The 144,179-nt window shown below is 41.3% G+C and overlaps 1 protein-coding gene and 1 pseudogene across 1 annotated transcript; both read right to left on the bottom strand.

Moving 5' to 3' along the window:
• Positions 1-42,525: 42,525 nt before the first annotated feature.
• Positions 42,526-133,170, bottom strand: LOC136872025 (facilitated trehalose transporter Tret1-like). Its single transcript, XM_068227520.1, has 3 exons — positions 133,120-133,170; positions 64,580-64,662; positions 42,526-44,547 (listed from the first exon to the last, which is right to left on the bottom strand). The coding sequence occupies exons 2-3, from the start codon at positions 64,623-64,625 to the stop codon at positions 43,115-43,117; spliced, it is 1,479 nt and encodes a 492-aa protein (XP_068083621.1). The 5' UTR covers positions 64,626-64,662; positions 133,120-133,170; the 3' UTR covers positions 42,526-43,114.
• Positions 104,185-126,647, bottom strand: LOC137500501 (uncharacterized; annotated as a pseudogene).
• Positions 133,171-144,179: the final 11,009 nt, after the last annotated feature.

The following is a 144,179-nucleotide window of genomic DNA, read 5'->3' as shown; positions in this document are numbered from 1 at the left end:
CGGGAAGCGCCTCTTTCCTCGGCGGCGGTCAACAATAAGGTAATGGCCGATTAATAAATTTTTTCTTTTCTTGCTCAGCAGTTTAACTTTCGGGGCGGGTTCTAAGCGTTCAACCATGTAACCTTTTCCTAAAATGTAAAAACAACTGGTATCTATTCTATTTTAAAACGACATATCGGGATAGAGAGTGCTTAACCCTCTCGAGCTCCCACTCACATCGTCTTGAGGTGAACTTATTCTCTCAACCAATTCTTCCGTAATGTAATGTAAATTGCTATTAAGTCACCTCTGTAGTATGGGATTAGCCCTTGTAATAACGGCCTAGTGCCAAAGTAGGTTTTAAAATCAAAGTGTATTAGGAGTGCAAGTTCGCCTCCTCTCAAATTGTTTTAGAGGTCATTCAATTAACCTGCTTTTCATTTAATAGACCTCAGTAGATTGGGTATTTTACCCCTGTGTTTATGTCCGTTGAGGACAACTTGAAGGTGGAGTTTGGTGTGGCCTAGGAGAGGCTTAAATTAAAGAGTGTGTGGCTCTTTTGGAAACGGAGTGTTGTATGCCTCGAGGAGGCTTTACTGTGTAATTTGGAGCAAGTGCTCCAGGGTTTGATTGGGGTCTTCTGCCCCTTTGTTAAAATTTGTATATCGGAAAGTTGGGCTAGTTGCTCAAAAATTGTGAACTCAGGGCTCGAAGCCCAAACTCTGTAATCCCTGTAATTGTACATTTCAAATTGTGTTTCGGCTACTAAGTACCTGTTCTTTGTTATTACTTAATATTGAAAAGGAAATATAACCTTGTTAACTTTTACATTAACTTTGATTCCGTAGTTTGAGACCCATTCACGCCCGCACCTTCTTACACCTCTACCTACCACCAAAACTCGGTAACAATAATAATAGTAATAATTTCATTTTGTATGAATGAAGTTGTGGTGGCTACTAAAATCAATCGTCGGAAATACTAATAATTACCTATCAAACTCAATAAAAGATGATACTAGAATATTCAGAATTTTTGTAAATAAATAAATGTGTTACTATTTTAATTAATTAAATGATAATTATACTTATATAATGCACAATTAAATTCATTGAAAGATTAATAACATGCCTCCTCATTATACCAGGTTTACATATTATGTTGGAATTATCGACACCATAATAATAATAATAATAATAATAATAATAATAATAATAATAATAATAATAATAATAATAATAATAATAATAATTATTATTATTATATTATATTATATTATATTATATTATATTATATTATATTATATTATATTATATTATATTATATTATATTATATATTATTATTATAATTATTATTATTATTATAATTATTATATTATAACGTGATATCAGTTAAAAATTTACCTTTCATTAATGAATATTCGATGGATTATATTCTTCATTTTTCTTGATCTTGATTAATAAACATTTTTATACACAGTTCTTTAAAAATCAGTCTGTGTCATGATTTACATAGTGAGTAGATTATCCTAGTGAAGTATCCCTATGAATCCCTATTCAACGACGGGTACTGATAATAATTATTATAATAATAAGTAATAATAAGTAATAATAAGTAATTATTATTATTATTATTACTATTATTATTATTATTATTATTATTATTATTATTATTATTATTATTATTATTATTATTATTATAAGTTTTACCAAACACACTTTTAGTGGCTATCCACAAACTGATCCTCTGAGATGCTAATAACCTTCTACCAAATAAAATTTGATAATAAAACAATTTAAAAGTTACCAAAAATATATAAATATTAATATTTAATTAATAAAATTACAATTAATTTAATTTATTTAATGCACAACTGTCTATCTTAAATGATTGCTACCATGGCTAATTAGTTCTTCCAACCAACCTGTAAAGCATACTGGAGACGTATTAAAATAATAATAATAATAATAATAATAATAATAATAATAATAATAATAATAATAATAATAATAATAATAATAATAATTTATTATCATCATAATGAAATATAACCACTAATGTCCACCATCATTTATTACCACTGTGTATATGTAGTCTATAACTCAGAACACTCACATTTTTGTAATTCATACCATTGATAGTTACTTTTACTCTCATTAACCGAACTTATTAAACTTCTTTGTTAAAAATATATTTTTCATAACATTTTACAATTCAATAGGATAAACTTGCTCACTGTGTAAAGAAAGAAACATCAACTGCCTGAAACATGTTTCTCGAATAATAATAATAATAATAATGATAATAATAATAATAATAATAATAATAATAATAATAATAATAATAATAATAATAATATTTATTACCAAATAGTTACTGAACTTCTCAAATATAATTCATATCAAAAGAATAAACTTGCTCCTGTATAAAATACATAAATATTAATTTAAATCTTACAGTTCAGTAACATCCTAAGTTCCCGGGTGTTGTTGTTGTTGCTTTAGAATCTAAAACTTGTCTTTATATTATGCACGAGTCTCTACCCTACCTTATTCTACATTATACCGAAGAGAATATACTCTCCCACTTAAGAAAATAGCTCCAAAATATTCTACTATATACACCAAGCGAAGACACAGCCAAGGGTAATAGCCCACCATGAAAACTAACATTAATTATATACAAATATATACATCAAAGATTGATATCAAACATAAATTTAACCAGAAAAACATTACATTATCTCCATTGGTTTGCTTCAGCGTCCAAATAAAATTAATTCGCTGAAAGTAACCACTAACCACAACCATAATCAATGATTCTTGTGGCTTACTCACAAACAAACACAATGACAGCATGAAATACACATCGGGTCGTTAATAAGGATCGTAAAAAATACTGTTAATAATAATAATACGTGGTGTTCCGCAAAAAGAAGTAGCTTCCTGAAGGTGAGTCATATCCAGCATTCCTAATAAATTAATTGGGTGTTTACCTACGCCAACATAACATTTCAGTGGCAATCAAACTTACACAATAAATACTACGTCAATAATCGATGTTGTATTACAATTAACCCGTAGAAGCGTCATTAGGTCCCTTCAAGTACGTAATAATTCTGACTGGCTCATCCTCATATCATCTTTTCAATAATAAATCAATTCGGCTCCATACTGCCGGCATTCATTACATCTCAGCTGTCACACTGATTACTTTTACTTCCAGTCAACCTGCTTCAATATATATATATGTCTCTCATTTTCATCTGGGAATACGTCGTATATCACATTGCTCTGATACATATGGACTTTACAAAATCTCAAAATGTTATCGTAATTCAACATCATATCTATTTCTTCAACAACAGATTAATCTGATGAAAAGAAGCTATATATTAATATTAATCACCCAATTGTTTATTACGGTACTTGTAAAAAATAATAAGAAGAAAAGAAATAACGATTACCATCATCCTTCCTGAAATATCATGATAGTGACTCCATAAATACGATTACAGCATCAGTTACATTATTATCCTCACACCACGGTATACTGGTCTGGACACATAAAAATAATATTATTATTATTGAATAATAATAATAATAATAATAACTACAGACGATCCTATGGATATCTCAAAATAAAGACGCTTACGACTCCACACTAAGTTGAAATTGTGCTTCATACACTCATAGAGACCATTACTAAAAGTCCGCAATATTAGCATTTTAACATTCATAATATTAATAATAATAATATCTAAGCATACGGCGACAAAAATAACCTGAATATTTTGAGTGTGTCCTCGGGTCTCTTAAATCTACGACTCGCACATCCTTACATCTAAATTTTTAAAGAAGGACAGCGCAGTCGGTTGAGGACTGAAAGGAACGGTTTACCTCAAGGAAGTGTGCTGGCACCAATCCTCTTTAATATATACACGAATGACCAGCCGGTAGGTCCAAATAGCAGAAGTTTCTTTATGCTGATGATCTTGCTCTGGCAACACAATGTACAGACTTTGAGACAGTGGAAAGGAATCTAACCATCACCCGCGAAAGTTTGTCATCCTATTACAAGGCAAACCAATTAAGGCCTAACCCTATGAAAACACTAGTTTGTTCCTTTCATCTGAAAAATAGGGAAGCTCATCGTAAGCTGCATATAATGTGGTCAGGTGTTGAGTTACAATATTGTGAAACTCCAAAATACCTAGGAGTGACGCTTGATAGAGCTCTTACATTCAAGAAACACTGCATGAACACTAAACTTAAAGTTTCCACCAGGAATCATCTTCTACGTAAATTATTTGGATCAGAATGGGGCAGTCAACCAAAAACTATTCGTGCTTCCGCCATGGCACTATGTCATTCTGCAGCGGAATATGCCTGCCCTGTTTGGTACAATTCATCTCATGCCAGACAGGTAGACATATCACTTAATGAGACCTGTAGACTTGTCACAGGTTGTCTAAAGTCTACTCCAACTGAAAAACTCTATCGTCTTGCAGGGATAGCACCACCCGGTGTGCGAAGAGAAGTAGCTGCAAATAAGGAAAGGACAAAGGTTAAGCACGAAAGTACTCATCTACTGCATGGACATGAGCTTCCAGTACAGAGACTGAAATCTAGGAAGAGCTTCCTACGAACATCTCAGGAACTTATAGTACCAGCTGAGAAGGCAAGGATACAGCTATGGAAGACGAAGATCCCTCAAGGCTCTGAGTAGATGGCGGTTGAGGAACGTTTGCCACCCGGTTGCAATGAGAGCTGGACAATCTGGAAATCTCTCAATAGGTTGAGATCAGGAGTGGGAAGGTCCAAAGTTAATTTGGCAAGATGGGGCTTCATCAATGGCGACAACACCAAATGTGACTGCGGAGAAGATCAAACCATCCAGCATATGCTTCAGTGTCCGCTGTGTCCATCTTCGTGCACGCAAGATGACCTGCATCGAGCTACGAAGAGAGGACTCGAAGTAGCGTTGAATTGGTCCAAGATTATTTAAATGTTACTTGAAATTGTTGTAACTGTTTTCTTTTTTGATGTATTTGACACGAGAATAATAATAATAATAGTACTCACATTTTTAGCAACCAATCTTCACCCGTCTGAGGAAGCGGTCACGGTCGTTTAGTTATCCATGTTATAATAATTTATTTTCTTCATGTTTCTTGAGGTATCCAGATTGCTTACTTGCTACACACAACGGACACTCGTACACTTGCACACGATTTCTTTCTAATGGACACACTCCCAAAAAATTATTAAAACACTAATCACTTAATATATACATAACCTACGCAGTGCTCAAATGCAAGAGATTGTTAATACGATCTACCGTTGTGGACATCCATTTTTAGTTTTCTTCTCACGCAGCAAGACACTTGGTGTTCTCGGCTCTCCCCCTCAGTTTTAACAAAGGAAACAGTTAACTGCGTGGTTTCGCTTTCAGCCTTGACACAGCTCCCCGCGGTGAAAGTTACATTCCTCCCTGCAGAATCGTATCACCAGCTCACTACCCACAATAGAAAACAAGATAAGTGTTCCTAATATCTGCAGCGGTCTCTTTGCCTGTTAGAACGTCAACTTCCCTGTACTTGTTAACTTACTAAACTCGTATTACATATGACGCAAGTATTACGTAACTCCAAGTTTTACATTCGTGACATGTAAATTCTATCTTACAGAGTACGTTTATCCATTATTTAGTTCCATTATATTATTACAAAACATTTTCATATACAATTGACGCTATTCAAGACTTAACTTCGCCTGAATATACTGGTAAATACACTTTGTTCACGGCGACAATTCACAGTCCGGAGCAGTGCCTGACATACGTCTTATCGCGATGGCTCTCCAGAAGATGACTGAAGCTTGAAGATTGGAGCTTTGGGGTGGTTGGATCCCTTATCGGCGGAGTAATACAACTTTTGACGCACATAATTCCCCGTTTGGAGGGCGTTGGAGCGTCTCCCAAATAAAACTACTTAGAAGATGAAATGCCTTCCACACAGAGTTTCAAAAATACATGTCGATACACTGATGTAGCGTGCTCACAAAATTGTTCGTAACTTTTTATGAAAAACCGGTAGCGTTAGTTGAACTATTTCTCGTTATACACTGACCAACAGACTTCACTACAGTGGGGACTTCACATTCGTGTTGTTATGCCAGAGTTCAGTGCGCAATTAATTTTACACATTACCGATGAGCTATTGACTTAGTCCAAAAATTCTTTAGTGAATATTAATATCTTGCTGTTAGAAAATCCAGATTAATTATTATGTCTAGATTGCGGACAACTTACATACATTTTGTCCCGCTACTTTTGAAAATATTTGAATACTGCAATCTGATTGGAACACAGATGTACGCTAGTCATTTTTATGGACGAGTCTATTCGAAACCAAGGGGATTCGGGTAGTAACATTTGATATTTTCTTTCTCTCTCATCCCAGCGGAAATTTCCGTTGTTACTGCGCAATTCCAATGCTGATGTAACAGCAGGTGTAACAGAGATAACGATTTATTCCAGAAAGGAAAGGATTCACAAGCTTCTACTGATGCTTTGTTCATATGCATTGGTCTTTGAATATCCCAATATTATAATTGTTATAGCGTATCTGAATATTTTTATCCCATATCAAATATAATTAATTAAATACACCAATCAGGCTCATATGATGGGTGCAATAGATGTCCAGTTTATCATATCCCCAGTCTGGAAAGTATTCGAAAATGGTACACGTATGCTTGCAAGAAAATCTGAACATATGGTAATATGGACATGCACACGATGTGTCCTCAAAGTCAACAGTGTATGGAACGGTCGGATCACTGAAGCTCTTCGTTCGTTCGTTGAACGTTTCCATTCCCAACCCTGAAGGGGTGGGGCGGGCCACCTGAAGGGTTACGCCCTCCCCCTGGCCAAGAGATTGGACGGGGAAAAAAGATGCGTTAGAGGAAGGAGATGGGTAAAAGGTGATATAAATAGAAAAGGGGAGATGCGGAGAGGTGGCCTCTTGGCTAAGTGGGTTGTGAATGTATATAAGCTTTATTTACAAAGAGAGACATGATTTACAGTATAAGTGAGACAATGCATTAATGCACAGAACTGTGATATGAAGAGGAGAGAGTTTAGACCGGATGCGAAGGAAATAGGTGAAGGGCTATGGTGTGATAAAAGGAGGAGGAGCTAACCAAAGAAGTGAGGAGGAGGCGAAGAAGGTCAAAGGAACTAGGGAGGGTTGGGGGTGGATCTGGGAGAAATGAAGAACGAGGTGGTGAGGGAGGTGAGGGAGGCCGGGGACGGCTACGATGTGTCGGGGGACTTAGTGGAGTGCGGGCAGGTGAGCGAGAAGGTTCTATGCGATGGTGTCGGCCATTGAGATGAATTCCAGTTGCGATGAGCCGTTCGGTGTCTTCAAGCGTGGGGAGATAAATCCTGATAAGATAGGTGGGACCATCCGCGTTGTATATCCGGAAGGCGCGGCGCACCGGGAGCCTTGCCCGGCGGAGGTCTTGAAGGATGATAGCTGTTGGTATACTGGGGTCCACACCGCAGACTACGCAGCTATAGGTGGAAGTGCTGGTAGATGGTGGTGCGTCCGAGTTTCCAACAGGAACTGAAGATGAACGTCCCTCAGAAGATGGTGGAAGCAAAGCGTTGAAGGGTGGGTGAGATCAAAGGAGGGAGGGAAAGGAAGAGACGACGTCATGAGAGGAGAAGGATAAGAAGGATGGTGAGGGACTGGGAGGAGGAGGTGTGAGCTTAAGTGGTGATGGTGGTAGTAGTAGTAGTAGTAGTAGTAGTAGTAGTAGTAGTGATCGTAGTAATGGAGGTGCAGGACACAGGTTGCGGGGTTGAGGGGTATGGAGGGGGTGAGGTCGTGGCTGGGGAGCAGTGGTGGTAGGCAGAGGTGGGTCGTTGTCCATAAGCTGGCCGAGAATATGCTCCGACGTTGGTTTGGCGATGTAAGTGTGATGACGGATGCGGGCGCCAGTCTTGAGAAGGGTAGAGACGTCAGCAGGTGGGTGGCAGTAGAGCAGGACCTCTTCAGCCTGTTGGACCCCGATGTGGAGCCGAACAGCACAATAGACGCCGGCCCGACGAAGGGCGGTGAGGATGGTGTCTTCTGACAGATCGAGAGGAACGAAACGTGCGACGCATGTGAAGAGCATGGTGGGAAGGCCGACCTCCTACGTGGTGTCAGCCAATTTGCTTTGTTCGCTCAGCTAGGTGGTGAATTAAAGGTGAGCAGTCACCCGGCCGAAAAAAAATATTGCGTCGCGTCAGGAACAGAAGTGTAGCGACGGAGATGGAGAAAAAAGCCCCACTAGAACTCTGTATGGAGAAAACTGCTTCGCTGGAATTCACGCATTGCTTAGGAATTTCACACTGCATTAGTCTCTTAACTACATGCCTAATAAAATATTGTGGCCTGTATCTCATGTAGTTTGGAATCTCACACTTGTAAGCTTTTACCATCGGTTTCACTATGCAGTACTTCCACAACGAGTCCGCAAGTCAATAAGTATCTACAATTTTGCTCTAATTGCCTTTAAGTTGGCTCTATGACGTTGTGTGCTCATCAGGCTAGATGGCACCGTTGTCTATCTCTGCGGTAGGTTTCAGCGTTATCAGATCAGTACAGCTTGACACCGATAATACAGCCTAAGAAAGTGGATAGCATTCGAAATGTCTAGCCACCCCAAATATTGTCTTGAAGTTGGTGCCCCTGATCATCGTCATTATCCGATTTTGTCTTCTCCCATTAATGTTACGAGGCGCTGGCTATCAAGTTGTTTTTCCATAAACACGTCAAGTACTACTACTACCATGCAAAATCCATCTGAGTCAGGTTATAAATTACAGTACAAAAGGAAATTCTCCTTCATTTTATGAATTTAAAGCAATGAAAATCACGTTTTCATCTATAGTTTATTTTTAACTTTCGTTTACAGGATTTTCATGATCACTAGTGGGTCCTTCCGGACTGACAATATCAGGTTCAGCTCCTAAAAGTCTGTATATCTCCAGTAAAGGTTGTCCTTTAGTTTCTGGCAAAAATATGAAGACCCACACTACTCCTAAAGCAGTAACACCAGAGAATATTAGAAAGGCCAAGTACTCACCTTCCAAAGAAGAAATTCCATTGAAGAATAAAATCGCTACCATTCCTAAAGCTGATGTGGACATTGATGCGATTGGCATTGCTATAAATTTGACATCTGTAGAAAAAACTTCCGCTGCGACTGCCCATGGTACAGGTCCTAGTCCCAAACAATATGCCATGATATACATTAGCATAGCTGCTATTGGTATCCAGTTAACATTGCTTTCCTCGGGGGCTGCGAGTAAGTAGACACCCATAGCAGCTAAAGATACAGAACAGCCTATTCCAGAAATAAGAAGTAGAATTCTCCTGCCGACATAATCTACCAGTAATGAGGATATGCCACTAAATATCAATTGTACAGTCGCGACGATTATTGCCGAAATATTCATGTCAATAGAGCTTTTACTTATTTGAAATATCCTTACCATGAAGGCTAACATTGGAAGAATTCCAGAGAAGTGCTGGTTAAACAGTAATGCCACTACGAAGATCAATGCCTTTCTGTTTGCCTTTACGGTAAACAGATCTCGTAAATGACCTCTTGATTGGATATTCATTTCGACAGAATACTTTATCATTTCTAATTCTTCCGCTACATTCTCGGAATGTTTCTCGCGACGGAATCGTAATAGCGATTTTTCAGCAGATTCTCGTCGATTTCTCATCATGTAATAATATGGAGATTCTGGAACCCAAATGATAGTTCCTATGAGAAGCAAAGGGAAAATAGCTGTAATAGCAGTAATAGTGTGGTAGCTTACGTATGGTCCGACAGCATATTCAAACAGAACTCCTAAGTTCATCATCAGTTGATAGAGTGTAGCAAGAGCTCCACGGATAGAATCATCAGCTATCTCTCCCACGTACATAGGAGCAGCAGTGAAAGCTGTACCAAGACCGATCCCACCAAAAAATCGTCCTAGGTACAAAATTATCTTGCTCCGAGCAAAGATCAGTATGATCCAGCAAGTGAGGGACGGAGCTGTCGTTAAGGCGAGAACATTTCTTCGACCAATGATATCACACAATATCCCCATCGGAAATGGGGCAACGATCATCCCCAAAGATGTCCAGTTCACAAGCCATCCAGTTTCTGAGTCGGTTAAGTTTAAGCTCGGATTGTTTTGGAGTTTGATCTGCACCACTGATGTCCAACCGAGCATTGTACCACCGATAAGATAGGTAATCGATACTGAAAAGATAATGATCAAGACTTCAGAGGGAACAAAACATAATACAATAGTTTATCTCCAATAAATTCACGTAATTGAACATTTAGCAGGCCCTACCGCATTATGTTCCAAATAGCCTTCGGCTACTAGATCGTGACGAAGTGCTGATGGTGATTATTGTTTTAAGAGTACAACTATGCAATCATTCTCTATATAACACTAATCAGAGAGACAAATGGAAGGGATCCGACACTTCGAAAAATGAAGGTATCGGCGAAAGAAAGACAAGGGCCACGAAGAGCGCGAAACTGGAAAACTCCCTAGGTCTCGATACCTAATACCGTCGGTGACGGAAAAGGACAAGAGTTGACCAAGGGAGGTCGGATAAGATAGGTGAAAGTGAGGAGTCTGGCACAAGTAAGTGGGAGCAATGTCAGGACTCAGCTAAGGGTCCCGTAGTCGCCAACCGACGTTCCATAGTTTAGAGCCCTTGGAACCCCTTTTAGTCGCCTCTTACGACAGGCAGAAGATACCGTGGGTGTTATTCTATCGCCCCCACCCACAAGGGGAGGTCGTGACGAATACTAACATAAACGTATCGTAAGAAATGGTACAGTGAGGCAAACAAACACTGGTTCTGTCGCCTAATGCACGGGCGGGGATGCTGGGAACAGAGCATTTTCTTCTTCGTTCACTGATGAACAAGTTATTGGGTAACTAGCAAGTTTTCGCGAGATAACAGGTGTCGAATTGCTGGTCAATGAGAGCAACACATTATGTCTAGGAAACCAATCGCACATGCAATGCCCTGCAAAATGGGCACCCCCCCCCCCCAGTCATAATGCATTCGTTAAATTTCCTTTACACGGGTTTAAAGGCTATTGTTTATTATCTGATTATGTAGTTTTGAAAGCAACGTTTTCAATTCATTTTCACTGCTTAAAAATATTTAAGTTGAGAAATTCTTGTAAAATTTTTAGGTAAAAGTGTCTTTCCGTTCGAACGTTGGAATTTCCTAAAAACATATTTTACTTTCTTCTTTCTTAATCTGTTTACCCGCCAGGGGTTTTCCCCCTCGGACTCTCCACTTCCACCGCCTCAAGGGCAGAGTCCTGGAGCGTGAGACTTTGGGTCGGTGGGTTTAAACTGGGGAGGATGATCAGTACCTCGCCCAGGAGGTCTCACCTGCTATGCTGAATAGGGGCTTTGTGGGAAGATGGAAAGATTGTAAGGAAGAGCGAAGGAAGAGGCCGTAGCCTTAAGGGTCCTGGTACAGCTTATGACCTTCGAAAAATTAAAAAAAAATATGCTCTTGTTCTTTTGGGAACATTTTGGTGAAAAAATATGTCATTATGTGCCATAGTTCTTGAGTTATGGTTTAAAAGGCAAAGCCCTGCACCCAGTGTACGTCCTGAAAGTGCGGAGTGCCACACTGCCACGCCCCCGCGTGCTCTTTCCATTTCATTTAATTTAATTTAAGTTCAAAATGATATTTGTAACCGAAATTTTTCATACCGCTGTATGTGCAATACTTTGGAGATTGAGTTTCTCATACCGGCAGCCATCTTTCTTCAGTTGTTTATAAATATTCTAATGTTTTGTAACAACACGTGGTTTTCTGATGTTTTTTTTTGGTTCTGTTGCATTTTGTGAATGTAGGCGTGTTTTGTGATAATGGGTAAGAGGAAAAGCTTTTTATGAAAAAAGAAAACTTCATTTCGAGGTAATAAGCATTCTAAAAGTGTTAAAACCACTTCAATAACTGAAAATGAAAGTGCTTCACAAAGTAAAGTATCAGGTAACCCAGGCCAGTAAAAATTCTAGGCCTAATTCTGGTACTAAAAAAATGAAATGGCGTATGGCTTTAAGTGCCGGGAGTGTCCGAGGACAAGTTCGGCTCGCAGATGCAGGCCTTTTGATTTGACTCCCGTTGGCGACCTGCGCGTCGTGATGAGGATGAAGTGATGATGAAGACGACACATACACCCAGCTCCAGTGTCAGCGGAATTAACCAATTATGGCTAAAATTCCCGACCCTGCCGGGAATGGAACCCAGGGCCCCTGTGACCAAAGGCCAGCACGCTAACCATTTGGCCATGGAGCCGAACACTCTGGTACTGAATCAAGAAATGTGATTTTTGATATAAAATTAATGTTTAGAGAATGAATAAGATATGTTCGTTGTGTGTGTGGTGGACAAATAAATTTGGAACTAACTAACGCATCTGGGTTAGAATTGCAAAATTGTAATAGAGTGTGTAAAGTGTAGAACTATTGGTCCTTTTCGTAACTCTCCCATGTCTCGTAAAAGACAAAATGTGTATATCATGTATAGAAGAGCAGTATATGCTATGAGATGTATAGGGCAGGGTTTAGCAGGTTTAAAAATGTTCCGTGGTATCATGAAAATGAGTGTGCCTGTTAAAAAACGAACATACAATATAATCAATGACAGAATTAATGATGCCACTAAAATAGTGCAGAAATTGTCATTTTCTAATGCAGTGGAAGAAGAAATCGAACTTAGTACTAGTAAAGATATAACTGTATCTTGTGATGGCACATGACTGACTAGGTGCTGTCTGCACAGTTATAGGAAATAAGTGGTAAAGTTATCGATAAAAAAATGGCTTTCGACCTACTGCAAAAGTTGTGAGGGATGGAAAGCCAAGGAAAATACTTTTGCTTACCAAGAATGGTTAGAATAGCATAAAGATAAATGTTCAGTTAATCAATGCAGGTACTGCAGGTGGTAATAATTTCGTGTGGCTATTTCTAGCCGTGTGCAGCCCTTGTAAGGCAGACCCTCCGATGAGGGTAGGAGGCATCTGCCATGTGTAGGTAACTGCGTGTTTTTGTGGTTGAGGATAGTGTTATGTGTGGTGTGTGAGTTGCAGGGATGTTGGGGACAGCACAAACACCCAGCCCCCGAGCTATTGGAAATAACCACTGAAGGTTAAAATTCCCGAACCGGCCGTGAATTGAACCCAGGACCCCCAGAACCGAAGGTCAGTACGCTGACCATTCATCCAACGAGTCGGACACTGCAGGTGGTATGGAAGTGGTAGGGATGAAGAAGATTTTTGCACGGTCAGAAGGTAAGAATGGAGTTCGCTATATGAATTACAGTACATTGGCGATGGAGACACAAAATCTTTCAAAGCTGTATCTGAACTCCTACCTTATGGATCCATGATCTTATAAGAAAGCTTGAATATATTGGGTACGTGCAGAAGAGGATGGGAAAGCAACTGAGATATATAAAAATACAGTATAAGGGAAAGAAACTTTCTGATGGAAAACCTTTTTCTGGCAGAAATAGGTTAACAGATGCTGTCAATGATAAGTACTATCGTAATGCCATTAGGGAGAATTCACCATCTGTTAATGATATGAGAACAGCAATATGGGCCATATGGTATCACAAATCCTCATCTGATGCCAACTCAGTGCACTATTTCTGTCCTAAAGGAATCGGTTCTTGGTATATCAACGGGTACGAAGCAAACACACATAAGAATACCTTACCACTTGCAGTAATGGAAGCAATCAAGCCTGTATTTAAAAGGTTAGTTGCAACTGAACTGCTGTCAATATGTTTGGGATCAAACAATCAAGATGCAAATGAGTCTTTGAACACAAAAATATGGAAAATTTGCCCTAAAACTGGCTTTTCTTGGGAAGAAAATAGTGAAAACTGCTACAAATGATGCAACTATCACATTCAATGATTGCACGAAGAGTAGGCTGCTTGTTATGAAAGCGTTAGGGGTAGAACATGGAACATTTTGTGAACTTGCTCTACGTGATGAAGATGAAACAAGAGTAGCGACGGCAGAGAAAAGGAAACGTCAAACGACAAAAGAGGGAATGAAAAGCAAGAAGAGGCTGAGCTTGGAAGAAACTGCACAGAACTCAGAAGTAAAAGGCACAACGTATGCTGCACGGGCGTTTTAACTTCAGTAGCAAGGTTAATGGTACCGGTATGTAAGATTTATACACAAATGTTTATTGGTCATTTTCCCAGAGTTGTGTTTTTGACATCCGTTTAAATGATAACTCAAAAACTAATTGACATACACTAATGAATTTTTTATTTCCGCATACTATATATACAAAAATGATGTAAATTCATGTCTCTCTAAGATAGTTTATTTAAAAATATAAAATGTAGCAAAAATATTGTAATATTTTGACATTTTCTCTTCAATGCAAAAGTAAAAATATGATTAGTTAATATATTTTGCTGAAAGTACTTGCATTTCTAGTGGGATATGTTTGCAATAAAATAAAATTAACAGAACCTAAAAATGTTGAAAATCAGAGGTGTTATCACCAAAATGCTACAGTCTTGTATGGTGAACAACCACCATTTCGAATTTTGAAAAAAGACGCAAAAATTATTTTAACATGATGGTAATGCTGTTTTGTATAAAAAATAATGCCAGTGTTCCGTGTGCACGAAATTTCATTGCTGTAACTGTTATGGCTTTGAAGAAAAAATTGATAATTGTTAAAAGTTTACCATGGTAGCCTGTACCAGGTACCATCCCGGCATTTGCCTGGAGAAGAAGTGGCAAACCATGGAAAACCGATCCGAAGATGGCTGAGATGGGAATCGGAGCCCCCACCCCCACCCCTCTACTGAGTTGATCTCCCGAGGCTGAGTAGACCCCATTCCAGCCCTGGAAACACTTTTCAAATTTCGTAGCCGAGCCGGGAATCGAACCCGGCCTCCGGAGGTGGCAGCTAATCACGCTAACCATTATAACACTGAGGCAGACACTCATATAACTTACTGACAATAAAATTCATCTAAAACTATACAAAATATTGGAGGACAGATTTCAAATTTTTATTGTTCATTGTTTAAAACGTGTCTATGCTAATAAACAAATCTACAGACTCTAAACCTCTATATAACCTGTTTTACACCGTGCTTGAAGGGTCAACACAAGACAAGTCAGCGTTCTGTTTACTCTTCGAACTCATGCATTAGGATTGGTTTCTTTACATCGATCTACCATCGCTGCCGATGGCTGTACATGCCAAATAAATGTAGAATTTAGAAAAAGAACGGCCATCCGAACTCCACTGGCTACGGAATCCACAGCCTTTGGATTTCGATAGCGATGCTTTACCGATTGAGCTAGGGTTTTGTTGCTATTCCTGCTTAGTAGGTTAAAATCTTAGCTACAGGTCTGGCACTATCGTCAGTATGACTGCAGAGTGAGCTGATCACACACTGTGGACTGTTCTAATTGAACATTCAGCTTTTACGACCTCAGTTAAGCATTCACCTATTATGTCGTATCGAGTACATCCTCTTTAGTGGTAAGGTACGAGGGCTGTACATAAAGCAGTGGGAACATAGTCCAGACACTCGCAGGATATCAGGCATGTGTGGCATTGAAGTGAAGAGTGTCGATTTTACCGCTCTAAAACATGTTTTCAGAAGGTTATCAGCGTTCGTTGATTAAACAATGGTATGATGGTAAAGGATATGAAAAGTGAGGGTTTAAGTTTTCACCGAGAGGGAAAAGTCCTCTAAATTTTAATTACTATGTTGTTGGAGTTACAAATCCTCTCGGGAATCACTGTAAGTATCAAGGTGTTCACATACGAAAAGACCTTCACTGACGTAATCACATTAAGGTGGTTGTAAATAAAGGTTACAGAACTCTTCATTTGGTTATGGAAGCATTTAGGGGTTGTAGCTGGGATATAAAGGAGAGAGCGTATAAGTCTCTGGTAAGAACCCAGTTTGAGTGTGGTTCCAGACTATGCGACCCACACCAGGATTACTTGATATGAGAACTGGGTGAATTGCGACAAGAGTGTAGTGTTACGAAAATGTTATAAACTTTGGGGTGGGAGTAAGGAGAGGAGCTGCTCGACTATGTGGTATGTTTCGAGCTGTCAGTTGGGGTGGTGGTGGTGATGGCGTAGAACGACATTAGTGGACGAACACATCTCAGTGAATATATTAGAGGAAGGAAATGTCATAATATGAAGATATAGTTGGAATTCAAGAGGACAAATAGGGGCAAGTGTTCATTTATAGGGAGAGGAATTAGGGATTTAAATAATTTATGAAGGGAAATATTCCATAAATTTCAGAAATTCTTTGAAATCATTTAAGAAAAAAATAACTAAACAATTGATTGAGAATATGCCACCTGGGTAACATCCCTAATGCAGATGATTGATTGATTGATTGATTGATTGATTGATTGATTGATTGATTGATTGATTGATTGATTGATTGATTGATTGATTGATTGATTGATTGATTGATTGATTGATTGATTGATTGATTGATTGATTGATTGATTGATTGATTGATTGATTGATTGATTTACAGGAAGAAAATAGAGAATGGTTTTATTTATTAAAGAAAGTGTTCGATACGTTTCCAAGTTTCTGAAATCGTTTAAGAAAATACTAGATTAACAACTGATAGGGAATCTGACACCTGAGCGATAATACTAAATGCAGGTGAGTTATGATTGGTTGACATAGAAATAGACAGAGAGGAACCAGTGCGGGTATTACTGCTGTAAAAGGAGGAGAAATACTTAAGTTGGGAAGAAATGTATAGTACTGTAGTATGCCTTCAGTGAGCAGCCGGTATATCTATGAGATACGTGATACGTTCGTCGTTTATCAGGTTTCAGCCATGAAATAGTTTGCGGTGATATATAAACATTTCTTCATCTTATCTCAATTATTTTTGGTGTCACGGGAGCCCTTCTGCCTTTTTTTGGTTTGATTTGATCTAAGCGCAGAGGCACGTCTTGGCACTACTTGAGTGGTTGTGTTATCAGCGAGCCCTTGCTGCCAAGGTTATGTCTTCTGGTATGGGCTAGAGCAATTTGTTACTTTTATTGACCTGTCTCAGTCTCATCCTTGGCTTAGACAATATGAAATTGACCGAGGTATGAGCGATGCTAGTAATGCCATTTCTTATGCAGCCAGTCCCTGCTATGAATGGTGTGATAATATCGCTCATAGGGTCAGTTGGTGCATGCATTTCAGTGGGCTTTGCAGACTGATATGCAATAGCAACTTTTGGCTCGGTGAGGAAAGAAACGGGAAACTACCTCACTCCTCATTTCCCTAGTGTCTGACTCCTTGGCTGAATGGTCAGCGTACTGGCCTTCGGTTCAGAGGATCCCGGGTTCGATTCTCGGCCGGGTCGGGGATTTTAACCGTAATTGGTTAATTCCATTGGCCCGGGGGTTGGGTGTTTGTGCTGTCCCCAACATTCCTGAAACTCACACACCACATATAACACGATCCTCCACTACAGTAACACGCAGTTACCTACTCGGCTAGAAATAGCCACACAAAATTATTGTTATTATTTCCCTAGTATGCCTCTTCAGTGACGCCTAGGCTGTCTATGATAGATTTTGGTGGAGCTGTGGAGGATCAAACCAGCCTTTGGGCTGAATACCCAACGTAAAACGCATGTTAACAGCTATATTTAATTTAAACAAAACTGTTTCTATCCTAGGTACCTTCGAAATAGTAAGTTTTACATCAAAATCAATCGAGAGTGATTTTTAAGATATTATATTTTCTATCACACGAAGCAACTCTAGCGATATAGTAATCGTAGTGGGTAACTAATCGGATATGGAAACTGTGAATTTTTCCCAGGATTTCTTTCCGGAGTTCTCAGGAGGGTAGTGAAACCCGATTTTCATAGGAGAAACCCATGCAGCCTATGCATGTGAACCCCTGTGGGTGGGGGTGGTAGAATAACACCCACGGTATCCCCTACATGTCGTAAGAGGCGACTACAAGGGTCCGCAGGGGCTCTCATGTTGGGAGTGTGAGCAGGTGACCACAGGGCCCTTAGCTGAGTTCTGACATCTTTTCCGCTTACTTGTGTCAGGCTCCTCACGTTCATCTATCCTATCCGACCTCACTTGGTCAAATCGTGTTCTTTTCCGACCCCGACGCTATTAGAACATTCGAGAACTAGGGAGTCTTTTATTTACACGCCCCTCGTAGCCCTTGTGTTTGGCCGATATCTTCATTTTTCGAAGTGTCGGATCCCTTCCATGTTTTCTCTCTGATTAGTGTTATATAGAGGATGATTGCCTAGTTAGTTGTACTTCCTCTTAAAGCAATATTCATCACCACCGCCACCATCACCACCACCACTATGCAAGTGAGCTTCCAGTATAAACATCTCTCTTTGCTCTCCCTAGTTGGCGCTAAGGGAGTTCCCCACTAGATTGGTACTCCTCACAGCGGCGCTCGTCATATACTGTATATTGGGAATTTAGTTTAAATCTTATTCGTTCTTAAATGCCCACCTGAAAATCCAGCAAACACTTGTAGCCATAATTTACAGCTTATCATGATCAACAGTAACGACGAATGTTACGTCTTTCAACAGTTCTTCCATTTCAGAGAAGAAGATTCTCGTTGCTCGCGGGCTTTGTTTGTAAGAATAAGTCTGGAATAATTATGACTTTTTTTTGTTAAAGTAACAGCATCAAAGGAAGCGTTCTTTCTGTAATGATCTGTTAACAATAGACATAACTATGGCAATGCCTCACTATTAATAAGACAGAGAAACGTGTCTAACTTGGTACTAATACCGCCATCTTTGAAGGAAGTTGAACTGAGTTCAATAGGAAACAATTTCCATATCTTTTTATTGTAGTTAGTCCAGTATGCCCATGAAATTTAAGTTGTCACTTCCCAGTCTTATTGTGGAGTCTATAATGAGTATCCATGAATGAGCCGTCCCCCGTTACCTTAATTTGCATGCCCCGTTCATCCCTGTGTTCATTTGGTGCGCCGATATATATTTGATTTCTTTTTAATTAATTTTTTTTATATTTTACGAACTGATCATCCCTGAGATTAAGGCTAGTCTGGGACTCAGGAGGTGAGCGGGTGCAGTACAAACACACAGCCCCCAAACCATTGGAATTAATCAATGAAGGTTAAAATCCCAGACCCGGCCGGGAATCGAACCGAAGGCCAGTACGTTAACCATTCAGCCAACGAGTTGGACACGTAAGTGATGCTGAAATATGAAAGAGGTGGTCCTGAGTGGAGTGGTGTGGGAGTTTGTGATTGTGGGATAAGTTGGAGGGAGTTCAGATAGGAATAGGTGCTACGAGCTAAGATGGTTTCTAATATTTTACTTAGTACTGTTATCAAGCTTATTGGACGATATGAGGTTATTTGGGAAGGTCGTTTGTTAGGCTTTAAAAATAGGAGAATATTTGCATATCCCCAGTGGGTTGGATTATGATATAATTTTGCTTAGTAATTAAAGGAAAATGGAGCGGAGCTTCTTTGATGTGTCTATATGTAATTTGATCTAGTCTAGGAGCTGTGCTCCTTTTTTATTTTAAAAACTCGTGTGTCTTGTACTGCAATACGGGTGTTTACAGGATGCTATTGTTCTACAGGTGGGAAGGGTTCGAAGGTAGTGTGTAGTGGTGTCTCTGTGATGTCTGTATACTCTGTTATTATTTCAGGTTCTGGATGGTAGAAGTTAGGATCTGTAGATGGAGAAAAATCTTGTCTGTAATGATTTGCGAAGAGACCTGCTATTGTTTTTTGGATCACATGGTGCGGTGTTGTTGTGAATTATTGGATAGTGAGGAAGTGATTTTTTAGTTTGTGTTATTTGTTTCAGTTTAATCCAGTATTTACGTGTATCGTCAGTGTTTGATAATTCAGTGCAAGTGTTATTCCTGGCTTTTCGTTTTATGGTTTTAATAAAGGAGCATGATATTGTATATATTGTTGTGCATGAATCGAAAAGTACAAGTCAATCAAATACTGAAAAGAGACCGCAGGCTACTACGGAAGATTTTGTGCAACAGATGAGTTTGCGGCAGGTTCGTCAGAAATCCAATAGAGAAGTATACAGCAAGATGGAACCGATAACAACAACAATTAGAAACAGAACATTTCTTCTTTATGGGCACATCTTTCGCATAAATGACACGGTTAGTTTCAGACGAATGGTCAAAAGCTATCAGGGTTCTATGCTGCAGACAGAACCCAGAAGACCGAGCTCGATAGCTGCAGTCGCTTAAGTGCGGCCAGTATCCAGTATTCGGGAGATAGTAGGTTCGAACCCCACTGTCGGCAGCCCTGAAAATGGTTTTCCGTGGTTTCCCATTTTCACACCAGACAAATGCTGGGGCTGTACCTTAATTAAGGCCACGGTCGCTTCCTTCCCACTCCTAGCCCTTCTCGGTCCCATCGTCGCCATAAGACCTATCTGTGTCGGTGCGACGTAAAGCCACTAGCAAAAAAGAACCCAGAAGACGGAGAGGCCCTTTACCAGAAGAGCGAAAGAAAGCGCTGATCGATGGGCTCAAGAGATACTGGTAGGGCGTCAAAGCCGGCAGACGAACAAGACACAGACACTGAAAATGAGATTGGTTGTTAACACACAGTGCATAGAGGCTCAATTCGAAAAAACAAAACAAAAAGAAGGTGCGAGTGTGTTGTAGAGTGGTTCTGTGTTCACGAAGTGTGTTGGGGTCTCGTGTTCGAAGGTAGGCTTTTTAGAGGTCGTGTGAATATTGTAGCAGTTAAAGGGCTCTGCGTGGAAGTGGTAGTTTTGAAGGGTGGGAAGTATGGTGGGGTATGTGGAGATGAGACAAACTGTCACAGACATGATTCACAACATTCTTGGTATGCCGGTATTGTAATGTTGTGAATCATGTCTGTGACAGTTTTTCATGTGATTGTATTGTCGTACTGGTGGGGGTCGCTGGTTAGGTTGGAAGGGGTTTGCTTGTGCAAAAATGACCTCGATAATGTTGTGAGATGGACAGTAGGCAATGGTATGATGATAAACGGGGTTAAAAATCAGGTTGTGAGTTTCACAAATAGGAAAAGTCCTCTCAATTTTAATTACTGCGTTGATGGGGTGAAAGTTCCCTTTGGAGATCATTGTAAGTACGAGTACCTAGTTGTTAATATAAGAAAATATCTTCATTGTGGTAATCACATAAATATGACTCTAAATAAAGGGTACAGATCTCTGCACATGGTTATGAGGGTATTTAGCGGTTGTAGTAAGAATGTAAAGGAGAGGGCATATAAATCTCTGGTAAGACCCCAACTAGAGTATGATTCCAGTGTATGGGACCCTCACCAGGATTACTTGATTCAAGAACTGGACAAATCTAAAGAAAAGCAGCTCGATTTGTTCTAGGTGATTTCCGACAAAAGAGTAGCGTTACAAAAACGTTACAAAGTTTGGGCTGGGAAGACTTGGGACAAAGGAGGCGAACTGCTCGACTAAGTGGTATGTTCCGAGCTCTCGGTGGAGAGATGGCGTGACCGGGCGAGTTGGCTGTGTGGTTAGGAGCGCGCAGCTGTGAGCTCGCATAGGGTGATAGTGGGTTCGAATCCCACTGTCGGTAGCCCTGAAGATGGTTTTACGTGGTTTCCCATGTTAACACCAGGCAAATGCTGGGGCTGTACCTTAATTAAGGCCACGGCCGCTTCCTTCCCATTCCTGGGCCTTTCCTGTCCCATCGTTGCCATAAGACCCATCTGTGTCGGTGCGACGTAGGCCTAAAGCGAATAGCAAAAAAAAGAGAGAGAGAGAGAGAGAGATGGCGTGGAGTGACGTCAGTTGACAAATAAGTTTGAGTGGTGTGTTTAAAAGTAGAAAAGATCACAATATGAAGATAAAGTTGGAATTCAAGAGGACAAATTGGGGCAAATATTCATTTATAGAAAGGGGAGTTAGGGATTGGAATAACTTAGCAAAGGATATGTTCAATAAATTTCCAAATTCTTTGCACTCATTTAAGAAAAGGCTAGGAAAACAACAGATAGGGCATTAGCCACCTGGGCGACTGCCCAAAATGCAGATCAGTAGTGATTGATTGATTGATTGATTGATTGATTGATTGATTGATTGATTGATTGATTGATTGATTGATTGATTGATTGATTGATTGATTGATTGATTGATTGATTGATTGATTGATTGATTGATTGATTGATTGATTGATTGATTGATTGATTGATTGTAGGTTTGGTAATGTTAGTATAGATGGTATATGGTCACTTCCGAAAGATGGTAGCAAGGCCGTACGCAGGAATTTTTTCGGAGGTTGTTAGGGTTTGTGGGAGAAGCGGTGTCCGAAAACAAAATCTATAACAACAATTTTTTTTTCAAATAGATTTTACAGAAAAAAATTGAAATAGTTTTAGAGCGGTACCTTTTACAACACAACGGGTGAAGTAGAAATATATATTCATAGCGATCTGGTGGCCAGAACACACTTTAACACGTGCGTGCAGTGCGACACAAAGATTTCTGCCATTTGTTTAAAAATAGAAGTAACATTGTGTTCACTGTAAGCATTTAGAAGTTATTCATTTTTTTAATTCTCCAAGCGGCTCTATAACATGAGAATATATCTATATGTTTATTGAAATTTATTTTTATGGTGCAAAATATATTAAGAACATAAAAACAAACGATCTGTATATCTCCCCAAAATTAAAATTTCCGTTTATGTTTTCAGTAAATTTGCTAACTATATTCAGAGAGAAACATTTGAAGATGGCACAGATTTTATAGGTTAAATTCAATTATTTATTTTGTAAATGCTTGTGTCCGCCTGTATGGTGTAGTGGTTCGTGTGATTAGCTGCCACCCCCGGAGGCCCGGGTTCAATTCACGTCTCTGCCATGAAATTTGAAAAGTGGTACGAGGGCTAGAACGGGGTTCACTCAGCCTCGGGAGGTCAACTGAGTAGAGGTGGGTTCGATTCCCACCTCAGCCATCCTGGAAATGGTTTTCCGTGGTTTCCCACTTCTCCTCCACGCAAATGCCGGAATGGTACCTAACTTAAGGTCACGGTCGCTTCCTACCCTCATCCTTGTCTATCCCCCCATACTTCCCATCCCCCAGAAAGGCCCCTGTTCAGCATAGCGGGTGATGCCGCCTTGGCGAGGTACTGGTCCTTCCCCAGTTGTATCCCCGACTCGATGTCTGACGCTCCAGGACACTGTCCTTAAGGCGGTAGATGTGGAATCCCGAGGGAACACCCAACCCTGGAGGTTAAACCCATTAAGAAAGAAATGATTGTTCTTTAATAATATTTCTAATTTGTTGTAGGCTATTCCAAAACACATAGGCCTATATGCTGCTTAAATTTGTTAAGTTCACTTTTAATTCGCATGGGTTTTGAACCCCCTAACCTCTCCACTGGGCACGGCCTTGGATGATAGCATAAATACGTCACTATTATTTGCTAAGTTTGGTGAAAGAACGTTAAGTTCAGGGGTGTTATTAAATATAGGTCGCGTGGGGGAAAGGAATGGGATGTCCACACCCCCGATGTCATGTAAGATTTGTTCATACGTTCTTTGCTGAGCGCTGTCATGTGACGTAAAGTTAAAATCTACCATAATTAAATAAGTTGAAATGTTTTGATTTGTGTATTCAATAAATTATTTAGATGGGGGTGGTCTGGGGAGGTTGAAATTGTGGCTATTGCAATGTTTTGATTACTATTAGTAATTTCGATTATTAAATTTTCTGGTTGATATTCTTGTAATTGGTGATAGTGTATTTTTGATGGGATAGATTTGTGTACACTAATTGCTACCACTCCACGGCCCCTGTTAGGGCGGTTGGAGCGGTAGTGTGTGATTTTTTATTTATGTTGCTTTTTTTAAGTTAGGGTTAAAGATTATGGCATCCGGGCTGTGTTGTTCGATCTGTAATTCAATCAGCGGTCGGTTGGTTCATAGTGAATATATGTTACCGTAGTAAGCTTTCACTTTCTACCGTACTGGAGTGGAGATGGATTTAATGGAAAGAATGCACAATGCATTTTTGTCCCTCCTTATGTGGCATCTAGATGAGTCTGGAATACCGACCGAGCCACTAATTGAATTTGATCGAGGACGTGGGAACATTATAATGGTAGAACATTCTGTAGGACCAGGGTGATGAATCTAAGAATGTTTTCATGGAGGGGGAGGGAGAATGGATAAGATGGTTGGGGTAGAGGGGTCAGTGGGTGTGATGGGTAGAATGTTTTCAGGTTGGATTGTGATAGGTTCTGGTTTACCCTTATATTTAGCTGAGAAATTTGAGTGATTTGCATGACATGTACTGAGCTCACACCTCACGCCGTTTGCGTTGTGGCGGGGAGGATCTTGACGGCTCCGCACGGTGACGTCTGGCGTAGATGAGGGCACCATCTCGTATCAGTTGGTCCAGGGTCGAGGTGTCACCATTGAACTATATGTAATACTGGAATGCTGACTATAGTGGTAGCTCTCCCAGAAAACTGCTTCCTGTTCCTTGGCTAGTCACGCCCCCTCCTGTACGGCAAAGTTGACAAGATACAGAGCGTGGAAGTTAGGTGATGTGTTGTGTTTGATAGGCTCTTTTGGTAATATCTGACCGTACGTCAAATTTGTGATACAATCAAGATGCGTATTTCTTGTGTAGCGCACGGTTACACTAACAGACAGCAGAAGGAAACAGATAGGAACTCACAAAAGCTTCGTTTCCACAAGTAAGCAGACTAAGCACTATCTCACTGCAAAGCTATAAATATGGTATTTTAAAGCGATAATTACTATTTTCTTCCGGTTGGGCTCTGGTCATTAAGTATTCTATGTTTACGGAGATGTCTTACATGATATTTTGGCATATTAAATGTCGTACGTTACGTTTTATAGGTTATAGCCTCAATGATATTGTTACCAGTATCGAATTTATAACTTCAATTGCAGATTTCCGTGGAAACGTCCGGAAATATTAAATAAAGTGGGTTATAGTTGTGAGAAGGATACATTGGACCCTAACAAATTGGGGGCTGTTCGATACATTTTCAACTTCTTTGAAATCATTTCAGAAAAGTCCGACTCGTTGGCTGAACGGTCAGCGTACTGGCCTTCGGTTCAGAGGGTCCCGGGTTCGATTCCCCGCCGGGTCGGGGATTTTATCCTTAATTGGTTAATTCCATTGGCAGGGGGGCTGGGTGTATGTGTTGTCTTCATCATCATTTCATCCTCATCACGGCGCGCAGGTCGCCTACGAGTGTCAAATAGACCTGCACCTGGCGAGACGAACCATTCCTGGGATATCCCGGCACTGAAAGCCATACGACATTTCATTTCATTTCAGAAAAGATTAAAGAAACAACTGATAGGGAGCCCTAAATGCAGTCAATGGTGATTGATTATTTTGTAAAGTGTATATATTTTGTTTATTAAGTGTATATTCCAATGTGAAGTTGAGTATTGTGTATAAATGTATACACGCATACGTATGCTGCCTTTTTCCTGATAATAAATGTGGTTCAAAAACTGATTTCAATGTATTTTCAATTGACTGTCATTCGCAGATATTTCCTGTCGAAAATCACTACCGGTAGGCTATAATTTTGTACGCATATGTTTCGTTTGTATGGTATCTATTTTATGGCCTTTCTAGTGTAGGTATTGGTCTCTAAAGCCAAGAATAACGGCTGAGAGGATTCGCGTGCTGACCCTACGACACCTCCTAATCTGCAGGCCTTAGGACAGAGCAGTGGTCACTTGGTTCGCCCTGGCCCTTCGAGGCTGTTGCGCCAGGGGTTTGGTACTTTTTTAGTGTAGATATACGCTTTTACTGTCTTGTAATCTCTTAAAGAAAAATGTTTGAGAATAATCAGGCCTAGAATATATTTTCATTTTATCCAATATTCACAGCCATTTTCAGTTTCAAATTGCTATTAACCCTCTGAAATATATATTTCACCGTAAATCAGGTGAAATTAGCGGGAGAAATTCCGCCTAAATGTTTAAAATTCGCTAAGATACCTGTGTCTCGTCGCATGTACGTATACGTCAGTCATGCCTCCATGCCGTACAGCTAGTCGCCCAGGAAGCCGCATTTCGCTCCCATACTATCAGCGTTCCAGTATTACCTACAGTTCAGTGGGTGTCACATGGCAGAATCCGCGCTCTGGTGTCAGAGAGTCGAGTCTTGCTGGGGAATCCTTGGCGGGATCTGGTGGAGCTGAGCCACTGTGAGCTGAGTCGTACCTGATCGCTCCTACCAGTTAGTTCAGATTAAGCCACCAGATGGTAGCACTCGCTAATCGCACGGTCCTATACTGACCTTGGCACGGTCCCCAGTCTGTCTATGTCAGGGAAGAAGAGCTTCCTGTGTGGACGTCTTCATACCTCCCCTTTATGAAACAACGTTTGACTGTATCACTTCTTTGTATTTTATATTGTTAGTGAAATCCTTCTCGCTTTTATAACCAAAACGTATTGGTTTGGTCCGTCAATTATTTTAACTCCGACATCATTTTGCCCACACTACATAACGCTACCAATTTCTACAACAGTTTTTGATAAATATAATTATACCTCCTTTATCTAATATTTCTTACTGAGACTTGTTTATGGTAATAAAAAGTGCAAATTCCAATGAAAACTGTAATCTCTTTAGCATAAAAGATAGTTTAGGGCTTGTAGGTGCTGAAAAGACTCTCTGTATTAAGCATGTATTCCCTTGTGATGATACAGAGATAACTGTGGCTTATGTTAAGCTGATATCTAGTTATATCTAGTTTTACATATAACAGCTATGCAGATGCCATTACAAAGATTTTCCTTAGTGTTTACATTGTAGAATTACTAAAGAGGGCTCTGCCTTGTAAGTATACAGATTTCTTTACGTGTCAACTCTCCTATTTAGCTAATGCTTCATTGTTTTGTACACACATTTTGAAAGATTAATATTCTTTGCAATCTCACAATCAGATATGAAATTATATTAAAGTCTTTAAAGGAAATGGTTGTAAAGTATATATGAATATGAACCTGAGAACGCCGGGTACGGTTATATTTAATATATGTCGACCGCGACAGGATTCTATTAAATTGTGGGTTGCATGATAACACAACATACCGTACGAAAATTTTGAAAATATCCATCCAGTTGTTGAGTAACGGTACAGACAGATGGAAACGGTACACTATATTGAAGAAGAAACGAGCGGTAGTGCGGGCGGCATTTACTCGTGTATATAAGAGAGACGAAATTCCAGAGCAAATGGCGAAACTCAAGATGATGTGGAGATTATGGCTGATCTGGAATTGCTTCGTGAGAAGTTCGAGGAGCTGGCGCGCTTGGATGCAGAAATTTTGGAATTGCTGCTACAAAATCCAGCTACCAAAGCACAGGAATTGGATACGGAAGTGCAGGCCGCGGATGAATACTCAGGCAAGTACAAGAGAATAAGCCTTTACTTGCAAAACTCTAAATGCTATTAATGATTCTATCTCTGACCCAAAAGTAACCAAGAGAAAATTTAAATTGCCTGCTCTTGAGATAAATAAATTTGGTGGCGAGGGTAAGGACTGGCTAGCCTTTTGGGGACAATTTAAGAAAATAAATGATGATCCTGACATAGATGATTCCGATAAATTTCAATATTTGTTACAAGCCACGGAGCCAAACACTAGAGGTAGGGAAATGGTTGAAAGTTTTCCCCCTATAGGCTGTAACTCTAGTAAGGCTATTGCGTGCTTGAAATCTAGGTTTGATCGCTGATGTTTTAGTAGAGTACTATGTCAGGGAACTACTTAAATTGATTTTATCTATGAATTCTAAACACAATCAGGTCAGTCATTCCACTCTCTATGACAAAATTGAGACTCAGTTATAGGCTGTAGAAACCCTAGGAGTAACCAAAGAGAAATATGCTGCAATTCTCTTTCCACTAGTTGAATCGTGTCTCACTGAAGAAGTCTTACTAACTTGGCAAATAATCTATAACACCAACTCAGCTCAATCTGATGGGAAAACCAGACTTGATAGGCTAATACATTTTCTGAAATTCGAAGTCGGAAATGAGAGCGAATCACTATGTCAGTCCAAGGGTTTAGGATAGGAAGTAGTTCCAAAGGCAGTACCAAAGCATTAGAAGCAGATTAAGCAGCCATAATAGCACTATTCCTACAGCAGCTGGTCTTGTTAATTTTAAGCCTAACAAAACATCATGTGTATTTTGTGAAGGGAATCACTTAAGCGATGCTTCTTTTAAAGCACAGAAAATGGAGTTTGACTAAAAGAGGAACATTTTAAATAGAATGAACTGTTGTTTTGATTGTCTTAAGAATGGCCATGTCGGTAGAAAGTGTAAAACTATTCTGAAATGCATAATTTGTGAAGGAAAGCATTTCCCAGTTATGTGTCCCAGAACTTATAAACAACTAACTCCAAAAGAAAATGTTACAGTTGAGAATTCCCTATCGAACGTGAACTGTAGGCAGGTTTTTGCTACAAACACTCATGGTGACCATGATAGGAGAAACGGTAAAACAAGTAAATTTTCTCATGGATCCTGGATCACAACTTTCCTACGTTAGGAAATACACTGCTCGGTGTATGGGATATGAACCCATCGGAGTTGAGACTGATTCATGGTTTGTTTGGGGGTAAGGTAACTAATCCAGAAAAACATCTCGCTTACAAGGTGAGGTTAAGAAGTCTAGATGGGATATCTGCTTGTAATTTTGAAGCACTAGATAAAGAAAACATTTGATCACAAATCCCTGTAATTCAGCCTGGCCCATGGTTAACTCAGACCATTGAGAAAGATATCAAGCTCTTCGATGAATATAAGCCAGTAAAGTTTTGGTTGGAGCGGATATATCGTATATGGAAAACTTCTCACTGTAAGAAGAAACATTCTACGGTGTGGACTTGTCGCGCTTGAGACTTTTCTGGGATGGGTTGTAACAGGGAAGATAAAGGGACACAAATCATCCAACTATATGACAGAAATGTCTATGTTCATTCACACTGATTCGGTGAGAACACTTTGGGAGCCGGATACTCTTGGTATTCAAGATCCAGGGGAAATAAAAATAGAGAAGAAAGAGAAAAGTCGACTCAAGACAATTTTCTCGATGCTGTTAAGGTAAATGAAGAGGACCGCTATGAAGTGAGATTACCATGGATTGAAGGACATCCACCATTTCCCAGGAATTTCTATTTGGGGAAAAGAAGAGTGGAACATACCATCAAGAAACTAGAAGAAAATGGTAGTAAAACAATGTATGATGTAATTCTAAATGAATGGGTACAAGAAGGAATCATCGAAGAAGTGCCTATCTCACAGTAGAATGCAGGACAGTATTTGCCACATCGACCAGTTTTTAAGGAAAACAGTACAACACGAGTCAGGCCTGTTTTCGATGCTTCTTGTATAGAGTGTGGTTATCCCTCGTTGAATCAGTGCTTGGAGAAAGGGGTTGATCTAACTGAAATTATACTTGCATTACTTCTTTGTTTTAAGTTCTAAAAAATTGGGGTGATAGCATATATAAGAAAGAATTATTGAAAATTAGTCCATGCGAAAAGGATCGGGACTTCCTTAGATTTCTTTGGGTCGACATGGAGGGAGAAATGAAAATATTCCGTCATACCCGTGTTGTGTTTGGGATGACAAGTAGCCCGTTATTATTGAGCGCTGTGATTATTTTCATTTGAAACGTATTGAAAATATAGAAGATGAAAGGTATTCTCCAGCTACCATCAAGGAGCTTAAAAAAGGTTTTACGTTGACAACTGCGTAACCAGTTTACAATCAGCTGATGACCGACACTGTTTTCAGGAAGGAGCAACGAGATTATTTGCACAGTACAAATTTGACTTGAGAGGTTGGGAGTATTCAGACTCTGACCTTAAACATAAGACTGCTACTCCTGTTCTAGGTCTTATTTGGGACAGAAGATCTGATACTCTAGCCGCAAGTGGCCACAATATATAGACATGAAGGTGATCACTAGAAGAGCTATAGGCTACTGTCAATAGCACAGAGAGTATTTGACCCTATTGGCTTCACGTGTCCTGTGTCACTTTGTCCAAAGCTTTTGTTGCGGCGATGCTGGGCCATGAAATGGGGATGGGACGAAGTTCCAGATGATGTGAAAAACGCATTCTTGGCTTGGTTACAAGAGCTTCCTTTACTTGAATAATGAAGATACCTCGCTGGCTCATGGGAATGAGTGATAAGATAATAAGTTGTTCCGTGCACACCTTTTGTGATGCCAGTAAGTTTGTATATGCCGCAGCAGTGTTCTTGTGTTTAGAATACGATTCCTGTGTACATGTACAACTGATACAAGCAAGATCTGGAGCGTCACCACTCAATGGGATGACAATTCCGAGGCTAGGGTTATTAGCTGCAAACATCAGAGCACGGTTAACTGCATTTTTGAAGAAGGAGTTTGAACAAATAGACACAGAATTTTTCTTTTGGAGTGCCTCTACTACTGTCATCACGTGGATACAGAGAGAAGATCACTGGGGAGTCTTTGTGTGGGACCGGGTTCAGGAGATCAGAAGTCTTACGGTGAAGGAAGCTTGAAGTCACATACCAGGCAATATCAATCCTGCTGGTCTTCCTGGTCGTGGATGCTCTGCTGTACAGTTGCTTGAGTCTAGACTAAATGGTGTGAGGGCCCACCATGGCTGACTGTTCCATTTTGCTTATTTCTTACTCATGTGTTTTATTCTGATTTATTGTTTTAGTTTGAGTCGTTGGATATCAGTCACGACTCAAAGGTGGGAGTTAAGATTACTGAAGACGGCTCTGCCATGTAAGTATACAGATTCCTTTACGTGTCAACTCTCCTATTTAGCTAAAGCTTCATTGTTCTGTGTACTCATATTTAAGAGTAATATTCTTCGCAATCACACTATCAGACATAAAATTATATTAATGTCATATTAAAGTCTTTAAAGGAAATGATTTTAGAGTACGTTATATGATTATAAGCCTGAGAACGCCGGGTAGGTTTTAAATTTAATATACATATATCAGAAACAATATTATGAAGCCGATTTTCAAGTTTAATACGTGGAGATGCATTTCTAACGGTGTGAGGCTGTATAATAATTCTATAGGCCAGTTTTGCTTTTCTGTTTCATTATTACAGTAAAGAAAATAATCCATATTTACGCAATTCTTTGACTCACCTTGGGGGGGGGGGGCATTTATTTTGATAGGAGTTCATGTTTGTGGGTTACTGTAGTCACGTCCTAGTTCGTGAACCATGGGCAACGTCTGAGTGGCCTGGTAAGTGGTCCTGAGAGTCGGGATACCAGTTGCTATGGAATGGGAGTGGGCATCTCGGACATATTCTGAGTCGTGGCCCACCTTGTGCTCAGGCGGCTAGGACTATACAATTCACCGGTGGTCCATAACCCGTTAGAGGAGAGATCCTCACTTGGACTATGTGCAAGTAGGGCAGCATCCTGCTTCATGAATTTACCGAGCTCAGAACACTTTAAGCAAGCCTCGGACCTATGGGAGTAATGGAGTCCCACTTCCATTTGACAGGCGAGGGACTCCTTGGAAACAACTTGGCGAACGAAATGGAATTCGATGGGGAGCTATCAATATTAATGGGGCTTATGGAAGAAAGAAGGTAGAACTGGCTGAGTCAGCAAAGAGGATAAATCTGGATGTGCTGGGAGTAAGTGATATTCGGGTAAGGGGAGATAATGAGGAAGAGATAGGAGATTATAAAGTGTACTTGACGGGTGTTAGAAAGGGAAGGGCAGAGTCTGGGGTAGGGCTCTTTATCAGGAATACCATTGCACGCAACATAGTTTCTGTTAGGCATGTAAATGAGCGAATGATGTGGGTAGATTTGTCAGTTGGAGGAATTAGGACAAGAATTGTGTCCGTGTATTCACCATGTGAGGGTACAGATGAGGATGAAGTTGACAAGTTTTATGAAGCATTGAGTGACATCGTGGTCAGGGTCAACAGCAAGGATAGAATAGTGCTAATGGGCGATTTCAATGCGAGAGTTGGGAATAGAACTGAAGGATACGAAAGGGTGATTGGTAAATGTGGGGAAAATATGGAAGCTAATGGGAATGGGAAGCGTTTGCTGGACTTCTGTGCTAGTATGGGTTTAGCTGTTACGAATACATTCTTCAAGCATAAGGCTATTCACCGCTACACATGGGAGGCTAGGGGTACCAGGTCCATAATAGACTATATCTTAACAGACTTTGAATTCAGGAAATCTGTAAGGAATGTACGAGTTTCTCGCGGATTTTTCGATGATACAGACCACTATCTGATCTGTAGTGAACTAAGTGTCTCTAGGCCTAAGGTAGAGAAAGTGAAATCTGTCTGCAAACGAATAAGGGTAGAAAATCTCCAGGACGAGGAAATGAGACAGAAGTACATGGATATGATTAGTGAGAAGTTTCGAACAGTAGACAGTAAACAGGTTCAGGATATAGAAAGTGAATGGGTGGCATACAGGGATGCTGTAGTAGAAACAGCAAGGGAATGCCTAGGAACAACTGTGTGTAAAAATGGGAAAAGGCGAACATCTTGGTGGAATGATGAAGTGAGAGCAGCCTGTAAACGTAAAAAGAAGGCTTATCAGAAATGGCTCCAAACAAGGGCCGAGGCAGACAGGGATTTGTACGTAGATGAAAGAAACAGAGCGAAACAAATAGTTGTTGAATCCAAAAAGAAGTCATGGGAAGATTTTGGTAATAGCCTGGAAAGGCTAGGTCAAGCAGCAGGGAAACCTTTCTGGACAGTAATAAAGAATCTTAGGAAGGGAGGGAAAAAGGAAATGAACAGTGTTTTGAGTAATTCAGGTGAACTCATAATAGATCCCAGGGAATCACTGGAGAGGTGGAGGGAATATTTTGAACATCTTCTCAATGTAAAAGGAAATCATCATAGTGGTGTTGCAAACAGCCAAGCTCATGGGGAAGAGGAAAATGATATTGGTGAAATTATGCTTGAGGAAGTGGAAAGGATAGTAAATAAACTCCATTGTCATAAGGCAGCAGGAATAGATGAAATTAGACCTGAAATGGTGAAGTATAGTGGGAAGGCAGGGATGAAATGGCTTCATAGAGTAGTAAAATTAGCGTGGAGTGTTGGTAAGGTACCTTCAGATTGGACAAAAGCAGTAATTGCACCTATCTATAAGCAAGGGAACAGGAAGGATTGCAACAACTATCGAGGTATCTCATTGATTAGTATACCAGGCAAAGTATTCACTGGCATCTTGGAAGGGAGGGTGCGATCAGTCGTTGAGAGGAAGTTGGATGAAAACCAGTGTGGTTTCAGACCACAGAGAGGCTGTCTGGATCAGATTTTCAGTATGCGCCAGGTAATTGAAAAATGCTACGAGAGGAATAGGCAGTTGTGTTTATGTTTCGTAGATCTAGAGAAAGCATATGACAGGGTACCGAGGGAAAAGATGTTCGCCATACTGGAGGACTATGGAATTAAAGGTAGATTATTAAAATCAATCAAAGGCATTTATGTTGACAATTGGGCTTCAGTGAGAATTGATGGCAGAATGAGTTCTTGGTTCAGGGTACTTACAGGAGTTAGACAAGGCTGTAATCTTTCACCTTTGCTGTTCATCGTTTACATGGATCATCTGCTGAAAGGTATAAAATGGCAGGGAGGAATTCAGTTAGGTGGAAATGTAGTAAGCAGTTTGGCCTATGCTGACGACTTGGTCTTAATGGCAGACTGTGCCGAAAGCCTGCAGTCTAATATCTTGGAACTTGAAAATAGGTGCAATGAGTATGGTATGAAAATTAGCCTCTCGAAGACTAAATTGATGTCAGTAGGTAAGAAATTCAACAGAATTGAATGTCAGATTGGTGATACAAAGCTAGAACAGGTCAATAGTTTCAAGTATTTAGGTTGTGTGTTCTCCCGGGATGGTAATATAGTAAGTGAGATTGAATCAAGGTGTAGTAAAGCTCATGCAGTGAGCTCGCCGTTGCGATCAGCAGTATTCTTTAAGAAGGAAGTCAGCTCCCAGACGAAACTATCTTTACATCGGTCTGTTTTCAGACCAACTTTGCTTTACGGGAGCGAAAGCTGGGTGGACTCAGGATATCTTGTTCATAAGTTAGAAGTAACAGACATGAAAGTAGCAAGAATAATTGCTGGTACAAATAGGTGGGAACAATGGCAGGAGGGTACTCGGAATGAGGAGATAAAGGCTAATTTAGGAATGAACTCGATGGATGAAGCTGTACGCATAAACCGGCTTCGGTGGTGGGGTCATGTGAGGCGAATGGATGAGGATAGGTTACCTAGGAAAATAATGGACTCTGTTATGGAGGGTAAGAGAAGTAGAGGGGGACCATGACGACGATGGTTAGACTCGGTTTCTAACGATTTAAAGATAAGAGGTATAGAACTAAATGAGGCCACTACACTAGTTGCAAATCGAGGATTGTGGCGACGTTTAGTAAATTCTCAGAGGCTTGCAGACTGAACGCTGATAGGCATAACAGTCTATAATGATAATGTATGTATGTATGTATGTATTTGACTCACCTTGTAGAATATGTAACACCTTTTCGTTTATGAAAGAGAAAATTGAAAATGTTTTCAAATTACTGAAAATCGCAAGGTTTGAGGCTGTGGTCGAATTCTTCCCCAACCATGGAATTCACAACTAGAGTGTTTGTGGCATATATGTTCAGTCCGTCAACGCTAAGGCTGGTGGGATCCTCAGCAACTCTGCCATCAGCTGTCATAGATGTCCTAGGCATCACTGAAGAGGCGTACGAGGGAAATGAGGAGTGAGGTAGTTTCCCGTTGTTTTCCTCACCCAGCAAAAGTTGCTATTACATGTCATTCTGCCAAGCCCACTGAAATGCATACACCAACCGACCCTATGAGCAACATTTTCACACCATTCATAGCAGGGACTGGATGCATAAGGATTGGCATTACTAGCATCGCTCATACCTCAGTCACTTTCATATTGTCAAAGCCGAGAATAAGACAGAGACAGATCTATGAAAGTAACAAAATTGCTCTAGCCTATACCAGAAGACATAGTGCACTGTAAACACCAGGTCCTGCCAGCAAAGGCAAGTGTTTGTGGTATTTCTGTAAATTCTTTGTCGAGTCCATCATAAGGCTCATGTTGTCCGTTACCAACTGCAAGTAACCAGTTATTATAAACGAGATCAACTGAACGAAAATTGGATTTCAATATCAGATTTTTTTCTAACTAAGGCCGTAAGGAGCTACACTTTATGCTGGTTTGAGTTACACCGACTTCAGAAGAATGCGATAAACTGGAAGACACTGACGGAAGGCATCTCCTAACAAAATGACTTCACCACTAAAGGAAAGATTAACCTGCACAGTACATTTTAGTTTATTGTCAACGGCGTTGAGTGTAAGTTCAGCATATCTTATGATTGCTGTATTGGTGATGTCATTCACATATTGAACGTAGATGTTTCCACCATTGATACAGGTTGTTTGAACACTGAGTTGTTAACGTATTCTACAACGCGAAGCAAAGAATTGCGTAAATATGGATTTAAAAAAAAAACTGTGATGATGAAACGGAATCTGTACATTAATCTTCCATGCACTATTAAAGTACTTTCAACCCGTAGGAGCGCCATAGTATTCCAATCAGTGTACTCCGTATCACAGCCGTGTTATTTTGTAATACCTTCTATGAAGGAAGTTAGATAGGTTTGCCATATTTTTCATGGTTTCATAATAGCAACTCACCGCATACATCCTCCCAATGAATTTCACTCCTTCTTTTTATCTCCCCTTCTAACCCTCGAGCAACGCGGTGGCCCCGGGTTCGATTCCCGGCTGGGTCAGGGTTTTTAATTGTACATGATTAATATCCCTGGCCTGGCGACTGAGTGTTTGTGTCGTCCTTAATGTTCCTTTCCTCACATTCAACACTTTACACTTCCACAATTACCAAACACACGCAGGTTCATACATAACATATAGTGCAAAGTAGGGGCAAAATATATTCTCAGGTCGACACCCCGAATAAATAGCATTTTTTTTTAAAAAAAACTCATTTTTAGTAAATGCGAAATATTAGAGAACCTCTGTGTAATGAAAAGACTAGTCTTTCTTGTTGGTTTCGTTAAGGTCCCTAGGTTGAATTTTGTAAAGCCAAAGTTTCGAAGACTGATCTGGTATCCATAGCTGGATTAAGGCATAAGTTATAGCATGTTGGGCTTTGACAATGAGATGCACTCATGAAAACACTATGGTGTGGGACAGATTATGCAATGGTTTATCAAATGATTGCCAAGGTGCTTCCGGAGCGCTCATATTCCTTGAATCTAAAAACTGTTTAACTCCATCGTAAATAGCTGTGCCGTTTATTCTCATTCTTGAGTGCGGCTTTGGCGCGATATGAAATATGGGATTCACTTTTGAGGTTCACTTCAATAAAAGTCATACTTCATAATCTAAATTTCTTTATTGTCCTTAGGGAATGTAGGGTTCGAGACCCATTTTTGGAATTGAATCGTCGGAGATAAAAGGCTTCATGTCACTTTTGGCAACTTTTTAAGAAAAGGAAAACATTGAAAAGTATTTACTGCACATAAGACATGCACTTAATGTTACAAACTGTTGAGACTTGCACTTTTGGCAGTATTTATTTTGTAAAATGCGATATAATTCCTCTGTACTCCGAATTTAATTTTCCGTTATAAATTTATATAAAAACGTGTACATTATTGTTTATTGCCTGAAATATAACAATTAGCGCACTTTTTTTTTTACATCACAGGCATTGTTTTATACCTAGCACTTTTAAGTTGGAAGTTCAGTACTTAAGTGTTGCCTCACTATGGATATTACGGTGCTGAAAGGTAAGTAGTCAGTAATCCATATCTACTTAAAAAAAACCAATGAAATCTGATTCAAGGAGTGGGTTGAAAAAATAAAATCAGGTAGTTTCCAGTCTCGGATTATAACAAAAAAGCAAAAATGCAGTATTTGGGCATGACACCTTTTAACTACGACAGATTCAATTAATTCACACACAAGAGAAATATTACATGACATTACACAGTTACAAATCTTAAAGCTAGCATACTTTTGTCACTTAAAATTTTTGCACACAGTAACGATGTCGGTAATTGTGATAAAAGAAATAGTGAAGATGCTCTAATTATTGTCTCAGGAGAAAAAACTCTTCGATCGGGTTCTAGGCGAATCTTAAGCTATTTGTTAATATACAGGGTGGTCGGAAACAACGTGAAACATGTATAGCCTAGAAAGTTGGTCATGTTGATAAATAATTTGACAAAATAATTCGATAACTCGCGCTGTTGCAATTTTTTCAACTGCTGAACTTAACCAATCAGGTAGCTTCGGGGTGAATTGAAATGGGCCTTGTGAGGTGGTGGTGTTAAATCTGAACTTGAGAGCACTAATGGAAGAAAGACCTTCGCCCGGGGAGGGATTGAAATACGGACCTCCAGGTTGACCGGATGGCGCTAAAGCAAGTAGGTACGGTGACTCCGGCAGAAACACACGGTGTGTTCGTGGTTTATGTTTATTTCTTGGCATGACGCTCAAGTCGGTCGTAAGTCACGTGCAGATTTAGTAATATCGCCTCCGAAAGCCCATTTGAATTCGCCCGCGAAGCGGTGCGATTGGCTAAATCCAGAAACTAATAACAACGGCAGGAGATACTAAATTAATGTTTACAAATGATTTATCAGTATGACCAACTCTTTAACGCATGTGTAACCGGTTCACATTGTTTCCGACCACCCTGTATATCTTCAGAACTAGGAGAAAAGAAGGTACAGTAAAATATATATCCTACTTTCTATTACATACTGCTCATACTGCATCTCCTGGAGAGAGGCAATGGAACTGGTGTGGAGAAGATTGATAAATCTGTGATTAATTACAATACTAATAGGAGATATCTAAAGAGGCTTTTCTTCTACTTGTTTTCAAACTTTCCCTACTAATAATAATACTGATGCTACTACTGATATTATTATTATTATTAATAATAATTAATATTAATATTATTAATAATAATAATAATAATATAATAATAATAATAATAATAATAATAATAATAATAATAATAATAATAATAATAATAATATTAATAAACATCATCTGACATTCTACTGATATGCCTTAATTTCGATGCTCTGTTTTCAATGCCACCTAACAGTAAAAGCGTAAACCTCGGTGGGATGAGTTGTTGATTGCTATATTAATTCAGCATTATTGTGAACAAAATTAGAAAAAAATCTCAATTACATTCGACCTTGAATAACACGGCGTGTTCTTCAGGATCCTTTAAAAAAATGGCGTATGGCTTTTATTGCCGGGAGTGTCCGAGGAAAAGTTGGGCTCACCAGATGCAGGTCTTTTGCTTTGACTCCCATAGGCGATCTGCGCGTCATGATGAGGATGAAATGATGATGAAGATGACACATATACCCAACGTCGTATCACGGAAAGAATGGTAAAAATTAAATGCGCCTAAGAAACAGAACCAAACTCAGATAAAAATATAGCGAATTTCTGTTTCAGTACATGTCATGCCATGATGTATCTCTGCATACCACAACATCAAAGTCTTCAATAACAACTGCTGTAGAGTAGGAGAATATTAGAACACACAAGTGAATAGACGACTTCTCTTCAACAGCTATAAGCTGCCGGCGATTCACAAAATAACAGATTACGCGTTACGTGTACCAGAGCAATTCAGAAGAAAAATAAAGGAAGGCAACAAAGCAATGGCTGTTTCCGCCATTGTGCTTTTTCCCTGCGAATGTATTTATGAAATAAAGAATGTTAAGTAGTTATTTTAATAATTCACGGGCAAAAACATGCCTCATCTTTTTCTTTCTTTCATAATACAGTATAAATTACGTTATTATATTTCTTAATCACGAGGAGTCTAAGAGACGGTGTGTTTACTCCTTGTAGGTCCAGAAGAGCAATACTGCTTTTTTTTTTTTTTTAACTTGGAATGATCTACTGCAGTGACGCTTTATCATGTTAAACCATTTATAACAAGTCTCTTTGACTGAAAAGACTTGGGTGAAAACTTCTCTACTTCGAGATTATCCTCTACCTTCAATACAAGCAAGAATTAATAAATTGCATTCATTCATTTCTTTCCTTAATGTCATCGGGTTAACTAACAGGGAGCAAAGCCATGCTCAGCAGGGGCTCCGTGACTCTCTTCTATATCTCAATAAGTGATTTCGGAAATAAAGTCTATTCTTGATGTTAGAGAGTTGTAATTTTAAAATACATATTTTCGTGGTTCTTTAGTGCCTGCGTGCCAATTTTGACGTTTCGTTTTACTCTGCACTCTCAAAACCAATTTTCTATAATTTTTACAAGAATAATAACAGCAACCGACGGAGCCAAGGGATTGAGAGAGACGAGAATTAGGAGGGGATTACAGAATACGTAATTGAAGCTAGAATGAAGTTCAGAAATTCAGTGCAAAACCCGTAGAGTTTCTCGGAGTATGGAAAGACGCAATATCTGAAAGGAAAAACGGAAGAGAAGGCAAAGAAAGAGTGGAAATACACTGGAAATGGAAAACGAACGTGAATGTATTTTGTACTTTACGTAGTCAAATTATAACCTAAATAGAGAAGAAGAAGAAGGAGAAGAAGAAGAAGAAGAAGAACGTTTGATATGTATTCTTTCAGTTTTTACCGAAATCTTGTCCCGTAGTTCAGGGAACCTACGACATAGGGTTGTCATAGTTAAACACTCTCTGATGCAGCCAGAATCGAACCAACTATATTGGAAAAAATGACGTTTGTTGACTGCACTTCTGAGATCAATAATAATAATAATAATAATAATAATAATAATAATAATAATAATAATAATAATAATAATAATAATAGTAATAATAATAATAATAGTAATAAATAGGAGGAGGGGAAGAGGAAGAAGAGTGTAGACAGGTATGATGATAACATTGTGCAGATTACGTAGGTGATTAGGATGATAATCACAGTGATAATACCAGCATGTAGATAAATAAAATAAACTAAACAATAAATCACAAAATCAAACAAATGATTGTATTTGTACAAACTGCTTACGTAATTGCAACACTTATCTTAAAAATATCAGTTCTCCACTTTTTGACGCTATATGAGTTATTAATATTTTCGTGGTTACAGACGCAAAGGCTCCACTTTTGTGCAGAGAGAACACTTCTGCCACACATATCTGGCTTCTAGACTCATTATACGTAGTATTTCAATTTGTCTGTAATTAAGAATGTATTAGTAACTCATATATCATCAAAAAGTGGAGAAGTGCTGTTTCTGAAACAAGTGATTTAATTACATCTCGACTTCTAGATGGAAAGGAATCATGAAAATTATAACAGAGCTTCGAGAGCGTTTGTATTTATATGGATACACAGGTTCTTTGAAACGGTTCCCGGACATTTGCGGTCACCGAGAAAAACTTGTGCCCACTCAGATATTCTCCACGTCACAGGAGATCTGCGGTCACTGCAGCAGGGTCGTGGGCCTCATTAGCTTATTCTAGGGATATCCCCGCTAACCTGCCTGAGTTCCTGCCCGCTCGTTCTAGGTTAACATTCCGGGCAATGTGTGATGGGAATCAGCATTTTAAAACATATAATTTACTGTCGACCAAATCATTATACGTACTCGAGTTTGGAGGTCGTTCATTAAATAACCAATAGGCCACAAAAATCCAATAACGTCATTTTCCTCACTTTATTTTAAGTTTCATTTTACGTTAGGTTTTGTATTTTTAATTATATTAAAATTTCTATAGCAGGTGGAACGCAAAAAGTACCCGTTTCTACCATGCGACAATTTTAAGACATTGCTACTGTAAAATCCATCATCTGATCTAATCCAACTTTCAAGACAATATACATTGGGATGTTTTATTCTTTGTTTATAAATTGCAGAATTCTATGTTTCCAAAAACATGGCATGACTAAAGGCTCGCTCCCACCTAGTGGAATCGAATCGAACCGAACAGCCGAAATTTCCACTCGACCGCTCACATCTAGCGGAACAGAATCGAACGGGATTCTACGGGAATCTTCAGGCTTGCAGTGGACGGTCTGATAGAAGGTGTGAGGAGGTAGAAAATTACGAGAGATCGGAAAAGTTTCTGGGTACATGAAATTAACAAGACAACCAAAAGGAGAGTATTCAAACTTATTTGAATGTTGAATGCGCGATGAAGCTAAGTTTCGACGGTAGCCCTACTTCAGAGCTACTGTACTGCAATTTCAACAACTATTTCAGATAGTAGAATTTAACAGAAAAGTTCAATTTTACAGGGGGAAATGCTACATCAGATGCAATGGGAGGCCGTGATCATTTTTAAAACTACTTTAATGCATTAGATTGCGTCCCGTGGGAGGATGAAATCATTAATCGAGGTACCCTCAACACTCCTTTTTATTATTTTTTTACTATTTGCTTTACGTCGCACCGACACAGATAGGTCTTATGGCGACGATGGGATAGGAAAGGCCTAGGACCGTGGCCTTAATTAAGGTACAGACCCAGCATTTTTCTGGTGTGAAAATGGGGAAACCACGGAAAACTATCTTCAGGGCTGCCGACAGTGGGTTTCGAACTCACTATCTCCCGAATGAAAATTCACACCTACGCAACCCTAACCGCACAGCACAAATACGACAGTTTGAAACCTAGGGAATGCCACTTACGAAATCGTTCACTGAAAATATAATAAACACTGAAAGATGCATCCTATGTGAGATGTGATGTCAACTATCGTACTGGTATACTGTGTGTGGACTCCAACATAACATGATTTGGTGATGAAGTCAACAAAAAATATGAATTAAATTTTATATAGACTACAGAAACCTGCCACAAAATTGAATATTATAATAAGTTTGGTTTTCCATAGCCTTGCTTATATCCTCCCAGGCATTATTTTTTACGTTGTTGCAGTAATGCTCGTGGGTCTTGTAGTAGAGGAAATTATATTTTTGAACAAAACTAATAAGTTTTTCCGTGTCTAGTATCAATAAGTTAAATAAACGATCACAAAACAAAATTTTCCCGACCGTATCCAAGAAACAGCTGACTCTCCAGCTGAAGCTGACACACATTTGCCGCCAAATGATCGTCCTAAAGATCTCGACTCGACCCGACCGTCTACGAAGTTGCACGAATCTTGATAATTCTATTCGATTCCGCTCCGCTAGTCGAAAAACATTCTTGGCAGAGAATCCTGTTCCGTTCGGTTCGATTCGATTCGACTCGTGGCGATCGCTATCTCTATCTCCCATTTAAACACATGTTAAAACAAATTCTGTTCGGTTCGATTCGATTCCATTCCACTAGGTGGGAGCGGGCCTTAATTCTTCCCCTTCAGACACACCCAGACGATGATTCGATGTTAGCTTTCCCTATACTTTCTATGCATATAACGATTGTAATGTGCACGATTATGGCTGAAGGTATCAGTCTCTAAATAATGCGCCCTAGAAAAAAGTACTGTTTTCGAAGCGAATGAGCAGGAGCCCAGGCAGGTTAGAGGGGATACCTCGAGAATAAGCTGATGGAGGCCCACGCCCTGCTGCATATTGACCGCAAATCTCCTGTGACCCCTGGGGAATTTCTGTGAGTGGGCACAAGTTTAACCCAGTGACCATAAACACCCGTGATTTTGTGGTGACCACAAATGTCCGTGATCGCATGTGTCCGGACACCTTTGAAATTGGAATCTTTGGCAGTTATTTGGAATTTGTATATACAATGCTACCTTACGAAGGATTAAGTAAATACTGTTGTGGCGGGAAAAGCTACTAAACAGAGTACACTTTTCTGTCTACTCTAAATTGTCTGACTCCAGCTTAACTGAGTGAATGATGACATCTCTTCATGGTCGAACAAATATTGCTCATAAATAAATGCCATACATTTTTATGTCTGCAACAAATTAGTGTGCAATCCTAAGTTGAAACTAATTTATGAGGGTCTGAACTATGGAAGCATTTCTTGTTCATTTCTAAATCTGATGAAAGTGTTGTAGCTATTGTAGAAATGCTGCAGACAGTACTACGTTGGTCTGGAGTTTTATTCAGTTCCTCATAAATTTCTAGGAGCGACTTTCCTTTCGTCTCTGGCACGAATAATGAAATACCAACAGTCGAAACACCACAACACACACCGAATATCCAGAAGACAACGTATGTTCCTGCTCCGTCGGTTAAAAGCTGAAACATTTTCACAACAATAAGGGTAAGAGCGGGAGAAGTCATCGATGCCATCGCGATAGCGTATCCCTTTATATTACTAGGAAGAATTTCACCCGCGACAGCCCAAGGTAATGGACCCAAACCGGCCATGAACATCATTATGTAAATAATCATTAATGCTAACGGGATCCAGTCAATGTTTATGGATTTGTCTATTACTGGAGCGTATAAGAAATAAATACCTAGTCCTATCATACATAATGAGCACCCTGCACTTGAAAGTAATAGCAAGGGCCTTCTTCCAGCACGGTCTACAAGAAGCGAGGAGGCGACACTGGTGAGTAATGTCACAATACCAACAATAATTGCTGACATGTTGGCATCAATTTCACTACCACTACTTTTGAATATGCTGGCTGTATATGACAAAATAGCAATAATTCCACTGAATGCCTGGCAAAAAATCAAACCTATAACAATTAAGAAAGCTTTTCTGTTTCCTCTGTGACGTATAAGGTCTAGTGGTGACCCTTTTTCCTTCTTCTGAATATCCAGAGTCAGCTGCATCATTTCGAGTTCTTCCTTCACACTTACTTTTTCCTTCACACCTCTTAATTTCATCAAGGATTCTTCAGCGTCCTTTTGTCTCTCTTTATCGAGTAAGTAATAAGGAGATTCCGGCATCCACACAAATGTAATGAGGAAAAGGAATGGGAAAACAGCAGAAGATATGGCGAGAGTCGCATATGGCACGTACGGGCCTACGCAGTACTCATATAAGGTGCCTATATTTAACATAATTTGAAAGAGTGTCCCCATTGCTCCTCTTATACGATCTTCAGAAATTTCAGCAAGGTATATCGGTCCAACAGAGAAGGCTATACCTTGTCCCAAACCGGCCATAAACCTGGCTATGTAGAGTTCTTCTACAGATCGCGCCAAAGTCACCATTAACCACGAGACAATAAAGGGCACTGTTGCTGTTGCCATCACTACCTTCCGGCCTAACAAGTCCGATAAATAACCTGTAGGTATAGGTGCGCAAAGCATTCCGAAGTTGGAGATGGCAACTACCCACGAACACTGTTCCGACGATATTGGAAGCGGAGAATTCTGCCCAGTTAACAGTGGACATGTAGATGATGGCCATCCTATGAAGGTTCCGATGGTCAGGTAGGCAAAGGTCGCTGTAAAGAGACAAAACAAAATACCATTTTATTCGTCAGAAATAACATGGGACAATCAGGGTGTACCAGGGATACATTAGTTCATCTGGGGTGCAATGGCGTTTCCTGCGCCAGAAGTTCAGGCGCTGTTACAGATGAAATTAATGGATTAATTATAAACTCGCACATTAACCCTCCCCCTCTACTTTTTACCAGATTATTAAGATCACAAAATGAATTAATGTAATAGAAATTCATGGAGAAAGAAGAGAAAGTCTGCAGGGAATTACGAAATTTCTTCCAAAGGCGAAATACGTACTTTGGCCATTTCAGTCACTTCACCTTAGTAAAATTCTATATTTTTTAATAATGTTATAATATTGTAAAACTAAAGTACAGAAAATTAACAAACCACCGTCGGCAGTTCTGAAAATGACTCTGCATGGTCGACCACTGTTGATCACTTATTTCTTTTCGCTGTAAGAATGATGAAAAACTAATGTTTAAACATTGTTTTACTATGCTTTCATTACCCGTTTAAAACATTTAAACCCCCCAACTTGATTGCGTAAGCAATAATACACTCGCGCGGAACTCGAAAACAAAAATCAACGCAAAGCGTTGGATACTGAAACAACATCTCGGTCAGGTTTAGCAAGCACGGGGCAATGGGAGTAAGAGCGTACGCACGCATGCGCGATTCCAGGAAGAGAAGCTGCCGAGCCGTCGGAAACAGAACCAACGTCTTGGCGGCATGGCAGATTGGTAGAGGGTTATGGACGACACTGAGAGTAACCACAATATATGGAGCGGAACAACAAATGATAATGAAGGAAAATAAAATAACTTACACACCCTGAGGAAACACCATTGCAGGGTTATGCAAGTGTAATATATTAGTATAACATGGAAACAATATTCTCTAGCCCGTGGATAAATAATGGAAATATCGAGCTCGACGAGTATTATTATTATTATTATTATTATTATTATTATTATTATTATTATTATTATTATTATTAATTTATTATTATTATTATTATTATTATTTATGTAGTTACTTTCCGGACTTTTTTTTTGGAAAAAATCATGATCGTATTATTTGTGAGGTTATGTCATGAAACATCTGCTGTATGCATATTAATATGAAGTACAGTATATAATTTATTATTTACCTGTACATCCATTGCAATATTGTGCAACACACGGTAGTAGTCCAGAACAACGTATCTTTTGCTCTAGAGAATTACATAAAATTCCTTTTATTGCAAATAGGTTATTGAAGACTCTCAAAATTACGAGAAAGCATGTTGTGTCTATTCTTCTAGAAGCCTGACCAGCCAACGTATACAAAGAGGCAGTCTTGAGGGTTGAGTGGAGTTGGTTTAACAAGAGTTGTGAGTGCAAGTCGTTAATCGAGTATCGTATGTGAATTCATGTTGTGATTTATAGTACGTTGACGTACGTGTGGCAGTCTTCTTCTTATTAATCTTCGTAACAGTGTTGTGTTCAAGAGCATAGTAGTCAAGTGTTCAAGATGGCAGTTTATTAGTGCGTGTGTGTAGAATGTGTATAATTAATTTGTAAATTAAATAGTGTACACAATTGACAGAATTTTGTGTGTGCATCTTTGTGGTAACAACAAGGAATTCAATACGACGGCGGGATGATGCATGTACCAGTGCTAATTGAGGGCATTTTGTACATTTCATGTAAGAAGTATTTTCATGTGGTATGCTTGCCTTAGAGTTGGTGATGGGAGATGCAAACGTCCTGAATAGGGGAACAATGCTCTTTAGATCAGTGCAGATACTGCCTATGCTGATGATGTAGGTATAGTGGCAAGAACTCGAAATGCAGTGGAAGAGAAATTCATCGCCCTTGAAGATGCTAGTAGGAAAATGAGACTGACCATCAATCAACAGAAAACTAAATATATGTTTACCGAAAATATGCAAAGAGAACATGTCGGCCTCAGTAACTGTAGACAATTACACCTTTGAGAGAGTAGAGCAGTTTTAATATTTGGGATTGACAGTCACCTACTCAAGTGATACCTACATCATATGAAATTAAACAGAAAATAATAGCAGCCAGCAGAACGTATTTTGCTCGCACAAGACTTCACCCCTCAAGACTCTTGACTCGTACTACCAAATTAACCATCTACAAAACACTTATAAAACCAGTGCTTACATATGCGTCGGAAACTTCGCCTGCTACAACTGAAGCGTTATTTAACAAAATACGCTAATTATGTCATACACTTTGACAATCAACTGTCTATGCGACATATATTTAAATTGTGTCTCTCATCGGCACTTGTAATTTTGGCGAATTATTTCATTCCACTATGGACCTCGTGTTCACGGCCCAGTTGTTGTACGGAGCTGTGATATACCACGATTATATGAGACTGGAATTCTACTATATTTGAAGTATTGAATTAATAAAAACTTCGTATCTCGTGGACTCTGATAAATTCTGTCTTAGCACCTTGAACTCTTGGCCTGCTGGGCATCTACTCTGTCTATACGAGGAGAAGTGAACCTTTCGTCACATAGTTATACTATGTGTTATTTTTTCTAAGAGTATAATTGCACTGCGGACAGCTACACGTACTCTTACGCCATCTGTGAGACTACATTTACTACTACACTGTGCGTTTTGACATTGCCCACCAGGGCGAGTATCTGGTCTATTCTCAACTCATGAGTCAAACGTTACCCAATTGCAACAGTCAAGTTTTAGGGAGGAAGGAGGTCTGAGATTGCTCTTGGTAAACTGTCAGAGTGTAGTAAATAAACAATTAAAATTCGGTACATTGATGGAATCTTATGAGACGGATGTGGTGATAGGAGTAGAATCGTGGTTGAGAGAAGGGGTGGGTAATACAGAAGTATTTCCAGAAGGGTATACAGTCTATCGTAGAGACCGAGGAGATAAAAAGGGAGGAGGGGTATTTATTCTGGTGAAGGAAACTTATTGTTCGCATGAATGGTTTACTGATGAAAGGGATGAAATATTAGGGATAAAATTAGTTTGTGATAATATGAAGGAGGTGGGAATTATAGGAACATATAGGCCTGGAAGAGAGGAAAGAGACATGGAAATATTTGAGAAAATAATAGATTATACTCATAAAAACAATAATGATACGGTAATAATTGGGGGAGATCTAAACTTGCCTGAAGTTGAATGGAATGGAGCTGCAAGTGAAGCCCATGAACAGAAACTGGCAAATAAGTTAATTTGGTAGGGAGGATTTACACAAGTAGTACAAGAACCAACTCGTCTCAATAACTTGCTAGATGTATTCTTGGTTAAACCCTGGGAAATTGTTGATAAAACTGAGGTAATTGAAGGAATAGGTGACCATAAGGCTGTAATAATGGATGTAGGACTTGTACCAAAAATGCTTAATAAGAGGGTCACAAAAGACAAGAAATTATACAGAAAAACTAAAGTTGATGAATTTGGGACTTACCTTAAATCACAATTCAGTTGTTGGATAAGTGAAGGGAGAATGGCATTCTTCAAGAGGGTAATGACCACAAAGGGAAATGGAAAAAGCTGTATTCATATATTAGGAATCAAAAAGGAAAAGGAATCCAAATTCCTACAATGGTGGGAGAAGGGGGTGAACACTATTTAACAGATACTGAGAAAGCAAACCTCTTTAGTAGGGAATTCCGAGATTCAGTAGAAGATTGTCAGGACTTGGAAACCGTAACAGAAGATAGAGAGGGAGAGACACAGAGGGAAACAAGAAGCTTCTCATTCACAAATGAAGATATTTGCAGAGAAATCCAACTGCTTCAGAAAGGAAAAGCAGCAGGAAGTGATCAAATTACTGGGGAGGTATTAAAGACAATGGGGCGGTATATAGTGCCTTATTTAAAATTTCTCTTTGACTATGTCATAAATAATAGTGTGATACCAAAGGAATGGAAGGAATCTATAATAATACCAATTTATAAAGGAAAGGGTGATAAAAGGAAACCAGAGAACTACAGACCAATCAGCCTGACCAGTACAGTTTGTAAAATACTAGAGAGTTTAATAGCAAAGTACATCAGAGGGATATGTGATGATAAAAATTGGTTCATGAGGAGCCAGTATGGATTTAGAAAGAAATTTTCTTGCGAGGCACAACTGGTGGGATTTCAGCAGGACATATCAGGTCAGTTAGATTCAGGAGGTCAGTTAGATTGCATAGCCATAGATCTTTCCAAAGCCTTTGATAGAGTGGAACATGGAATATTATTAAAGAAATTGGAGGGAATAGGATTGGATGTAAGGGTTATACGTTGGATAAGAACATTTCTAAATTCAAGGGTTCAGAAAGTCAAAGTAGGAAATAATATATCACAGGAAGAGAAAGTCTGGAAGGGAATTGCACAGGGTAGTATAATCGGTCCGTTACTTTTCTTAATATACGCAAATGATTTAGGGAACAATATAACATCGAAAATAAGATTGTATGCAGATGACATAATTGTTTATAGGGAAATAAATAACATTGAGGATTGTTCAGAATTACAAAGGGACCTTGACAGTATCCAAGAATGGGTTGAAGAAAATAATATGAAGATTAATGGAGGCAAATCAACTGTTACAACATTTACAAACAGGAGCTTTAAAACTGAATTTGAATATACTTTGGATGAGGTAGTTATCCCAAAAGATGGCAAGTGCAAATACTTAGGTGTGAGATTTGAAAGTAATTTGCACTGGAAGGGTCATGTTGATGACATTTTTGGGAAAGCATACAGATCGTTGCATGTCATAATGAGACTACTTAAAGGATGCAACAAAGAATTAAAAGAAAAAAGTTACTTAAGTATGGTTCGTCCATTATTGGAATATGCAAACAGTGTTTGGGATCCTCACCAAGAATACCTAATAAAAGAACTAGATGGTGTGCAGAGGAAAGCAGCAAGGTTTGTAACAGGGGATTTCAGGAGAAAGAGTAGTGTATCAGAAATGTTAAAGGAACTTTGATGGGAAACTTCAAGTAAGAGAAGGGAGAAAACTAGACTTATAGGATTATATAGAGCCTATACAGGAGAAGAAGCATGGGGAGATATCCGTGAGAGGCTTCGGTTGGAAAATAATTATATTGGTAGAACTGACCACAAGTACAAAATTAGAAGGAATTTTAGCAGAAGCGATTGGGGTAAATTTTCTTTCATTGGGAACGGCGTGAAGGAGTGGAACAGTTTACCAGGGGTAGTGTTTGATCCTTTTCCAAAATCTGTACAGATATTCAAGAAGAGAATAAACAACAACAGAGATAATAAATTAAATGTTAGAGGGCATTCGACCAGTGCAGGATATTGTAAATAATAAATGTGTGTGATTAAATTAATTCCATCCCCTGGTCTAAGGAGTTTGGACAGCCCAAGTAGGGGACTGCCTGTAGGGGTGAAGTACAGTGGGGACTTCGAGGGCCCTGGGACCGCTACGGTAGCTGTGAAGGCCCTTCAGGAACTCTGAAAAGTGGTGGCAAAAGGGGCTCTGGTTAAGACGCAGCAGGTCGTTATGCTACTTAGGTTCCAAAATGGGTACAATATAAATATGTAAATAAATTCAGTATTAATTTTAATCTTATGCCAGTTGTATAGTATTATTAGAAGTAATTTCACATACCGTACTGTATATGAGTTGACTATGTTTGTAAGATATTATAAGTAGAATTTTGTAAACAATATAAATTTATTAAGGATGATGTGTGTGTTTAATAGAAAAAATTATTAGCGTAAATTGTATAATATTGTATTCTAGGAAAATTTCTTCGTCTCCTGTTAATTTAAAATTTAGTGCTTGACAATAATGTATTTTAGTGTACCATTTGCCACCGAGGTAGACACCTCATTTGCAAATAAAGAGATTTTGATTTGATTTGATTCCGGGTCGCTCCTAGCGGGGAACTTGGAAATGGTTCATTCTGAGCTTGAAAGTTTTGGAGAGAAGACGCTGTCTAGAACATGGCTTACGTTCCCGCTGCAAAAACTATGCATTCGCAGACTGGTATAGGGTGGTAACCTTACCCCTTCCCATCGGGGGAGTTATGTTTTGAACGTGTAGTTTGTATTATAGTTCTTTTAGTGTAAATATGTAGATATATAGTGTGGTGTTGTTTTGGTACTTATGAAGTGATAGTGTTGGGTCAAATACGAGGCGAGTTATCTAGGCATATAGCTTCCTGTAAATACATTTAATGAATTGTTTCTGTTAATATTATTTTCCGCTGTTGGATTTATATTCTATTTGGGCGTGATGGATATCTCAGTATGGTGATACGGAGTTCTTGCTGCGAGTGTTTGTGTCGTATGTAACGGATGGCCATTATTGCGCTTAGATAATCCTTTAAATTCTCCGTTGCCTTGTTTTTAAATTTGTCGTTCTCTTCGTCTGGCCGCATTTTTGGGTTTGCGGGTGATTTTCTATGTTATGTCTTTATGCGTGTGCCGTTATCCTTTGATATTTAGTAATTATTTGTCTCTTCTATCGTCTTGTATTGTGGGATCATATTCATGTTTGTGGTTACTCTCTTGGGTGTGATTCGTGCTTCTTGTCGCGTGTTTTGGCTTTCGTGTGCCCGTAATTGACCTAACACTACACTTACACTTATCTCTAATTTCTTTTAATTTACATAATTCTTATTTTCGTTAACAAAAATTTTGTTTCTCTCTCCGGGAATATTTATTTGAGTTTAGTTAGTTAATTTTCATCCCTATTGCGGGTTTTAAATGAGATCCTTGTTCTAATTATTTTGTAAACCAGCATTTACGTTAACGTTTGTCAACAATGCCATTGTAACGTTTTCATTTTAATCGAGGGCTTAGACAACCCGAGTGCGAAAGATATGGAGCCTGGTCCTTATCTTATCACTCCTGATTTGTATTGTGTTATCTGTTCTGGCCTGACGGTTACGTAACTTATTATTGTCATTAGTGGAGAGATTGTGAATTGTCGCCGGCGCGATAAGTGCATCTTGTGGATTGCTCCGTGAATATTGTTATGGCTGTTTCCTTCTGAAATTGCATTTTACTTTTTTGGTTCACGGTGACGTTATGTGAACTGGTTCTATCCTGTAAATTATGTGTCGGTATTTTTATTTATTGTCTCTCCTTAACATGATGCTGTGGTCTTAAATTTCGGTTTTATTTGGTCGTATGTTTATTTTCTGGGCGTGTCTCCTGAGGGGACATTATGTCTGTATTTGCCGTGTTCTGTGTTAATGGTGATATGTCGGGTTTCTTCATTAATATGTGGTTTGGTGGGGTCTTGTTTTCCACTGGGGTGCTGTCAAAAGCTCTCGATTTTCAATTCAAATGTTTCCCTTTTCTGTATTAAATTTTAAATTAATTTAATATTAACAGACTTTAGACATGTGTCTATTAATAATAATTATTAAGTTAAGCTGATGCATCAGTATATATATATATATATATATATATATATATACATATATAATTTTTTTGGAACAAAAGGTACTATTTATTAGAAATTTTATTTGATTTACATGAATTTTCATTTTACATCTTAATACTGTGTTTTTTTGCAAGTTTAATGCTACCTCCGGGTTGTTTAATTTTCTTAAAATTTGATGTATAATGGTAACTATTATTTATTAATTATATTTTTATTTTAATTTAAGAAAATTTTGGTGTCATTTTGATGTTGCTTTGTCCCGTAGTCCCTTGATCCTCTCCTCTCTCGTTCCATTTTGGGTTGGTTCCAGTACTCTTCCATGTTTGTTGTGTTATTATTCTGATTTTTTATGAGTTATTGATCTTTCAATATTGGTCTTGTGTGCACACGTCCCTATGACGCACGTCGTTGAATTATTTTATAAAGGGGGTGTTGCACTACTACTAAAGTGTTTTCATTTCTGACGAAAGTATGTTAGCTTTAAGATGTGTAACTGTGTAATGTCATGTAATGCAAGATAAATATCCGTTTTAGATTACTGGATTCCCGGCCGGGTCGGGAATTTTAACCTTAATTGGTTAATTCCAATGGCTCTGGGCTGGGTGTGTGTGGCGTATTCAACATTAGAAATCATCATAGGTAGGGCCCTCATCTTCACAGACATGCAGGTCGCCGAATAGGCCGTCTAGCAGAAAAAGACCTGCACCAGGCCTCTCCGGAAGCCATACGCCATTATATTATATTTCTCCCATGACAGCTCGGAACATATCACTTAGTCGAGCAGCTCGTCTTCTTTCTCCCAATTCTTCCCAGCCCAAACTTTGCAACATTTTTGTAACGCTACTCTTTTGTCGGAAATCACCCAGAAAAAAACGAGCTGCTTATCTTTGGATTTTTTTCAGTTCTTGAATCAAGTAATCCTGGTGAGGGTCCCTTACACTGGAACCATACTCTAGTTTGGGTCTGACCAGAGACATGTATGTCCTCTCCTTTACATCCATACTACAACCCCTAACCACCCTCATAACCATGTGCACAGATCTGTACTCTTTATTTACAATCCCATTTATGTGATTACCCCAATGAAGATCTTTCCTTATATTAACACCTATGTACTTACAGGAACTTTCACCCCTAAACGCAGTAATTAAAGCTGAGAGGACATATATTATTTGTAAAACTCACAACCTGACTTTTAACCCCGTTTATCACCATACCATTGACTGCTGTCCATCTCACAACATTATCAGGTCATTTTGCAGTTGCTAACAATCTTGTAAATTATTTATTACTCTACACAGAATAACATCATCTGCAAAAAGCCTTACCTCTGATTCCATTTCTTTACTCATGTCATTTATATATAAAAGAAAACATAAATAATTATCCGATAATAATATATTCTCATATTTTGTTATATTTTAATTACCTAATATTCGTAGCTAAAATGCCTAGGATGTTTTCAACATTGATGATCTTGCCTGAAGGCTTGAACTGTGGACTTTTATTGTTGGTGGGTTCAAGTCGTACTAACACTTAGGAGACTTTAGGCCAAAATGACATGCGAAATGTCTAGATAAGGAAGGGTTGCAGATGTTAGCTTAATGAAGGCATAGCACTGGCATTTTTCTGGTGTGAAAATAGGAATGGAAAATCATGACCGTTGTAAATGGTTGGGATCGAACCTACCTTCTCTCCGATTGCAAACTTATAGCTACATGGGGTTGTACCGTGTACCCAACTCGCTCGGAAATCATTGATTTAAAGGGAAGTACATTGAGATAATTATCTTCTCTTAATCGCCCAGTGGGTTAGCGCTGTAGAATAAATTCACGATGTACCCCACCTGTCATAAGAGGAGCCTAGAAGTGGACACGAAGGGCTCTCAAATTGGGAGCGTGGGTTGGCAACCACAAATTCCCTACTCGAGTCTAGCATTAGGTCCACATACTTGTGACAGACTCTTAACTATTCCCCATCGGGCAGAGACGGTTGAACTCATCCACGATATCTTCTGCTTCTCGTAAGAGTTTACTAAGAGGGATTCATCTGTAGATCTGCGGTAGACTGTCAGCCTCCGGATCGCTAGATCACAGTTTCAAACGCTGCAATGGTAGTCAGATTTTCGAAAGGCGGTACAACGTCCATTCGACACTCCATGCCGTACGATGTCGACATGTAAAAGATCTCTGATGACATATTTGGTGTCCACCCGACAAAAAGTCATTATAGACGTCCAAGGTAATTTCGGCTTAAGCTGCCATATAGTAGGCCTAGAGTAAAATGAAGCGTCGAAATTGATGAGCAGGCAGGCAGCCAGTCGGATGGCGTCAACAATAAAATGTCTGTACACGGTAGCTGTTACCATACGATTTTTATTTATTATTCGCTAATCGGAAACTAGGGACCACGAGAAGTTTCATTAAACATTCTGGCGTTTACTCAGCTTTTTATTGATCCAGTAGGTTTTCATTAGCTCGCTGTGCCGAGCACGGTGTTCGTCAGACCACTTTGCACCAGTTGTCCACTTCGCATCCCGGAAAGTCCCAAAGTCACAATGCTTGTTCTGAAAAGTCTCCTTTGTGCGCGTCATCTGGTCGTAGGCCCATTTCTTCGAGGTCTTTATTGACGTTAACGTACCAGGGAACTGCTGTTTTTTGTTTTTCTTTGGTTTTGAGTCAAAATTATTAAAAATACGTTTCGTCCATCGAAAGCAGCGGGAAACTACCTCACTCCTCATTTCCCTAGTATGCCTTTTCAGTGACACCTAGGCTATCTATGACAGCTGTTGGTGGAGCTGTAGAGGATCAAACCAGCCTTCGGGGTGAATACCCAACACACTATCTGCGCACCTTTTCGCGATAGCTTTACACCCTAGTGCTGAATAGGTCGACCTCTGCAATCTTCGAGATTCGTATTGGCAACCTTTGAACACAAACTATGAATCGCTTTAACATCGTTGTGCGACATCTGGCGTACACTTTACGTACTAGTACTGTTGTTGTTTATACAGCAAAGCCAAACTATAGAATTCATGCTAAGAACAAGATTCGCATCGAGAAATGTTATATAATGTGTATGTGACACAGTTATTGGCTTAAGATAATAACGGTCTAGGAACTTCATATCGATCGATCATATTCTCGATTCAATTCAGATTTCATTTTCATTCAGTTGGCAGTACTACCGGTACCGCGAGAGCTCCCTCCTTACTCCTCACGCCGGACAGAAATCTATCGATAAAAAGTGCGCAGATATAACATTGTCCATCAAGAGTCGTCCATCCGTCCTAAGTGATCGTAGATACGAGCTCTGTGTTTGCGCATAGTGTCCGTGATTTTCTCTATCGTAGAGTAGATTTCCTGTCTGGATATTTTTATGTAATTTGTATTTTGGGCTAAGGATGTTGCGGAGAATCTTTCTCTCTTCTTGCTCCAACTTAGCCAGTGCACTTTTTTGAGAGAGGATAATGCATTCTGACGCATAGAGGAGATACCGGTTTGACGACAGTGTTACCCTTTGTACACTGACTGACAGAGCAAATGCAACACCAAGAAGGAGTGGTCAGAACTTCATGCCAATTGCAGGGTAGACTGACGTCACTGAGGTATGCTCATGATGTGAAATGCGCCGCTGTGCTGCCCACGTAGCGAACGATAAATGGGACACGGCGTTGGCGAATGGCCCACTTCGTACCGTGATTTCTCAGCCGACAGTCATTGTAGAACGTGTTGTCGTGTGCCACAGGACACGTGTATAGCTAAGAATGCCAGGCCGCCGTCAACGGAGGCATTTCCAGCAGACAGACGACTTTACGAGGGGTATGGTGATCGGGCTGAGAAGGGCAGGTTGGTCGCTTCGTCAAATCGCAGCCGATACCCATAGGGATGTGTCCACGGTGCAGCGCCTGTGGCGAAGATGGTTGGCGCAGGGACATGTGGCACGTGCAAGGGGTCCAGGCGCAGCCCGAGTGACGTCAGCACGCGAGGATCGGAGCATCCGCCGCCAAGCGGTGGCAGCCCCGCACGCCACGTGAACCTCCATTCTTCAGCATGTGCAAGATACCCTGGCTGTTCCAATATCGACCAGACCAATTTCCCGTCGATTGGTTGAAGGAGGCCTGCACTCCCGGCGTCCGCTCAGAAGACTACCATTGACTCCACAGCATAGACGTGCACGCCTGACATGGTGCCGGGCTAGAGCGACTTGGATGAGGGAATGGCGGAACGTCGTGTTCTCCGATGAGTCACGCTTCTGTTCTGTCAGTGATAGTCACCGCAGACGAGTGTGGCGTCGGCGTGGAGAAAGGTCAAATCCGGCAGTAACTGTAGAGCGCCCTACCGCTAGACAACGCGGCATCATGGTTTGGGGCGCTATTGCGTATGATTCCACGTCACCTCTAGTGCGTATTCAAGGCACGTTAAATGCCCACCGCTACGTGCAGCATGTGCTGCGGCCGGTGGCACTCCCGTACCTTCAGGGGCTGCCCAATGCTCTATTTCAGCAGGATAATGCCCGCCCACACACTGCTCGCATCTCCCAACAGGCTCTACGAGGTGTATAGATGCTTCCGTGGCCAGCGTACTCTCCGGATCTCTCACCAATCGAACACGTGTGGGATCTCATTGGACGCCGTTTGCAAACTCTGCCCCAGCCTCGTACGGACGACCAACTGTGGCAAATGGTTGACAGAGAATGGAGAACCATCCCTCAGGACACCATCCGCACTCTTATTGACTCTGTACCTCGACGTGTTTCTGCGTGCATCGCCGCTCGCGGTGGTCCTACATCCTACTGAGTCGATGCCGTGCGCATTGTGTAACCTGCATATCGGTTTGAAATAAACATCAATTATTCGTCCGTGCCGTCTCTGTTTTTTCCCCAACTTTCATCCCTTTCGAACCACTCCTTCTTGGTGTTGCATTTGCTCTGTCAGTCAGTGTATAATGGTGTCTTTTGGTATTTGTAGAAAAGCACCTTTTGTTCTTTATGTTCCAGGTGGTTTGGAAAGCTATCTCCATTTTCTTTGCACGGGCCATTAGGGCCTCTGTATCTAGTCCGTTTTGTATTAAGTGTCCTTCCAATTGGAGCTAAGATATATGGTGTGTTTGACTTTCATACTCTTAAACAACCTACTTACAACTGACCATGGGAGAAGCACCGGTTCTGGATATCGAGTCCTACAACTTTAAGTGATTGTCCTTGTGCCTTATTGATGCACATGTCCGGCTCCATGGCTAAGTGGTTAGCGTGCTAGCCTTTGGTCACAGGGGTCACGGTTTCGATTTCCGACAAGGTCGGGAATTTTAACCATCATTGGTCAATTTCGCTGGCCCGGGGGCTGGGTGTATGTGTTGTCATCATCATTTCATCCTCATTACAACGCGCAGGTCGCCTACGGGTCTCAGATCAAAAGACCTCCACCTGGCGAGCCGAACATGTCCTCGGACACTCCCGGCACTAAAAGCCATACACCATTTCATTTCATTTCATTGATGCATATAGTGAAACTGAAACAAAAACGGGGAACTGCAGACGTCTAAATTGAAACGGTTTATCCGAAGGGATGATTTGAATCCGAGGAATGAATACTACTTCATCCGCGGCATGTCTGAGGGAAGGAGGATAATTGGTGGATAATTGGTGCCACAATCGCCCGCTCCATGATGTTCGAAGGTGACTCAAGGTTGTTCAAAAGCTCTTTTATGTCTTGTTGGGAAATCAGAAGAATGCACATGCTCGGTGAGGCACGGGGTGAAGGGATTTTCACTAGCACAGCCAGTGACGCATTGGTTACCATAGCAACTCCGCTACTACCCAGGTGACTTTATATTGTCTTCTACTGGCAGCTCTTCGCTCTTGTCAGTTGTAATCCAGCAAACTGCAAGGTGTGAGTCAATGTTTTCGTGTAGCAGTTAAGAGCAGATAAGAGCCGATCTGTCTGGGTAAAACAGGAAGTTCGTGCTTGCAGGCCACATTCCTCATACTTGCATTCTTCTCATCTCTACACAGTACCTGACTGCTTCATCCGTATTACATGTCGTGTCCATAGATTTGTACATTTGTAGAATATCGCGTAACTCTGGTAAAATTTTCTTATTGACGCTGACAACTTCATTTCTCGGAGCAAGAATTACTCTTTGACACAGTCATATGTTATCAGTGCTCTTAGAATGACACCTTGACTGATATATGTATTAGGCCTACTATTCCGTGTTTATTATTATCTATCATATGTTCTGTGTGTTTCCTCTGGTAAAATACAAGATTGAGCTAGATGAAAGAAACTACGGTTCACGTCTTATTGCTGGCATAGTGAAATACTCGTATTCCATACATTTTTAAGTGAATGAAATGACGTTCAGGTTAATATGAAATAACGAAATAAATAAATAAATAATTAAAGCGATTAAACGTAATATAAATAATTAATCAAAGCGGGTCTTTACCTGTATAAAGATTCTTTAAGAATACGCCTATATTAATCTTTTAAAATGTCTGCGTGACGTACACTTGGCTGGGCATCGAACACACGCACAGGTAAACAGTTCCGGATATCACGGACTAAATATGGCTCCTCGTGTTGGGGAATCACTTGTTTCGTCTCCCAGATTGGATACTCCGTAACTTTCATCTTGAAGTCTAAGAATTGCATTATGTTCTTCCTTTGCACTCCTAAACACACTTTATCCTTCCGAGGCCGATTTCCTTCCCAATCCTTCCCCCACCCATCCTTAGGGGAAACAAGCTAAATCAGAGCGCACCCCTTAAAACCAATAGCAAAAAAATATTATTATTGTATCCCTGGTAATATGGAGCACCACCGAGTTCTATAGCTGCAGTCGCTTAAATGCGGTCAGTATCCAGCGATAGGGAGATAGTGGGTTCGAGCCTCACTGTCGGCAGCCCTAAAGATGACTTTCCGTGGTTTCCCACTTTCACACGAGACAAATGCTGGGGCTGTACCTTAATTAAGGCCACGGCCGTTTTCTTCCCACTTCTATCATTTTCCTGTCCCATCGTCGCCATAAGACATATATGTGTCGTCGCGACGTAAAGCAACTTGTAAAAAAAAAATGGAGCATCTCTGACGTTGGATTGGAACCACTACGCTGCCGATATTCACACACGTTCTGCTCCAGCCCTTAACCGATTCAGCCGGAAGTCAACACACACGATGTTTGCTAGACGTTTAGTACTTGCGTATGGCCGTTCCACCTCGAAAGTTAACATACGTGTCAACGTCTTCAATTAAGGTTTTCAGTGTTCATTTAACTTCCTTACATTACAGAGCACGTGGCATAACCTATTAATTCGATCGTATTACGGGTATCTGCGTTATTTCAAGGCGCAAATAATCATATGTTTGCAAAATGGTCCTTAGTATTTGGCGCGGAATTGTGCATAATGGTTTTTCCTGTGCTATTTGCATGGATCAATTTACAGTGATAACACACAGGCAGGGGAGAGCCTTATTGACCATAAAGAGAAATTTCAAGTTATTTGGTGTTCATAAAACTAAATAATAAGGATCTTTAGGTTATCGCGTTATTTGGATTGCCTGTCTCCGAAAAATGGTTAATGTGGAGGGCTTTCAGTATCTTACAGACGAATGCCCATCTCTTCCAAACAAGAGAGTGTCTTAAGGATCAACGTCCGTAGGTTTTACCTTAAAGTACCCTACACGTGTCCTCTGGGTGGTGCTAATAGTGCAATAACAATAAGATGCCGCCGTACTGCCCTATTAAGCCTCATGGCTCTGACAATCGAAAAATCAACTTAAATAATAATAAAAACAATCCTTCTGAGGACTCCCATTTCTTCTTAATCTGTTTACCCTCCAGGGTCGGTTCTTCCCTCGGACTCAGCGAGGGATCCCATCTCTACCGCCTCAAGGGCAGTGTCCTGGAGCTTCAGACTCTGGGTCAGGGATACAACTGGGGAGAATTACCAGTACATCGCCCAGGCGGCCTCACCTGCTAAGCTGAACAGGGGCCTCGTGGGGGGATGGGAAGATTGGAAAGGAAGCGGCCGTGGCCTTAAGTTAGGTACCATCCCGGCATTCGCCTGGAGGAGAAGTGGGAAACCACGAAAAACCACTTCCAGCATGGCTGAGGTGGGAATCGAACCCACCTCTTCTCAGTTGACCTCCCGAGGCTGAGTAGACACCGTTCCAGCTGTCGTACCACTTTTCAAATTTCGTGGCAGAGCCGCGAATCTAACCCGGGTTTCCGGGAGAGGCAGCTAATCCCACTAACCTCTGCACCACAGAGGCGGACAGCTCCTTCTTCAAGAGGGAAATTTATATAATCGAAGCAGCGACACGATTTCCTTGACTGAATAGCTAATCTACATGTTATCACATTTCCAATCGAACACATAATATGGTCGTGTTAATGATTTTTAATGCTGTAAGGCAAAAAGTGAATACTTATCCAAAATCCTTCTGGATCACTCCATGGATGTAGTTGTGCTTCAGGAAACTCATACAGAAGACGACTTTCAACTGAACTGTAGAGGAAAAATTCCAGGACGCAACGATTGCGACAATGAAAAGAAAATAAGACGGCAATGACTGCTTCTCTCATGACGGTATCTTGTTTCGATAAGAGTGTACTCACTAGGTGTAACAATGTATTGAAACTTTCGTAGTCCATTCTCAAATAATTACGGAAGTCATTACAATCCAGTTCTTTTAGTAAAATCATATGATTAATGTTTTTTTCGTTCCAATAGTCATTTCTTTGTATGAATTTTTCTTTCTGTTTCTCACACCCGTTAACGGTGTTACAAGCGCGTTCCCAATCTTTTGGGGTTTCAATAAAACGGGGGGAATGATGTGTGTGTTCTGTTCAGGAGTCAAAGCCAACTGATGACATCCGGTGTTTAGTCAGGCCGTCTGTTGGGCCGACAAATCAGCTCGCCTGGAGGGCCTTTTACGCTCATTTGTTCCAGGTTTCGCCTGAAATATTTCTGGTGGTAACTCGAGTCAGCAAGATGAGAAAGTTGAAAGTTGAGAGAATGATAAACTAACTCCAGTAAGAGTGAAGAAAATTAGATCAGAAAAAGTGAAATATTAGGACCGGATGAAAGATACCTTCTGTTTACAAAAATGTACCGGTGAAACGGAGATTGCGGAAACTATCGAGATCTTGCATTAATGATAATGTTCAAGCAAAGAGTATTTATAGGCTCTGTGGAAAATAAAGTGCTGTTTGTGGTACGGTATCTAATGATTACAAAGATGTTGTCATGAACAAAATGTATACATTGAACCCGACAGGGGCATGATCCAAGGACCTTTGGTTGATATCGATCTCCATAATTACACACGCAATGCTATTAAAATGAAAGAACGCTGAAAATGATTAATATACATATCATTAATGGAGGTCATACCGAAACTAATTAATATTCATACCATTGAGATAGATAAATTGTGTATTTCAAAATTATTCTGCGAGATTTCTTTGTCTGCGACTTATTGCGCAGTATTATCCTTTGTGTAGCGGGGGCCCCGTAGATGAAGCCAAGCCAACTTAGACCCGGGAGGGGTTATGAATGGGGATTCCCTGTGACATCACTCGAGAGAAGACATCCCTCCTCAAGACTCACAGAATGAGGGGAAACTAACTTTTTCGAAACGGAATATAGGAGCCATCTTGGAATCGGACTGGCCAACTTAATTACCTACGAGATAGAAAATTAATAAAACTCTAATTAGGGGCTCATCTCCCGATTTAAAAGGGATAAATGTCATTGGGACATTTATTTAGAGTGTTTAATGTCCTCTTCCGTGATAACTTTCAGCCGAAGAAAGAATACTGTGTTGTTTCTGCGTGGAAAAGTACTGGGGCCATCTGTTTAGTCTCACGACAGCTCCTCGAGATCGGGACTTCACCCCGTGCGGTAGGGGGAGCAGAACAGATTTTAATTAATTTAAAGAGATTCACCGAAGGATAATTGAGTGGTTATGTCTAAATCGCACCAACTAGATATTGGTCACCGGTCGCCCGCACTATTTTACCTCGAGTACGCCGGGAATAGGCGCTACGCAAATTAGGGGAGGGGTACCGCTCCCTAGTAAAAACTACTGCAGGACGGGACAAGCGTCAGTCCGGGTTTGCGGTTTATTGACGGCGGAGCTACGCTCCTTTAAGCCCTCGTTAGGTCTTTGTTCAATAGAAATTAATTCCTATTTAAGGTGAAATAATCCAATTTGCATAAACAGTGTTTAGTTTGATCTCTGTGACGCCAGTGTTAACTTTTTGGAAAACCGTGACGTGAAAAGTCATATTATTATGATTACTATAACATAAGAATCTTACGGAGTCGCATAGGAGATCGTGACCGGACGTTCACATTGAACGCTGTTAACCGGAGTGTGATTTAAACAGTGTCGTTGTGTCTGTGCAGGATTAAGTGTAAGCGGTTCCAACATCATCAAACAATGGCTCAGCAACTTCAAGATGGAATATTAATGGAAATCATCACCGTGGTGCCCATGGAGGAGGAGTAAACTCAGGATGGACTTCCCGAGTTGACGGAGGCATCATCACCATGTGATAGAGATGAGTACAAAGTTCTAATATCTGGCATGCATAGAGGGGATGGGAATATTTATTGTAAACTGACGCTATAAGGGATTTAAAGATGTAGTCCTGTGGAAATAGAGCGCCGGAATGGGCGCGTAGTAATTAATTCTTAGCTTAGGAAACCGACTACAGGTCTGAGTAATCGAGTGTAAATAATTAAGGGAATATAATACTTTAGCTTTGCTTAGGATAGTGATTCATTCAATTATTTCTTTCTTGGGAGATTCTGTTGTTTATTTGCGTCAGAAGACCAGTATTAATTAGTTTATGGGAGTGCAGTGAGAGTAGTTATTAGAGTATTCATTAATTTGATAAGTGCATGGTATATAAAACGGTAAGTACTGCGGTATGCAAAGGCACGTCACTACGAGACCCAGCGGCCAACGTGACAACCTCCAATTTCCACCCTTTGAAATACTTAGATAAGGAGTGATAAGTTTAAATTGTTGTGGTGATTAAATATACCAGGAAGTGATCAAAATAAGTGTATTAAACATCGATTCGTGTGAAAAGTAATTAATTAATGCATGTATTGCCGTGTGACGATAGAGTAGCCGTGTCCAGACCATCGATTAATTAGCAGTTAGTAATCAGATGTTAATTGCCGCGCGAGTGCTTAATTGTGTTGTAATTGCTGTATAGATTCCGCGCGATGGCCACGTATAAGTAAGGTAGCGGGTAAGCTATGTAGAACGACGATAATAATAATAATAATAATAATAATAATAATAATAATAATAACAATCGGGCAAAGATTACCAGTATGAGACGGGAGTCGTGTTGTAAGAATGATATGATACTGCTGGGTAGATGTGTGTTTATTTTAAGGTGAGTTGCGCGAGTCATTTTAAGACCGCAGTTTATTGTGGAAGTACGTCCGAGTGATGTGTTACAGTTTCCTTTTAAAAGGGAATGTTACGCCTGTTAATGTGGGTGGACCCCTAGGGGAGGGTGAACCACCGTATGGCCTTGGCCCAGCGTGTTTTTTTTTTGTCTGAATGTCCCGTAAGCGGAGGAAGGAAGGACGTGGCTGTTAAAAAGGGAAGTTGGTTTCTTTGAACGGCGAAATAATGTGATCTACCTAACACGGCAGAGCTGTGAAATAATTAACACACGACCCGGCCGATGATGGTAATGTTTGCCAATGAATCGTTGTTAATTGTACCAGTATAATTAGATAGGGATTACAGGACCCTGCCTTCATCGCAAGAGGTTGTCAGTTCGATGCTCAACGTAGGCATTGGAGGCCTACAGTGTCAGAAGGAAGATCAAGTGCCTTTTACGTGTTTTTCTTGCATATCATGTACCATGTATGTGTTTTTTTTGTGTCATGTGTTGTTGTACATAAGGTCAGTGGTGGTTCTGTCCATCAGCTCGACGATGCCTAGAATAGCGAGGGGCGGTTCGATCCCAGGTGTTGTATCATATGTGTGCATTTTCATTTTTTTTGTCATTTCATTGGGAAATTTAGGTCCTTATTAGAATAGGGATTGCTCAGACGTGTGGTCGGACGCATGTTAGTTTTATGTGTTAGCGATAATATAGCCTCAGTGTTATGATAAAGTTTCCATTCGCTATATGTCACGATACATCGCTTCGCGATAACGTACTCGTTTCTATCACGTATAACGGACTGAGGTCCACAAACAACCTACAACAAGCATTTGTAAATGTTAATGTAATTCATTAGTGTTGTTTAATGCATCATTTCCCATTATCATTAAGGTTCAATAAACCGGTTTGTGAGTCAAATATTTTAATTCGAAGGTGTTCTCATTTTTAGTTATATGCCCCGCTTCTCCTCCCTTGTACGCCTCTAAGCTTACTTTAGTTCAGCGCCTATTTATTTCTTACTTCATGACCTGTTAGCGACCCTGTAGATCTCATGCCGGTGCCAGTTAGGTAGGGGCGGGTGCAACATAAAGTATAAGATGTATAGTATAAAACCGTTATTTGTTACGTAATGAACTGTATAATAGGCCCTACATATTACTGAAGTCAAAACTTAAAAAGTTTACCTGATACAGCTGCAAGAACTTGTAACCTGATGCTGCCTTTCTCCATGGCGTTGGGTAACTGACTAGTTTCAGTTTATCACGATCTGAAACATAGACAATAACTTTCTGTAATACAATGAAACCTTATTCTAGAAAACTTCATGATCATATTTAAATTTATTTACAATTTGCTTTACGTCACAGCTCCAGCATTTTCATGTTATGAAAGTGGGAAACCACGAAAAACCATCTTCAGGGCTGCTGATAGTGGGATTCGAACCCACTATCTCCCGAATGCAAGCTCACATCTGCACGACCCTAAACTCGCGGACACTGCTCAGAACCATATTTAAAGGAAGAGGAGGCAAAATTAGGCTATACTGTAGTTAAGAAATTTCAAATTATGAACGTCTAAAATCTCCCCACAATAAATTCAGCAAAATCTTTAGAGGCTACATTCACATCTGCGATTTTCATTTAAATTTAGCCTTTGATCTGTAATTTTATTCTATGTAAAAATCTTTTACTTTATACGTATTTTGATTGAATTATGGGGTTAATTTGTAATTTAAGATAGATTTGTAATTTTAATATTCTCCGCATTCTTGGCCTTTAGCCAATTACCAGGTGTCGGCACTTTCTATGGATTTAGTCCAAATTTACGGCCAGATACATTTTACGTTTCCTGGGCCAACCGTATGTGGAGGTATGTATTCACTATTGTATGTTTCTGTGGTGGTTTGTAAGTTGTGTGTTGTAAGTAAATGAAGTTGATGAGTAGAGTTCCGAACAGAACATTCGCGTGTACATTCATAATATTTACCACCTTTCTTTTCGTGAACTTTGTATTTCTGTCCCACCAAGTTTTATCTTGAATTAGGCAAACAAATGTCGAAAACAGCTTCAACTGTGGTTATCTGTTTGTTTGTTATGACGTCGTTTGAAAGCGACTGAGCGTGATTTTATGAAACTTCAGGATTTAAGCGGAAGAAAAGTTAAATTGAAACTTGAGCCAGATTTGAATTTGGGTAGGGTGGTGGTAGCTTACAGGAAGATGTAAATCAATTTTTCCATTATCACTGCTAATATAATTCCAGTCGAAAACATATACACAGATAAAATTGGATACACGGTTCGGGCCACGGAGCTGTTAGCTTGCATTCCGGAGAAATGGGGTTCGAGCCCCTAAGTCGGCACCCTTAAGATTGTTTTCCGCGGTTTCCCATTTTCACATCAGGCACGGACGCTTCCTTCGTATTTCGAACCCTGTCCTGTCTTCTTGTCGCCATAATTGAATTGTCTGGGTCGGTGCGGCGTAAAAGAAATTGCAAAATAAAAATAAAATATAAACAGATGAATAAGCTAATAGAAAATCGTGCGTCACACGATACCAGAAATATTCGCGATTTTCAATTTTTCATTATTACCCAGAAATACTTCATCTTATTTAATAATAATGGCGTATGGACTCCGGAGAAGCCTGGAGCAGGTCTTCTCCTGGTAGACGGCCTATAGGCGACTTGCATATCTGTGAGGATGGGTCCTTACCTAAAGTGATTTCACCTCGTGAGTTGGCCGCGCGGATAGGGGTGCGTAGCTGTGAATTTGAATCCAGGAGATAGTGGGTTCGAACCACACTGTCGGCAGTCCTGAAGATGGTTTCCTATGGTTTCTCATTTTCACACCAGGCAAATGCTGGGGCTGTACCGTAATTAAGGCCACGGCCACTTCCTTCCCACTCCCAGGCTTTTCCTATCCCATCGTCACCGTAGGACATATCTGTGTCGGTGCGACGTTAAACAATTAGCAAAGAAGACGGTTTCCCATGGTTTCTCATTTTTGCACCAGGCAAATGCTGGGGCTGTAACGTAATTAAGGCCACGGCCACTTCCTTCCCACTTCTAGGCCTTTCGTATCCCATCGTCCCCGTAAGACCTATCCGTGTCGGTGTGACGTGAAGCAAAATTGTACCAAAAAATTCAAATGATGAAGACGGCAAACACCCACCCCCCACCCCCCAGCCAGACGGATTAACCAGTTAAGGTTGGAATCCCCGAACCGGCCAGGAATCGAATCCGGTATCCCCCGCACTAAAGGCCAGTGCGCTATTCATTTAGCCATGGAGCAGGACGTCTTATACAATAATTCTTAGATAATACTGAAATATGAAAATGAAGTATTATTTTTTCTTTAAATGTTCAAGTCATGTAATATTTTTATAAAATAATGTGGAAAATGAACTTAGATTACGTGGTTATTTATTGTTTTAAGGGGTAATGCAACGAGGTAAGCTCACTCCTTATCATTAATCATTGTTGAAGGAAAGAAAAGTAAAAACCTTTGGAAGGATTAAGGTACCAGCAAAAATAAAATTTGGAGCCATGACTCCCTAGACATCGTGAAAATGAACAAAATGATAAAATTGAAACAATAACAGACTAGCTAGAAACCTCATCAATCAATCAATCAATCAATCAATCAATCAATCAATCAATCAATCAATCAATCGATCGATCGATCAATCAATCAATTAATCAATCAATCCTGATCTGCATTTAGGGCAGTCGCACAGGTGGCAGATTCTATATCTGTTGTTTTCCTAGCCTTTTCTTATATTTTTCCAAGGAAATGGAAATTTATTGAGTATCTCCCTCGGTAAGTTATTCCAATTCCTAACTCCCCTTCCTATAAATGAACATTTGTCCTAATTTGTTCTCTTGAATTCCAACTTTCTCTTCATATCGTGACCTTTCCTACTTTTAATGACGCCACACAAACTTATTCGTCGACTAATGTCATTCCACGCCATCTCTCAGCTGACAGCTTGGAACATGCCACTTACAGTAGTCGAGCAGCTCGTCTTCTTTCTCCCAGTTCTTCCCAGCCCACACATAGCAACATTTCTTGTAACGCTACTCTTTTGTCGGAAATCACCCAGAACAAATCGAGCTGCTTATCTTTGGATTTTTCCCAGTTCTTGAATCAAGTAAACCTGGTGAGGTTCCCATACACTGGAACCATACTCTAGTTGAAGTCTTATCAGAGACTTATATGCCCTCTCCTTTACATCCTTACTACAATCCCTAAACACCCTCATAACCATGTGCAGAGATCTGTACCATTTATTTGCAATCCCATTTATGTGATTACCCCAATGAAGATCTTTCCTTATATTAAAATCTAGGTATTTAGAATGATCCCCAAAAGGAACTTTCACCCCATCAACGCAGTAATTAAAACTGAGAGGACTTTTCCTATTTGTAAAACTCACAACCTGACTTTTAACCCCGTTTATCATCATACCATTGCCTGCTGTCTGTCCACCTCACAACATTATCGAGTTTCTTGGTCCACACTCCAGGCTTTTAAGTTGAGAACCGTTCGAGGATCGCTTCTTTTAGTCGGCACTTACGGCAGGTAATAGACACAATGTAATAGACTGAGATAGGTTAACATGAAGTTTACGGTGTTAAGGAAATAATTAATATAATACCGTCGGGATCGGAAGAGAACAAAAATTGTCCAAGTGAGGTCGGATAGGAAAGGATTCGTCGTGCCGAACTCATGACATCTCGTAATCTCCAAGTCTTCGGATTGAGCAGCGGTCGCTTTGTAGGCCATGGATTTTCGGGGATTTTGCACTATGGGGTTTAGTTTTTTTCAAGTACAGGGTGCATAATTCCGAATGTCTGGGTCTTAAAATCATGACCCCAGCAATCTCTAACACTGTAAAATGAAGAGAGTGCGTCCCCAACTCCTTGGCTGAATGGTCGGCGTCGAGGCCTTAGGTTCAGAGTGTCCCGGGCACGATTTATGGCCGGGTCGGGCAATTTAGTCGCGTATGATTAATTCTTCTGGGTCGGGGATTGGGTGTTTGTGTTTGTCCCAATGCTCTCCTCTTCATACACATACGGTACAATACCGCACTGCCAACCAGTACTGAAACGCACAATAGTAAATATCTCCTTCCACAGAGGGTTGGCATCAGGGCATCTAGTCGTAAAACAGGGCTAAATCCACATGTACACCACAGCGCACACCCGAGTCCCACCAGTGTGTGGTAAGAGCGGTAGGAGAAGAGAGAAATACATGAGACAAATTTCCTTTGGACATAGTAAGAAAGGAAATACTGATAACTCCTAAACAGATTGCAGGTATTTTACTGCGTAAAGAAGCACGTAGAATTAAACGAAACATTACGGCCGAAGAACGAAGAAACTTGCCAATTCTATCTAAAGACGCGAAGGATGTTCTGGCCATTATGGTAGTAAGATCCTAACAGGAGGATAGTATGCTGTCTGTAAAAGACGGACGTCCACTACATGAAATTTAAATTATCCTTGTGTGAGAGTGACAATTTTATGGACGGAACATTTTTAAATACTGTTCTAAATTATTTTATGAGTTCTTCACAATCTACGCGGAAGGGAATGAAAATTACGTGCTACTAAGTTCGTTCTGCTCGAGGATATGTCTAGTAAGCGAAAAATGACCCAATTACAGTTGTAATTATAATACGATTAGCGTAACCCGTTCAGGGGTCGGGAGAATAACAGAATCTGCGCCGGGCTTCTTCTCCTGTTCGGAATTTCCCATTTGCACAGAACTCTTAAAGCACAACTCGGATACACTCATTGAAACAATTACGTAAGTTCAAAGTTACGTAAATTCATACTTATGTAAGAAATTTCCATCTGAAGTAATATTAAATTTAAAAATTCTATTTTGAGAGTTATCTAGTGAGTGTGCGAATTTGGCAACGCTGCATTTGTCATAATGCGTACGAAACACTCCTAAAAGGGGCTTTCGAGGCCTGTATAGAGATGAATTGCTTTGTGTGTTTAATGGAATATTAACACGGCGTTTGGAGCGTGGAAATAATGAGTGTCTGCGAGATTGACCTATGCACCTGGCGAATCTAACTTGGAAGCGTTACTAATCGTTGTGTCTCGCGGCAATGTTCCTTTCCGTGACGTGGAGTGACTTCTGTTGCAGTATTTACCTCAAGGTTTAGAGGATGGTTACTTAGTTGTACTTCCTTTTAAAAGAAAAATCACCGCCATCTCCTTCTAACTGCCTCGGTGTTTATTCTGGGAAATTCCCTACTCATCCACTGGTTGAAAATATCCAAATAAGACCTCTCAATTTAGAAAGAAGAGAGTAGATTTTTAAACGAAATGGAAACAGGAAATTAAAAGTTATTGGACATGTCATCAGACACAATACTTTCATCACTAACATACTTGAAGGGAAAGTGCTGGGAAAGAAAGCGAGAGGAAGACCTAGGATGAAGTATTTGGACGACATCAAGAAGAGGTTAGGTTGTGACAATTACATGGAACTGAAACGAACAGCCAATGAAAGAAGAGAGTGGTTGCAACGACAAGGCATTAGCCTTTAGAATATTGATTGATTGATTGATTGATTGATTGATTGATTGATTGATTGATTGATTGATTGATTGATTGATTGATTGATTGATTGATTGATTGATTGATTGATTGATTGATTGATTGATATATCTTCATTATGAAATGTTATGGCTTTCAGCGTTCCTTATAAAATTCTATATTATCAACTACAGTAGCTCTGTGGTCTTTTTTGGTTCCACACCCCTTATTTCAACAAATGAGTTTAACCATCGTCGCCTTGGTCTCCCTTTTTTCTCTTACCCTCAACGGCCAAGTCTATTGTTGTTCTAGGCATCCTATTCTCCTCCATTCGGCTCACATAACCCTATCAGAGAAGCCGGTTTATGAGTACTGCTGCATCCATTGATTTTATTCCTAATTTAACCATTATATCCTCATTTCGAGAAGCCTCCTGAGAACCTCCGTGGCTCAGACAGTAGCGCGCTGATCACTCACCACTGAGTTCTGTAGTTCAAATCCCGATCACTCCATGTAAGATTTGTGCTGGTCAAAGCGGAGGCGGGACGGATGTTTCTCCGGGTACTCCGGTTTTCCCTGTCATCTTTCATTCCAGCAACACTCCCCATTATTACTTCATTTCATCACTGTTCAGAGGAGTACCACAGGCTTCGGCAGCCGAGACAATGCCTATCCACAGAACCCAGCAGTGAGAGGCTGGCACGCTGCCGGCCGACCCACGGAGGCACTTTGCTATCTATAGTATCAATAAAAATTAGATGGTATCTGTCTGCTTGTTTGTTTGTTGCCGATGGGCTCGATAACTAATCAATTGATTGAGCTGAAATTTGGTAAAAAATATAGTTTGAAATCCCGAGACACGCAAGGGATACATTTGATTTTGATATACTTTACTCCGGGCGAACTGGCCGTGCGGTTAGGGGTGCGCAACTGTGAGCTCGCATCCGGGAGATAGTGGATTCGAACCCTACTGTCGGCAGCCCTGAAGGTGTTTTTCAGTTGTTTCCCATTTTTACAAAAGGCAAATGTTGAGGTTGTACCTTAATTTAGGCCACGGCCACTCCCTTCCCGTTCTACCACCACAAGGGCAGCGTCCTGGAGCGTGAGATTTTGGGTCGGGGATAAAAGCGGGAAGGAGGACCAGTACCCCACTCAGGCGCCGTCACCTGCTATGCTGAACAGGGGCCTTGTGGGGGATGGGAATATTGGGAAGGATAGACGAGGAAGAGGAAGGAAGTGGCCGTGATCTTAAGTTGGGTACCATCCCGGCATTTGCCTGGAGAAAATTGGTAAACCACGGAAAACCACTTCGAGGATGGCTGAGGTGAAATCGAACCCCTCTCTACTCAGTTGACCTACCGATGCTGAGTGAACGCCGTTCCAACCGTCGTACTATTTTTCAAATTTCGTGGCTGAGCCGAGAATCGAATCCGGGCCTGCGGGGCTGACAGCTAATCACACTAATCACTACATCACAGAAGCGGACACCTTATTCCTACATTCCGTATATTGGCCAAGATATACTTTGACTGACGTACAAAATATTACAGATATTTTGTTCAATACAGTGGAACCTCGATATTTCGAATCACCTCGGGAGTCACCAGATGGCTCCCAGGACGTGGCACAACGCTAGCGTTCGAAGCGGAAGCTGACCGAACCATCAGACTAAGCGGTATACATAACGTGTGTACGTAACATATGAACTTGACAGGTGTATGATTTAGACACAAGCATGGAATGAAACATCTGGCGCCGAGGAACGTACGAATTTGGAAAACACCGAGACGAAATAACAATAGTGAAAGGACAGGGAAGGGAACTACCAACGTAAATTCTTAATGGCTGGCAACCAGGTATTACTTAATAGATAGCCGGTGTCCCTGTTGAAATGGTTAGGATTTCTACGTATTTCCACAGCTTCCCGTATAATCCTGGACCTGTAGTGTCTAGTGTGGGTAAGAGCTCGAGCATCTTGGAACATGACTTCATGACCCGACGATAGAGCGTGCTCAGCTATTGCTGATTTGTCTGGTTGGTTGAGATGAATATTACGTTCGTGTTCTTCGATACGGGTACCAATGGACCGGCATGTTTGGCCGATATATACCTTACCGCAAGTACAGGGAATTTCGTATACCCCAGGATGTAAAAGTGGGGACAATTTGTCCTTGGTTTTACTCAGACTGAGCAATTTTAGTGGCGGTGCCAAACACGGTTTTTATATTGTGTTTGCGGAGAACCTTGCATCCCAGAGAAACGACCACGCAAAGCTCACAGAAGGAAGAAGAGCTTTGCGTGGTTGGGATGCAGGGCTCTATGAATCTGCAAATCGCTGTAACCAATACCCATGAACGCGACTTTGAGCGTGTCCATCTCCACCTGGATATGTGATGGCTCACAAATTCGTCTCGCCCTCTTGGCGAGTGTCGTGAGAATGCCTTGTTTTTGTGCTGGATGGTGGTGAGAATCAGCATGAAGATAGCGATTTGTGTGGGTAGGCTTACGATAGACGGTATGTCCTAAGGAGCCGTCCGGTTTCTTTCTTACTAGAACATCCAAGTAAGGAAGGCATCCGTCCGACTCCATCTCCATAGTGAATTTTATTGAAGGATGTTGCTGATTTAGGTGGTTTAGAAATAGATGAAATTTCTCAGGACCTTCTGCCCAGACCACAAATGCATCCTCAAGGTACCTCCACCATATCATAGGTTTGACGGGCGCCGCAGCAATAGCCTCCTCCTCAAAATGCTCCATAAAGAAATTAGCCCCTACGGGCGAAAGTGGACTTCCCTTAGCCACTCCGTCCGTCTGTTAGTAAAAATTCCCACCCCACAAGAAATAGCTGGAAGTCATGCAGTGGTAAAATCTCTTAGTAATGTCCTCAGGGAATAGGTGTTCAATGAGAGACATTACCGAGTCAATCGGCACTTTAGTGAACAAGGACTCCACATCGAAACTCACAAAGTGCATTAGGTTGAATGGTTATGGTTGACAGCTTCTTGACGAAATACCGAGAGTCCCTGACGTATGATTCAGTACGTCTTATGTGTGGCTGAAGCAATTTGCTTAGGTATTTAGCCAGAGCATACGTAGCAGAACCTATCGCTCTAACAATAGGTCTGAGGGGAACATCTTTTTTATGGATCTTAGGCAGTCCATACAATCTAGGTGGCATTGCATCCCCTGGGGACAGATGTTTAGCGCCTCCTCTTTTGGAATTGAAGATTGTCTTAAGAGCTTCACGGTGGCGTTGGACGCACGAGTGGTGGGGTCACGTGAGCTCAGTCTGTAAACAGGCTCTGACAATATAGCCGAGATCTTATTCTTATACACGTTAGTGTCCATAACCACTGTCGCATTACCCTTATCAGCTGAGAGAATGGTCAGTTCAGAATCATCTCTAAGTTCCTTCAGAGCTCTCCTTTCGCCTCTTGTTAAATTGGGCGCGGGTACAACATCGGACCTTATGAGTAGAGTTGGGATTTCTATGTAATAACATATTTTGTTCCTTGCTATTTAGATGCTGGGAAAAGTCATATCTTTACAAAACACTATATTAGGGTTATTATTACCGAATTTCATTTTACATATTTTTTTTATATTTGTGGGTATTCTACATATTCTTAGTGATATTGCATAAAATTACATATTTTAGCGTATTTCTGTTTTCATATATAATAAATTGCTGAATTGAAGTTTCACACTTAATGTGGGGCTGTTGTTTGTTCTCTCAACAGGAGGATTAAGGTAAATTATGAGTGACAGGTATTTGAGAGGATGATAGGTGCAGGTAGAGACCCTTGCGAAATAGGTTAATCTAAACGTTCCAATTAGCTGCAGGAAAACTGTTACTTTAAATGTGCCAGTCTTAAATCTTTCATCCCTTTTAGAGTTAATTGCTTTGTAACTAGCCACTGTCATGTTGGAGTTTCCAGGAATATTTTTCTAAGCGCATTTCTGTGACCTCTTTTTTGTGTACTTAGGAATTTCCAAATCTGTTGTTAGAGCTGTCTTCCTTTGAAATGTCTCAATTAGGTTTTAGTTTCTTTTGAACAGCTGAAGAACATAGTTCATGAACATCAGTTTCCTCTAGAGTCAATATGGCACCAGTAGCGTCCTCGCTGGCTTCAAAGTTAAAATCATGGATTGCAATTGACGAGTCCTTTGCAACTGATGGCAAAGTAGTGATTTGCCAAGCATGCAATAAACATATCGCATGTTCCATGAAATCCCAGCTTGAGCAACATGCACGAAGTGCTCTGCATATAATAAACCAACAGTTAGGTCTACAAAAGAAACAAATCCTTTTAACACAAATGCAGCCTTCACCTTCAAGTAACCCTTTTTATAAAGACTTATGCAGTGCAATGTTGCAGCCAATATTCCATGGTATGAACTGAATTCACATCTTTTCTGGAAAAATACTGCAGGCAACATGTTCCTAACCAATCAACACTACGCAAGAATTATCTTCAAGTCTGCTACGACGAGGTAATGCACAACATAAGACAGCATATAGGAAATTCTTTCATATGGGTTGCTGTTGATGAAACAACAGATGCTAAGGGTAGATTTATTGCAAATCTTGTGGTGGGGAAGCTACAACCTGACAGCGCCTCAAACCACGTTTGATCTACTGTAAAGAGCTAGACTATACAAATCACTCAACTATTGCAAGATTTGTGCATGATGGATTAAGAGCTCTGTGGCTGACTGAGATGAAAGAGGAAAAGGTATTAGTGATGTATTCTGATGCTGCAGCATATATGCTTAAGACTGCAACTGCTTTGAAGGTGTTTTATCCCAATATGCTCCATTTTACATGCTTAGCTCATGGACTACAACGTGATGCTGAAGATATTAGAGCTAAGTTTCCACAAGTGAACAGATTAATTTCAGCAACAAAAAAAGTTTTTCTAAAAGGTCCACAACGAGTGCTATCTTACAAACAGCAATTGCCAGAGATACCACTGCCGCCGGAATCCGTTTTAATGAGGTGGGAGACATGGATAGAAGCTGTTAACTTCTATAGTGAGCATCTAGATGCTATAAAGACTGTGGTAGATTCTTTTGATCCTGAAAATGCTGTATCTATTAGTGAATCACAAACTGCCTTTAGTGACTCCAAAGTGGTCTCCTCAATCACCTACATCAGGGGCAACTTCTGCTGGCTTCCAGAAACCATCAAACGTCTAGAAACATCAGGACTGCCACTACAAGATTCTATTGCCATCATAGAGGATGCTCTTGAAAAACTAAGTGCTGTGCATGGGGAATCTGGTGCAAGTGTGTTGAGTAAATTGCAGAAAGTGTTGAAGAGAAATCCCGGTTATTCAGCATTTCACAGTGTGTGCCGAATTCTAAATGGAGATGACATTGATCCTCCCGAGGACATTTCTCCAGCAAAAATTCCTCTCCTAAAATTTGCCCCAGTTACATCATGTGATGTTGAAAGGTCTTTCTCTGCATATAAGAACATCCTAAGTGACAAACGCCTTTCCATGACCCCAGAGAACATCGAAAAATACTTAATAGTTCACTGTGCTACAAAATTTAAGGAATAAACGTGCTTTGAGTGTTGAAAATAATACGTTTCTATTGAATATGTGTGTGATATATTCATATAATATGACTCCAAAGAATATTGAAAAATACTTAATTGTTCACTGTGCTGCAAAATGTAATATAATGCGTGTTTAGTGTGTTGTGACTGACAAAATGGTAAGTTTATATTAATTATATGATATTACATACTTTGCCCATTCTGCATATTTTGCTACATATTTTGGTGCTTTTTGTTACATATTTACGTACATATTATGCCACTTGATACTACATAAAAATCCCAGCTCTACTTATGAGTCTCACACATTTCTGTCTTAACTCCTCATCAGTAGGTAGTTTGTGGATGGCTGCCTCAACGGAAGTAATTAACTCCTCAGTGGGAATTGTAGAGGGAGCGACAGCGAAATTAAGACCCCTAGCTAGAACTGCCGTTTGGTTCTCGTTCAAGGATTTCTTGGAAATATTGACGACAGTTTTACTAGCATCCGGGTTCGTGCGAGAGACCGCCTGTTTCTGAGCTAGACGGAGGAACTTTGATTTCTGTCTGAATGACACCTGGTTGAATTTTCGATAGCAGTAATGTGATCGAAAGTCAACCACAATTCCACGAAACAACTCTCGGGAGACTGAATCCATTTCCTGACGAGTGTTATGAAACTCTATTTTACGGCATCACTTTAATTATAGTGACTGTTTAGAAGACAGGATGCAGTTCATACAGTAGTGAAAAAAGAAACATACCTCCATTAACACCTTTTGAAAAATATCCGTTAAACTTTTCTGTTTGTTACTGTTAAACTTTACTCCCTTTACGTTGAAACGTCTCGTCAATACCACGCAGCCGACATTCGTAAATGGAGCTTGTCATCCGCGACTTCGGTGGTTGCTTTCGTACGTGACCTGTAATTAATTCACACCCGAGAAACAGCGAGGCATCGCCGATTTTTTGATCAATAGAAATTTTAGTTTTCCGGTTCCCGTCATATTAGCTCCCAGCATCACTGTAACCTTTTCTTTACTTGTTAAATGTTCTTCAAAAACCACAAATACCATATTTCAGAGTTAATATTGCAAAATATTCGAGTTACGAAGCATTTTTAGTTAAAGGGAGAAAATGTTTGCTTCGAGAAATCGAGAAATTCGTGTAATCGAATTTCGAGTAATTGAGAAATATATGCTCCTAAAGAATAGGACAAACGGTCGGGAAATTTAAGGTACTTCGAGATACTGAAAATTCGAGTGATGGAGGATCGAGATATCGAGGTTTGACTGTATTTTGATTATTGAGTTCCAATATTGTGATTGATAGAAATTTTGCAAGTACTGCACATAAAAATGTAGGCAAACGATAAATGGTAAATAAATTCCTGAAGCAATGTCCTCCTAGAATGATAAAATATAGTGCGAATAAGTAATTAAACACAAATATATCTATTTCAGGAGAAGCCTGCCTGTTGGCCTCCATCTTTAAGGTTTCAAGATTGTATGGTCTTACACCGTGGTTAGCTGGCTCGAGTCCCGTTGCTGGAAAAAATGTCCACCATCAAAACTGAGCTTGCTCAGTTTAGGTTCATTTCAAAATCTCTTCGCAGAGTTCATATGGAGTAAGGGCATATAACGTTGCTGGTGGTTTGTCCGTCTGATGGGGACGTCAAAAGTCTTGAGCGGATGCCTTCGTGTCATTCGACAAGAGTAGGCAATGTGCCGACACCTGGGTGCACCCTCTCTCTACCTCATTACCATCATCATTACCACACACCAAGACTCGCAGGTCACCCATGGGAGTCAAATAAAATCTGCACTAGACCTCGTCAGAGGCCACACGCAATCAACTAAACAATCATTTCTACAGGAGTAGGAGCAACTCACAACCTGACTTTTAACCCAGTTTATCATCATACCATTGCCTGCTGTCCATTGTACAACATAATCCAGATCATTTTGCAGTTGCTCACAACCTTGTAACTTATTTATTACTCTATACAGAATAACGTCATCTGCGAAAAGCCTTATCTCTGATTCCACTTCTTTACTTATATCATTTATATATATGAGGAAACATAAAAGTCCAATAATACTGCCTGTATTGAGTCATTTTCGTACATGTTGAAGCATTTACGCGTGTGGTACTGGACTTCCAGGAGAGGTCAGTATTAATGTACATCTTTGTCAAAGTACACATTGAGCCTTTATTGAAGTGCTCATTCACTTAGTCGTTTATTCGAATGTAAAGAGAATATTTCATTTTTATTAAGACTAGTAACTGGACAGAAACATCTACATTCAGCAGCACATGTCGCAATTTCTGCAGGGAGCTTGGAGCACGGGTTTGTTTGCTCGCCAGCTAAGTTTAGAAGGTGGAATTTCGACATCACATACACAAGGCAGAAGAAGGAAACAATAGCACTCCAACGGACAACATTTCGGAAGCCTGGCGAGAGGCTAGAGAAGCCTGCGAGACCTTTGAAGTAAGCATCATGGGCGCGATGTGCTGGACCAATTATATGATAGCTTCACGGTCATCTTGGCTAGACATTGGTCTATGTAGGTGATGGCCCCGATCTAGGATACGACGGCGTCTTCGAGAACGAATTGATAAAAGCAATGAGCGCGACAGTTAGTTACCCTATTATTCGGCGATATTATATGCAAGTAACATCGTGAGAAGAAGTTTTCTTTTACGCGAGTGATCGTGTGGGGACCTGTAAATTTTGTTGGAAAACATTCAGTCTGCATTTAATCTATTCAAGTTTTCTAATACTGGGAGAATGGCATTTAACTTTCGATTACCAGAGGGAGAGATCAGTTTCATTTAATTATTTCGAATGCATAGCAGCTTGCCTGTGTAAATAGTTTCCCCAGGGCATAAACTTTACAATTTCCAGTCCAGCTTTTAAATGGGAAATATTTGACCTAGTTACGGGATTAGATAAGAGAAGTTGTTCCGCGACGGAATGGGAACTGGTTTCATGGTCAGTGGAAATTACCCCTGTTGTAGTATTCTAGTAACTGGCAGGTTAATCTTGAGCAAGTTTCTACATCGTGAACGAGGGGATGTTTAAGACGCAATCCAGAAGAAGAAGCAGCAACGAAGAGTACGATATCACCTTTCTACGCCACGATGGAGACGAAAGGACTGATCCAAGTCTTTTATGAATGTATCATCATCGATATAGCTGGCTAAAACAAGATGGGCCCGGCTGTTCCTGAATGGATGATGGCGATAAGTCAACGAAATAGATGAGCACAAAATTTTCAATGTAATTATGTTAGTGTGAACATCTTTAATGTTGGAAAAGGGGATAGCTTAGTTCTGATATTTAATTTCAGTAAAATTAGCTTTTGTTTGGAAGGACTACGACCTATTTAAAGTAAATGTTACGGAGCTTGTTAATGTAAAAATAATTGTAACGTAAATGTGGACCGTTTGCATGAGGCCGCAGCTTGCTTTCTTGCATTTTATTCTCATTCATTTAGCTGCGTGTTTAGCGTCATTTATTTTACGAGTCAGTTTCTTATTTTAGCCTCATATATATCTTTGATTTGTTTTGCTTTGATGTTTGAGACGCACTGTACGTCTCGGGGCTGAAATGTAAATATAAATAAGGATTCAAGTTAAAGACAGGGAGGACTAGTTTAGAGTATTATTAATGGGAGCTCAAAGTGTACGGAAACGTGCCGTCACGTTTGCTGGGATTTGTAGCATGATGTGTGAATGAGAGTGTGGGAGACGTTGGAGTTTGGATCCACAAATTTTGAGAGCGTCATCTTCACGACTACTTTGTTCATCAAGATTGTAAATTAGTAAGTGATTCTCGAGTTCAGCGAACGCAGTTTCGTATTTCTAGCTCCGAATTTTAGAATAAATTTTCTGTAAAATTTATTAATAATATTTTTTATTATTATTATTATTATTATTATTATTATTATTATTATTATTATTATTGTTACCTGGTTTGGTGGATCGCAGAAAGGTGAAAGAAGGTGCTGAGGTGAATGGGTCTATCTACAATATAAAAAGTAATTTAAAACTTGAACTGAAGGCTGTATTTCTTGTATTTCTTCAAAACAACAAACTTAACAAATTTTCACTGGGTGACAATAACAATGATATCTCAGGTACAATGCCAAACAAGGTTGGAACATCTTAGAGTAGGGAATTTAACAATTTTGGGCTTCAAGCCCTCGATTTACAATTTCTGAGCTACGAGCTCAAGTTTACGAAATTCACAAATGAGGAAAAATTTAGGCAAGGGCAGAAATCCCGTAATTCAAGAGCACTTGCTCCCAAAATTACAATATTTAGCCTTCTAGAGGCACCCTTCACTGTTACAAAACTTATAATAGAGCTTACATGCCCTCGCTTTCTTACAGCCTACTCAAAGCAACATCACATCACAATCTTACACTCTCTGGCCTCATAAGGCACGAGTTACAAATGGAAATAGTTTTACAGAGGGGTATCTAGTACCCAACCTACCGGGCCTTTGCGGAAAAAGAACAGGTTAAATAAATGTCCCGAACACAACCTGAATGGAGGCGTACACTGCCTTCCAGATAATGAAATATTAAAAACGTACAGGGCTCTCGGCCGATGAAACTGGGGCTAGTCCCAAGCTACTGAGGTGGCTCGCATGGAAATAACTTGAATATATTACAGAAGAGAAAACAGTTGCGAAATCGAAGTCACCTCAAACCAAGATGAAGAGGAGTTCGAGAGGGTAACTCACTCTCTATCCCTGATTTACAGTTAAAGACTTCATGAAATTTTGCGTGAAAAGGAAGAAATTTACATTAAAACGGTTACATAGTAAAAAATTCGGACCTTCCACTCGGATAAGAATGTGGAAACAGCAAGAAAGATTGAATTTATGTGGGCGTTACCTGGCTGATGTACTGCCTGCCGAAGAATGAGGCGCCCCCCTTCTGCCTTAACACACACACTTAGAAAGACGACGATCAATAGACAAGGAAACTCGAAAAGCCGCAACTTATTCACCCTCAGGGAAGGTTCCAGAGGATTCGGGGCTAATCCGTACACACCCTCCCATTTTCATTGGTTGAACCCAAAAGTTACTCTCAAAACCGAACAAGAAGCCTGTGATGGGCTGAAGATTAATTACAGAAAATTTTCATTGACCAGATTCAAAACTGGCGGAATGAGACAGAAGTGTTGCAAACCTAGAATTACATTTAAAAACAAATGAAAGTTGAGAAAACCTATAAACAAAAAATTTCTTTCAATAACATTTCCTTTACCTTGCACCAGAGTGCATGACTATAGTTTTTTGGTAGTGGCATCTGTGGAAAAACGTCCAAATTTCTTGATGTAAACAAGCACACAGCAAATAAAACCAGTCAGTTTAGGAAACTTCAGAATAACAGAGTTACTTACTACTTCGGTAGTGATATCTTCTGATTAAAGTCTCAACTTTATGTAGTAGCAATTTCACATTTTGGTCGATAGAGGAGTTCATTAAGGCGCTTATTTGAATGAGCGGAGTCGAGGTGTACCTCCCGGTAGAATTATTATTATTATTATTATTATTATTATTATTATTATTATTATTATTATTATTATTATTATTATTATTATTATTATTATTATCAATGCGAGTTTCTCGAGTTGTAAGATCAAGATATTTCAGTAACTTTCCTATGTTCAGTCAACTTTAGGACATGAGGTATCATTTAGTGTGATTTTGAGTAAGAGGACGGGTTCCTCATCTGAGAGGCCTGCATTTTGATTTTGTGACTTGATTCGAGTAGACTGTTGAGCAGCGTGTGTAAAGGGTTGCACCCTGTGGTTTTTGTGATTGCTGCATTGCTTTCGGGAGACGTGAATCTCCGCTTTGAGTTATTGCGTCGTGTGTTGGCGAGGGTGATATGTGTGTCAACCGAGGAGAGTTTTATTTGAGCGGCCTATACTTCGTGATTTAATTGTTTCTGTCCATGTCTCTACGGTTGTTGCAGTTGAAGAGAGTTTTATATCGCGATGTTATGTTCGGATTTTCTTTCAGGATGTAATCGCGCTGAGGAATATTTTTGTCTTGTAATCGTTTTCAGGATACAACGTCGAATTATGTTGTTGGAAATTCATAGTAAAGGACTTATACTCACTCTATGGGGGAATATGTGTACTTGAATCTGTAATCTCTTTGTACTGGATTGTGGTAATAATTAATTTGAAAATGCCAGCCGTAACGAAGTGAAGTGAATCAGTGTTTTTATTTATGGTGCCGAAATAACCCATCTGTTCAACTTACGATACATTTCATCACGAACTTTCAAGATTTGGAGAACTTTCACACGAAGTAACCACGGATCTCCTGTAAAGGGAATGTTTCATCACGCCACTCGACCCAGTATCACGATTAGTAAAACAGTTGCTTCTTCTGAGATATAATAAACCGAATTACTAGCGTAGCATGCTATATGGGGATTATACGGCATTATTGCATTGATGTAGATATTATTTCTGCATGCTTCAAGAATATAGTTATTTCTAAAACGTCTCCACGTCGATTTGTGTGACGAGTGCTGCCACCTACTGGAAACAAGGTGGACTATTACCGGTCAACTACCTACTGTCACGAGAACAAAGCACTGCCTGCAGCACTTTCATCCGCACCCCTCCTCAGCCGTCCTAAATCATCTTTCACCGAGATCGCCCGTCTGTCACAACTTCAGCGATGTCTATACAATACCTGTCCATTCTGAAAGGAAAGCGAACTACTCTGCGAGCAAATTTAACGCGCTTTGTCAATCTTTTAAAAGACAAAACAAATACACAAGACTATGACGAAATGGAATATCTTCTTGATAGACTTCAGAACACTTTGCAATTATTAGTTTACTCAGACGATCTTGTACACGACCAGTTACCCGACACAGATTATGAAACAGCTTTTGAAAGTGCCAACACTTATTCATCTAACCCAGTAGTCACTCTTAACCACAGCAATCTGACACTCGCTGATCCAAAAACCAACGACGCCGATGAATTGCCGATTGAAATCCTTATTGGTGCAGACAATTATTGGAAAGTCTTAAAACAAGATCCTCCACAGCCCATCACACCCTCCTTAGTCCTACTTCCAACAATCTTCGGTTCGATCCTCACAGGTAACCATTCTGGTACCACTGTCAATCATGTCATGACGAACCACGTCTCCGTCAACAATAACGAGGTATCTGACGATTCCATGCGACGTTTTCGGGACCTTGAAACAATCGGCATTCGGGAGACGAAACACAGACAGTTAGACGACATGGATGCTGCTATTCTTCAGGAGTTCCACGACAATTACCGCATCCATGACGGACGAAGAGTCGTGTCCCTTCTTCGCAAACGGGATACAGTGTTATCCGATAATTTCGCAACAACCGAGGCAAGGTTTCGAACACTACTGGAACGGCTACATCAAGATGCAACTTTCAAGAACATGTATCACACGCAAATGTTGGAATACGTGCTTCGAGAGCAAGTGGAACTAGCCCCCCATAGCGCAATCCATAGAAATATGTTTTATCTGCTACACCGAGCCGTCAAGAAGGAGAAACGAGATGCCACTAAATGGAGAATAGTGTACGACGCTTCCTCTCACGAACCAGGATTCCCATCCCTCAACGATGCCTTCCACATGGGTCCAAATCTCCTACGCGAAATTTTTACCAGTCTCTTAAGGTTTCGATTGCATCGAAAGTCCATCGCATGTGACGGAACCCAGGTGTTCCTCCAGCTAGCCTTCGACGAAAAAGATAGATATCTCACCAGATTTATTTGGTACCGCATCGACACTAACACAGACGGAATCTACACGACAACAGAGGATGTCGTAACGTACCGGTTCACCCGTCTACCCTTTGGCCTCACCTGTAGCAGATTCCTCTTCTCAGCTACTTTACGTGAACTAGCTACCCTGTACCACAACACGTATCCCACGGCAGCGCCTCTCCTAGATGCTTGCACATTTATGGATGACTTCACGGCCAGCGTAGAAGACGACAATACGGCCGTTACTCTTTATTATGAACTAACAGCCCTCCTGCGCCACGTTAGACTCCCACTCTCCAAATAGGTCACGAATTCCTTGCCATTAATGAACATTTGGAAAGCAGAAAGTAGAGAAGTCGTACTGCAGACACGAGTATTAGGTATCGACTTGAATGCGGAATCAGACCAACTTTTTACAACCCCAGGTGACGTCACTGCAAAACTATCCACACAGCCAGCAACTAAACGACAGTTACTGAAAGCCACCGCACGCTTCTACGACCCACTTGGACTATTTTCACCCGTATCGATCACTGCCAAAATCCTTTTCCAAGACACTTGGTGCCAAGGACTGGCATGGGAAGAAATTTTACCACCTAATCTCGCCCAACGATGGAACGATTGGCTCTCACACCTACAGTACCTCTCTCCAATCCGGATACCATGATGGATTGCTATTTCGAATTCCGGCACAGATTTATCACTGCACGTGTTTTGCGACGCCTCCGAAAGAGCATACGGCGCCGCATTGTACGTCCGGTCACTTGTTGACGACGCTTACACTGTTCGTTTAGTTTGCAGCAAGGTCAAACTGTCTCCTGTGAAGGAAATGGCCCTTCCCAGGCTCGAATTTTTAGCAGCCCTGGTCGAATCCCGACTTCTACATTATTTTTACGAAGCCACTGGAGTAACGTCCATCCCTGCCACGTTATGGAGTTATTCTACAGTCACACTAGGGTGGATAAGAAGTAATCCCAACCATTGGAAAACATCTGTCGGTAACCGGGTGACTGAAATTTTGACTCATACCACGTCCAGTCAGTGGAGACACTGTCCAGGAATAAACAACCCAGCTGACCACCTTTCTAGAGGACTTCAAGCACACCAACTAGAGTCCTTGGACTCATGGGGGCACGGACTTTCGTGGTTGAATGGACCTTCCTACTTATGGCCCAGAGTTGTCACCCCCACTAATATGAGTCCACCCGAAGAAAGGAAGATCACTCAAGTTCTTGCAACCACCACTCCAGAACCATTGTTTGCTGCCTCACGATTTAGTACATACTGGAAACTGTTACGAGTTACTGCGTGGATTCTACGACTCGTGAAATGCTTGAAGGAGAAAAGCAAGTATTGTTACAACTTCACAGCCTCAGAAATGGAAGAAGCTAGGACGTACTGGATAAAGCAAGTTCAGCAGGAATGCTTTGCTTCCGAACTGCAAGAACTGAAGAATAATCTTCCACTAGCACGAGCGTCGAAGATCTTTCGCTACAATCCATTTCTACAACGTAGTAGCCTCCGACTCGGCGGACGGCTACAACACGCAGACATCTCGAGCAACGAAAAGCACCCAATACTTCTGGATGGCTCACACGCTTTCTGTAAACTTCTGATTAATCAAACTCACATAAGACTTCTGGAATTCTGGATCTTGCGAGCACGCCAAACAATCAAGAAGGTCTTACACACTTGCCTTCCGTGTAAAATTGTTCACCGGAGGAGACCGGCGGAATTAGAAGCACCACTTCCCCTGGATCGTCTACGTCCTTGCAGATCATTCGAAGTAACGGAACTAGACTTCGCAGGACCACTATATGTTGCTTCTGGCAACCTCATGAAGAAAACCTACATTGCATTATTCATCTGTGCAACAACGCGTGCATTACATTTGGAACTGTACAGTGACATGTCAACAGACAAATTCCTACGGGCCTTGCAGAGGTTTATAGGCCGACACGGTATACCACACACGATCTACAGCGACAACGCTCAGACATACCATTCAGCGAACACAGAGTTAACAAACTTGTAGAGAGAACTGACAGCGGCGCGGACACACCACTATATAGCCCGGCAAGGTATTACATCAGGGCCTCTCAAACGCCCAAAATCTCATGCGTGCAGATAGGGGCGCAAGAGCTCCGTGCACTCTGCATCGCTGCCGCTCGGCATGGCTCGGATCAACGCTTCGTCTCTGGGCTACTCGGCTAAGCTCGGCTCAACTCGCCTATGCTCGGCTCAAGTCAGCCTGGATTTGGAGCGCTACGGCGCAAGTGGGGCAGAGGGAGACAGGCGGAGCGAGCGAGACAGGCGTGAGGAAAGAGAGAGTAAGCGCTATTGCTCCAAATCGAGGAGTGGGGGGTCTGCACTCTGGTCAACCAAGCCAAGTCGTCTCTTGCACCGTGCACAGTGCATGCACCACGCGCATGCACCACGCGCATGCACCCTGAGAGGCCCTGTATTACATGGTAGTTCATTGCCTCACGTGCCGCTTGGTGGGGAGGATGGTGGAAAAGACTGATCGGTCTCACCAAGCAATGTCTGCGGAAAATACTTGGACGTTGTTGATGACGAAGGGCTACGGACTGCTTTAACCAGCATAGAAGCCGTATTAAACACAAGACCTTTGACGCAACGCAATGGTGGTGCATTGACTCCAGCCCACTTCCACGTTGGCGATCGACTCACCACGATACCTACTGTACCAGTATCACCTAGGCGAGACCTTGTTAAAACCTTCAGACTACTCCAGCGAATGACTGACGACTTCTGGAAGCGTTGGGGTCAAGAGTCTTTGCTACTATTACGGAATTATCACGAAGTTCGCCAGCCCCGAGACCATGACTCAAGAATCAGGGTCGGTGACGTAGTTTTACTACAAGAGGATACGTGCCCAAGACACATGTGGAATAAAGCACGGGTCGAAGAATTACGCAAAGGACGTGACGGGAGAACTAGAACGGTTATTCTTCGCACCTCGGACGGAAACCATGTGGCACGGCCTGTCCATCTGGTCATCCCACTCGAGATAGACCAGGGTGGGGAGTATGTTGGAGATCATAGTAAAGGACTCATACACACTCTATCGGGGAATATGTGTACTTGAATCTGTAATCTCTTTGTACTGGATTGTGGTAATAATTAATTTTAAAAAATACCAGCCGTAACGAAGTGAAGTGATTCAGTGTTTTTATTTACAAGTGATATCCCCAACATATGTGTTGAAAATTAAAGCCTACTCAGTAATTTTTTTGAATTTGTGCCATGTAATTTATTTCAGGAACATGCATTGAATAGAAAGAGTTGCTTAAAGTGTAATTTGTTTCCTTATATTTTCCAACGAGGCTTTGAGTGGATGCGAGTTGCGTGAATGCTGCATGCTTTTCTTGGTGAGCCCTGGAAAATATGACATAATGTTTTTGTATCTTTGAATGTGTATATTTGGTATTTATGTGATTTTGATTTTGTGTGGTTCCGATCCACGTTGTTTGTTATGCTCATGAGGCTGCTCATGATTCGGGGTGTATATATTTGTACGTAGGATGTTTTACCACTCAGCGTGTTATATTTGTACAGTTAGATTAGTTTTTCCCCCCTTTTTGCGCATTAAATCACGTCTTTTCTTAAGGTTAGGGACCCCCACTGCAATGTCAAGTGTGCAGGAAAGGGGAGACGTACTCATCAACAGTTCAAAGTGTTAACCGATATAAAGCCAGGAGTGTGGTGCGAGCACGCAAGCCCATGGTGAGATAATCGTCGGCACTAAGAGTAATATTTACGTGAACTGAATTTTTACGTAAGGGCACTGGCTATTTGTTGACTCTTTCGACTAAATGACTACGTCGCTATGTCTGATGGACAGACATTCCCATATGACCCTTTAATAAGTGGTTAATAATGGCTACGTTAGAGGAGATTAGGAAGTTGTTAGAGAAGAACAATAGGAATACTGCGGAAAACATTAGGCAGGTACAAGAAAGTATTAGGAAAGCACAGGAAAAGAAAGACGAAAACACTAGGCAGGCACAGGAAAGAGTGACGAAAAAATAGGCAGGTAAAGAAAACCTTAGGCAGGTGCAAGAAAATATTAGGCAGGCGCAGGAAAAGGCCGATGAAAATATTAGGCAGGTGCAGGAAAGAATTAAAGAAAATAGGCAGGCACAAGAGAAAATTTTAGAGGAGATAAGAACCTTGAAACTAGAGTGCAACGCCGGTAGGCAGCTGGCCCAACAGCTTGCGCAAGGTCAAGAGCAGGTGGCCCAACTGAAGGGAGAGATAACGGGCACTAGTGCTGACGTAATGGTCATCGTAAAAAGTTTAAGTGGAGTACGGAACGAGGTAGGCACACTCAAAGAGGGTATGACGAAATTCAAGGAGGAGGTCAACGTTTCGATCGCCGAAGTCCCCAACAATTTAAAATATAGAATATCAAGTTTGAAGACGGAGATGTTGACGGTCGTAGAGGCTATCCAAGAGAAGACCGAAGGTCAGATAGACGGGATAAAGGAAGAGATGACAGCTGAGATTAAGAAGGAAGTCCAGGAAGTGAGACAGTTGGCGGAGGAAGAAGTCGGCCGTGTGAAGACAGAAATCAATGGCGAAATGTCTAATCTCTGGAAGGAAATTAACGGCAAGATCGTTCAAAACAAGGAAGAAAGTAGCCAGAACGGCGTATAGCTAGGAGAAAGAATCACGTCATGGGGGGAACGACAGCAGAAGGCCGAAATCAGAATAGATAGCAACGCCGACCAGATAACGGATCTTAAGCGTGATTTAGGGACGCAAGCTAGTACAAAACTAGAACCCCAGAGGAAGATGACACAGTTAAGATTGCAGGATGATAGGTCTAACGGTGAGGAAAGCAACGGGAAACTACCTCACTCCTCATTTCCCTAGTACGTCTCTTCAGTGACGCCTAGGCTATTTATGATAGCGCTGGCGGAGCTGCAGAGGATCAAACCAGCCTTCGGGCTGAATACCCAACATACATACATACAGGTCTAACGGAGGAGGAACTGATTAGCGCGATAGAGAAGCAGATGCTAGTCGAAATTCAAAAGATCATGATCGCTTCGAATATCTTTTTTTTTGCTAGGGGCTTTACGTCGCGCCGACACAGATAGGTCTTATGGCGACGATGGGATAGGAAAGGCCTAGGAGTTGGAAGGAAGCGGCCGTGGCCTTAATTAAGGTACAGCCCCAGCATTTGCCTGGTGTGAAAATGGGAAACCACGGAAAACCATTTTCAGGGCTGCCGATAGTGGGATTCGAACGCTTCGAATATCAAGACGCTAGTGGACGCTGAGGCCGTTCTGAGACAGTTAGACCAGACGACTCACCCGTACCTCCACAGGAACGTCAGACAGCACGACCATCAAGTGAATCTAATCAACGCTACCGTTGAAGAGGAGAAACCACTCGGAAGAGACCAAGGGACTAACACGTTCGTTGGGCAGGAAGGGACGTGCAACCAAGGCCGGAGTACCGCTACAACGAAGGGAAACGCTACAGTAGGCAACCCGCTAGATTCGAGCGATGGAACCCAGGAAATCAGCGATGGCCGGATAGAAGACCAGCAAGAAGGGAGGAAAATTCTAACCGGCCTTACAAAAGGGCAGAATATTCACAAACCGCACAGGGACTGGAGGTCGAAAATGGAACCAAACACGCCTTAATTTCAGGGACGACATCGAAGAGCTCAGAGGGGAATCGGAGAAATATCTAAATGAATTGGACAGGAAGAAAAGGGAAAAGGAACAATGGGAGGAGGCGATTTTGGAGAGAGCGGCACACGAAGGGTATGACGGAACAGAGAGTGAGGCGCTTCAACATGAAAAACAGAGGAATGGACGGTTCATAACGCAGAATATTTGAAGCTGTATTAAAAACCTGACAGCGTAGTGGAAGAAGGAGACGAAGAAGAAGATGATGTTCTGGGAGAGAAGAAGAAGAAGAAGTGGACGATAAAATCAGCGAGGTCAACACTTGTGGACCAGCGCCCAGTAAACGTGGACGTCTCGACCAGGAAGTGCATGAGACAAATCATGAGTGTGAGGAATGTGAGGACGACGAGAAGCTACGAAGACAACTACGACTTTGGTGCAGGCAGGCGCTGGAAGAAAATGCACGTCTCAGGGAAGAACTCCAGACTCTAATATTAGCTGAGGAATTCAAGTGGAAGCAGAAGGCCTCACGGGAGCAGACGGGAATCATGCCCAGTTGAAAATGAGATACCATGGAAAAAGAAAAGTCATTCCACAATTTCTTTGCCGAAGTACGAAGGATATGAGCCTTTATTGAAGTGCTAACTAACCAGTCATTTATTCGAATGTACAGAGAATATTTCATTTTTATTAAGTACTAGTAACTGGCAGGGAACGTCTACATTCAGCAGCATATGTCGCAATTTCTGCAGGGAGCTTGGAGCGCGGGTTTTTTGCTTGCCATCTAAGTTTAGAAGGTGGAATTTCGACATGACGTACACAAAGCAGAACAGGGAAAAAATAGCACTCCAACGGACAACATTTCGGAAGCTCGGCGAGAGGCTAGTGAAGCCTGCGAGAGCTTTGAAGTAAGCATCACGAGCGCGATGTGCTGGACCAATGATATGATAGCATCACGGTCATCTTGGGGCATTGGTCTATGTAGGTGATGGCCTCGATCAAGGATACGACGGCGTCTTCGAGGACGAATTGATAAAAGCAATGAGCGCGTCAGTTAGTTACCTTATTATTCGGCGATATTCTGTGCAAGTAACATTGTGAGAAGAAGTTTTCTTTTACGCGAGTGATCGTGTGAGGACTTGTAAATTCTGTTGGAAAACGCTCAGTCTGCATTTAATCTATTCAAGTTTTCTAATACTGGGAGAATGGCATTTAACTTTCGATTTCCAGAGGGAGAGAACAGTTTCATTTCATTATTTTGAATGCATAGTAGCCTGCCTGTGCAAATAGTTTCCCCAGGGCACAAATTTTACAATTTCCAGTCCAGCTTTTAAATGGGAAATATTTGACCTAGTTACGGAATTAGTTAAGAGAAGTTGTTTCACGACTGAATAGGAACTGGTTTCATGGTCAGTGGAAATTACCCCGCTGTAGTATTCTAGTAACCGGCAGGTTAATCTTGAGCAAGTTTCTACATCGTGAACGAGGGGATGTTTTAGACGACATCCAGAAGTAAAAGCAGCGACGGAAAATACGACATCACCTTTCTACGCCACGAAGGAGACCAAAGGACTGATCCAAGTCTTTTCTGATGGCATCATCATCGATATGGCTGGCTTAAACAAGATGGGGCCGGCTGTTCCTTAATGGATGGCGGCGATAATTCAACGAAATAGATGAGCACATCATTTTCAATGTAATTATGTTAATGTGAACGTGTTTAATTTTGCAAAATGGGATAGCTGAGTTTTGATATTTAATTTCGGTAAAATTAGCTTTTGTTTGGAAGGACTACGACCTATTTACAGTAAATGTTAGGGAGCTTGTTAATGTAAAAATAATTGTAACGTCAATGTGGACCGTTTGCATGAGGCCACAGCTTGCTTTCTCTATTGGGTGATCTAAGGCGAGTTTTAATTAATGGAAATTAGGCACTGTAATCCACACCATTTCGTTCACCAAATTGTTTCTAAGGAGTCCCTCACTTGTCAAATGGGAGTGCGACTCCGTTACTCCCATAGGTAGGAGGATTACTTAAAATGTTCTGAGCTCGGTAAATTAGTGAAGCAGTATGTTACTCTACTTACACCTAATCCAAGTGAGGATCTGGAGGGTAAACAGATTACCGCGCGAGTTGGCCGTGCGGTCAGGAGCGCGCAGCTGTTAGCTTGCATCCAGGAGATTATGGGTTCGAACTCCACTGTCGGCAGCCCTGAAGATAGTTTTCCATGGTTTCCCATTTCCACACTAGGCAAATGCTTGGGGGCTGTACCTCAATTAAGGCCACGGCCGGTTCCTTCCCACTCCTAGCCTTTTCCTATCCCATCGTCGCCATAAGACCTATCTGTGTCGGTGCGATGTAATGCAACTAGCAATAAATAAAGGCAAAAAGATTAAGAAGGAAAGAAAGAAAGAAATACAATGACAACGTGAATTGTTCTGTTCCATAACTTGATATGTGCAAAGTAACCGGGTGACAGAAGGAAGCTTACCGGGCGAGTTGGTCGTGCGGTTAGGAGCGCGCAGCTGTGAGCTTGCATCCAGGAGATTATGGGTTTGAACCCCACTGCCGGCAACCCTGAAGATGGTTTTCCGTGGTTTCCCCATTTTCACACCAGGCAAATGAAGGGGCTGTACCTTAATTAAGGCCACGGCCGCTCCCTTCCCATTCCTAGGCCTTCCCTACCCCATCGTCGCCAAAAGACCTATATGTGTCGGTGCGACGTAAAACAAATAACAAAAAAAAGAAGGGAGCTTATTGTTGTAAGAAATGTTTACTTTTAATAATAAGTCGTTCAGTGTATCGACACTGACTTCTTTCATTACAGAGAAGCCAGTGTGCTGCACACTCATCCCTTCCAATCTTCCTATTCCCCCACAAGGCCCCTGTTCAGCATAGCAGATGAGGTTGCCTGGCCGTGGTACTGATGTATGCGCCAAGACGCACACTACAAATGCTGTCATTTGTGTACACTATTTTATTTACAGGTTATTTACACAAATTCATACGCACTAACTAATCAGCTGCCACCATAATCAAAGCACTACTACCAAGAAGACTGCAACAAATGCACGTCAAATACCAACTCAACAAAACCAATTCACATACTTGACTTCAAACACCCTGTTAACACGACTTCCTCACAGGTATCATTATAAGAACTCAAATCTATCCTCAAGACTGTCCGTTTATATACGTGCCTGGCCAGGCTTCTAGAAGAATATGACATAACATGGTTTTTTTTTCGTAAAATCGAGTGTCTCCAGTAGCCTATTTTCAATGTAAAGAGTTCTCTTATACGATTCTAGGCGTTGTTCTGGACTTATTACAGTGTATTGCAAAATATTGCAGTGGATTAGATGTGTAATATACACAGGTAATAATAAATTAAATAAACTCATATTTATATATACAGCAGATATTTTATGACATAATCTCACAAATAATAAGGTTGCGATTTGTACCAAATAAAGTCCGTACATAACTACGTAAGAAAACATAATACTAATACATGTAAATAACTTCATAGCCACATCTCACAAGTCATAATCTATATATATAAAATAAGAGTTTTGTCTGTACATTGCTCACAATTAGAAAATAACGGTATTTCTGTATCGGTCATGTCCATAATAACAAGGAAATGCACTTTTTACTTTTCCGTAATTTCTGTATGTCTGTATGTACGTATACGCATCACGAGAAAACGGCTGAACAGAATTTAATGAAAATCGGTATGTGAAGTCGGAGGATGAGCCACTACAACAGATGTCTGCGGCCTGGTCATTCCAGCTCTGGAACTTTGGACTGTTAGATCGGCAGCGTAGTACTGTTCGTTAAAAGTGAGAAAATGTGTGGTGTTTCATTTGATTGAGAATTTCATGTGAAATCATTGCTTTTACTCGTGCCATTCCTACTAACGTAATTTTAATGACGTATGTTCATTTTAGTTGGAAAAACCACTAAGACAGTCTTTCTGAGGATGTAAAAAGGCAGGTGGAGAGTGAGTGTCCGCCATTATAATGCAATTCCCCAACCTGATTGTGACTGATGGTAGACAAGCGGGCCTATCATTACAATGAAAATTCCCTAACACAGTCTTCAGATGATAAAAGACGTTTGGTGATTTATCCGTCGCCTTTCCAGGATAACGTTAAGAGCTAAGAAATTTAATACAGTCTTGCTCACAACGTGTTCTCTACCTAACCTACAATTCTGTATACAATGTAGAATTCCGTAGCGAATCACAGGTACATCCCCTAGTAAACATAATAATAATAATAATAATAATAATAATAATAATAATAATAATAATAATAATAATAATAATAATAATAATAATAATAATAATAATAATTGTTACCGTGGTTGTGAATCAGCAGAGGTGAAAGAAGGTGCTGGGGTGAATGGGTCTAACTACTTTGTCAAGAAAAAATTTAAACAGAAATGGAAGGTTATTTTCTTTGAACAGCAACAAGTTAACAAATCCTCACTTCGTGAGATAACAATTACGTAGCAAACAAGATTCAGAAAAGAAAAAAATTCAAGATTTTAAATCTTTAACACATTTCAGCTTCAAGCCCTTAGTTTTACAATTTTGAGTGGTAGCTCAAAACCCAAATTTGTTAGCAAGGGTAGAAATACCCTAATACCCGGAGCCCTTGCTCCTCGTTACAATATCAGGCCTCCCAGAGGCACGTTTACAATACATAAAAGAGCTGACCCGCTCTCAATTTTTTGAGCCTATTAAAGGCTATACCAGGCTTTACCATTAATTGCCCTCAAGGCACAACTTACAAAATGAAACGGGGGTATCTTGTAGCCAACCTACTGGGCCTTAGCAGAAAAAGAACAGGTTAAGTAAATGGCCCGACATACAAAAGGAATGGAGGCGTGAATTTGCACTCCTACATGAAACTCCTTAAAACCTAAAAGGCACTAGGCCGATGAAACAGGGTCTATTCCCAAACTATGGAAGTGACGCGTATAAGAAAGAAATCTGAACATTACGGAAGAAAAGAAATTCAGTTACCAAAACGTAGTCACCTCAAACCAAAATGAAGGGGAGCTCGAGAGGTTAAATCACTCTCTATCCCCGAATTACAGTCACAAATTTACTTAAGTTTTTACATAAGCTGGTAGAAATTTATATATTTATAGAGATGGGTTACGTGGTGAAGGTTTCGGACCTTTCCCGCGGGTTAAACTGCTGAGCTAGCAAGAAATAAAGATGTTAAATGGCCATTACCTTATTGAAGACCTGCTCCCAGATGAAAGAGGCGCTTCCCGCCTCCTGCGTCACGTCCACACTCTTAGTTAGATGTCGAGAGACAAGAAAATCAGCAGTATATAAACCCTCGGGGAATGTTTGAGACCTTTCATGAATAAAACAGCCACACCCAGTTAATTTATTGGTCAGTCAGACTAATCCGGACACAACTTCTCCATTTTATTGGTTAATACAAAAGTTACACCCAAAGAAAGCAAGAAGAAGCCTGTGATAGGCTGAAAATTAAATACAGAAAATTAGTGATTGGTCACATTCAAAAACTGGCGGAAAGAAAGGGAAATGTTGCCAACCCGAAAATAAATGAACATTGACTCAGCCGAGAGCTCAGAATTTGTAAAAATTAGGGCTTGAGGCCCAGATTGTTAAATTGCCTCTAAATCTTGGCTTTCCTGGTCTTGTACCTGATTTGACTTGTTGTTATTTTTTTTTAAGTTTCAAATTCTATGTAAAAATTGTTAAGTTTTGCTATTTTTGAAAATATAACCTTTAATGACATTTTAATTCAGTCTTCCGCTGTTATGAAAACCTAGAAACACCAAACTTCTTTAAATTATAAGTTCTTCCACCTTGCACCAGAGTGCATGACCAGAGTTTTTGAAATGACATCTATGGAGGAAAGTTTAAACTTCTTTAAATAAACAAACACCTAGCAAATAAATCCAGTCACAATAACACGATTACTAAATACTTCAGTAGTGACATCTTCTGATTAAGTTCCAACTTCATGTAGTAGCACTTTCACGTATGGTTAGATAGATAGTTCTTTAAGGCGCATATTTTGAAAGTGCGGAGTTGAAGTTTTTACAGAATCCTACATGTTTGAGAGATAGGTTACAGGTAAAGGTTTCGGACCTTCCCCGCGGGTTAAACTGCTACTGAGGTGACACGAGTAAAGGATAATTTGATGCATGACGGAAAGGAAGAAAACAGTTACAAAGTCGTAATCACCTCAAACCAAGTTGAAGGGGAACTCGAGAGGGTAACGCACTCTCTATCCCCGATTTACAGTTTTAAGAAATTTTGAAATTTTACATGAAAAGAAAGAAGTTTATATTGAACGGTTACATAGTTAGAAATTCGGACTTTCCCCTCGTGTAAGTCGGCGGAGGTGGCTACAGAGAGATAAAACTGATAGCCATTACCTGGGCTGATGAACTGCCTGGCGAGAAAAAGAGATTGTTTCCAAGTTATATTAGTCTATTACACTTCGTCAGTGCAGTACTTGTCTTCCTTCCCACTTGTGTCACCCCGACCAAAATTCTCACGCGCCAGGACACTGCTCTTGGGGCGGTAGGGGTGTAACAAAGACTTGAGAGAGAAGCCGCATCTGTGATACAGTGGTTAGCGTGATTAGCTGCCACCGCTGGAGGCCCGGGTTCGATTCCAGGCTCTTCCAAGAAATTTGAAAAGTGATACGAGGGCTAGAACGGGGTCCACTCAGCCTCGGGATGTCAACTGAGTAGAGGTGGGTTCGATTCACACCTCAGCCATCCTCGAAGTGTTTTCCGTGGTTTCCCACTTCTCCTCCAAGCAAATGCCGAGATGTTACCTAACTTAAGGCCATGGCCGGTTCCTTCCCTCTTCCTTGTCTATCCCTTCCAATATTCCCATCCTCCCTCAAGACCCCTGTTCAGCATAGCAGGTGAGGACGCCTGTGCGAGGAACTGGTCCTCCTTCTCAGTTTTGTTCCCCCGACCCAAAATCTCACGCTCCAGGGCACTGCCTTTGAGGCGGTAGATGTCGGATCCCTCACTGAATCCGAGGCAAAAACCGACCCTGGAGGGTTAACAGATTAAGAAAGAAAGAATGAAAGAAAGAACAAGGACATCGCGAATTGTACACGAAATGATAAATCCTTATTAACACATGAGTCGGTTAGTTCCAAAACTCAACATCTCCATAAACATTTAAAAAATGAAATATTGTAATTTTCATCACCTTTTGGGACTCTCAATTTAATACGTGGCAATGTTTTGCTCCATAATACTTCTTATTCTTTAGATATTAAATCTTGAAATTTCAGTTTCTGTTTCAAAACTGAGTATGTCCACAACATGTTCTGTTCCATAACTTGGCATGTCCAAAGTAACCTGGTAACAGAAGGAAGCTTATTGTTTTTGTACCGGGCGGTACACCCTTATGCCGCAATTTTAAAACTTACGCCAATAAATCCTCTACAGGAGAAACCCTGAACTTTAAAAACTGGTTCCATTCATTAGTTTTCTCAGAAGATGTCACTAGCGTAAATTGTGTGATCACAAAGTTGTCAGTACTGTGTGAGTTTCAACTTGTTTTGTTTTCCATTGATCAAGAAGTGTGGACATTCTCTTATAGATGTCTCTACTAAAAAACTATGACCATGCACTCTGGTGCGAAGTGGAAGAACTTAATTTGAAGAAATTTTGTATTCATAAGTTTGTTCTTTACTAAATTTTGTTCTTTCATTTGTGGGTTGGCAATATTAATCTTTTCTTTCCGCCATTTTTGAACTTAGCCAATCCAGAATTTCTGTAATTAATTTTTGACCAATCGTGTCTTTCTTCTTCGATTTTGATGTGTAACTGTAAGCTACCTAATAAACGCCTGTGGGTGTGTCTTAATTATTCATGAAAGGTCTCGAGTCTTCCCCGAGGGTATAACAACTGCTGATTTTCCTGTCTCTCGGCCACTCGAACAACATCTAGCCTAGTGTATGGAAGTGTAGCAGGAGGCGGGAAGCGCCTCTTTCATCCGGCAGCAGCTCTTCAATAAGGTAATGGCCGCTTAACAACTTTACTTCTTGCAAGCTCAGCAGTTTAACCCGCGGGGAAGGTCCGAAACCTTTACCATGTAACCTATCTCTTAAATATGTAAAAGCTTCATATATCTATAACTGTAAATCGGGGATAGAGAGTGCTTTACCCTCTCGAGCTCCCCTTCATTTTGGATTTGAGGTGGCTACGTTTTCGTAACCGTTTTTCTACTCTTCCTTAATGTGTTAAATTTATTCTGTATACGAGTCACCCCCATAGCTTGGGAATAGCCCCTGTTTCATCGGCCTAGTGCCTTTTAGGTTTTAAAATATGTATTTAGGAGTGCAAGTACTCGCCTTCATTCATTTGGTATTTTGGGCCATTAACTTAACCTATTATTTTTCTACTAAGGCCCAGTAGGTTGGGTACAAGATACCCCTGTTTCTTTGTAAGTGTGCCTTGAGGGCAGTTAATGGTAAAGTCTGTTGTGGCCTTCGATAGGCTGAGAAAATTGAGAGTGGATCAGCTCTTTTATATGGGGTAAAAGTGCATCTAGGAGGCCTGATATGGTTTTTGGAGCAAACGCTCCTTGAATGAAGGGGTTTTCTGCCCTTTGGACAAGAATGTACCTTGGTAAGGTTGAGCTGAGAGCTCAGATTTGTAAAAATTAGGGATTGAGGCCCAGATTGTTAAATTGTCTCTAAATCTTGGCTTTCCTGGTCTTGTGCCTGATTTGACTTGTCGTTATTTTTTTTTTTTAAGTTTCATATTCTATGTGAAAATTGTTAAGTTTTGCTATTTTTGAAAATATAACCTTTAATGAAATTTTAATTCAGTTCTCGCTTTGTGGATAGACCCATTCCAGCCCGCACCTTCTTTCACCTCTGCTGTTCCACGGATATCCCCGTAACAGTTTAAAAAAAGGTTTGCTGTTAAATAATGCGTAGTTCAGTGTATCGAGAGTGATTTATTTCATTATAGGGAAGCCAGTGTGCACACTCATGTAGCTTTTATAAGTAGTGAAATGGATGAACAAGAGATTAGTGTCTGTGAAAACAGTACTATAGGTGCCGACTTACGACGTAATAGGAAAAGACCAAGAGATGTGGGTATATGGATAAAATGGGGGAAATCAGTCAGTGAAGCTTTAAGATCATGTGATAACTTGCATACAAATTTGATTATACGAAAAGATTAATCATACAAAGGAATTAAACTACAGTAACAATTCAAGGCGAAGTAACATATTTCACAAACCTCGGCGAGACGAAAGGCGTTTGCAGAAGAGGCATGAACACAAACCAAACATTTCGTGAACAAAAACAGCTTGGTGAAGTTACAAAAGTCAATGATGTTCTAAATCTACTCAAAAGGAATTATGATGATGAATGAGAATCTAATCCAGATCTCAGCTTCTACAAGGAACTAGCAAATTCTAGACAACTGAGTTTGCAAGAGCAGGAAGAACCACAGGACAACACAGATTGGCCAATAATTGTCAGCGATGCTATTTGAAAGCTATTTGAAAGTGTTCTCCAAGAAGACAATATTAATTTACTCTTAATGTTTAAGTTATTGAAGATGAAAATTTTCTCATTTTTTTCCCGTTGCATTGTCATCAAATAAGAGTTATCTTGAACATAACGTTAAAATAACGTTTAGTTGTATTATGTCTACAACTTCCCTCAGAATCCATTCCAAACCACATTGTGTCCACTGTTGTGTGTTCCAAAACTCAACATGTCCAACAATCTTTCATTATTATTTAACTCGTATGAAATCCTACATTATAGTCATTGTTGTTATTTCAATCATAACAATTGCCTTTATAATAACACATATTCTCATCGGTTTAATCCTTGATATTAACACTGATAAAAGTTTTTTTTTTCATATTTTCTCAATTCACTTTTAACATGGACGTATTAATTATGGAACTACTACTACTAAAATGTTTAAATTCCTCCCCTGAAGGGGGAGGCGGTCCTCTTAAACGGTGACACCGTCTCTCAGGTCGGGAGATTTGTTACGGTGAAGGAGATGGTCGGAGAAGGTGAGGTGGTTGGCGGCCGTGCCCTATACTAAGAACTGTCCCAGCATTCGCCTTAGTGCAGGAGAATAGAAAACCACAGAAAACCATTCTCAGGACAGCCAACGGTTGGGGCCAGCCGTGAGGTCCAGCGCTGTCCCGTCTCCCGAATGCAGAGGCGTAGAGCCACTGTAGAGCCGTGACCACCCCTCCTCTGCTCGGTTGGTCGGTCAGAGTGCTGAGCTGTTGGACCATAGACCAGCCGTGGCCACTTACGGGCCGAGACCCACTCTGCATCTACCGACCGTAGAACTAACTGAATCAAATGTTCCCTGTCACTCAGGGTATGCTACATGCTCTTGTAACAATTAACACGAAGAACCATTGATGTGTTAGTGTGATATTGAACCACTGGCAGAAAAGAATGTTCCATCCAGAAAGAGAACACCGGCCAAAAGTGCATAAAACTACGTTACCAACCGCTAGCCTATAGCGGCAGACGCGCAGAATTTTCTTACAATTGGTTCATGTCACATCAACACAGATAGTTCTTATGGCTACGATGGGATAGGAAAGAGGTAGGATTGGGAAGGAAGCAGCCTTGAACTTAATTACGGTACAGCCCCAGCATTTGCCTGGTGTGAAAATGGGATATCTCGGAAAACCATCTTCAGGGCTGCCGACAGTGTGGTTCGAACCCACTATCGCCTGAATGCAAGCTCACAGCTGCGCGCCCTTAACCGCACGGCCAACTCGCCTGGTACGCGCAGAATAGAGATTAATTTATTGGTAGGCAGACCAATGAGCTGCGTGAGGTCCCTTGAGTGGAACAAATCGCCAAGTGGCTAACCGCGAGCCGATTGAGAATAACTACGCTCATCCTGCAGACACTTAACGAATCGCGTCATACTTTACAAGTTGATTCTAAGAGGAACAGAGAAAAGAATGATAAGTTCAGAATGTTTCTTTTTTCGTAATATCTGAAGTCATCTCAGTTTCGAGTCATTTAATTTTGACAGGCTTTTCAGTCTGCCGAAATTAATTTGAGTGAATAAATGCATAAACTACCTGAATGATAAAATTGTAGTAAATGTATTATACTTGAAAAAGGCACAAGGTCCATATTCTCTGCAAGTATATTTCAGAAATATGGTTCGGTAAAAGAGACGATTGCTAGAATGATGGTAATTTATAGCAGGACAAATTACAAGTTTTTTTTGATGGAGCCTCTTACGAAATGCAAGGGGTGAAGGTAAAGCCCCTTTGACTCTACCCATAGGGGGCCACAAAGAATTTTAAAACGAAGGAAGAATCAGTGTATCTACAAAAAAAGTGATGATGATGCTTGTTGTTTAAAGGGGCCTAACATCGAAGGTCATCGGCCCCTAAAAAAAAAAAAAGAAAAAGCAAGGCTCAGGAAATGTGAGAAAGTGAAAGACATACTAGACATCGTAAATATAATATTAATCGAATTATTATTAGCCAGTCCTGTGGTGTAGATGTAGTGTGCGTGCCTGTTATTCCAAGACCCCGCGTTCGTTTCCCGAATAGTTCTTTCCTTCTTTCCTTCTTAATCTATATACCCTTCAGGGTTGGCTTTTCCCTTGGCCTTAGCGGAGGATCCCACCTCTACCGCCTCAAGGGCAGTGTCCTGGAGCGTCAGAATTTGGGTTGGTGGATACAGCTGGGGAGGAAGACCAATACCTCGCCCAGGCGGCCTCCCCTGCTATGGTGAATAGGGGCCTTGTGGAAGGTTGGGAATATTTGAAGGGATAGACACGGAAGAGGGAAGGAAGTGACCGTGGCCTTAACGGAGGAACCATCCCGGTGAAGTGGGAAACCACGGAAAAACCACTTCGAAAATGGTTGAGGAGGGAATTGAACCCCCCTCTACTTAGGTGACCTCCTGAGGCTGAGTGGATTCCGTTCCATCGCTCGCACCACTTTCCAAATTTCGTGGCAGAGACGAGAAGCGAACTTGCGCCTCCGGGGGTGGCAGCTAATCATGCTATCTACTACACCACAGAGGCGGACTCCGAACAGTTCAAGGATTTTAATTCTGGACTGACAGATAGGACGGGGTTCACTTGTTACGAGATTTTTCTCAACCTCTTAGTTGCAGGATGAAAGCGCACAGTGAGAAGATGACGCTACTGACCAAGTATACAGAGACGTACTGGTTGCCATGGTCGGGAAGTTGATGACAGTAATTCCACATAGACCCCCAAACCAAAACCAAACCAAACCCCATGGCACTACAGCCCTTGAAGGGCCTTGGCCTACCAAGCGACCGCTGCTCAGCCCGAAGGCCTGCAGATTACGAGGTGTCGTGTGGTCAGCACGACGAATCCTCTCGGTCGGTATTCTTGGCTTTCTAGACCGGGGCCGCTATCTCACCGTCAGATAGCTCCTCAATTCTAATCACGTAGGCTGAGTGGACCTCGAACCAGCCCTCAGGTCCAGGTAAAAATCCCTGACCTGGCCGGGAATCGAACCCGGGGCCTCCGGGTGAGAGGCAGGCACGCTACCCCTACACCACGGGGCCGGCACATAGACCCCCAGTCCAATTAAATATACAACCATCCTCTCTTAATCATAAATTAACGTTGAAGTGGTCAAAAAATGAAGTTATTGACAAAGGGGAGAGGGCGAAAATGAAAGACTGCCCTAGGTCTCGCAAATCTAACATCACCGGGGACGGAAGAGAACAGCAGTTTACCAAGAGAGGCAGAAAAGGACAGATGAAAGTGAGGTTTCTGACACATGCCAGACTCAGTTTGGGTAACATTTAATTTCAATAAAATTATCTTATTATTCATGTTAATACTATTAATCTGTTTACCCTCCAGGGTTGGTTTTCTCTCGGTCTCAGCGAGGGATTCCACCTCTACCGCCTCAAGGGTAGTGTCCTGGAGCATGAGACATTGTGTTGGGAAATACAGCTGGGAAGAATGACAAGTACCTGGCCCAGGTGGCCTCACCTGCTATGCTGAACAGGGGCCTTGGCGGGGGATGGGAAGCTTGGAAGGGATAGACAAGGAAGAGGGAAGGAAGTGGCCGTGGCCTTAAGTTAGGTACCATCCAGGCATTTGCCTTGAGGAGAAGTATGAAATCACGGAAAACCACTTCGAGGATGACTGAGGAGGGAATCGAACATCCCTCTACTCAGTTGACCTCCCGAGGCTGAGTGGACCCCGTTCCAGCCCTCGTACAACTTTTCAAATTTCATGGCAGAGCCGAGAATTGAAACCGGGCCTCCGGGGGTGGCAGCTAATCACACTAACCACTACTCCACAGAGGCGGATAATAATAATAATAATAATAATAATAATAATAATAATAATAATAATAATAATAATACAAAAACCGAGAGAGTTGGGCGTGCAGTTAGGGACGCGCAGCTGCGAGCGTGCATTCGGGAGATAGTGGGTTCGAATCCCATTGTTGGTAGCCCTGAAGATGGTTTTCCTTGGAATCCCATTTTCACACCCGGCAAATGCTGGGCTGTACCTTCATTAAGGCCATAGCCACTTTCTTCCCACTTATAGCCGTTTCCTACCCCATCGTCGCCATAAGGCCTGTCTGTGTCGGTGCGAAGTAAAGCCAATTGAATCGGTCTTTGGTAAGAAAGTAAGTTTTGAGAAAAACAAAAAGAACTCTCTATAGCCAATGAACGTTAAGATAGCTGTGTGAAATTTTGATGGGAAGTCCATAAATTAACATGTTTTCATTATAAAAGCAATGTATGATGGTTATCTCACTTCATGTCACCTCAGAATATGTCCGACTCGTTGGCTGAATGGTGCGTACTGGCCTTCGGTTCGGACGGTCCCGGGTTCGATTCCTGGCCGGGTCGGGGATTTTTACCTTCATTGGTTTATTCCAGTGGCCTGTGGGCTGTGTGTTTGTGCTGTCCCCAACATCCCTACAACTCACGCACCACACGTAACACTATCCTCCACCACAATAACACGCAGTTACCTACACATGGCAGATGCCGCCCACCCTCAATGGAGGGTCTGCCTTACAAGAGCTACACTCGGCTAGAAATAGCCACACGAAAAAAAAAAAGGAAAACTTAGTGTATGTTTTAATTTCTTGGAGTCATGTTGTTTTAACAAGTACACGAAACAACAACACTAGGCCTATAAATTAATTTTTATTGGTTATTGCAGCATTAAACACTTTATTTTATAATTTTCCGTTAATATATACCGTTATTTAGATTAGAAACAATTCATATCATTCTCACGACCTACTTAAAAAGTTCTTTCACAGTATTCAAACCATTGTTCCACATGTTTGATGGGAATGTATAAGTGTGTACACATCTTTAATTAACAATGAGTGAATAATTGACTACTTTTTCTACAAAAAATTACAAATCCATACAAAACACATTCAGTTTACTTAAACATCTACTGTCTCCGTCTCCATGGCTTGAGAGTGTATTGGCCATCGCAATATATTATTATAAAAATGTCCGACTCCTTGGCTGAACGGTCAGCGTACTGGCCTTCGGTTCAGAGGGTCCCGGGTTCGATTCCCGGCCGGGTCGGGGATTTTAACCTTAATTGGTTAATTCCTACGGCACGGGGGCTGGGTGTATGTGTTGTCTTTCTCATCATCATGAAGCTCAGGTCGCCTACGGGCGTCAAATAGAAAGACCTGCACCTGGCGAGCCGAACCCGTCCTGGGATATCCCGGCACTAAAAGCCATATGACATTTCATTATACAAATCAGTATGTTGATGTGGGATGTACTGAATGATCTTCCCAATGTCCTGGATTTTGTTTTTATGCATGGGCACCAGTGAAGAGTATGCTTTTTCTGTAGGTAGTGGTGACTTTCCAAGACTGAATACATCCGTCACTACTCCGTTAATATAGGTTGACGTTTCCACAACAGCGGGAGCACTGGCATCGTACATAAACATCCTGTAGTTCGTAATACCAAACGAAATCTTCTGATCTTTATGTATGACTTTGCCTTGAGAAGGAACGGATAATGTGTTTCTCTTGTAGTATTGGGGCCACCAGTACTAAAAATCTATTGCATCAACATGTTTTACTTTTGTCACTGTGAATTTATTGCTTTTACTTGACTTTGATATTAGTTCCATATATTCAGACGGTTCGTAGATCCGGTGAGTGCGTCGAATCAGTCGCTTAGCTACAGCGAAATCCTTATCGCAAGGAAGATACGAGTGTCCTCGTATAGGCAATGAACTATATTCTTAAACCTCCTTGTAGCAGACAGTACAGCTAAAAACCTAACAACCGTGTGGTTTTTATTTTGGCCGCCACATGCGTCTGAGAAAAGATGGAGTTCTTTCACTGTCTGTGAAACTTCATCATTTATATACTTGAACACGAACGTGCAGACTTCATTCGGACCCTTGTTAGCTTCGCCCTCATGATATGAGTAAAATGATGCTTTACCAGTGCTGATGTTGAACACACAGAGCTGTCGGTAGTAAAATATTTCCTGCACGGGTTTGTCAGGAAGAGGCATATTTTGCATGAAATCGAATGTCAGTGCCTACTATCACCATTATTGCTACATACTTCTTTTAGACTGTTCATGATTGCACAGAACTCAGCTCAGCTGCTGCGACTCTTTTAGCATTGTCGCTCAGATGTGGGCTTTTGAGTTTCTGGCCAAGTTCTTCACAGACAGAACATGTATCCATCTGCGTCTACCGAAGGACAAAGACAAGCTTTCCTTGAAATATTTTATATAGAACTTGTAGGTAACTTTCTCAGTAGGATTTTTAATTAGGAACATGCCATGCATCTGCCGAACATCTAATCTTGCATCAAGCTATTTCACTGACCGACTAGAATAATGAGCTTCTTTTATGGGGAATGATTCTATGTGACTCCTTATCAGCTGGCAAGTATCCCCGGGAATTGCTCTTGAGCTGGGATGTTTCCCGCTCTTATCCGCGGGATGTTCTCCATGCGGAAGTAGGTTGCATAAACGCCACACACGATTATCAGTTAGTCCATGCAGACTGATAAAAACTTTCTTACAAACATTAAACCGTTTGTTATGAACAACAACAAAATAAACAAAGTTGCTGTTCTTGCTTTGGGGTCGTCTTTCCTAAGGCGTTTCCTCTTTATATCATGTAGTTCTACAAGTCCTTGAAGGTAAAAATCTTGCTCATTTTTGTTTTCAAATGACGACATTTTGTTAACAATGCCTATTCTACCTGGTTCACGAATTTTCACCTAAACGCAACAGAAACGAAAATATTAGTGCATGTGATATGTTTCTGGCCATAATCCTACTTTTATTACACACAAATGCCGCTTTGGTACTGGAATAACAGCTAGATTATTGTGATATATATTCCCACCGAAACTACATAGTGATAACCGAAAGTAAACAGTACATTGTACTTACACGCACGGATCTCATTGCTGTCTTGCAGCTATAAGCCTATACTTTCTTTTGTGGGACGATGACCTTCGATGTTAGGCCCCTTAAAACAACAAGCAAGTATCAACTTTCCTCTCTGATTAGTATGTTAGAGCCCCTTCACTTTGCAATACTTCAGCCTCTCTCTTTTGTACTAATCTCTGTTCATGACACCTTTCTTGCATTTCTTTAAGTAGTATAATAGGCGGATTCGGCGGCCTCCTCCTCCTCCCGCGGGAAATTTGAATTCTGGCGGGAAATTTTAATTCTGGCGGGAAATTTGAATTTTTGGCGGGAAATTCGAATTTTGCGCGAGCTTTGAATTTGTAAACAAAGCCACGTGCTTTTTGACAGCTGTCATTGACAACAACGCATCGCTAACCTCACAGCTGCCATCTTGACGGGCCTAAACCTCAGTGATACCAACTTAACCTAACTAGCGCGAGATTTGAATTGGTAAACAAATCCACGTGTTTTTTGACAGCCACGTGCTTTTTGACAGACAACAACGCATTGCTAACCTCAGTACTGCCATCTTGACGGGCCTAAAGCTCAGTGGTACCAACTTAACCTAACTAGCGCGAGATAAACAAATCCACGTGGTTTTTTTTGACAGCCACGTGCTTTTTGACAAACAACAACGTATCGCAAACCTCAGTGCAGCCATCTTGGTGGACCTAAACCTTAGTGGTACCAACTTAACCTTACTAGCGTGAGATAAATAAATCCACGTGCTTTTTTGACAGCTGTCATCCGCCATCAGAGCACCGGTTTGCCCTCTTTATCGCAGTAGCTGCAAATTCGTCACCTGTCATTCGCAGTGCTGCCATCTCGGCGGGCCTAAACCTTAGTGCTACCAACTTAACCTCACTAGCGTGAGATAAACAAAGCCACGTAAATTTTTTGACAGCTGTCACCAGCCATCTTTAATCTATAGAGCACAGTGCTGCCCTCTTTAGCTACTTACCTTTGAAATGTGGTGGCGGGAAATTCCACGTGCTTTACAAACCTATGTGCTTTTCTGACAGGTGACATCCGCCATCTTTAATCCAGAGAGAGCAGTGCTGCAATCTTTAGTTGAAATGTGGTGGCGGCAAATTCCACGTGCTCTTGTTTGGAAACAAATCAACATGCTTTTTTGACAGCTGTTATCCGCCATCTTTAATCAACAGAGCACTGTGCTGCACTCTTTAGTTGAAATATGGTGGCGGCAATTTGAAAAATTCTATGTGCTCTTGTTTGGAAACAAAGCCACGTGCTTTTTTGACAGCTGTCATCCGCCATCTTTAATCAAGAGAGCACTGTGCTGCTATCATGCGGGTAATTTCGTCAGCTGTCATCCGCCATCTTTAATCCACAGAGCACCGTGCTGCTCTCTGTAGTAGCGGGCAATTTGAAAAGTTCTGTTACCTGTCATCCGCCATCTTAAATCAAGAGAGCACCGTGCTGCCATCTTTAGCTAGATACCTTTGAAATGTGGTGGCGGCAAATTGAAAATTCCACGTGATCTTGTTTAGTAAACAAACTCAAGCGCTTTTTGTCAGCTGTCATCCGCCATCTTACATCGCAAACCTTAGTGCTACACTCTTTAGGTACATACCTTTGAAATATGGTGGCGGATAATTTAAAAAGAAAAAAATTCTACAGCAGCCATCTCTCGACGCTAATTGCACAAGATGGTGGCTATACATGACTCCTTAAAGGTGCTTATGCAAGATGGCCGCTATACATAGGTTCTTATGAGACACCCTTGGGATGCTTGCGCAAGATGGCCGTTATACAAGGCTCCTTATGAGACACCCTAGGGATGCTTGCGCAAGATGGCGGTTGCTCTTATGAGGCGGCTTAAGGGTCCTTGCACAAGATGGCTAGAGACGCCCTAAGGATGCCTGCGCAAGATGGCGGACGCAAGATGGCGGCTATACACGACTCCTTATTTGACGCCTTAAGGGTGCTTGCGCAAGATGGCTGCAGCTCTTAGCTTAGAGGCTAACATGTCGTGCTAGTTCGATTCATTAAATTTAGGGCTTAAATGCAAAATGTCAAATATCTCGAAAACGGTGCACCGTAGAGCAAAACGGACAAAATTCTTCCGCCCAATACTGAGGTTCGCAGTATGAGGAACAAGAAAAACATAGTCTAATGATGAGATCAACGGTTCGGTTCCTACTTAGGCCCTTTGGCATTCGCTCTGTTTTAGCTTGTATTGAAGCAAGTCTTCGTAACATGATCAGGTCTAGCTATGGTAGAAAGTATAACATACCATGCTGGATCAATTCATTAAATGTGGGGCTTAAATGCAAAATGTTAAATATCTCGAAAACGGTGCATCGTAGAGCAAAACGGACAAAATTTTTCCGCCTAATACCCAGGTTCGCAGTATCAGGAACAAGGAAAACATAGTCTAATGATGAGATCAACGGTTCGATTCCTACTTAAGCCCTTTGGCATTGGCAGCCATCTAATTCTACAAAGTGGTGGCTGCTCTTTTGAGACACAAGATGGCTTGAGACGTCCTAGGGATGCTTACGCAAGATGGCGGACACAAAATGGTGACTATACATAGCTCCTTATAAGACAGCCTAGGGATGCTCGCACAAGATGGCGGCTACTCTTATGAAGAAAGCTAGCGTAGAGGCTACTGTGCAAGATAACGGTTGCTGTTATGCATGCGGTGGAGAGCAATTTGAAATTCTATGTGCTCTATAGATTAAAGATGGCTGGTGACAGCTATCAAAAAATTTACGTGGCTTTGTTTATCTCACGCTAGTGAAGTTAAGTTGGTAGCACTAAGGTTTAGGCCCGCCGATATGGCAGCACTGCGGATGACAGGTGACGAATTTGCAGCTACTGCGATAAAGAGGGCAGCACGGTGCTCTGCAGTTTAAAGATGGCGGATGACAGCTGTCAAAAAAGCACGTGGATTTGTTTATCTCGCGCTAGTTAGGTTAAGTTGGTACCACTGAGGTTTAGGCCCGTCAAGATGGTAGTACTGAGGTTAGCGATGCGTTGTTGTCTGTCAAAAAGCACGTGGCTGTCAAAAAACACGTGGATTTCTTTACCAATTCAAATCTCGCGCTAGTTAGGTTAAGTTGGTACCACTGAGGTTTAGGCCCGTCAAGATGGCAGCAGTGAGGTTAGCGATGCGTTGTTGTCGATGACAGCTGTTAAAAAGCACGTGGCTTTGTTTACAAATTCAAATCTCGCGCCAAAATTCAAATTTCCCGTCACAAATTCAAATTTCCCCCAAAATTCAAATTTCCCGCCTATTATACTTCTTCTTTACTTGCACTGAACTCGGGGAATCACACTCACTGTCCGAAATTTTTATAAACACTGAACGAATGATGTGTATGATACAGCAGTACGTCATGGACGCATCATGGCGTTCCGCGTTAAAACCACATGAATCCGGGACTGACGTGGCTTTCAAAGGAACTCAATATTTTAAGATTTTATAGACAGCTTAGTAATAACTGGACTGAAGTTCTTTATACTGGGAATAGTGCGTCTACCGCTAGAGACTGTTATAGAACCGATAACTCATTTTTCTAAAAATGTGGACTCATGCGGTTTTACAATTGGCCGATTGAATTGTAAATAATAATAATAATAATAATAATAATAATAATAATAATAATAATAATAATAATAATAATAATAATAATAATAATAATAATAATAATAATTGTACCGGGAGGTACACCTCCACGCCGCTAATTTAAAATTTGCGCCAGTTGAAATTCCTCTGCTGGAGGAAGTCCGAACTTTATCGACGGTATTAATTTTCAAGTTTCTCAGAAGATGTCACTACTTGGAAATTTTGGAGTTTTTGAACTGTGTCACTTTTGATGTATTTTTGTTTTACCGGTAGTAAGAAGTGTGAACTTTCTCTTCTAGAGGACACTACTGAAAAACTACAATGGTGCACCCTAGTGCGATGTGAACGAACTGCTTTTTGGAGAAATTTTTATTTCAAAAGTTTGTTTCTTGTTAAATTTCTGTCTGTTATTGTTTAAGTTGGCTGTATACCCCTCTCTTTCCCCTTGTTTTGTATTTAGCCAATCCCGAATTTCTTTAATTAATTTCTGACCAATCTGATGTATCTTCCCCCAACTTGAATATGCTGCTTATCCCTAACCAATAAAGTGATTGTGGGCGGGTGTTTTCTTCCCTGAAACGCCTCGAACTTTCCGCGAGAGTATATAAACTGCTGATTTTAGGGTCTCGGGGCCACTTCTGTTCCATCTTTTAGTGTGTAAAGTACATAGCAGGGGGCGGGAAGTGCCTCTTTCTTCGGGCAGCAGCTCAATAACCAGGTAATGGCCTTTTAATATCTTCTTTTCTTGCTAGCTCAGCAGTTTAACTCTCGGGGCAGGTCCGAAGAGTTTCCACCATGTAACCTTTTCCTAAAATGTAACTACTCTTAGCGTCTATTCACTTTTAAAGCTACATATTGGGATAGAGAGTGCTTAACCCTCTCGAGCTCCCACTCATATTGCTTTGAGGTGAACTTATTTCTCACAACCGATTCTTCCTTAATGTAATGTAAATTGTTCTTTTCTAAAGTCACCTCTGTAGTATGGGATTAGCCCTTGCATCAGTGGCCTAGAGCCAAATTAGGTTTTGAAACAAATACATTAGGAGTGCAGTTCGCCTCCTCTCAAATTGTTATTTTAGAGGTCATGTAATTACACTTTTTCATTTAATAGACCTCAGTAGGTTGGGTATGTTACCCCTGTGTCTATGTCCTGAGAGGACAACTTGAAGGTGGAGTTTGGTGTGGCCTTTGAGAGGCTTAAAGTTTGAGAGCGTGTGGCTCTTTCTTGAAAATTGAGTGTTGTATGCCTCGAGGAGGCTTTTCTGTGTAATTTGGAGCAAGTGCTCCTGAACATGAATGGGGTTTTCTGCCCCTCTGGTAAAACTTATTTTGGAGTAAGGTTGGGCTAATTGCCCCAGAAGTGTGAATTCGGGGCTCGAAGCCCAAATACTGTAAATACTGTAATTGCACCTTTTGTTGCCTTGCTACTCTGTACCTGCCGTACTTGTTATTTCTTAATTTTGAAAAGAAAATATAACCTTGTTAAATTTTACATTAACTTTGATTCCGTATTTTGAGACCCGTTCAAGCCCGCACCTTCTTTCACCTCTACCTACCGCAAAAACACGGTAACAATAATAATAATAATAATAATAACTAGATGACCCGTACTGCTCCGCAGCATTCATTATAAATAGGTCAGATAACTCGTCGTGATATTCCTGCCATAGTCATATTGTATTGCCTGTTCATTTCAATGGTTTTATGAACATTTAATGAGAAGCGCGTTATGGTATGCTGCAGCTCGTAGTCAAAATTCATCCATTCCGACGTCAATCACGCCGTCTCTTTGGTAAAAATCTATCCATACATTTGCTTTTTTATCCTGCAGTTCTTTACGTAAACCTTGATATTGTGTCACAGAAGGCAACAGTATTTCTAATCGCAGTTCTTCTATATAGAACGGTTGTCTTGTGAGCCCACAAGTTTGTCTCAAAGGAGCATGTAGCCTTTTTCTCTTAGCTGCACCTAAGTTATTAGGAACGCTTTGTCATCTGTCGAATAAACGTAGGCAATTCAATAAGTATCTTCAATTTTGCTCTAATTGTCTCTACTGGCTCTGAGGCGTTGTGTGCTGACCGGCCACTAGATGGCACCGTTGCCTACATCTGTGAAAGACCGACTCCAATCCTCAGACTTTAACGCTACTCTCTACAGGCGCCAAACTATCGATAGTAATTGCCATGGATATTTTCCGATATTATGAGCTCTACTATCGATAGTAATCGATAGTTTTCAAAAAGTGGAACGAATCATATTATTATGCCCGAAAATAGAACATTTATTGAACACAATCCACAAACAATCAGTAGAAAGCACAACTATGTCATGCTACACAATTTCTCAAATTCAAATCGGAATCACTCATAAATCTCTTCAGTGGCTCGTCCGAGACATTCTCGGGCTGCACGCGCTTGTCCATGACGTGACCACCCGAGAAATTCTCGTTCAGCTGCAGTGTTCATTTTGCAATCGCCTGACATTTTCTCGAGTGTTGTAATATATCTGGAAAAATGCTTTACAGCATTCTCAACAGATGGCTGGGGAGTTTTCAGGTGCTTTCATGAAGTCTTTGACTTAAAATGTGCCTTATCTTCTCTCGCCTACATACAGTCTCTGACAACATAGAAATCTCGTTGTTTGTCCCGTATTGGCATCAACTCAACTAAGGTTTGGTTGAATGGAGAATCCCACCTTCCAAAATGCTAAATAGTCTTTCTGCCGGCACTGAAGTCGCAGGTACGCAGAGATACTTAAATGCACACCTATGAATGGGAACAAACTCCTCACCAGTTAACTGCAAACAGCTGTACAATTTCTGTTAGCGCGAAAAATAAGCCAATAAGGGGAAAAAAAAAAACTATCGTTGATTATCGATAATAGGCAACTGACTATCGATGCATGACGATAGTGGTCGCTATCGATAACTATCGATAGCGCTATCGATAGTTTTCGACCTCCAATACTCTCGATCGTTCAAAGATGGCGAATTGACTAGCCGAAATTGTTGGAAATGTGGGCTTGTTTTGGTTTGTTGTTATCGTATGTAGTCGGTGTAATTTTATGAATGTTGACGATAAATGTTAGTTTCTTTGTAGAATATAAGTGTGCGAGTGTATTTATATGAGTCAGTGGACACATAGGATCTGTAATTATAGACAGTAATGTGAGAATGTGCTTGTTTTGATCGTGTTTTTACACATTAAAGAACTTGAGTGCACTAGGCGGACCAGGTTTTAGTCTATGGCAATGTCTCTCATACAACTATTCTTCTGTTTTCTACGGAATATAACATTAAGAGAGAAATGGATTAGGAATATACACGTGATTATTTTGAAGTCCATGAGAAAACTGTAGCGTGCATGCATCCTTTTGAGAATAAGTCTGATGTTAGGGAAGCCATTTCTCTACTTCCAAACTATTCGTGCTCCTCGAAAAATATTAATTTAGATAGACTATAACTGATATTGTGTTATTCCGTCAGTGTCTATGTGCTTCAAAATGTCGAGTGATTTAGATGCAAGTGTATTTTACAATAATCTGTGCCTTACCTGTGTGAATGTTTGGCTGGATCTTGGAGTATAACAAAATGTATAAGTGTGACAGATGGAGCAATCTGTATACTGTTTACAGAAGAAATAGTGACTTGAGGAATTAGATGAGTTTTTAACGTAGGATTTTACACTACCAACACCTTCATATTCATGCTGTGGTTATCTGTTATCAAGCAGACAGCGCCGAACTGAAGCTCGCCCATGTGGTTAAATATCAATGTTGAGTCAATAGAATTTTTGCACTCATGTTCTTTAATGGGTAAAAACCTATTATATCTTTAGTGTCTGAACGTTTCATTAATAAGGTTACTATCATTGTGTGAAGTGCTGTTATGCCGTATGTCAGCAGTATGTTAACATTACCAAGGCTGTTCATTGGGTTAACATAATCATTTCGGGTGTACTTGGGTTGAGTGGCTTAGACGGTTAAGGCGCTGGCCTTCTGACCCCAAGTTGGCAGATTCGATCCTGGCTCAGTCCGGTGGTATTTGAAGGTGCTCAAATACGTCAGCCTTGTGTCGGTATGGCACGTAAAAGAACTATTACAGGACTAAATTTCGGCACTTCAACGTCTCCGAAAACCGTAAAAAATGTAGTTAGTGGGACGTAAAGCCAATAACATTATTATTTCCGGTGTACTTCCCATTCATTGGGTGCTCAATTTAAGAAATTGTCCACCACTTGAAAACTAAGGTAAAAAATTATGTTTCACAGTTCTCATGAGAGCGAATAAATCGAGGAATTTCGCACCTTAATTTATTTTGAAACATTCAAAATGATGTTAGAAATATAATGTTAACAGTTTTATCATGTATTTTCATCTATCCAGGGAAGTGAAATCTAAGAGAAAAGTTATTTGATGAATTGAAATCTCTAAATAATCACCTTGTTGGTCTCTTTTCTAGTAGAACATACGTGATTCTAGTTGATTATATGTGGTGCGTGCTTGTTGGCGAAGCGTTTTCATACGTGTAAAAGTGATTTTCCCTATGATGTTGCATTTATCATGTTAAATTAACGCCGTTTATATAATGAGTAGTGATATTTTCGTGTTAGCCAATACCAGCAATCCGGCTACTTCGGCTGCCATGTTTTTTTTAAATATTACGGTCTGAGGATTGGAGTCGGTCTTGGTCTGTGGTAGGTTTCAGCGTTATCAGATCAGTAAAGCTTACGCTGTTGCGACGTAAAGATGGCCGCGCCACACTCTGTTGCACCAAGGAAGAACAGCGTTCCGTAATCCGTTTTTATTTTGTGGTCTGAGGGTGTACCCGGGGCGAAAATTTATAGAAGACTTTCAAGACTTTCACCAAGGCCCCTGTTCAGCATAGCAGGTGAGGCCACCTGGGCTAGGTACTGGTCATTCTCCCCAGTTGTATCTCCGACCCAATGTCTCACGCTCCAGGACACTGCCCTTGACGCGGTAGAGGTGGGATCCCTCGCTGAGCAAATATTCATTTATAGGAACGGGAGTTAGGGATTGGAATAACTTACCAAGATTTCCAATTTCTTTGAAATCATTTAGGAAAAGGCTAGGAAAACAACAGATAGGGTATCTGCCACCTGGGCGACTGCCCTAAATGCAGATCAGTATTGATTGATTGATTGATTGATAAAAATAATAATAATAATAATAATAATAATAATAATAATAATAATAATAATAATAATAATAATAATAATTCAAAGATGAAGCATTTCATTTGCTTATAGGGCAGCCTCCGTTGCTCAGGCGGCAGCGCGTCGGCCTCTCGCTGCTGGTTTCCATGGCTCAAATCCCGGTCACTCCACGTGAGATTCTTGCTGGACAAAGCAGAGGCGGGACAGGTTTTTCTCGCGGTACTCCGGTTTTCCCTGTCATCATTTCATTTCAGTTCATTTAATCGGTCATTTCATTAATCATTGCCCCAGAGGAGTCTGACAGGCTTCGGCAGCCGGCACAATTTCTATCCTCGCCGTTAGATGGGGCTTCATTCATTCCATCGCAGTCCCGGTCGATTGAATGGAAACAAGCTATGCATTTTCATTTCACGTTTACAAGACATTATTTCGTTGTTGGTGTGAGAAATCCGTCACCGCTTTTCCATGAATTTCTTATATTGGCTCTTAGAAATTCGTCTTCCATGTAACATATTAGCTCGACGACAGCGGCTAAAGATATCAAGAATTTTGACATGGTATAGTCTCGGTGTGAGGTTACTAAGGACAGATGGTAATTACTCGTAGGTTTTTACAAATTGCTACATAATGAGGGGACTCGTTGTCTATGTTAAAACACTCTTCATTGGCCCCTGCACCTTCTTTAGTATTCATGAGCAAGCACGTCGGAAATGCTTCAAGCTGCCGTGCCTTAGATTGTTATTCCTTAAACAGGTAGCACTTCACAGCCGTAAACAGCGTAATAGTGTTCACTTCCTCAATCAAAAGGTGACGTACATGCTTTAAATACAAGTCACTGTTGGATACAGTCGTTCCTGCCTTTCTTGCTCTAACACTGCCCACCACAGAAATAATAAGAAGAGAATCTGCCAGCATTGTACAGGCCGTGAAGGTCCCTGAAGGAGTGGAGAGAGAAGGCTTGGACTATTCGTAATCCTGTATTTATTTTATTTATTTGCTTCGTTTTATTGAGCGTAGTTAAGGCAGTGAAGCCTTCTCTCACACGAAACCATCGAGTGAGCAGCTGCGAGATTTGGATCATGTAGCTGTCAACTTTAGCATATGAAAGGTAGGCCCCACATAGCAAGATACTCTCGTCTTAACATTTGACAGTGGTTGGGATCTGCCGTTACTAATATGAGCGCCTTATTCACCTGCCACGTAGATACACACACTGTGGATACCCACAACAATCATTATATCATTAGCTGCAGTGTCCGGCTCCATGGCTAAATGGTTAGCGTGCTAGCCTTTAATCACAGGGGTTCCAGGTTCGATTCCCGGGAGGGTCGGGAATATTAACCATAATTGGTTAATTCCGCTGGCACGGGGGCTGGGTTTATGTGTCGTCTTTATTTTATTATTTCATCCCCAACCCGACGCGCAGGTCGCCTACGGGAGTCAAATCAAAAGACCCGCATCTGGCGTGCCGAACTTGTCCTCGGACACTCCCGGCACTAAAAGCCATACGCCATTTCATTTCATTTTTACCTGAAATGAATAATCGCCACCACCAACACTAACTAAACCCAATCCTTTTCGCAGTTAATTTAGATACAATTTTGGTAAAACATATTTTATTCGCCCTGTTCAAATAAGTATATGATTTGTTTCTTATGTTACCGGGCGAGTTGGCCGTGCGGTTAGAGGCGCGCGGCTGTGAACTTGCATCCGGGAGATAGTGGGTTCGAATCCCACTGTCGGCAAACCTGAAGATGGTTTCCCGTGGTTTCCCATTTTCACACCAGGCAAATGCTGGGGCTGTACCTTAATTAAGGCCACGGCCGCTTCCTTCCCACTCCTAGGCCTTTCCTATCCCATCGTCGCCATAAAACCTATCTGTGTCGGTGCGACGTAAAGCCACTAGCAGAAAAAATGTTTCTTATGTTAGCGTGTGTTGCCAGTTTTAGCTTAGGCACATTTTGCGTTATGTTTCTTGTATTGTGCTTTATATTTGATGTGTTATGTATTGGAATACATCAGCCTCAGTGGCATACTTTGAGCAAATTAATTTAACACTCAATAGTCTCGTATCCGGCTCATACTGTTCATAGGGCACCAGGTATAATTCCCAGCCGGGCCGGTGACTTTTAATAAAATTCGATCAATTATCTAGCTCGGGGGATGGGCGCTTGTAGTCGTCTTAATGCACACCTTCATTTACATACAGTTCACCACAGACAAACATGCTATCCACAGAGGGTTGGAGTCAGAAAGGTCAACAGGCTGTAAAGATTGGATTAATTCAAATTACTGCCAACCCCAAGTGGCGTCTTTATTCCCTTTAAGTACAGCATGCCGTTTCGTGCCTGGGTTAGCAAATTTTTACTTCTTACTATCACGGATACTGGAATAATTTCGTGACCACTTTTGCTCGGAAGTCATGTTGGTTGTCCTTAAACTGGCATTGCGTGCTTTCCTATCTTCAGCTCCAAGTGAAGGGCGCAATGGTACGATACTAAAAGGCCACGGCCGACATCTATGCGGTTCTCATCAAACACGAAGACCAAGCATGTGGCGGAGTTGTGAGGCGATAGGCTGATCCTCCGTCCTTAGTTATACAGGAGAGGCAAAAGAAAACTGAATCGGAAAATATTTATAAGACTGACGGGGAATTGACAGGAAAATTGCCCATCACAGAAACTGCTGGAAACCGCGCTTTCGATGCACCATATGTTGCTGTCACATATTGCGGGTGCGCACATCCCGCATGCTCTGTCTCGAGCACGTCTCTACGTCATTACGTTTGAGTGAGAGAGAGGAACCGGCGGGTTTAGTGACCAGTTGAATGCAGCACAAAATGGTGCACACGATAAAAACTGCGCCTGTTCATTGTCGAGTGTTATGCGATGCACGGTTCGTGGAAAACCTGTGCGCAAAAGTTTTAGCAAAACCTCCACCAAAGTCTGCAATGCAAAATGGCGTAAAAAGGGCTCTGTAGCGAATAAAAACTGTAACTTTCCGAGAAGAGTTCGAACATCAGAAAACATTGCTCGAGTGAGAGGAGGTCTGAAACGAAGTCCGACAAAATCTGAACGCCCTTTATCCGTGTAAGTGGGAATTACGAGATCGCCGTGTCGAAATATTATCAAAATGGACCTCCATCTGTATCCTTACAAATTTACTGTTGTGCATGTGTTAATAATAATAGAGGCCTGGTGCAGGTCTTTCGATTTGTCGCCTTATAGGCGACCTGCACGTGTTTGAGGATGAGAGCCAAATATGAAATATAATGGTGAAGATGCCACAAACATCCAGCTCCCGAATCATAAGAATTAACTAGTGAAAGTTAAAATCCCCGACCCGGTCGGGAATCGAACACGGGTCCCCTAGCACCAAAGGCTAGCATGATAACCATTTTTTTACTGTATATTTTTCTTATTTTTCTAAATCTTTCTTGGTTTTACTTGTGTTTTCTGTTTTAAAGACGGCACACATACCCAGTTTCCGGGCCAGTGCAAATAACCAATTAAGGTTACAATCTCCGACTCGGCCTGGAATCGAACCCGGGGCCTCTTGAACCAAAGCCATTTAACCATGGAGCCGTACGTGCACGCCTTAAAGCGTCCAGACGAGCCCTCGCATGTTGAGTTCTGGTGGTGATTTCTGAGTGAAGTGGAGTAAGGACTTTTGGATTCTCAGTTTTTCACTTCTTCACACGAGACCATTTCCAGCATCTTTTGTGACGTTCGTTAACATGGGTCAGTCCCGCGTGAGTCCTATTGTAAATATTTTTCAGGACAGTTTTATTTTGCTCACCCTGTACCTCTCTTTCTACTTAATCTGTTTACCCTCCAGGGTTGGTTTTTCCCTCGGACTCAGCGAGGGATCCCACCTCCACCACCTCAAGGGTAGTGTCCTGAAGCATGCGATTTTGGGTCCGGAGATACAACTGGGAAGGAGGACGAGTGCCTCGCCTAGGCGGCTTCACCTTCTATGATGAACAGAGGCCTTGGAGTGGGGTGGAAAGATCGGAAGGTACAGGCAAGGAAGTTAGGTACCATCCCGGCATTTTGCCTGGAGGAGAAGTGGGAAACCACGGAGAACCACTTCGAGGATGGCTGAGCTGGGAATCGAACCCCCGCCCCCTCCTCTACTCATTTGACCACCCGAGGCTGAGTGAACTCCGTTTCAGCCCTCGTATCACTTTACAATTTCGTGGTAGAGCCGGGAATCGAACCCGGGCCTACGGGGATGGCAGCTAATCACGCTAATCAAAGGCGGACTTATCCTGTACCATGCTACAATATGATCGATGGTTCAAGTATACTAAGTGGAAGTAAAGAAATGATATTCCATTTCGACCGGGAGAGGAAGGTTATGCGGTGTGATTTAGAGATACCTGGCTAGCGGCGTATAGTACACCGTTTCGTCTTGATGACGGCAGAGATGCGACGTGATATGAGCTCCTCAAGACACCGAAAGCGTTGAGCAGCCATACTGGTCCATGATTGCTGCACATACTCCCATGATCCACGAAGATTGGTCAGAGCAGGTTCCAGCGCACACGCACATAGCCTACCATTCAACATGTTTTTTCCAAGTTGCTTTACAACGCACCAACGCAAATAGGTCTTATAGGGACAATGGGACAGGAAAGGGCTAGGTGTGGGAAGGAAGCGAACGTGGCCTTAATTAAGGTACACCCCCAGCATTTGCCTGGTGTGAAAATGGGAAACCACGGAAAACTATTTTCAGGGCTGCCGACAGTGGGGTTCGAACCCACTATCTCCCGGATGCTAGTCCACAGCTGCGCGGCCCTAACCGCACGCCCAACTTGCCCGCTAGCACCAGAATTTTTTTTTAAATTAGTAATTGGTGCTAAGGCCACCTAGAGAGCAGCACTTCTGAAGGTCCGGAAAACGGCACCTGAGGCATTGCGATATTAATAATAATAATAATAATAATAATAATAATAATAATAATGATAATAATAATAATAATAATAATAATAATAATAATAATAATAATGTACTAGCAGTTTCCCGCTGGCTTCGCCCGCAATGTACAAAGTATGGTATTGTTCGTTACTACCTCACGGATGTATTTGCAGAGTTTCGAGTTAATGAAATAAAGCACATGATCTGCTGTGGTAATAGAATGTAATATTATGTCAACAAAACACTTGAAAATACATCACACAAAGAAACTGAATTAAATGTTCCTTGAAACAACACTGCGCGCCGAACTGTTAAAAAGTCCTTCAAAGATCTTCGTCATGGAGACAAATGTACTCAAACATTTCTCAGAATCTACCAATTTAAGTAGTTATTACCTAAAAAGAAAGCACTTGATCCACTGAGTGTTTTTAGACCAAAACTAACTGCGTACCTCAATTAGAACGAAAGATATGATTACTTCAATGAGGAAAAATGTTGAAGAAATGAGACGTCAAATTGAATGTGCACTCATAACTTTCCTTAGAATCAACCAATTTAAATAGTTAAAAGCTGAAATGAAAAAGCTTGATCCACTGAGTGTTCTTAGGCAAAAAAAAAAAGAAACTCTGTGCCTCAATTAGAACCAAATATATTATTGCTTCAAAGAGTTGAAAAATTGAAAAATTAAATAATTTGAGGAAGGTGGAAGTTAAGTGATTTATAGTACCTGATGATAAATCTGTGCATGAATACCTATCAGTTAAAAAAGAAATGAAGGAAATCGACCGGATAGAATGGCCGGACTGACTGACTTTATTTTTCATAAAAAAAATTGAATATATAGATTTTTGCATGTCTACCCCTTAGTCCCGCTTCCTGCTACGGGGCTGGGTATGCGGTGAGATTATATTTCATTGCATGCTTTTACGGCTGGATGCCCTTCCTGACGAAATCGTCTGTGGTTAGTGTAATTAGCTGCCACCCCCGGAGGCCCGAGTTCGATTCCCGGCTCTGCCACGAAATTTGAAAAGTGGTACGGGGGTTGGAACGGGGTCCACTCAGCCTCGGGAGGTCAAATGAGTAGAGGTGGTTTCAATTTCCACCTCAGCCATCCTGGAAGTGGTTTTACGTGGTTTCCCACTTCTCCTCCAGGCAAATGCCGGGATGGTACCTAACTTAAGGCCACGGCCGCTTCCTTCCCTGTTCCTTGTCTATCCCTTCCAATCTTCCCATTCCCCCTACAAGGGCGCTATTCAGCATAGCAGGTGAGGCCGCCTGGGCGAGGTACTGGTCATTCTCTCCTGCTCTATCCCCCCGACCAAATGTCTCACGCTCCAGGACATTGCCCTTGAGGCGATAGAGGTGGGATCCCTCGCTGAGTCCGAGGGAAAAGCCAACTCTGGAGGGTAAACAGATTAATAATAATAATAATAATAATAATAATCCTTTTTGCATAACGTTCTTTCAATTTTAAGGACATTGGAATGTCAGAATTTTGTCCCACAGGAGTTGTTTAACGTGCCGGAATTATGATCATGAATATTTTTTCAAGCAATTAATAATTAAAATCATATGACCTCCATCTAGGTGGCCTGTTTACCAATTTCGACATTCCGACTTTGCTGCCATCTAACAGCGAAAGCGGAATTGTACCGGATGATTCCTAAGGTTGAGTTAATCTAATTTCATCGTGTGACGCTGAATTGGCTACAGAGATTATTAACACGCGAGCAACAATGAGATGAAGGGTCAAGATTTTTCACCATCCTAGAAGTAACGACTACCTAAACCGGAATTGAACCGGCAAACTTGGGATCGAGAGTCGAACACTCCACATTTGATCAAGTAAGGTAGCTATTTTCACCGACAGTTGAGTAAGTCACTGTGTCAATAAATACACCCAGGTTCACTTCATTCAAGCGAACACGTGTTAAAACACTTATCTCATTTTGACGTTACTATCTCACTAACACGCACACGCTGTTCTTTTATCATCGCATGGTTTGGCCTACCAGTTGGGAGTCTTTTGTCTCGACGCCACCTGGGCGACTTCTCCGTCAATATCAACTTTCTGTTCCATCTACTAGAACTAGATCATATCTTTCAACAATGAAATATAATACTTTTTCTCTCCTGAACTGTTTTTTTTTTATGTACATCTATGCAGTCTTTTCTCGTTACCTGGGCGATGTGTACTTCAGTGTCAACTTTCTCTTTTTCTCTACGAGTACAAATCTCCACGGTCATTGACACAACCTAGGTGACTTGTTCTTCAATTTTAACTTTGCCTGCTCTCCTCCAGATCACAATTCAATGGTAACTGGTATCACCTGGGTGACTCGTTCTTGAATTTCAACTTTGCCTGTTCTCCTCCAGATCACAACTCAATGGTAACTGGTATCATCTGGGTGACTTGTTCTTCAACTTCAACTTTCCCTTTTCTCTTCCAGACCACCCTGTGGGTGGGGGCAGTAGAATAACACCCACGGTATCCCCTGCCTGTCGTAAGAAGCGACTAATAGGGGCCCCAGGGGCTCTGAACTTTGGAGCGTGGGTTGGCAACCACGGGGCCCTCAGCTGAGTCCTGGCATTGCTTCCACTTACTTGTGTCAGGCTCCTCACTTTCATCTATCCTATCCGACCTTTCTTGGTCAACCCTTGTTCTTTTCCGACCCCGACGCTATTAGGTTTGCGAGGGCTAGGGAGTCTTTCATTTTCACGCCCTTCGTGGCCCTTGTCTTCCTTTGGCCGATACCTTCATTTTTCGAAGTGTCGGATCCCTTGCATTTTTCCCTCTGATTAGTGTTATATAGAGGATGGTTGCCTAGTTGTACTTCCTCTTAAAACAATAATCACCACCACCACAATCAGTTCCAGATCATAACTCCATGGTAACCTGGGTGACCTGTCAGTCAGTTTCAACTTTCCTTTCCCTAACTCATCACAACTCCATGCCATTTGACACCACCTACATGGTTTGTACTCAGTTTCAACTTTCCCTTTCCTCTATACCAGATGACAGCTCAATGGTAACTGACAACCTGGGTGATTCGTTCTTTAATTTCAACTTTGCCTTTTCGCTTCCAGATCACAACTCCATTATAACTGACACCATCTGGATGACCTGTAGTTCATTTTCAACTTTTCATTTCCTCTACCAAGTTCACAATCTTGGTGAATTGCACTTAAATTTCAACCTTCCATTTTCTCTACCAGATCATGGTTGTGTGAGATAAAAATGTCAGGTGAATGAAAAATGCCCTGCTTCTCCTCATTTATAATCTCCATCTGTCAAGCGTTTGTAGAGAAATTCCCACATTATGACTTCATCAGAATAAAACTGTGAGAACTTTTCAGATTTTTTTTTTCTGCTATGATAATCTTTCTTAAAATTTTTGGAAGGAGCTCTTTTGGCTATTCGGTGTTGTGTGGACGAGGAAGTCGTTGACTTCCATGACCTGGTCGGTGTACCTCGATCTCGGTCTGCCCTAGCATTCTTCACCTCTTCTCTTCTATAGCTTTTGACGAACCAGATAAAGGTATTTCTAATCTATTGTAAGTTACCTCGGTGGATCAGTGGTAGAGGGAACGACTCATCGCCCTAATTTCGTGTGTTCGATTCCGGCTCAGGCAGTCGATTTTTCAAGGGGGTCAAACATCCTGGCAGACCATATCACGGTTGTTCGCATCTCTGGTGCACTTGGTGTTCTCCAACAAAAGTAAATTAAGTACCTCAGCCATAGGAGTCGCCCAGTAGAATTCCACTTTCGTTGCTAGATAGCACCAGAATTAAAAATTAGTAGTTGGTGCTCAGGCCGCCTAGAGAGCAGCATTTCTGAAGGTCCGGAAAATGGCACCTGAGACATTGCGATAATAATAATAATAATAATAATAATAATAGTAACAATAATAATAATTTATTATTTTATGTCTACCCCTTAGTCCCGCTTCCTGCTAAGTGGCCGGGGATGTAGCGAGATTATATTGCATTGCGTGCTTTTACCACCGCATGCCCTTCCTGACGAAATCGTCAGTTGAGGTGCTAATGAAAATTAAAGGAATGATGGTGAATAAAATTGGGTAAGAAGGGGGAAGGAATCGGCTATGGCCTACGAAGAGGAAATGTCCCGGCATATGCCTGAAAGTGAAAGCAGAAACCACAGAAATCATTCTCAGGAAATCCGCGGTGGGATTCGAACCCACTCACCTCCCAAATGCAGTGTTTGGCTCCATAGCCCTAGGGCGTTAACGCGCGCGGCCACTCCGCTCAACAGTAGTAGTAGTAGTAGTAGTAGTAGTAATAGTAGTAGTGTCCGACTCGTTGGCTGAATGGTCAGCGTACTGGCCTTCGGTTCAGAGGGTCCCGGGCTCGATTCCCGGCCGGGTCGGGGATTTTAACCTTCATTGGTTAATTCCAATGGCCCGGGGGCTGGGTGTTTGTGGTGTCCCCAACATCCCTGCAACTCACACACCACACATAACACCATCCTCCACCACAATAACACGCAGTTACCTACACACGGCAGATGCCGCCCACCCTAAACGGAGGGTCTGCCTTACAAGGGCTGCACTCGGCTAGAAATAGCCACAAGAAATTATTATTAGTAGTAGTAGTGGTAGTAGCAGTATTGTGTATGACATTCTAAAATATTTATTTATTCCTTCGCTTCACTCTAGTACTGAGTAAAGGATCGTCTCAGTACAGCAAAATGGACAGTGTATTGGTTTTAATTTCCATTCGGGATGCTACTAGGATTACAGGCAGGATAAGGAAGTCCCCTCAGCGACAGTAATCTGGTTCTATTCATAGCACTGAGTTGAGGATGAGATATTATACAAGAAAGTGGGAAGAAAGTGACGTAGTCTTTCGATAGGTTAGGTTGAAGATGGGAAACCGTGGAAGATCATTTCAAAGATGACCGACAAGGTGTTTATGCAGCTCATGGCCATCGCACTTCAACGTACGATATTTCGATAAACTGGGTAGTGGCATACGAACAAATAACTAGAAGATTCATGCGAACTCTCGCAGCAGACATAAAGTGGTGGTGGTGATTATTGTTTTAACAGGAAGTACAACTGGGCAAACATCCTATATATTACACTAATCAGAGAGAGAAAACAATTTAAAGGATCCGACACTTCAAAAAATGAAGGTATCGGCCAAAGGTAGGCAAGGTGCACGAAGGGTGTGAAAAATGTATGACTCCCTAGGCCTCGCAATCTAATACCGTCGGGGTCGGAAAGGAACAAGAGTTGACAAGGGAGGTCGGATAGGATAGATGAAAGTAAGGAAGCAATGCCAGGACTCAGCTGATGGCACCGTGGTAGCCGAATCACGCTCCCAAGTTTAGGTCTCCTGGGGCCCCTGTATACAAAGCAATAAATAATTCTACACACCGTGGAAGCTTCACTTCTGAGTTTAAGACTGACTTCACTGAAACGAAATTCAACAACAACAACAACAACAAAATACAAAAAAGCTTGCGGTTGAATTCTCATAATCCAAAGACAACTACGACGTTATTCTGTGTAATGGTCTGCAGTTATACTTATTTATGTATTTCTCCTTCTTCTTAATCTGTTTACCCTCCAGGGTTGGCCTTTTCCCTCGGACTCTGCGAGGTATCCCACCTCTACCGCCTCAAGTGCAGTGTCCTGGTGTGTGAGACATTGGGTCGGGGATACAACTGTGGAGAATGACCAGTACCTCGCCCAGGCGACCTCATCTGCTATACTGAACAGGGGCCTTATGGGGGGGATGGGAAGATTGGAAGGGATAGAAAGGAAGAGGAAAGAAAGCGGCCGTGGCCTTAAGTTAGGTACCATCCCGGCATTTGCGTGGAGGAGAAGTGGGAAACCACGGAAAACCACTTCCAGGATGGCTGAGGAGGGAATCGAACCTACCTCTAGCTCATTTGATCTCCTGAGGCTGAGTGGACCCGTTCCAGCCCTTGTGCCACTTTTCAAATTTCGTGGTAGAGCCGGGAATCGAACCCGGGCCTTCGGGGGTGGCAGCTAATCACACTAACCACTACACCACAGAGGCGGTCTATTTATGTATTTACCCTAGAAATCCAATCCCATATTAGGATTTAGTGATTTAACGTCGCACTAACACGTTGTAGGTTTTCGGTGACTCAAGGATGGGAAACTACTAGATAAGGAAAGAAGCGGCCGCGGGCTTAATTAACATTCCTGGTGTGAAAATGGGAAACCAGGGAAAACCATGTTCAGGGCTGCCGACAATAGGATTCGAACTCCACTATGTCCCAAATGCAAGCTCACAGCCTTGCGACCCTAATCGTACGGCCAACGCTCTCGTTTCCTCCATTTTAAGTGAGGTGGTGATTGTTGTTTTAAGAGTAAATGTACTCCTACAATTGGGTAAACTTCTATTAACACTAATCAGTAGGTTACCTACGTTCCCAAGATTCCCTGGGGTACTTTATAATCACCTCTTACAGCAGGTGGTGCTGGTGGTGATTTTTGCTTGTCTTTTAAGAGAAAGTACAACTAGATAACCATATTAGGAAACTAATTTTAATATTTTACAAAAATCGAGCTATATTAGAAATGTGTATTGTATGAATATGAATTACACTTTACACTATAGAGAAAGTTGCAGAACCAATCTATATCATTCATAAACATGAATCTATGATCATCTTGAAAGCATTCAGTAAACAGGAGAGGTAGGCCCTACCCCATATTAGGCTACATTCCTCTACAGTCCTACAGAGCGAGTTTGCAGCATGGTTTGGCCCATGTAGCTGTGAGCTTGTATTCGAGAGATGGTGGGTTCGAACCCCACTGTTGTTAGCCTTGATCACCACGGGTTTTCATTTTCACACCACGCAGGCTGTTCTAAATATTCAAGTCAAGTCGCTTCCTTCCCAATCGTAGGCCTGTCCTGTCTCAGCGGCGCAATAAGATCTGCCTGTCTCGGTGCGACGTTAAACAAATATAGCTCTTTCACAATCTTAGGCCCATATCGTTACAAATACACACACATCGCTACAATCATAATGGTTATCAGACAGCGTTCTCACAAACAAAGTAAAGTGGGCTGTTAAACACAACATGTTTCTTACAAAAGAACCAGCCTCCCTCTTCCAAACTACATCGGAAATAGCTGCAAACTAGAGATGTATACAAGGAGGGAAGGGTACCACCTCCTCCCGAACATTATTGAGTTGCTCTTTTGTTTTTAGTGATTTAACTTCGTACTAACACGTTGGAGATTTTCGGTGACTCAATGATGGGAAACTACTAGATAAGGAAAGAAGCGGCCGCGGGCTTAATTAAAAATCAGTCCCAGCATTTTCCTGATGAGAAAAGAAGAAACCACCGAAAACCATCTTCGGGACTGCCGACGGTAGGATTCGAACTCACTAAGTCCCGAATGCAAGCTCACAGCCTGCGACCCTAATCGCACGGCCAACTCACCTGTTTCCTCTCTTTCAAGTGAGACAGTGACCATTGTTTTGAGAGGAAGTGCAACTGGGCAACCATCTTTTATTAACACTAACCATTAGGAAAATTGAAAAGGTCCAACACTTCGAAAAATTAGCGTATCATTCAAAGAAAGACGAGGGCGTGGAAATGAAAGACTCCCTAGCCATCGAAAACAGAATACTATCAGGGAAAGGAACAAGAGTTGACCAGGAGAGATCGGACAGGGTTGATGAAAAAGAGGAGACTGGCGCAAATAAGTGCAAGCAATCTCAGGGCTCAACTAAGAGATCAGTGGTCGCCAGCCCACGCTCCCAAGTTAAGAGCCCCTAGGGCACTTCACATTCGCATTTTACGTCAGGTGGTGGTAGTGGTTTGTTTTCAGAGGAATTACAGCTAAATAATCATCCTCCTACAGGTAAGGGATACAGTCGATATTGTTCGACCACCCTCACCCACAAGTGTTTTGAGTGGAACCAGATGCAAATCGTAATGAATATTAATTGAATATTTACTTTCAGAGTAATACTTGGTAACAGAAATAAGAAGAAGAAGAATTGTACCAGGGGTATACATTCTCCTGCTAGTTAAATTGCGCCCCTTCTATAAGACCATCTATGTCAAGAGACTTGAACTGCTGAGCTACCAGAAACTTTCGTCTTCTACAGTTAGATGTCTGTACCATCGGTTTATTTGCCCTCTCTCGCGGGCAAAACTCTAATTATTTCATAAAGTAATGTTTATTTTGGTAGTTTGTAAACCTGGTTCTGAGGATTGTTTTTCTAATGTAGATAAGTTGTCAGCACTTCAGCTGGTTCCTCCTTGATTATAATCAACCTATCAACATCTTGGAAATATTGTGTCTAGCCAATTAAAATCGGGAGTATGTATAGGAATCCAGCCTATCAATAAAGAGGTCTGGAATCTTCCACTTAATGTATTATAAAAGCAGGACATTTGATCCGGTGATTGTGAGGGCGACGTGTCCGAGGGGAGGCTGGGGCGAGGCCTGCGTGAGGGAAGTTCAGCGACTCAAGGTAATGGCAGAATTTACCTAGACAAGTGACAGCTTCTGCAGATAGTTTGAGGGGAATGTTTCAAAATCTTTTTATTTAATGCAATTTTATAAACTGGTTGTTTTGAATGTAGAATTTTCCGCAAGTCTGAGGACTCGGGTTCTATTTCCTACTAGGAAATATGTAATGTAAGGGAACAAAGAGTGATGACCCTCTGTCGTTTCCCATTCAACCTTGCATTGGGTTACTAAAGTTTTCAATCTCTGATTATCTTAAATCTTGTGTTGGTATTAATGTTTCCTCTTTAGTCACCCCGGCGTAGTAGCCTATAGGATTAGCCTCTGTATGTCCGACTCGTTGGCTGAATGGTCAGCGAACTGGCCTTCGGTTCAGAGGGTCCTGGGTTCGATTCCTCGCCGGGTCGGGAGATTTTAATCTTGATTGGTTAATTCCGATGGTCCGGGGGCTGGGTGTTTGTGCTGTCCTCAACATCCCTGCAACTCACACACCACACATAACACCATCCTCCACCACAATAACACGCAGTTACCTACACATGGCAGATGCCGCCCACCCTCATCGGAGGGTCTGCCTTACAAGGGCTGCACTCGGCTAGAAATAGCCACACGAAATTATTATTAGCCTCTGTATCTGCAAGCCGTAAGTCCACTTAGGGTTTTAACAATTTCTAGAAAGAGTGCAGGTGTTTGGTCTCCTTGCATTTTGTTTATGGCCGGTTATGTACAGCCTTTGCTTTTTACTATTAAAGTCAGGTAGTATGGGAAATTACGCCTCTCTGTTTCCTGCATTATCCTTAGGGTACCTGTTTCTTCGATTTTGGTCCCATTTTTGGAACAGTGATCAAATGCTAGTGTGGAAAAAATGATGAAAAGTTTGAAGTAAAAATGAAATGGCGTATGGCTTTTAGTGCCGGGAGTGTCCGAGGACATGTTCGGCTCGCCAGGTGCAGGTCTTTGGATTTGACTCCTGTAGGCGACCTGCGCGTCGTGATGAGGATGAAATGATGATGAAGATGACACATACACCCAGCCCCACTGCCAGCGAAATTAACCAATCAAGGTTAAAATTCCCGACCCTATCGGGAATCGAACCCGGGACACCTGTAACCAAAGGCCAGCACGCTAACCGTTTAGCCATGGAGCCGGACAGTTTGAAGTGATGTCACCCGATGTGATCTAGTGTAATTTCTGTATAGCCAAGGAAAATTTGTATACCACCATTTCTCCTACCCTATCGGTAAAATGGAGAAAATGTTTCCGACCAACGAGACTTGAATTTGATAACCACGGAGTAGGACCTTATAATAATAATAATAATAATAATAATAATAATAATAATAATAATAATAATAATAATAATAATAATAATACATTTTGCATTCCAAATACTGCATATCGCACCCCAGCAAGAATAGCGGCACAACTCAAGAAATGTCATTTTTTAGTTATGGCATGCACCATGTGTAAATGTAATCAGTCTTTCGATCTAGAAGAATATCATAAATGTAAATTCTTTCTTTCTCACAAAAATCACAAATGACTATACACCACTTCAGCATATTGAACATCGTCAGTCAAGAATATTGACATTCCTTAGTTGTGATTTACTTCATTGAAACACTCTGTGAAAATGTGATGTAATATTTGCTAAATTTTGTCATATGGAAATAGTCTAAGTCCGCCTCTGGAATGTAGTGGTTAGTGTGATTAGCTGCCACCCCCGGAGGCCCTGGTTCGATTCCGGGCTCTGCCACGAAATTTGAAAACTTGGTTCACTCAGCCTCGGGAGGTCAACTGAGTAGAGAAGGGTTCGACTCTCTCCTCAGCCATCCTCGAAGTGGTTTTCCGTGGTTTCCCACTTTTCCTCCAGGCAACAAATGCCGGGATGGTACCTAACATAAGGCCACGGCCAATTCCTTCCTTCTTCCTAGTCTATCCCTTCCAATCCCCCTAGAAGGTCCCTATTGAGCATAGCAGGCGAGGCTGCCTGGGCGATGTACTGGCCCTTCTGCCCAGTTGTATCCGTGACCAAATGTCTCACGCTCCAGGGCACTGTCCTTGAGGCGGTGGAGGGGGGATCCCTCGCTAAGTCACAGGGTGAAACCAACCCTGTACGGTAAACTGAATAAGAAAGAAAGAAAGAAAGAAAGAAAGAAAGAAAGAAAGAAAGAAAGAAAGAAAGAAAGAAAGAAAGAAAGAAAGAAAGAAAGAAAGAAAGAAAGAAATAGTCTGATAAAATGTTATCCTTGATTTGATATGGTGTTCTAAACTTTTACATTTACTTTCTCAATAGGATTTAATTTTGAATAGTGTTACTATGTACCTCTGAGTGCTGAAAGTATAAACACGACTTCTTGTACTTTATATGTTTAATGAACATCTGGTGTACAGATAATAACGAACTAGACGTTGAATTCGTGCTTGGACTAGTTGCTAAGTAACTGCAATCAAAGGATGTACCGGCTCTTGATATTGACCTTCAAGAACACAATGCTGTTGTTTGGGTCACCAGCACACAGATTGCCTTGATGCAGCTCTTTCACAGACAAACTAAGGAATACTAGTATAGTTTGTGAATAAACGACTGTAAATTTTGAAAAATTGGTGATTTCACCATAAAAATATCTGAAAGAGCTCTCTGAGCACGACATGATACGACCATAACGGTTGTAGTACGACCAATACAGACAAAGTTACGCCGGGTCGAATACGAGTATGCGAATATTTCTAAATTTGTTTCATATCGACTTCTGAACGTTAATTAGGATCTATGATGAACACAGAACCTTAGCCCGACATGACGGTGTCATTGTTGTGCACTGGGCATACTTGAGGAGTCGCTATTTCCACTATAAAAAATTATGCCGCCTGTGTGGTGAAGTGGTTACTGTGATTAGCTGCCACCCCTGAGGCCCGGGTTCGATTCTCGGCTCTGCCACGAAATTTGAAAAGTGGTACGATGGATTGAACGGGGTCCACTCAGCCTCGGGATGTCAACGGAGTAGAGGTGGGTTCGATTCCCACCTCAGCCATCCTGGAAGTGGTTTACCGTGGTTTCCCACTTCGCCTCCAGGCAAAGGCCACGACCGCTTACTTCCCTCTTCCTTGTCTATCCCTTCCAACCTTCCCATCCCCCACCAAGGACCCTGTTCAACATAGCAGGTGAGGCCGCCTGGGCGAGGTACTGGTCATCCTTCCCAGTTGAATCCCCAACCCTATGTCACACGCTCCAGGACACTGCCTTTGATGCGATGAGATCCCTCGCTGAGTCCGAGGTAAAAACCAACCCTGGAGGGTAAGCAGATTAAGAAGAAGTAGAAGAAGAAGAACAAGTGTGGGAAAATGCAAGAAACGACACATGGACGACATAAAAGACACATGGAACGTGATCATGAGCGGGTAGGATACAACTTGGAATTTAATTACTGTACATCGTTCTTGGTTTGGATTGCTCGTAGCTTTCGATAGCATTCAACTACTGTATCACTCATACCCATGAGACTCAGACACGGATACTATGACAATCATCTCTACCGTATAAAAGTGTTGAACACTCCCACGTGTAAATATGATCCTCCATGTGTCGCAGATTTGAACCACGTTGTATTTGTTTCTTCAAAGAACAGATGCATGCTCCCAAAATTGACTAAATTGGAACTCCATTTCCAACCAGCGTGCCAGTTCTTCTTTCTCCTGTCAACCAGAGAGTATATGCTATTTCAGCCGAATTTCTCAAAAATAGTTATTTAAACATATAAATGTCCGCCTCCGTGTTGTAGTGGTTAGTGTGATTAGCTGCCACCCCCGGAGGCCCGGGTTCGATTCCCGGCTCTGCCACGAAATTTGAAAAGTGGTACGAGGGCTGGAACGGGGTCCACTCAGCCTCTGAAGGTCAACTGAGTAGAGGGGGGTTCGATTCCCACCTCAGCCATCCTCGAAGTGGTTTTCCGTGGTTTCCCCACTTCTCCTCCAGGCAAATGCCGGGATGGTACCTAACTTAAGGCCACGGCCGCTTCCTTCCCTCTTCCTTGTCCATTCCTTCCAATCTTCCCATGCCCTCACAAGGCCCCTGTTCAGCATAGCAGGTGAGGCCGCCTGGGCGAGGTACTGGTCATCCTCCACAGTTGTATTCCCAGACCCAGAGTCTGAAACTCCAGGACACTGCCCTCGAGGCGGTAGAGGTGGGATCCCTCGCTGAGTCCGAGGGAAAAACCGACCCTGGAGGGTAAAGAGATTAAGAAGAAGGAGAGGAAATATATAATTTGTGCCTTTTTACCTCTCTTATTTAATCAAAAATTTGTATTGATTTTAGTCACGTTCAGAAAGAAGAAAAGAGTGCAAATCATGAATTTTGAATGTCAGAACATCCAGAGAGTGTGTGTGGTGAAAGAGACTGTCTCAGGTTATACTTTCTGTCTGCGATTTCTGTCATTCCTTTCCTGTGTCTGTCATATGTATACATTTGTGTGACCTGTCCATTTTAATGGCTGTATGGCTAATGGAACCATGAACTAAACAAGATTTTAAAACAATACTGCAATGCATGTGGACGAAATGCCGATTAAATAGCACCTTCTGAACAGACATTTCTCAGTTAGGGCACAAGATGTTGAAAATTATGAAATATATTGAAGCGTAGCCTATACTTGGTCTATAGGGCCTATAATTTAGTTAGCAGACCAGCCAGATAAGTTAGTTCGCAATAAACAATAACATCTTCTTGTATCGCTTTTCACACACTTGTGGGGTCACGGGTGCGAACTGTGTCGCAGATGTGGAATAGGCCCTGTTTTACGGCCGGATTCCCTTCCTCACGCCAACATTATATGGAGGTATATAGTCACTATTGCATGTTTCTGTAGTAGTTTGTAGTGTAGTATGCTGTTTGAATATGAAGAGGAAAGTGTTGGGACAAACACAAACACCTAGTCTCCAAGACAGAAAATTAATCAGACGCGATTAAAATCCCCGACCCGGTCGGGAATCAAACTCGGGACCCTCTAAACCGAAGGCTTCAACGCTGACCATTCAGCCAAAAAGTCGGACAACAATAACATAACAGCCTTAAAGATGAAATCTCCTAATCAGCTTCTATTTTATCATTTTATTTATTTGACGTTATAATTGTGCACTGAGATGCCATTCCTTTCCGACTGCAGTTATCCCCGCCCACTTGTATATAAATTGACTGTCTTATGTGCCTTCCATATCACCCAGTTAGAGTAGCACCGGGTGATGTCACAAAAACCAAGAGGGACAATTCCCAACTCCTCCTTCCCCCTCCGTATTTTGTTTCCTCACACGATTAAACAGTTCTCCCTCCCCTCATCATGAACAATGACAACAACAACAACAACAACAACAACGAAGAATCCTGAGGGAGGTCGTGAAATATATTGAACTTAAGGCCAACGATTTACACATCGATTCTTTTAACAACGCTAAATCTCACTACTCGGTAACATACGACGTGAATTTCGTTCAGTTTGTACTAACCTGTTTTCTTGCAGCTGTGCGATTTCTCCAATGCCTCTGGTTGCAAGGCGGTTTGACAACTGCGAGGCAGCTCGCTCCAATCACTGACCTTCCAGACTGTTGCCCCACTCCCAAGACTTCATTACAACCTACTCACTAGTCTGAGCAGAGACTTCCTTCGAATGAATGATTAAAGAAATGTTAATCCTGTGGCAAGCCCCGAGTATAGCACAAAGAAGACCTGATAACCACAAAAATAAAATATTTGATTAAGGACGGCTTGTATAAAATACCTAAATACGCTGTTCGAGGTACGATCTGTCAATTCAAATAAACAAGGAAGTTCTGCCACGCTTTTACTGCTCACAACAAGGAAAGCTAATAGTTGTTTGCTAGTTGCAAGCCAATGTTTATCAATAATAATAATAATAATAATAATAATAATAATAATAATAATAATAATAATAATAATAATAATAATAATAATTTTAACCATCATTGGCTAATTTCGCTGGCACGGGGGGTGGGTGTATGTGTCGTCTTCATCATTATTTCAACCTCATCACGACGCACAGGCCACCTACGGGCGTCAAAAAGACCTGAACCTGGCGTGCCGAACATATCCTCGGACACTCCCGGCACTAAAACCCATACGCCATTTCATTTCTTAATAATAATAATAATAATAATAATAATAATAATAATAATAATAATAATAATAATAATAATAATAATAATGTCTGCCTCTGTGGTGTAGGGGTTAGTGTGATTCGCTGCCACCCCCGGAGACTCGCGTTCCATTCACGGCTCTGCCACGAAATTTGAAAAGTGCTAGCCTACGAGGGCTGGAACGGCGTCCACTCACCCTCGGGAGGTCAACTCAGTAGAGCCGAGTTCAATTACCACCTCACCGGGCGAGTTGTTGTGGTTAGAGGCGCGTGGCTGTGGGCTTGCATCCAGGAGATAGTGGGTTCGAATCCCACTGTCGGCAGCCCTGAAGATGGTTTCTCGTGGTTTCCCATTTCCTCACCAAGCAAATGCTGAGACTGTGCCTTAATTAAGGCCACAGCCGCTTCTTTCCAACTCCTAGGCCTTTCCTATCCCATCGTGGCCATAAGACCTATCTGTGTCGATGCTACGTAAAGCCACTAGCAAAAAAAAAAATATTCCCACCTCAGACATCCTCGAAGTGTTTTCCGTGGTTTCAACTTTTCCTCCAGGAAAACGCCGGGATCGTGCCTAACTTTAGACCACGGTCGTTCCCTTCCCTCTTCCTTGTCTATCCCTTCCTATCCCACCACAAGGACCCTGTTCAGCATAGCAGGTGAGTCCACCTAAGCGAGGTATTTGTCCTCATTCCCAGTTGTATCCCCGACCCAAAGTCTCACGCTGCAGGACAATGTCCTTGAGGCGGTAGAGGTGGGATCGCTCGCTGATTCCGAAGGAAGGAAGCAGCCGTGGCCTAAATTTAGGTACTATCCCGGCATTTGCCTGGAGGAGAAGTGGAAAACCTCGGAAAAACACTTTGAGGTGGGATTCGAACCCACCTTTACTCAGTTGTCCTCCCGAAGCTGAGTTGACTTCGTTCCGGTCTTCATGCCACTTTCCAAATTTCGTGGCAGAGCCAGGAGTCGAACCCGGGCCTCCAGGGGTGGCAGCTAATCACGCTAACCACTACACCACAGAGATGGATAATAATAATAATAATAATAATAATAATAATAATAATAATATCCGACTCCATAGTTGAATGGTTAGCATGGTGGCCTTGTGTTCAAGCGGTCCCAGGTTTGATTCCCAGCCAGGTCAATGATTTAAGCTTTCGTTAGTTAATTTCTCTGGCTCGGCGCTGGATTTTTGTGCCTTCTTCAACATTACAATTCATCTTATTCAGGACGCCATCCTCATAGAAAGAAGCGCAGGTTGCCTATAGGGTGTCAATTCGAAAGACCTGTACCAGGCATCTGCGGACGCCACACGCCATTAGTAATAGCACAGGTCAACTGAGTGCCTCAGACATAAAAACGTTGCCTTCTGACCCCAGGTTGGTGAGGTTGATCCCCGCTCAATACGGTGGTATTTGAAGGTGCTCAAATATGCCATCCTCTTGTCCGTAGATTTACGGGCACATAAAAGGACTCCGACCGGACGAAATTCCGGTACCTCGCTGCCTTCAGCAACCGTAAAGATAATTATATGGACGTAAAACTAATAATAATAATAATAATAATAATAATAATAATAATAATAATAATAATAATAATAATAATAATAATTAGGAAATTTCGTAGATTGCGGAGGGGTAAGAAGGTGCAAGCATTAATGGGTGCAGAGAGAAACGATGAGAGCATAATTTAAAACTCAAAGTTTTGAAATTTTATTTCTTTCCTTTCTCTTTTATTCTTTGACTTTACACGTTTATGAAAAGCAACAACAATTCATGAGCTCGACGGATCAGTTAACAGGAATGACCAAACCTCAACTCCAAAAAAATTTGCAGAATGAGCTTGTAGCTCCAAAGTTTCCCTATTCCAAAGAGATTGAACTCCAAAACTTACTACCACCTAGCCTCTTCAGGGCACAATTTTCTAATCCAAACACTAGATAAATATAGAAAACAGAGTTCACTGTCTTTTATGTTCGACAGTCTGATCCACAATACACTATGAGTAAGTAGAAATTAAACAGAGACAATAAGTGCCCATTCTAAGTGGCCTTAGTGGTCAAAAGGAAAGGTATATGAAGTCGGCCATAAACAAAATGTTAGGAAGCGAAACACTCGCACTCCTTTTGAAATATACTCTGAAACACTTAAAATCCTATATGGGCTTATAACCCTAAGTTACAGAGGCTAAGCCTATACTACTATAACCTTCCAATGGATTCCGGATCGAAAATTTAGGAATCATTGAAGTTTATGGTAAAGAAGAAATCTACGAAAATCACATAATGGTATACGTCCAGACACACTAGTACAGGGCCATCCAAACAGCGCTCCCCGAGCGCTAGCGCTCTGGCCGCGCTCCAAGCCAGTGCTCCGAGCGCTTTGGGGAAGGTGGTGGTGGGAGAAGCTTGGCTGGCTGAGTGAGCGGTCTCCCCGCCGCGCCGAAGAGAGCAGTCGATCTGTCAGTCGTAGTCTAGTCTACAGTGACTCTATACATATAGTGTAGTGTCACTGTAGTCTAGTACAATGCGCTTTGTTAACAGCGTGTAACTAAATAACTAAATCAGTTTCGCAGTTGTCATGGCTGAACATCATACAAAAAAAAAGGAGTGGTGAAGCAGCAGACTTCAAAGCAGAATGGGAAATTTCATTTTTCTGTACAGCTTATAAAGGGCATGCCAAATTTTTAGTGTGCACAATATGGAACGGCACTCCAGTGCCAACCACAGGGATGATTACGGTGATTTGACAGACGCCAGTCGCCAATCGAAGTTGGAAGAATTGAAAGAAAATTTCAAGCAGCACTGTTCTGTAAATATTATTGTTTTAATTTTTAAATGCTTGTTTGCAAACGGGAATGAAGAAATGATTGAATTATCTGAAAAATACTAAAATTGTGACTTGCCGTATTTTTGTCTGACAGATGATTGAGGAGAGCGAGGTTGGTGGACCCATTTTACGAACAAGCCACAAATGTTCGCCGCGAATTGCCGAAGTTGGGAAACCCTTCACGGAAGGGAATGTAATCAAGGAGTGCCTAATGAATGCGGCGGCATGTATTTGTCCTATGGAGGTAGTTGAGAAATTTGATAAAATCTCTCTTTCTCCACAAACTGTGGCTTGCAAAATAGACGACATGGCCGTTGATATGGAACAGCAATTAATGGAGAAGGCAGCAAATTTTGTATCATTTTCCATCGTCCTCGACGAATCAACCGACATTGCGGACAAAGCTCAGCTCGTTATTTTCATTTGAGGGGTGGATGACGATCTTCGGGTTACCGAGGATTTCCTAGACTTGGTAGCTCTCAAAGACACCACTATCGGTTTCGATATTTTCCAAACAGTGGAGGGTGTTTTTGAGTCAATGGGATTAAAATGGGAGGGGTTGACGAGTGTAACGACGGATGGAGCTCCTGCTTTACGTGGTCTACGCATGGGGTTCCTCAGCTATGAAAAATTAAACCTGGCTGAGAGCAGTAGTACCCTAATGGCGGCGATCCAGTGCTTTATACACCAGGAGGCAATCTGTGCAAAAGTCGCCAAACTTAAAGACAAAATGGGAACAGTTGTGCGAATGGTAAATTTTCTTCGCTCCCATGAACTCACGCACCGTCAATTGAAAGAGTACTGGCGAGTTGGCCGTGCGGTTAGGGGCGCGCAGCTGTGAGCTCGCAATCGCGAGACAATGGGTTCGAATCCCACTGTCGGCAGCCCTAAAGATGGTTTTTGTGGTTTCCCGTTTTCACACCAGGCAAATGCTGGGGTTGTACCTTAATTATACCTTAATTAAGGCCACGGCCGCTTCCATCCCATTCCTGGGCCTTTCTTGTTCCATTGTCGCCATAAGACCTATCTGTGTCGGTGCGACGTAAAGCAAGTAACAAAAGAAAAAATCAGAGTTCTTGGATGACATCGAAACGGAGTATCCGGATATCCCGTACCATGCACAAGTAAGATGGCTGAGCCACGCGAAGTACTTCATCGAGCTTTTTGCTTGCGGAATGCAATAGATACCAGATACCTTTTATGACATGAAAGGGTGGCCCGTTCTTCTTTTGCGTGATCCTAAGTGGGTGGTGGACTTGGCCCCCTTAAGTGACTTTACTGCCCATCTGAATAATTTGAACACTTCGCTTTCAGGGCGACAAGCACATTATCTCCGATTTGGTGGAAAAAATTCAAGCGTTCGAAAGAAAATTGATTTTGTGGGAAAACCAGTTGTGTGCAAGGAACACAGGACATTTTCCATTGCTTGAAACAGTGAAATACGGTGTCGACTTTGATGAGTATTTGCAGGTAATTCGCCAATTACAAAAAGAGTTTGAAAAGAGAATACAGAACTCCAAGCGGTGTTAGATGTATTTGTTCGACCATTTTCTCTTAGTGCAGACAGTGCTCCACAGCTATTTCAATTAGAGTTGCTTAAACTACAGTGCAATGTTAGTCTTAAAGACCGCTTTGTAATGTCACGAAGTTTAGAAGACTTTTGCAGCGGCTTTCCGCAAGAAGAATACCCCCTTTTGTATAAACATGCATGTAAAGTTCTGTCAATGTTCGGCTCAACGTGCATTTTTGAGTGTTCCTTTCGGTTCTTAAATTTACCAAAAGTAAACATCGTGCAACGGTAAGTGATAGAAACTTGCGCAATTGTTTAAGAATAGCTGTGTCCAGATACATTGTAGGCCTACTCAATTTGGAGATGATTGTTTGCTCCAAAAGTAAAAGCTCGTGAAAACGACTGACCAAAAGTCACTCAATGTCTGTACTATCTGTTCATATCGGTAAAACTTTGTTGAATTTTCCTCGCAGATATGTTCAAATTTCAGTTTTGAATAAATCACATTACTGTATTCTTTACTTAGCACTTGATTTCGTTTCCTGCATATTCCATACATCGGAGTACCTTTCGATTTGTAGATGCGGTATATTTTTACGGCAAAATAGCCCTATCAATATGATGTCAACAAACCCACAAAAGCCGTCGGACGCAAGACTGTACGTACGTATCTGGTCAGCGCGGTCCGAACATCGTCTGTCTCAGGTCTCCTCGCTGCCACACTGTAGTGGTGGTACGGGAAGGAGCGCTAGTCTGACTGCCCAGTGCTCCCCGAGCGCGGGCGCGCTCTCGGAGCGCAATGGCTGGATGGCCCTGCACTAGTAAGTCGAGAGAACTCGCTCAATCGAATAATAAATGGGACAGAATTTTGGAGATATAGATAAATTCATAAGCTCAGAACCTCGTGGTATACATATAATTCATGTCCAAAAAGTAATGTTTGTGTAAGCAAATACTACTACATGAAATATCATAGCTCAACGGAAGAGTAAAGTAAATATCTATGTGACGCCTAATTTCGATAACAAGATATACGATGGAGGTCATGGAATGGATTGAATGATGCTGGCTAAGTTCGGTTTTATCTACGTGGGTTATATGACGAAACGGGAATGCCCTGTCAGCATTCGCCGTTCATGAATTTCTTGAGGAGAACGCGCTAACACCCGACTGTGTGGATTTAAAACGAGCGCCGAGCGCGCAGGCATTATGAGTGACAGCGAGCAAGTGATCGCTCGCTGCAGAGTACCAGCCAAGGCCAAGTGACGTCACGATCGGATGTTCCATTCGCTCCGATGTCATTATATCACGAACGGGATGTCAGATCGTGATTTTAAAAACGTCACCTTGTAGATCTGGATAACAAATTCTATTGCCCAAAATTTCATGAAAATCGGCGGAAGGATGGCCGAGTTATAACATTTTAAAGAAGCTCATATTTTCAGTCTGGCCGTCCGACCTAGGGCAATATAAGGAGCTCGCCGGCCCCGTAGTAGACAGTGTGTGTGTGATTTCATCGTGTACCAGCTGCCACGCCGTGCGAGCCGGCTGCGGTAGTACAGTCTGTTACTCTGTCCGGCTAAGGACCGGTGATAAAAATACGCGATAAAAGTGTCGAACATATTCTCATCGGACTCTAACTTCGCGTGCAAGCAGAAAACTTATTCATTTGAAATGTCGATCTGTCGATCTGATCAACATTATTTTCGTCTTGTGAATTTCGTATTGCAGAGACTATACAGTTATCGCTGTCTGGTAGGTATTTTGAAAATGTGCCGTTATAAGAGTGTGAATGACTTAGTGCGTAAAGACTGTGCCTTAGTGAAATACTAGCTGATGTACCCGTGCTTCGCTACGGGGATCTCAGAAAGACTGAATTTGTGGTTTTCCTAACTGAAGTCAACATAGGTCATTACAAAAACGTCAGTAGGAATGTAGAGATTAATAGCAATGTTATCACATAAAGTACTCTATCAAATGAAAAACGACATATTTTCTCACTTTTAACGTGAACACTTCTCTGCTATTATTCCGTTAAATATGCACACTTCTCATTCCAATCAGTGCCTCAGAGTAGGCATTGAATAGCTCGAATGCTATGAACCAGAGTGTTTACATACCTTTAGCATCGGAAAATTTATGAAACAGAGGAATGGCATGCTAAAGAAGAAAGTTACCTAACTCCCCAGGTACTTCTCGCCAGTATTTAGGCAGACTGTTCCACTTGTACGACTGGGTGAGTTGGCTGTGTGGTTAGGGGCACGCAGCTGTGAGCTTGCATCCGGGAGGTAGTGGATTCGAACCCCATTATCGGCAGCCCTGAAGATGTTATTCCGTGGATTCCCATTTTCACACCAGGCATATGATGGGGCTGTACCTTAATTAAGACCAGGGCCACTTCCTTCACACTCATAGCCCTTTCCTATCCCATCGTCACTATAAGACCTAACTGTGACGGTGCGACGTAAGGCAAATGTTAAAAAAAATACTCGGTACGCAGCAGTAATCCTATCTATTGGAAATGAAATGGCGTATGGCTTTTAGTGCCGCTAATGTCCGAGGACATGTTCGCCTCGCCAGGTTCAGGTCTTTTGACTTGACGTCAGTAAGCGACCTGCGTGTCGTGATGAGGATGAAATGATGATAAAGACGACACATGCACCCATCCCCCGTGCCAGAGTAATTAACCAATGATGGTTAAAATTCCCGACCCTGCCGGGAATCGAACCCAGGACCCCTATGACCAAAGGCCAGCACGCTAACTATTTAGCAATGGAGCCGGACAATATCTATCGGAGATGAGTGGAAACAGAAGACAAAGCACATCACAACAAACAATGGTCAATGTACTGTTATTGTTGATCAATTTTATTGAGCTTTCTGCATTATAGTTCTTCACATTTAGTTTTCTTTAGACTCTGTGATATTAGGGCGTCTTATAAAATTATTTATAGCGTAGACTATAGTTCCTTATTCTCCGACTTTACATACCGATTTTCATTAAATCCTGTTTACCCATTTTCTCGTGACTCGGCTCTGATAAGGACTTAGTAACAAAAATCCAAATTCATGAATGTCTCTGATCATAGCCGGTATGGTAACAATGTATAAGACATAAATAATCGGAAATATAATACTACATATCTTACGTAGTATTTATCGATACGACCACTAGTAAAATTATTTGGGAATTACATTCTAGGCCTACCCCTAAACTACCATTTCGTTCAGCGTGAATGTAGTTATTTATGGCCTGGATTATAGCGACTTATTTCCCGACTTTGCATACCGATTTTCATTGAGATAGGACCACTAATAACATAAATATTTGAGAATTCCATTGTAGGCCTTCCCCTAAACTATCATTTTTCTCAGCGTGAATACAATTAGTTATGACCTAGATTGTAGAGACTTATTCCTCGACTTCCCCTACCGATTTTCGTTAAGATACGACCATTAATAACAAATATTTGAGAATCAAATTTTAGACCTTCCTCTAAACTACCATTTCACTCAGCGTGAGTAAAATTATTTATAGCTCAGGTTATAGCGATTTATTTCCCGACTTTGTATACCGATTTTCATTAAATTATCTTCAGCCGTTTTCTCATGATGCGTGTACAGACAGACAGACAGACAGACAGACAGAAATTACGGAAAAGTAAAAAGTGCATTTCCTTGTTACTGTGGGCACGGCTGATACAGAAATACCATCCGTTTGAAATTCTGAGCAATGCACAGACAAAACTCTCATTTTTATATATATAGATTGTTTTTCGAGAGACTGTGTTATTTCGTGAAAACTGTGCCCTGGTGAAAGTACGTTTATTTTCAAAGGACTGTGTTAATTCGCGTCGTAAAGGACAGTGCAAACCTTTATTTTCAAAAGACTTTTAATTCACTTCGTGAAAGACTGTGCTAACATTTCTTTTCATAAGACTGTGTTAATTCACTTCGTGAAATACTGTGTCTACATTTATTGTCGAGAGATTGTGTTAAGCTACTTGTAAAAACAGTGCCCCAATGGAGAATTTATTCCTGAGTGACTCTGTGATTTTTGTTATTAAGACTGTGTCTTAATGAAACTTGGTTCTTTTTCGCGAGACCGCGTGTTAAGAACCATAAACTGTTTCTTTACTGTCTTCATAGAAACTTTAATATATTTCCACGCGCGCGCGCGCGCGCGCGTGTGTGTGTGTGTGTGTGTGCTAGATCATTGCATTTGCTTCTCCGAACTCATTACAAACAGTACTGTACGAAAGACTGTGTCCGTAGTACACAATTTATTCCTCTTCTTCACACTGAGGTTAAGGAAGTTGTATACAGTTAAATCTCAGAAAGTTCCAGATTATTTTTTCGTTGCCTATCACTTCGAGTTCGCCAGTGACTATTTCATGAACAGTGTTAATTTCTATTATTTTCGCAGAACTGTGATTTTGAATCCATTTTTTCAAAGTAATGTGCGTCCAACACCATTTACAGTGGAACTTGTTCAGTTAATAAACAGTGTCTCGCCACAACTTGCAGTGCAGTGCGGTAGAGAAGTGTCGTATCAGATTCTTTAAATGTTCTGTACGAACCTCTTACATTTCTCTACTCCCTTCATGGGACTTTAGTGGAATACAAAGCTAATCAATTATTCCACGATGCACTATCACCAGACGATCGACCCCAGGTTCGAGTCTCCTTTAACATCGAGGGTCGACAACCACCGTGGGATGACGTGGTACCTTGGTGGGAAGTGAGGAGTTCAGCGACGTGGGACGACGCCGACGCCGGGGTCGACGCCCTCTCCACATCTTTCAGGACACTCAAACCATTCCTTTGTAAAGGTGATATAATTTCTATGTTTTCTTGAATAAACTGCAAGTTCTACTTTAAAAAATACTCATTGCACCACGCTTCTCTCTTATACACTCTGAGCATGGACCGTACACGCCCTGGCGTCAATCCATGCTCTCCACTAAGCTAAAGTACGGGCGTTCCTGTTTCAGAGAGAAGGTAGTGTGAAGAAAGTGAAACCCATGGCGTTGGGGTCTGATTAAAGAGAGTACAAAGCGACAATACTTAACTCTAATGAGAGCAGTGATATTTTTACTTTCAAGTTCAGACGGAATTGAATACTATAAACTTTAACTTCAGTTCAGTGAATACTTTAAACTTTACAACAAGTTCAGTTTAATGACTTTGATAAATTCTTGAACTCATGGCACAAGTGATTTTTTTTCCCTTGTACTTAAACTTTTCAGGCACAATATTCGATTTTATGCACAGTCTCATATACGTGCTTAATGTTTGTGTTAGTGAACTCTTGAACTTTACCATTGGACAATAATTGTGACTTTACGTGTAAACTGAATGATTGTATTTTCTGCATATTTTTTGAAAATATTGATATTAATATGGAGAATATAATAGCTGCTATTGAGGCTTTAAACGTCAGTCTAAATGACAGGATTACAGAAAGTAATACTAATCTAGGGGGTAGGATTGCTGAATCAAATGCTACTTTAGGGGCTCAACTTAAAGAATCTAATGCTGCATCAGGAAGTCGTATTGATGCTACTAATAATACTTTAGGGACTCAACTTATAGAAGCTAATGAGGCCACTTATGCTGGTATAGATCAGCTTAGGGAGGCTAATGAGGCAACTAACCGCGATATCACTCAGCTTAGGGAGGCTGATGAGGCTAGCCTTGCAAAATTAACAGAATCTGTTGATAAAACGTTTGCAGAAGTAAATAATAATTTGGAACGTAGACTCAATAATGCAGGTGCCGAAATTGAGAAACGATTTAAGGAGTCTAACAAAAGAATGGATTCTACGGAGATAAATAAAAAATTAACACGTGACATAGAAGCCATTAAAGAAGACATCAAATCACAAGTAGCAGAGGACTTAAAAATTGCTTTTCCTTCTTCTCAGGAAGTCCTTAAAGAAGTAGAAAGTTTAAAGGAAGAATTTCAAGAGTCCCATGATCAATTATCACTTGCAAAAACCAAAATGGCTTCTATTCAAGACAAACTTCATGAATCTGTTAAGAATAATTTCGTGAAGTACGAAAGGAAATTACTCT

Source organism: Anabrus simplex, chromosome 4 (genome assembly GCF_040414725.1).
Source record: "Anabrus simplex isolate iqAnaSimp1 chromosome 4, ASM4041472v1, whole genome shotgun sequence".
NCBI classification, from domain to species: Eukaryota; Metazoa; Arthropoda; class Insecta; order Orthoptera; family Tettigoniidae; genus Anabrus; species Anabrus simplex.
The sequence above is the reverse complement of the archived record's forward strand: the minus strand, read 5'-3'. Positions and strand labels throughout refer to the sequence as shown.

Bases quoted from the DNA above. Each gene is read 5' to 3' on its own strand.
- LOC136872025 (XM_068227520.1), bottom strand. From the start codon at position 64,625: ATGGAGAAAGGCAGCATCAGGTTACAAGTTCTTGCAGCTGTATCAG. The intron at 44,548-64,579 runs GTAAACTTTTTA...GTCTCTTTACAG, and splicing joins AGTTCTTGCAGCTGTATCAG to CGACCTTTGCCTACCTGACC.